The 127,151-nt window shown below is 39.9% G+C and overlaps 1 long non-coding RNA gene across 1 annotated transcript; it reads right to left on the bottom strand.

Annotated features, from left to right (window-relative positions):
• Positions 1-7,070: 7,070 nt before the first annotated feature.
• Positions 7,071-100,996, bottom strand: LOC106884722. Its single transcript, XR_001411273.1, has 7 exons — positions 100,851-100,996; positions 100,615-100,745; positions 94,461-94,631; positions 23,607-23,671; positions 20,325-20,393; positions 10,446-10,527; positions 7,071-8,480 (listed from the first exon to the last, which is right to left on the bottom strand). It is a non-coding gene; the product is annotated as an uncharacterized LOC106884722 (long non-coding RNA).
• Between the last annotated feature and the right edge of the window lie 26,155 nt (positions 100,997-127,151).

Raw genomic sequence — 127,151 nt, 5'->3', positions numbered from 1 at the left:
GGGGGGGGGGGGGGGGGGGTATCTCTGGCAGGGTGGTGTCCCCTCAACCCTGTGGCCAACAGCAAGGCAGTCTTACATGCAGTATTAAGTGCTTCTGTAACACCCAATCTCTCTTAGATTATGTCTACTGTCTAAAACCCATCAGAGTATTCAGAGGGAGGACTGAGCTTGTGTCTTGTTTCAGAACAGAAACAGATTTGAAAATCTGTGAGGGTTTTGAAGTACCACCAAATCTCAATGCATTCATCCAGTCTATAGAAGCTCAGGTGCACTTTTCAAGGTCACGTTAACTGTTACATAGTTCCTTTAAAGCTCTATAATTTCTGATGTAAAAGATGCCTTGATCCAGAAAGATGTGAAAAGTCTCAAATGTTTCACTGGGGTCAACACTTCATACAGTTATAGGTAAGGAACATGGGTAAGTGGTATGTTGCATTAGGAGAGAATTGATTATGAGAAGAACGTGTGCAATTTGTGTTCAGGCAAATCCAGGAAATACCAATTTTTATCTATGAGTTTTGAAACAGATATCACTAGAAATTTTTTCTTTTAAGCCAGGTGAGATGTATATTTGTGAAAATCAAGTAAACTGGAATACCACTCATCTTGTTAATTCTACTTCTGAATTTTATTTATTCTTTTTTTCAGTCACAAATGTAAGGTTACACCAGTCTTTCTGCATAATAGCTCATTTCTCTCCTGTAGATACCTTGCGGAAAGCTCAAAATAGAACAATAGAGAAGTAATGAGGGTAAATTGTCAGTTTGTTCGCGTACTGAAAATATAATCAGTGCAATTTGTCAGACTTATCTGCCCTTCACTAGATAAGCATTGATGAAGATTCATCCTTACAGGTATGAGTCCTTAGATTAATCCTTAGAGATCCTTTTCTTCCAGAATTCTTTGCTAACAAATATAATTTTCATGCTGCTCCTTGCGCTACAATTTTTGATCCCTTGTAACCAGCCTATAAACAAGTCTATGTCTTCTGACTCTTCCTATATTTCTAGATCTATACTTAGATATTGTTAAGTGTCATGAAAGTTGGTAGCGATGCTTCAGAGCTAGAGCACCAGGTCTTGGGACCCGCTGCACTCCTGATACATCATATATTTTGGCAAAAAATAAATGGTTATATCGTACCAGGTGGTTGCTTTCACTAAGTTCCTTATTGCAGAACCTGGGACCAGAATGAAGTGAAACATGAAGACTCTCTTATTGAGAGTATAAAAATGAAGCACATTATAGAACTTTGGAGGGCTTTTTCTAAAGACTGAATCAGATGAGCTACACCTAAGTCATGTCCACGCAGAATTTACTGTGAAAGTTGGACCATATACCAACAGACTTAGACATATGATTTACATGAATGTGACCTTTAAACTACTTTTCTAAGTTTTCAAATGCTGCAGAGCTGAGTAAACAAAGCATAATATTTACACTCAGCAACTTTTTGAAGATACTTCTATTCTTCTCAAATCTCAATGACACGCGTCTTTTTTAGATGAATTAATTTCTGCAACTTTTATTGTCTAGCTTATTCCTGGCTGCAGAATGAAAGCTTTGACCTTGACTCAAGAAATCCATAAAGATAGAAAGAATCAATTTGAAAAATAAAGTGCTTGTGAAGGAGGTGTCTCCTCTAACACTTTGAACTATGTGGGCTTGCGGACCATTACTGCAGTGCTTTCTAACTCGGTTAGCACCTCTGCCTTGCTGACATTTTCATGTTGACCTAAGCTATAAAAACCCAGTCATGTTTCTTGTTATTATCTCTTAAAAATTGGTGCAATATGGTTATACTGCAAAAAGTCATTAGGTGTGCAGATAGATGGAATTTTTCTTGACTTATCAAAAGACAAACCAGTCACAACTTGACTTCACTTCTTTTCCATGTATTTTCATCCTCCTTTCAACTGTATTTCTCATGTTTCAGTATCAATTTCACTTTAAAATCATGAATTAAAAAGGGAAAACTTACAAAAGACAAGTTTTACATATTTCTCTTTTTAATTGTAAACTTTACCTTGCAAAGACCCTTCTGCCATGAAGCCATGTGCCCCAAAGGATTAACCAAAGAAATGAAAATAATCATTTTGTTGCAATGGGATGTTAGTTGGTAAATGTTGCCAAAGCACTCTTGAGACTCTCACAGGATTATAATGCATATGTTTGTAGAGGAGCGATGTTAACAAACCGATGCCCTAGTGCTACATCCAAGGGTTGCTGTTATAGTGCTCTGAATTATTTAAAGTATAAATGTGTAAAGATGCCTTTTCAGACTCCCTACAGACTCAAATTGGGTGTTATTGCTGCTGTTGCTGCTCCTCTTTTATGTGCTTTTTTCCAATAGATTATTTCAAAGTACATTTCTATTAACTGCATAAATCTTGCTGTGCTCCTAGGCGTTGTATTTTATGGTTGCATGATATTTATAGAGGATCAGACTGGGGCACATAGAGGTCATTTGCTTGACTCTCTAAAGTAACTTCCATTGAGGTTAAGTCGGCCTCGCATCCTGAAGGGAGACTGCAGGACTTGGTAAAAACAAAGCCACAAATGACTCATATCCATCCCCAAGGCATGACAACTTAGTCCAATACCACTTAAGAGAAATACTCCTTGGAGCCTTTTCACAACTAAACCCAAATCACTGTGTTCTTGCTTGCTTCTGCAGCACAGAAAATAGTACTGAAGCACTGCATTCTGGCCCTCACAGGTCCCCCACAGCTGTTTCTATCCAGGCATGGTGATTTGTAGAGGTATCACAATTTACTACTCTTTCAGCTGTTGTGTTTCTTGGAATCACCAATTTCAGAAGGAAAAGCAAAAGGCTGTGTACAGCAAATGTTGTCCTGATGGCTCATGTTGGCTCTTTGTTTGGACTTCTCAATAGAAGAGAAATAGGAAACTGTCATTCCTGAGGTTCTTTCCTTCCTGAGGTTCTTTCCTTCCAAGGGCTATTTCTGCATTATTAATTCTGCAACTAAAGCTACAGAATAGAAAGTTAAAATGAATGCCTTATGCCATAGGAGCACAGTCAGCTGTAGCATCCCTCTCAACCTCCTCAGTGACTCCTCCATTGAATCCTTGACTCTTGTTATGTGAGTAGGTATTTGCAAACATGGGAGGGGTTTTGAGTGTTAGCAGTCAGACTGGCAATAGCCCTTTAGGTGCACTTCTGTGATGCTGTCTGAACTCAAGTGCTGGGTAACTGACAGATTTGGCTTCCCTGAGTGTGGATGTGTTTTTATAACGAGATTCAGATGGGCTGTTATTCAAGGATCCACTTTAGCAAAGCTTGCAACTGTGAAGTGATGTTAATGCAAATGAGTCATGTTATTACCTATATTGCAATAACACAGGATGCCCTTCCTATTTGTGACAACAATGTGCATAAAAATAAGCAGCCCAATAAGTGAGCTATAACTAGGTTATGAGAGAACCGGGGTTGTTCAGCCTGGAGAAGAGAAGGCTCCTGGGAGACCTTATTCTGCCCTTCCAATACTTAAAGGGGGCTACAGGAAAGATGGGGACAAACTTTTTAGTGGGGCCTGTTACAATAGGATAAGAGGTAATGGTTTTAAAGTAATAGAGGGTAGATTTTAGACTAGATACAAGGAACACATTTTTTTATGATGAGGGTAGTGAAGCACTGGCACAGGTTGCCCAGAGAGGTGGTCAATGCACCATCCCTGGAAGTATCCAAGGTCAGGTTGGACGGGGCTCTAGGCAACCTGATCTAGTTGAAAACATCACTTGCAAGGGGATTTGGTCTAGATGACCTTTAAAGGTCCCTTCCAACCCAAACTATTCTATGATAGGTGAGAGGACCACCAAACACCTGTGTGTGTGTTACATTGTGCCACATTTTCTGTATTTAGCTGTGCTAGGGAACCCTTTTTCACTCCCTTGGCTCAGTCTGCTCTGTGATTAACCAAGCAACATCTCATCTGTGTGTGAATAATCACAAATACTGTGAAAGAATGAAAGCCGTTGTGCTGGTGTCAAACTCTGATGGCAAGCAATTTTGGAGTGGTTTCCAGAATTGTAATCGTTTCAGTCATTTCAAAAGAGGTTAAAGTAGTTGTTAAAAAGAAAGCACCTCATCATCCTGGGAAATAGAGGCATTCTTGGCCTTCAGTCAGGCGTTCGTCTTCAGAGCTAGTGACACATTTATGTGATTATAATGCCAAATGACTTTTCTGTCCTTCTCTGTTTGTATAATAGATGAGATGTGGGTGTTTTTTAGGATGGAAGGAATAAGGGAGGATGGGATATTTACATTTCAAATACGGGAAATTGCAAAAATCCCTCATTAGTAAAAAACCCCACCAAACCCAGGAAAACCAAATTGCGATTTTAGCATCAAAGGTGTTAAGTTTAAGACAGGTTCTTACATCAGACTTGGGCAAATGTAGCTGTCCGATTTCTTGGCCAACCTGGGGCACATCAATTCCCGCTGGAGCTATTATGTGCCTGTTTTCTGCTGATTTTGTCAGTCTACTCAAAGGACAGGTAAAGCTATTCTGAAGCCAGCTGAAATACGTCCAAAACCTGCCATCAGCTAAACCAGTGCAAATCATATTTGGTCAGGTATACTCCAGATCTACAGGGAAACTGAGAGCAGAATCTGGCCCAGTGTATTCCATCTGTGCAGTGCAGTATTACTCATACAGGTCTCTTGATGCTCTTCCTGAGTGTTCTGATTGAGTTAAAATCACTATCAGAATTAGTTGTCGTGGTGTTTCCTTTGTTGTATCTATTTCACAAGCATTTTGCATTTTTAGGGTGAACACAACAATTCAATAAATTGTTTAATGTCCCCCCCAAATTTGTTCAAACATTTTAATGGGGAAAAAAATCTGAAATTTAAGGATTTTACAACACACACGTTTAAATTTTGATTTGTAAACCTGGCAGTCAGTCTCTACCATTTAAAAACATGCATAGTTTTTTTTTATATCGCTTCAAAACGCCAGGTGTGTTATTACCTCACTGGTCTGTTTTGTCAGCGCGTACCAGGCCCCGGCTCTGCCGCAGTCAGGGAACTTGCCTTTGCATCTGTCGAGGCCTGATCTAGGAAGTGGTGCCTGATAAAGAGTCTGAGTGACAGTCCAAAACTGTTCGTGCAGCAACCTTTAAATGCTTGGAGAGACTTTTCTTTTGTGTTTTAACTGCACAGTTTCAATTCCAAGAATCCTGTTTTCTACACTAAACAATGTTCAGGGACAGAAAAAAAGGAAGTCTAAATTTGTAGGTAAACCCGGACATTCAAGTGCTGAAGTTCCTCAGAGTAAGTTATATTGAAAAGCTGTATCCTTGAGAGATTTTCCATTGAATTCATGTTGTAAAGGATGGACTATTCTTTCAAAAATCAAATGATCTGGAAATACAGAAGAGTTATCATTGAATTTCTCTTTCTTTTTAATGAGTGTGCCAGCCTGGATGTGGCCCTGCCCAACCTGCTTTAGCTCACCCCACTTAAGCAGGGAGGACTCAGTCTCCAGAGGAGCCTGCCAACTTCAGCTGCCGTGTGATTCTCTGCATTTCAGCGAGATTTACACCCCATTTATGCTTGGCTAGTGGACCAAATAAAATGAATACTCTAGCATAACTTTGTCCTAAACCATGTATTACAGGTTTATGAGTTAATATAAATAAATGCAAGAGAAAGAATGATTCATCTCTCACTCCTTGAGAAACTGTAATATTTACACTAGATAGGCTGTCAGTATAGACTAAGATATTTCCCATATTGGTACCTAGTTCTTGGCACCTTTTTTTATTAATTCCCTTTACAGCACAGAAACAAATCTTGAAATTTTGAAATGGCACTTTGCTTAGCATGAGAATTAAGCTTCAGTGCCCTTAGGTGGAAATAATTGGTGTAGCTTTATGATACTCAGAAACTAGTGAGAATTGAATATTTTTGCTCTCAGAAAATTTATCCTGTTTTTATCATCAAACAGTGAAAAATGAGAAAGAATAAAGATCTACATTGTCAAAAAATATTTCTATATACGTAAGTATATACCCAAATATATATCTCTCTCCACTACAAATGTAGTGCTAGTTAACAACGGTAAAATTTTATATTACCAATGTGTTCATAACTTTGGTAGTATTTAGACAATATTTCAGGATATTGTCCTGAAACAACAGTATGTTCTTATATGCTCCTTATTAAATGAGCCAAATAAATTAAACCAATTTTATGTTGCAAAAAATCGCTCCTGTCAAGGTCATGAGAGAGAGATTATAATAAAAGGATAAGAAGAGCTGGCTGGATTTTTAGATTACAAAGTAACTTTTATGTGTGAAATTACAAACTTGGGTGGGACTTGTAGCAGCCACAACCAATTCAGTCTCAGTTCTACTGAAGTTTTACAATCAAAACCTTACTCTTTTGACAGCCTATTCTTCCTATTCCGTATGCGTGATTTTTCCCTCCTTTTGACAATAGTATACGGTTATGCACAATTTCTAACTAACACCTATAGTCACTCCCCTTTGAATGGATTTTTCATACAAGTACAGTAAAATCTTTTTCGAAGAAAAGCATTTTCAGTTGACTGCAGTGAAGTCCTGTTACACAGTACAGGGAAGACTTAGTAAGACTTACCTTTTTTTTTTTTTTTTTTTTAGTGTATTGTTGAGAGACAAATATTCAATACTTCATTTAATGTACGGTTTGCAGTCAGTGGTTAATCTAAGACAATGCAGAGCGAGCCGTGTTTCACACCGCTATTAAGGAAATGCAGAATTGATTGTGAGGATGATTGAAGATTTCTGAAGAGCACAATTCCCAAGTACATGATGACCCCTTTTTTTTTTTTTTTTTTCTAATTTGCCCGCATGACTTTCCATTCTAATTCTGGTTTGTGTATGTTACAAATCTTTAAAAAAAAATTAATTAATTTTATTTAAGCAACACTAATGACAAACCAAAGCAATATTATTTCACATATGGCAACTAGAAGATCAGAAGGCAAAGCTAACCTTTATTGCATCTGTATAAAACATAAATTACGTATAAAATACATTTGTATAAAATGTTCTCCCTATTAACTCATCTTTCACTTCAAGCTGAACTAAGGACAGTGAATAGGTCTGATTCCTAGTCTCGTTCTTGCTATCAAAAAAAGTAGTGGTATGGAAGGTTACATGCATATGAGGAAAATCAAGGCTTTTTACTTTTAAAATTTTTGCTACTTTTATAACCTTTTTGATTGGAAGTTATTCTTGTGTTCATCATTTAAGATTTAATATAAATACCCCCTTCTGTTATAATGCTGTTATAGTACTCTTTCAAAATAGCCTCTCTTTTCCCTGTCCAGAAAGAAACTTCATTTATAATTATATCAGTGCATTGATTTGTTGTTGCTTTTTGAATTATTCTAGTTGATATTAGGTCAAGCATAAGTTCCTTCATGTGGAGAAGATACGCGAAAAAGCTACAAGGGCTGCCCTGCTGCTTTTTATCAATAACATAATAAATATTTGAGTACAGTAATTGTGATATCTCTTTTTCCCAGGACTATGGGATGGCAGCAATCTGTGGTGAATCCAGTGTTCTGCAATAATCTATTATCTTTCAGGTGAATGGTGCTGGAGGTGGAGAGAAAGAACAGAGACACCTGCAGGAGAATATATCAAGAAAAAGAGCAGCTTCTGCTGAGGAGAAGCAGATGTGACATGATGTAAGGTTGCTTTCCAGGTTGAAAATACCTTACCTAAAGATTTTCCTGAACAAAAGGTAATTTTCAAATGTAATTGGAGTAGCTAATGAATTGTTCTGGTGTTCTGCAGATATTCCATCCTTATCTGCAGAAGCATGTCTAAGAATCCATAGGCTTTCAGAATAAATGAAGACAGCATAAAAAAAAAAGGGCTTTCTTCTTGGGTTTGCACACACTGCTCTGTCTTCAAGCCATAAAAATAAGGATTAGCTATTCATGACATGAACAAAATCAGTGGGATTTTACTGGATGGTCTTAACTATGGTTAGGTTAGGTTTGACAGGTTTGTGTTTTTTCTTGTGGTTTCTTAAGTTAGATGGTCAAAGGACCTATTTGTGAGCTTTATTTCAGATCCAGCAGGAATATTATGAGAACAATTACTCTTATGAGATTTTAACTAAAAAATGGTAGAATTGTGCCAGAGGCTGATCCCTTGCAAATTCTAGTATCATGCGCTAAAGACTTTTGAGCTTTTGACATTATTGATTCTGAATCAAACTTGAGCTTTGGGTAATCTTTATTTTGATAGATGTAAAGCAAATTAATGAATTAAGTATTTAAGCATAAAATAAGTATTGTTATGTATCTGAGAAGAAACATAATACCATTTCTGTATTTTTAGATTTGTCTCAAAAAGGTTTTGTAAATGTAGGAGTTGAAAACATTAGGGATCATGAAGTCTTAATTAGGCATCAGAATTATTCTCACTTGTTGTAGTAAGTGCCAGAGGAGGTTGTTCTGTAAGAAAAGAGAGAAGTTTACCAGTGAGAACAGGATTTCGTACTATGACAACAATGACCGCTCACAACAAACGGAGTTCAGAAAAATCTTTATAGGTTCACGTCATGAGAATACACTGGGGAGGAGGCTCAGTTTCATAGAAGAATTGGATATTTTTTTAAGGAAAAACAGGCCTGTAGTCTTCCCAGCTGTAAATTTGGTCACAGTAGATATGACCTTTATAAATGGTGGATGGTCCCCATTTAAATTAAAAAGGATCCTTTACAAAATATATAAAAGCTGCAGTACACAGAATTAGCATCTTAAAATTTGTGAATCCGTTATATTTTCCCTTAAACTACTGCTTTGACAATTTATCAATTGTAACTCTCCAGAGTGTGTCTGAAGTACAAGTCTGCACAATGTCTGCTGCAGTATGTCCCACCTAATGGTTAGACCTTCAGCAATTCTGAAATAAGTATAAATAATAATGCTAATAATTTGAGGCACAGGATTGTTGTATGTCAGAGCATATGTAGAGTGCGAGCTTACTTGAAGTGTAGTGCATATTCTGAAATGACCTGTGTGGCATAGCAAATTTGTTAGGTTATTATGTTAGTCCTGCTATCAAAGAAAGTGAATTTTTGTGGAGGTGAGTTTTCATTGAGTAGGGAACAGCTTCTTCTAGGCTTTACTAATCAGCACATATCACTAAGCTTAATTTTCCTACCGCTTCCTACAATTAATTACTATGTTTATATAACTCAATAATTAGATTTGGGGCATCTGACTGTCTTTTGGCACTTATCATTAATTTCTATGAGGCTAAGCTGCTTAAGACTGTCCGCATGTGATCATAAATTATGTGGTGAAGGCCAGAGAGAGGAATTTATGCCTCTGTGATCTAATTATTTTTTAGGTAGTCCATGATGCATTTTCCCACTCTTCCCTGTCAGCATCCAAATCCTCAATAAAAAAGAGATTTAGATCTCTGCTTCTGGTGGTTCTAACAGGAAAATTACCTGCAGTGAATAATAAATGTTTCATATTTGCAAATACTTGCTTGCCACTCCACCTTTTTTCTCAAACAGGTAGCCATATAATCTGTTGTCACTAATATGGAAGCAGACCTGAGTGCAACTTTCTGAACACCTTTTAATTGTAGATCTCTAGATGTATCTAAAGACTTTGCAGATTTTTATTATTATCTCCGCAACAGAATATTTCTGTGCTATTAATATGGTCAATTTTTTTTTTCATTATAAAGAGGGGTAGTTCAAGATAAGAAACAACAGGTTGCCAACATTCCAGAATTTTTTTTTCCAAACTTCTTTTTGTCTACAGAGATTAAAATTAATCCTGTGGAAATTTTCAAATACAGTTAAGGAATGGCTTGTCAAAAATTACTTATTCATCTAATGATAGATTCAAATATCTTAGGGGATTTTAGAAAATGCCTGAGCAAGTTGGAACTAGTGAAGTTTGAGCATCTGTTTACCTTATATTTAAAATTCTGTGAGATGCTGATGCAAAATTGTAAGAGAATTTTTTACAGATAGACATAAAATGCTTTAGACCCAACCTCGTTTTCAAAAGTCCCTTCGTGACACTTAATTTTTTAAATTAGAAAAAAGCCACCTACCCTAGTATTTAAAACACTGAATATAAATATGCAGAGAAGTATTTATGAAGATTTAAAGTTGGGAAAGAAACAAGGCTTGCAGGGAGAAGTTGCTAATACCATCAGAAAAGAGAAAAATTTTCCAGTCTTTTCATCATCTCTCCTTAGTGTGTCTGACAGCCTGTTTGCCTTTTCCAGGGGTATCAAGAAGTCTATTAAAATGTATTGCTTCCCTGAGAAAACCTTGTATTTCAACATGAATATCAACCTGTTAGTTATTAAAAAAAGAGACTTTAAAGAATGTCCCCTACTTTGTACTTAAAGAAAAAGCTAAAGCGTGAGAAAACATAACAAGGGCTCACCTTGGGATTATGTGCAGTGACAGGAACAGTAAGTACTTCTTAAAGAAGAGCTACATCTTCCGAAGACCTAACTCTTCTCTGTCTGAAAGAGAGATCAGAAGAGCCTCAGAGTAGCATAGTAGCAAAACCAAGCCCCAATTATTATTCTGTAGAGACAGAAACTGCAACTCTTCACTGTTCATGGTAAAGACAGCCAAAGTCCCTTGGGTTTTATGAGAATGTTATTTGATATCCTCCAGCAACCCTGTGTCTAGAGACTGTTTATCAATCCAAACAGTACTAAGTGCTGTACTTAACTATTAGGCTTAGATCTCTACGTATTCAGGCCAAACTGACATTTGTACTGTATAATATTCTGAAATCCCAGGTCAGTGTTCTCATGAGAAGTATGATTGACCAGACTGAGGCCAAAGGACTTCAAATTCAGTGCGACTTTACCTTAGTTTAATCAAAGCTGCAGTGGTGGACATGACACACTGGACTCAAGACCCATACCAATATTTTACTTTCCCACTGTGCAATTTTTGTAAGCAAAAGATGAGTACCTGCAATGACTTCTCAGCAAAATCCATGCATAAGGCAGTGAGCTCCCTCAGTTCTATAAATCACCTCTTGAGACACCTGTATTTCTACTTTAATGCAGAGGAAACAGAGGGAGACTAAGTTCCTGACTTAACTGCCTCATCTGAATACCAAAAGCTAGGCTGATATTGTTCGTGTTACTGTCAATTTGAATGGAAATGCGAGAGGTTAATTTGGTGAAGGAATGGGAATATACCTCCTGAGCTGGCTCTGTAAGAGTGTTTTAGGTCTTCTTACAGGAGCTAATAGCTTGTTGTAGCTCTTGTTTGAATTTGTAAACTCTTCAGACCCTACTCACTCTGGCTTAAAGGTCTGTTTGTACCAGGTTTTGAATATTTTGTCTTATTATCCTGAAGGACAGTTTGCTAGTTATGTCATTTTAATAAATTGCACATGCTCAGCTATATTTTTACCTTATGTTCCTCTGCTTTTGAGGGCTTAGCTGGAGAGTGAGAGCTGCCAAAATTGCAACTGTGCAGTATTTCCTGGCCTGGCAAGTTTGACATTTCTCCCTCGCTGACAATGCCATGAATAGCTTAATGATAATGTGGTTGTAGCTTTTTAAGCCTTTCTCACACCTGTCCTCGTTTGTCTGCAGAGATTCCATGTTCTCTTTTAAATGACTAAAATGGAAGCATTTCCAAAATAGCAGAAGGAAAACATGCCCACAAAAACTCCTTTCCTTTATACTGGTAAGGTACAGGCCAATTAAAAGTAGCTTTTGTTGGAATTGGTCAAAACCCTTTACACAGGGGAAAAGAATCTTAATATGTAGTCCGGAGCTGAAATTAGGCCCAAGTTAGCCTAAAAGCTACTGGAAACCCAAAATCTGGTGGCTTAGATATCATCCCTTCTCTCCCACAGGGAAGACACTGTCAAAGCCATACAGTTCAATCCTATAGTTGAAGTGCCAGAGCTCTGTGACATGTACTTGCCTCCTAAGAAATTTACTTGAACGCATAAATATTTTGCCACATGTGAACACTTTTTCCACTTTCTGAACGTAGTGAGATAGAACATTGTGGCTTAGCATTTAAATACCAAAGTTACAAGTTGATAGCCTATAAACAGTTATAATTTGAGAAGGAGTTGGGGCCACATCTGTCCTTCTTTATTGTCCCATTCCTGTGCAGGAATTGTCCCATTGAGTGCAGGAATACATCTACAAGTCTCCAGAGTGCCTTGAAGAAAGGAGCAGGTACCTCCTGCGGAGAGCTCTGCACCTCACATAATATGGTAGTAATTAAATTACTGCTAATTGAGTTTAGTAATCCAAAGGCTCAAACACTAACCAGATAAAACAGGAAATACAAAAAAAGGGAAATGCCTTTTCTGTAACTTTTATGTTTTTTTATCTCATAATTGCCTAACCTGCACCAAGAGTTGCTTTTTGTCACATCTCCTATCTCATTTGAGTTTGTTATTCTTGGATTTCTTTTCCCTGGGGGCAGTTTTGTAGTTGCTGTTTGCTTACAGGATTGGAAATAAAAATAATTCACTGGCTGTCATAAAAAAAATTTACCTGAGAGAAAACAATAACACCACTGAGATGACTGCGCAATTACATTTCTTGGCCAATATGTGTTTTTTACTGATTGCTTTTATTTTCACAGTTCCTCTCTCACAGCCCTTGACAGCCTCTAATTCCAGAGGATAAATTCCCTCTTGCTCCAAAGCAGGATAAACCAGTTAAACTGATAAAGACAGTTGTATTAGTATGTATTATTGTATTAATATGATAGAATAGAGACAAACCAACAATCAATAATGGTAATAATCTGTCATTATTAAAAATGGCAACAAAATGGATATTTTGCATTTGTTCCTCCAAGTCTTGAAACCATGAATCAGGATGTTTAAAAGCAAGCAACTGAACTTAGTTTGTATGGGGCACATTTTAATGACATCTGGGAAAGTAATCTTAGTATTAGTTTTGTTGCTTTACATATTTTTAAAAGCTCCTGTTGGTCTTAATTGTGCTGGTTAACAATTTTCCTCTTCTGGCCTTGTCTCAATTTTCTACAAGTTCTACCTCTTGATTTATGTGTGTTATTGTCAATTCTACCATTTTTGTAATTTATTACGTATTCTTTTCTTATTATTTCATGGATTCTTTCATCTCTGTAGTGAATCTTTAAAAATTAGTAGATCTTCCTGATTATTATTTTGTAGCACTTGGAAAAGTAATAACATTATAACCTGCTCTCACTCATGCTTTTCTGTTAAAATCACACCAACAATCTGTTTTGTAATTGTTTCTAGTTTTCTGGAATTGGTTCTTTAAAAGCATTGTGGTTTAGACTATTTTGCTTGAACATAAGAAATGTAGTAGGATGATTGGTTTTACCTCAACTATCACAGTTTTTTCTCTCTAGGAGGAATTAGTCCTTATCTCTCAAGGTAGAGTTTAATATAGATTTCCAAGCACATTGAATGCAACCCTTTTGACTTAGGAAATTATCTTCTGGACTAGCATCAGTCTTTTAAGGTACACATTTCATACTGTAGCCCTGCCTGTTAACACAACATTTTTCTCTAGATAGAAACTATAAATTGATATTAAAGATGCAGGCATCCTTTACTTTTTCTGGTTTTATGGTCTGTAAAAGTGTCATTTATATCCTATCTCATGCTTTATGTGTTATCATACTGAGCGTTCAAGTTCAGTTTAATATTACTTTTCAGTGAAACAGAGAAAGGTAATTTTATTTTTTTTACACAGTTTTCTCAAATGCAAGTAACATTTTGGAAATCTCTAGTTTCTGCTTATGAAATGGATACAGATTATATCCCTGTGGTTGTTCTATAATGTAACATCTTTCTCATATAAGATATTTTTCCATAATGCCTTCTGTACTTGAGGATGAGAAACAGTAGCTTATATCTAATAAATGTCAGGTAAAAGATGTGCCAAATTTTCAATGGCAAACTGCAGTGAAGCACAGAGTCTAAAAACTGCAATGTATTTTTTGGATTCACAGGCTAGCAAGGACTGTTTCATTTCCACCAAAAATGTTACCGTAAAAGGCCTGGTACCTCTTTAGCTTGAACCAGGTACTAATTTTGCTCACTTATCCTCAGATTCCTCAGACTTTTTTTTATTTACAGTGCCTTTGGAATTAGGAAATTTAAACTCTGTGAACTCTCTCATTATACCTTGCTGAAACAAAACCAGTATGGACAATAAATATTAGTTCAGTTATTTATGGAGAAAATAAGAATTCATGTCCTCCTCAAAAATCACTTACATAGCCAAGAAATGGTGCCATCTCCCAATGCAGTAAATATATTTGAAGCTCAGGAATGTGTATTATTGACTTCTCTCCATAGCAAAGCAGCATGGTTTACATATGGGAACACAGTTGGTGCCGGTTACTCCACAGGCCAGTAAAGAATGGGGATGGATTTCAGGGTTGCCAGAAGGATATTTGAGGCCTTTTTGAGGATCTGTCTGAATAGTGCTACTCTGAGGGTAGCCCTTTATTTTTTTTTTTTCCCTCCCCTCTGCACATTGTCATTTAAAAATGCATCCTGGTCTGAAAATAACAGATCTTGTTTTTGCAAATTTGGACACTTTTTTTTTTTCTCAGTCGGTGCTGTTTGGTATTATCACATCCCCACTGGTTTTATTCTTTGCAGTAGACATTTTTAAAACGTAACTTAAAAATAAAATCTCCTGGCTGCAGCAGGGGAGGGATTATCACACATTAATTTGATATGCTTGCTCTGAGTGATTTTGTTGTTTTATTGCTTTTCACAACAGTTTAAAATTTCAGTATTCATAGCCCATTTTAGAAATTATCATCAGAGGATATTAGTCTTACCCATGAAGGACAGATGATATACATTTTTACAGCTCATTTAGGCTCCTAGATTTACCCTGAACACATACACGAAGTCTGCTTGAAATATTGGCCTCCTACACAGCTACATTCAAATTACTGGGTAGGTGGTCCCACTGGGGTTCCTATTTTGTACCCTGTAACTATCAAGATTCAGTGTGCCAGTGAGGATCCTAATGATAGCTAAGAGTCCCGAAACTTTCGGTTTTCATGGCAACCACACAGTGTGTTGTACAATAACTACTGCTTTGTCACTTGTTTCAAGTTCAGCTTTGAAAACAGTTGGCAGTGGAAAAGCATCTTTTTATGTCTTCTTTCTGCAGAACCTGATATTTTTGCCTGATGTGATTTGTTAGTGCACAAGATACATCTCTTTCCACGAAGTTAATTGGCAGGGGGCTTTTAGTGATATTAGTGGCTAAGTGATTAGCTTGCTCTTCATGTTAATGAGAGTTTCTTTCAGGGGAACACTGATACGATCCTCAGCTTGCATACTCTTCACCTTGGAGGTTTCAGCTGTAGCTCATGAAGGTTATAGTCAGAGGTGAGGAAAGGTGTAATGTCAGCAAGAAAAACACCCATTAACTGCAGATATCCAATTAGATATCAGCTGGATGGGGCTGAACACAGCCATTTGTGGGGGGATACTAGGGAGGAGAAGAGGCCTTTCACAAATACTCCTCTCAGAGGTCTGTTGTCTCTCCTAATTGCTCTGGACCACTGTCCCAGAATGGTGCTGAGGCAGGAGCTTTTGATACTGATGCCAAAAAAACAGAGTCTGGGCTCCCTGACTGTTATCCCACAAATAGTGGTAATTTATACACAGATCTGTTTAAAATATCTAACTTCACCTGCTACTCCAAATGGCAATAAGATCTGAGCTTCTGCCTTCTGAAAGCCATGAAAATGACCCAAAAACTTGTAATGGGCTTCAGATCAGACCCAAGATATTCATTTTTGCAACAATATTGAGATAAGCACACAAATGCATGCTGAGTTTTAACAACTGAATATGCTCCATCTGAATAGCGATGTTATCCTGAATCAGGGTATGGCTAATTGTTATGGTACTTCTATTAATAAGCAGCAGTGTGCTGCAGGTGTGGCTGTGCATTGGGAGTTGGTAGAGGGGTGCGTAGAAGTCCTTAAGTTTTGTAAATGGACTGATAGGGGAACTTTCTGAATGAATGGCTTTCTCAGATGTGACAGTAACAGAAGCAGTTTCAGAAGGGTGACCTACTCGAGGGTGGACCTCAGTATAGTGGAATTTTTTCTTGAGAATTGTGATGATAAAGGAGTTAGATCTATTACTTTTTTTCTTATTTTTTTCTATGCACAACTGTAGCTGACTTATTCATCAGGCAGCATCTGGTTCATTTCTCTGTCTTTATGGTACCCTAAAAATCTCTAAATGATTAAGGAGAAGTGGTTGTTATAACCCCTTTGATGTGGGTGAGGAATTTAAGACCAGGGAAAAGCAGTTAGATCATCTAAATTGACCTTCTGGGTATCATATGTATGTTGCATTTTACTCAGATGCCACTGTGTAAAACCCAAATATTTAAATTATATTATTGAGTTTTCAAGGTATGGAACAGTGTGCCATATACAGGAAGCAGGTAGACTAACCTTACTGCTATTTCTGGTAATCAGGTGAAATTTGTTGTGGTAGTCATGAAACATGTTCCTCTGTCCCCTGCTTTGAAGGGATATATTGTTACAAAAACCTCACAGAACAACCAACCAATATCCAAAAGCCCCAATGATTGATATAATCCTGAGCTGGTCAACAAACTAGACATCAAGAGAGCAACTCTTTCATACTCCCTTGTAGCAGGCGTTCGTCCCTTGTGGTGTCTCAGCTCCGGTTGTGGCAAAGCACTGACTACCAGAAAAAAATGTAAAGAGAAAAAATTCTGGAATAGCAACTCCCTTACGCAGTGCCTCTGCATCAGAATATGCTCTTGGCCTGCTGCTAGCTGTCCTGCCATGGTGCAGATATACCTGACTTAGTACCACCAACCAGCAGCACCTCCAACAAGAAATTCTTTCTCAGTAAGAGCTCAGTTACTGCTCCATCCACCTTTAAAGCAGGCTGCAAGTTCTAGTGGTAACTAACTCTTGTAGCTGCCTTTAAATGTCTGCCCTTTTGCTTCCTGCACTTGATCTGACCTACACAATTTCTTTTGTTTTGCTAAAAATAGGTAGTCTAAAGCTTTCAGCAAAATGAAGTGACCTGTTCAGAGACAAACTGCAATGTTAAAGAGTGCATTTGCCTTTTAGCAAACATAATATGCATCAAATCAATTATCTCAACAAAGGCTAAATAGCATTTTACTGTGCTGACCAGGGAGCTCCAAGCTTCTGTTGTCTCACACAGTATGTTGTTGTTTTGAGAACGGTTTTCTTCATAAAAGAAAACAGGACTGATTAGGAGCTGTTTGGAATTAAAATACTCCGCCAGGCTGGTGTTTTGGATGTCAAGTACAGTGATGGAACAAGAGCAATTGGAACAGGAAAAGTAATTTTCATTTTCAGTGTCTAAACTGAGCGATTAGGAAAGAATTAGGACGGCATGGACATAACCAAGAAATGTCAATAGGTAACAAATGTAAAGTAAGTCACTGTAACACTGTAATTTGGGCTGGTCTTTATGTGTGCTTGCTCTCTCCCTAGCTCCTTCGTCCATAATTTGCAGATAATTGATGGAATTAAGAGACATAGACAGATCTTAGAAGAATATGAAGATCTATGAAAAATATGAAAAATGTGAAATCCTCCAGTCTCAAGATTTAGAGTTTCATGATGAAATAGTCAAAGTATCGGTGTGATTCAGGAAGCCAGGTCCCATTCGCCAGTGGGGTACACAAACACAAGGCATAAGTTGCAGGGTGGACTAAACGTAGATCCAGATGCACATTTTCAGTCTGGAATGTCAGACCTGCCACTGTCTCAAGTGTTGCACCACATTCCTGTTTTATTCACTCTTTATTCACACCTATAAACAGGGGGGACTTTCAATGCCATTCAGTTCCTCATGCTGTCTTATCTAAGTTTAAAACAGCCACGGATATAGTTGTTTAATTGCATTTTGGGGAGCTTGGTCCTGGGATTATGGCTAAGCATGAAGTAGATTTTCCCATTCGCTAGAGCAGTGTCTTGGTCAGTTTCCCAATAAATTTCCAGATAAGAAGTAAGAGTCATATTTTCTTTGGAAGTCTTCCTTGCTGGCCCTATGGATTGCATCTCTTGCTGTGATCTAAGAGACAGTAACACCCTGCTCAGTTTTCTTAAAGCATCGACACAAACCCTGGTGGAACTTCTAAAAGCTCTGACTGGGGAGGAGTCAGACTTCTGCTCCCCTTGCCTGCTGTCTCGGGAAAATAGGTACCCTGTCTCCAGGGACTGGGTTGCCCAGAAGGGGCCACTTCCTGGGTATCCATGTCTGTTATTGATTGTTGCATATTTTGTTTTGCATTTTCATTTGCTTTGCATTTGTCTTTCTGGTATACAGTCATTACCATCAACATTGACTTAAAATCAATTCCCTGACGTTGACAATGGCCATAATTGATTTTCAAAAAGCAATTATCTTTGTTGTGGAAAAAGTCCAGATAAAATTCACGTTAAACTATACTGAAACCTCTAAGCCAAACCATTGGAAGTCTGAGTGTTTTAGCAAGATCAACACTCCAGTTTTAAGTGTATGTCACTGCAAGATAAAAGGCACTTTTGCAGAGCCGTGAAGTAGAAAATGAAAGCACAGCAATTAATTTTAGAAGTTTGATGTGTTATGTTGGGAATACACAGATTCACATGTGATTGGATCCTTCCATGTACAGTGAAATGTCACCTTTCTATAGAACTGAACACACTTCAAGAAGGGCAGGTGAATTTTAAATCAATTAGTTTTTCCTCCACTCTGCATTTGCAGGCAGGCTTTGAGGCAGAAATAACAATGTGTGCAAAGTGCTGATACCTAGTGTTATGGAATCATGTTTTTACACTTCTCTGAGTCCTAAATATTCCCCTTTCATTGTTAAAGACCAACTGGTTTAGATTCTATATCTTTCCTGAATCCTCAATTGAATGAAAATATTAGCTCTTGAAAGTGATACTATTTCTAAATACTGCTTCTCTAAACATGATAATCAATACAACATCATGGGCGCAGCAAGGACTCTTTGACTGAATATTGCCATGTCAGGTGCTCATTAATCTGAGGCTGTGTTTATTCAAATGCTCGTGACAGACCCAAGTTTCATCATGTAGTTAGGCCCAGTAGCACAGAACTCATGATCAGATTTGTTTAAAATAAGCATACAACCAATATATAGCTCAGCCCCACATTACCATACATGCAAATGGCTTATACATATAGTTTTTAAGAAAGTTTCAAAGTTGACAAGTCTGTGTGGAGAGACTCAGCACAGTTTCCTCACTGCTGCCTGGCTTCCTTGAAAAAATCCCAGCCTTTATCCCCTTTTCATTCCAAGGAGTAATTGTACCATGCTCATCATTTGAAATGTGTTCCAGTGTCGTGATCAGCTTCAAACATAGCGTGAGCAGCGAAAAACATTGTAACTCAATAGCTTTATCTCACATTTTCATTATGTTTCAAAATTTCAAAATAACATATCCAGTCCATACCCAACATACCCAGATATTTTCAGTTAAGAATAAATTAGTTTTAAAAGATGGTTGTACCTGGGTGGCATTTAGAATAAGGCATATTTTGGAACTGTATGTTTTTGTGCAGAAGTAACCTTTGAAATTTATCCCAATGAAAATGGAAAATACTTGTGGGAGAACTTGTATATAAAGATCTTAGAACCTTAAAACTTCCCTTAGCTCATTTCTGAGTAGAGTGTCCAGCGCAGTTACAAAATAAAAATGTGTAGTTCCCACTCTTCCTTGAATACAAATTTCCGTATAATTGCCAGCTGAATTAACAGAAATGTCTTAAAGTCAATGCAAAGAAGCAAAGAAAACAAATTTATAGGATGTTAGTCTTACAACTAATGAATTACTTTCTTTTTTTTTTTGGTCATTAATAAATAGGTATCTGCATTACTGTAAAGGTTTTGGTGAGTTTATGATCAATGTGCATTTATTTTAGAATGTCAAGATCAGGTTAACCTCAAGATGGTGCTAGATGGTTGTTGGCTGTCACAACAACTATTGTTTGTCATTTAAATGTTTGCAGAATGAAAAAGCATTGATAGCATGTAATTGGTTAATAACCAATAAAAAAGGATAAAGCTTCATATTAAAGTGCATCACTTTTATAGATTAATATGTTTACCTACCTGAGCTAGACATGAATTGATTTGAAAAAATATTGATTATGTGAATGTCTCAGAATAAAACAGTGCTTGGAAAGAAACAGAGCATATATAAAAGTTATCGGAACAGCAATGACAGGAGATACACAATATGCAGTTTGACAGCTTACCTAGTTGTTAGAACCAGACAGTCTGGCAGTAATGGGAGTGTCGTTCTGGCAAGTTAAAGTAATTGAAACCTGGCAGATAAATAGTAAATAGTTAAAATTCTTGAAGAACTTAAAGAACTACTAACCATTTGATTCAAAACTAATAATACATAGAACTACTGTAATTACTCAAAATCAAGCAGCTTTATGCTAGAAGACGGTTATCCAGGGCATGGCTCTATTATTTAAGCTGTAACAGTGCTATGGAAGTGGTAAAACCCTGCTAGTGCAGAGGACACTATAATGTAGCAGTGTACCCGTTCTTCCATCAGCAGGGAAATGAGCTGCACTGATGCATCAGTACCATTGTTCTGGCAACTTTCTTAGCACAAGCAGTTATATAGGTGATGTAACTGCAGAATAGAAAATGCAGGCTGCTGTTGAGGTTTTTCCCTTCAGTTATGGCACCAGGTCTGATTTTCTAGCAGAGATAAACAGTGGCCAGATGACCAGAAATTCATCTTACAGCTTCGTTCCTTGTGAATCAGTTCAGGGAAAGATTTTCAAAGGAGCCTGTGACAATGTTGTTAAGGTTTACAGCAAAAAGATTGTGCTAAGTGTGTATAAACTGCTCAATGTGGTGGTCAGTAAAGCAGACCTACTCACTTTGAAAAAAATATTTTCCTGAAATGAGATGTGTGTCTGCCTGAAGATCCTGGTTCCTCAGCATGTCTCATGTGATCAGTGGTGTTGGAAAGCAGGGAAATCTCTTCCCTGCACCAGGGAATTTTGTTGTTCTGTTTACTTTCTTTTCTTTTGTCTTTTCTAATGCTTGCTTTTTTGGCAACAAGATTTAATCTTTTAGAAAAGCTGCAAAATAGGAAGAATTTATGTGTCAAGTTTATTTTGCACCAGAAGGGCCTCAAAAAGATGGCTGTTTAATATATAATCTTATAAATGAATCAGCAAAATAATATGGAGACCTGATGCTGTGCAGTGACAGAAGGCTTTTTATTAAATTTTATTTTATTTTGAATTTTGAATTTATCAGTTTCACAGACATTTGTCTTGATATCTTCCAAAGTTTTTGTAATTGCTTAATGCAAGCAATTACTAATGAGAAGGCGAAATCAGCCAAGACAACATTACAGAAATGTGAAAAACTCTGGCATTGAAAAGGGCTGCTTGATCTCCTGAAATAATTGGAAATTTGCCACCATTCCTTTGTAACCTTAAAAAAGAAGGTTTTACAGTTCTCCTCATTTGTAAACCTGGAATGATATAAATGAACACACTCCTGCCTATGCTGCTCAAAGTCTTCGTTTCTTTATTGTTTATATAATGCATTTCTTGGAGAGAAAGAATGTGCTCTATGTAGTTGTTTGGCCTGACAAAGCAGGGCAATAGAAAATAGACTCTCTGTCCTACCCACAGATTTCTATCAGACAAAAATAAAAGTATAAATAGTCTAGGAGACAGTGTCCTCTTAAATGATGATTCTAAGGTTAGTGGGGCTTTTTGAGAAGATTTTTTTGGTCTAGACAGTTAGAAAGGAACTGGAAGTTGATTTAAGGTTTTATTTTAGAGAATGTAATTCTACATCACTCATATTCAGTATTTAAGCAGAAGGGTATTTCATGTGTAATTTTAGAAAGTTGTTCAGAAGGAAATATCATAATGGTCATCCCAGCTATCCAAAAATATTTTTTAACAAGTATTTAAAAAAGAAAATAAATGACATTTTTTAGAACACCGAGGAAATCAACATGCTATGCTTTTTTTCATTAGATTAAATTCCAAAGTGACATTCCAGCTGACAGAAAGAGAGACCCGTTAATAAAATTCATGCTTACATGGTTCAGGATTAATCAAGGGGAGAGCTAGGGTAAGGGTGTTTAGCTAAAAGTCATTTTAAGTCACAAGTACATAAGGATAGATGATTAATTATGTTGTCCACTTTGGGCAATGACTGTGCAGGACAAATTGCATTTGAACTTGGCTATAAAAGAGTTTAAAACCCAAAAGTACTGAGTGACAATAAAAAAAAATACAATATTTGCTTCCTCTCAAAGCTTTGTGTATTGGTACAGGGAAATGATTCCCTTTAGCTTCATAGAGGAATTTAGGAGAAAGTTATCTATAGATATTGATCCTGACACGTGATTCTTCCAGTGACAGTCTCAGAAGTGCAGCTTGCTGAAATGTAGAGGCTGAGTGTTTCCACTGACCTCTGCCACACACAGATCAGAGTCAGCATCTGGATCTCCATATGGAGGATAAAACTTTTTGTATTACAAAAAAGCTTTCCAACAACTATTTTGGCAGGGACAATCATAAAGAGAATATTTGAGCATCTTATTACACTGTTAATATATTCCCATCAGGAAGTTAAACTAATTAACTTCTCTCTTATGCATACCTTGGTGATATTTTTACATTTCCCAGGGCACATAACCAGTCACAAGAAAAGGAAAATGTCACCTTCCAATAGTCACTCCATAGCAGGTGATGGAGGACATTCTTAAAGAAAAATATTTTGTGTGCTGTTAAGTTTCTTGATGAGGTAGAACAAGAGATCATGGTCCCACCCGACATCTTTGCTTCAACTGTATGTGTATCACTTCTTTGTCTACTTTTTAGAATTTTTACATCTTTGTACTCTTCATATGAGTTGCCTGTTCTGCTTGTGTTGTCTGATTGCTAGAAAAAAAAAAAATCGGAAAGTATTATTTCAGCATTGAGAGATATGGAGTTACTGGAGATTCCAGCTCTGAGATGATTAGGGGACTGGAGCACCTCACATATGTGTAAATGTTGAGAGGACTGGGACTGCCCAGCCTTGAGAATAGAAGGCTTGGAGCGGGTCTCATCAGCATGTACAAATACCTGAAGGGAGAATGTGAAGAAGACAGAGCCACGCTCTTTTCAGTGGTGTTCAGTGACAGGAACAGAGGAAATGGTACAAACTGAAAACCAGAAATTTCTTCTGAACATCAAGAAACACTTTTGTACTGTGAGGGCATGACCAGTTGTTGGCATGGGTTGCCCAGAGAGCTTGTGGAGTCTCCATACTTGGAGAGATACAAAACCTGTTTGGACATGGTCCTGGACAGCCAGCTTTAGGTGACCCTGCCTGAGCAGGAGGGTTGGACAAGACGACCTCCAGTGGGTCCTTTCCAACCTCAAGCATGCTGTGATTCTGTGAGCCTGTAACGTTGCTGTTCAGTGTTTCTGATGTCATCTGTGATTGTAAAATGATGTGGGATCTCTTTTGCCTTGAACTAAACCTCCTAACCGACTTACCTTCTCTTTTGCTAGGGTTTCGTCTCTTCAATCTATTTGTGAAAACAAGGCCTAAGAAAAGCATCCTTTGGAAGAAAACAGATTTCAGCAATGAGCATTGGTCAAGTATAGCAGGACATAATTTAGGTGAGTAATGAATGACAAAACACAATACCAATGTCTGTATGCAAATTTATCCTCTGATGGTTGTCAACATATTGTGAAAACTAACAGTAACAGAGAAGGACAAGGACCATAGTCTGCATCTGCCTAGTGCTTCTAAATGACATGGTTTTTAGTGAATTGGAATCTAAAATGGCTTGTGTGTCAGTCAAGGTCATTTCTTTTTTTTTGAGCTTGTTGATACAAACAATGAAGCTACTGTATTAAATGCAATTCAGCATAATATCCCTAATTTAAGATGTAGACAATTATGATGGATTAACCAGAGATAATAGTTGTGAACCTGATTCTTTATTACCTGGATCAGCGATGCTGGAAGAATAAATGGAAAACATAAATGAAATACTCTGTTGCTGGGCAGTTGAAGAACACACTAAATCACCTGGCTAACCAAGAATGAAGATTATGTTTTTGAACTGACAGAAAAAATCATGGTTAAGGTCACTGTAGATTTATTATCCCAAGGAACATTATAATAAACTGGGTTGTCTTTATATTATAACTAGATCAAAGAAGCCTCAATCTTCAGATGATTCTCTGTTGCAGGCACATGAATTTGTACCAGTATTAATTAGATGACCATGTCATCTGATCAAATTGATGGAAATTTATTGAACTGGATGAACTATATGTTTTCAAAAAAAGACAGTGAAGATATTGGCAGTACTCCATTGTCTGGCTCTTAGGAAATTCCACAGTTGGGTAACTTTGTGTTCCAAAGCCAGGGTGAGCACAGGGGTTGAATTTAGTTTGGTTTGGAGTTTTTTGGTGGTTTTTTTCCCCAAAGCAAGTGTTATGAGAGGAAAGGAATTCTGGATGGTTTACATATAATGTTGCACCTTTTGTTTTAAAATCTCTAGACTACTCCATGGATAGCAAATGCAATGAACTTTAACGTGTATTTCTGAAAAAAATAGAAATGTATTCTGAAAATATTTAAAACCATTATTCAAGTATCTATAATGGTAAAAATGCACTTTCATCAAAATCCATATTTAAATGTAAGTTCAATTCCTGTGAAGACACCATTGTTACTGAAAAAATCTGGATGAAAAACATGCTGTGAGTCCTGTTCAAAATAACATGTCCCCCTAAATGTTATCTTCCTGTGGGAGTCAGGCGCTTTGGAAAACATAAGCCCAGATTTATCCCGTGTATCTTTAACAGTTTCACTGACTTTGCTGGTGTGGCCAACGCTGGAAGATAAGCAGCTCCAAGGAGGCTGCATCCCATGTGGCAATGCCTTTTCTCTCCATTGATAATAGTGCCAAGGTATTTAGGCCTCCAGTGCTTAGAAGATAGAAACCAGAGGTAACTTGGTAAAAGAGTGAAGGACCTATGGTTTATTCCTGCTGGTAACCCTAACAAAGACTGTTATGACTCTTTGCCATTATAAATGAGACCATTTTTGTGAAGTGTAAATGGATCTTCTCTTAGCCAAGTATCTTGCTCTGGTCTGTCTGAGGAGACTAATTGCAGTGCAATTCAAGCTGGTCAGTTAATTTACACCATAAAATTGTGTCTTAAAAATGAAACTGAAAGCCTCTGGTTCAGCTTCTTCTCTGGGGATCCCAGTGCAGCTATAGAAACAATACAGAAGAAAAGGATTTCATACCAAATCCTTATTTTCTGTCAGCAAATGCATTCAGAATGATGGGGTAGTAATTCCAGACAGATTGAGGAGCTTCATGGATGTTTTGAAGGTATATATATTGCCCACAGATTTTCAACTCAGTGAATTTGAGTGTGTAATAGCCTGTGATGAAGCGTGCAGGCCTATCAGTGCCCCTGGAGAGGACTCTGAAGCCATTTCACACTCTGTGCTGAGAAGGGTCTATTAAAAAGAGATCCTGCCAAGCCAAGTCCCCAGGAGTTAAATTCCCAGCCAGGGTTTGAAGCTATTCAGGGAGTTACTAACAATGGAAACATCATTATCTGCAGCCAAACTCATTTACATTCTGTATTTTGAAAGAAGGGAATTGGGATTAGTTAGGAGAGGACTGTTCTTCCTCCCAGCCAAAGTGGTGAGCCCTGGGGTAATCAGGTGTTACCCGAGAGACGTTTTGATTTCTTGTTCTCATGTTTGATTGTCAGCCTACATGGATGACATGCAGTTACAAATGAAGCTTTGACAGTCTTACATGCATCTTGTTTAGATTTTAATGATTTAATAGCCATAGTTGTAAAATCAACATACTAGAATTTGTGTGTTTTTCTGCTGGACACCGAGGGGTAGCATGCATGGTATCTCTGGGGAGGACAGTTCACTTGATGCAAGGTTAGTTCCTTAGCACCAGCCATACTCTCTGATTTTGTTCGGGTCTTGTGTGTGATTCTCTCAATTTTCTATTAAATAAGTATAGGGATTTTGATTGTCTCTAAATTATCATAAGGTATAAATCAGTCAACATCAAGAAGATAAATGGTCAAATTAGAAGTATGTCAACAGTTTGGATGCTCAAACAATCTAGTAACATGCTGTAGCAGCCAGAGAAACCATAGCCAGCAATATTTCTAGAACCAAGCCTACAAATGTTTCCAAAAGATATGACCTACTTTGAGTGGAGGTTATTGGGCTTAAAGCAGCCTGAATGGGTTCAATTTTGTGGCTTATATTAAGCTCAAAGCCACAGTAGATGGCAATAATGGTCCCCTGAAGGCTTGCAGTAGGACCTACAGAAGATGGTTTAATTTTCTGCTTTGTAAAGTGAAAACCACCTTTTACTGTCCAGTGTGCCTTTCTCACAGAAGTGAGTTTTGCTTCCTCCCCATCTATTGTCAAAAGACGGTTTCATTTTCTACAGGAACACTGCTTGTTCAAAGCACTAATCTGAGAACCAGTGGCCCCGTTAAGTTCTTGTTGATATGCGCTTCTCTGCTACGACTAGAAACAAAGTGTTGGCCCTGGCAAATATTATCTCAGCTCCTGCAGTGGCCAGTACTGTTCTGTCTGTCTCTGATGGCCTGGGGTGCCCGAACTATTTCAAATATCATCCACAGTGAGCTAATATTACCAAAGAGATTTCAAATACTAGCCAGCCTTTGCTGTTCACACCCGAGTAGTTGAAAATATCAGCACCACAGTAGCCTCATAAATTAGCAGCACATTACATCTTTTCATTACAGATGTGGCAATGTCATCCAAGAAAGTTAATGACTCGGGCACCAGGAAATGGTCTTCCAGGTAGCAAATGTTCAGCAGATCACAGTATTCCATTTATAGCACAGAAGATGATCTAAAATGTCACCATTGCTCTGGAGAAAACAAAGTATTGCATCCAAACATGCTGGAGGTTATGTCAGTGAGAAAGGAGCTTCTCTTGCCAGCACAGGTACTTAACATTCATGCTCATCTATCACATTACACGTTGTCTTTAGCAACTCTATGGCTCTATGTAATAATATGTGGTAATTTTCTAATGGTGGATATTGGTAGTCAGGACTAGAACAGTGGGGTTCTTTGATTGTTTCAAGGCACACTACATCTTAATTCTTGCTGCTTCTTTGTGCTATCAGTCTTGTTTAACTGTCTCAGGAACCCGTAAATTGAGATAGAGGGAAAAGAGTTTGTCCAAGATTACTTCCATGGCAAACAGATTGGAGCACCTCAGTTCTCAGTCTGTTGATCTCCTTTTTACAAGGTGAGATGCTGTTTCCAACAAAATGAGATTTGCATGCCTTCACACTGGAGTATCTGTGATCCTATAGCATACTCAGGTGATACTTTTTTATGTTAAAATTTGCTGTAAAATTTCTGGCATAAGCTCTGTGGCATTCTCATGATGTGGACCTAGAGTATGGGGATTGACTAGCTGTTTCACATAGAGACTGGAATAGTATGAAGTAGCCTGAAACAAAGCAGCATATAATGTCAGGGAGTTTTCTTAAGTTCGAGCTTTCTCTGTCATGTTCACTGATGTTTAGCTGCCTAGGAGCAAATTCCAGGTGAGTTCTGGATGTGGATAATATGTATTTTCACTCTTTTGGGTAGTTAACTATGATTTTTAAGATGGTGGTAAAACATCACCTGTTTTAGACTTCCTTCTCTAAAGCAACTCCTTAGTATTTAGACTTAGTGTCCACTTCCACCTAGTTTCACTTCATTACAAGTACATCTCTGGATGTGGCATCAGAAGGCTTTCCAGCTGGAATGGAGGGAGGAGAGGGGAGCTTGTCATGCCAGGTTTGTGTCAGGGGCATAATTCCTGAAGCCTCCAGAGCTGATCTGACTAGTTTGGACCAGAAACACTTGGGACTCATAGACAGCCAGAAGTGGGGCTCTTCCAACCTGCATAAGAACTGTGTTTGCACAAGCAGCTCACTTCATGGCCAAGTTCCAGTCTTTCCAGGACACCTAATAGGTGTCCTGGAAATATGGGCTGCCTGGCCCTTGGATTGCTACCCCAAAATGTTCCCAAAATATTGCATAGAGAGTATTGTCCAGACTGACTTCCCACTTGCTCAGACATTTTTTACAGTCTACATCTCACATTGTTTTCAGTGCCCAGGAACATTCAGAGCTTCAAAACCTGTATGGATAGACTTTTTAAAAAAAGGAGAAGAAAATCACAGAATCACAGAACGGTTAGAGTTGGAAGGGACCTTAGAGATCATTGAGTTCCAACCCCCCTGCCACCGGCAGGGAAACCACCACTAGACCAGGTTGCTCAAAGCCCCATCCAGCCTGGCTTTGAACACTTCCAGGGATGTGGCATCCACAGCTTCCCTGGGCAACCTGTTCCAGTGCTTCACCACCCTTACAGGAAAGAATTTCTTCCTAATATCTAATCTAAATCCCCCCTCTTCCAGTTAAAAACCATTACCCCTTGTCCTGTCACTACACTTCCTGACAAAGAGTCCCTCTCCGGCTCTCCTGTAGCTCCCTTCAGATATTGGAAGGCTGCTATGAAGTCTCCCCAGAGCCTTCTCTTCTTCAGTCTGAACAACCCCAGCTCTCTCAGCCTGTCTTCACAGGTCAGGTGCTCCAGCCCTCTGATCATCTTCGTGGCCCTCTGCTGGACCCATTCCAACAGGTCCATTCTCCAGGAAAGGAATGCATTAGTCAGAGTTTAACAGTTACTTTCCAGGAAAATGTCACATCTTTGCAAGCTTGAAAGTTTTCCCTGGATACTGAGTCATTTCTGCACAGAGTTATTCTGTGCCATCCGGTCCATGATACTGAGTTGTATTCTATACATGGTTGCATAACAAAAATAAGTTATGCCGGGTTCATTCAACATCTTGTGGATGATTTGGGAAAGTATGTGACAATAGCCACAGGTCAGGATAGTTGAGAGTCAGGTTACATTATTACAACTTGCCAGAAACCAGACCAGAGGGCAACATTCAGTATGGCAAAACCCATTCTGGAGATTTTTTTTCATCACAGTTTCCTGTACCTAACGTATCTCCTATTCTCGCTGTTACAGAACATAGGAATGAAATTGTTCTAGACAAGTTAAGATCAAAGACTTGAACTGTAAATAATCTTTTTGTTGGTAACAGATTGTGAAGAATGGTTTAGTTATATAGATACTATTACACCTGAATGAGCAAAGCAGCCTGATCTCCTCCAATGTATGGAAATCCGATTGGGTCTTTGTATTTTTATGCTAGGGTCACAAAGGGAGAATCTTGTGTATAATTTTAGCAGAAAGTTACCTTGTAAAGAAAAAAAATAATTCTAGGAGGTCAAAGCCTTGAGTGAGAATAGAAATAAAGTCCCTGTCAAATCCCTTTTCTTCCATCTATCACTGACCCACCTTTGCTCTCACAGATTTCCCCATCTCTGAAGGAAACCTCTGGATTTCTGACAGTAGAGGCTGTCTTTGAAAAGTGCCTGCCATTTTCTCTCCTCACTGTCACTATGTGCTGTCCAGCCTTCAGTCAAGAGCATTGGTTTTAGCTCGGTACTAACATCTGATGTGTGCTATAGCTAGCCAATTTTCTTCACCCTTTTCAGTTTGCTGAGCATTCCAGAGGCTGAAGGATTTGTGTTGCCATTCACTCTCTCAGCTTTTGGCACAAAGATCTTTTATGTTCAGCCCCAAAATACTCAAGATCTTGTTGTATGGAAGATGGTAATCATGTGCAATGGTGACTGCTACACACAGAAAGCAGAAAAGTTTGTGAAAATTATTGGAGAACTTATTTTAAAGTCGTATTTCTTGTACTGTATTTGCCATATTAAATGATAAAATCTCCCCTTTCATATATGTTCTGAATCAGGAAAATACTGAAGTAGGTTTCTGAATGGAAATCTGTGAAGCCCAACTAGATTAGACTGATCAGATGTTCAAAGTTAGGAAAACCTTGCTTAAAATGTGTTTTTTGCTGGTTAGATATTTAGCATTGCACCCTCTCTCAGAATGCAGATGGTGGTCAAACTGTATGCCCTGTGTACGCAGGAATAGTGAAATTTTAATGTGCTGTTGAGCTCTGTTCACAGGTCAGGGAGTGGTGTGAGTCTTGTAGATACCATGTAGGTCTCGATATCATCATAGTGATCTTGACTAAATTGCAGAACTCATGGAATGATACATTGGCCCCAGGTCACAAATAGATTAGAAATGGCTTTCTCACAGTTTGCGAGTGAAAGCTTTTCTGCAGACTCACTTCACATGCCTACATGGCAAATGACACTCCAAGAATCTCTGAATCAGGCATCTGACTGACTGGCCTCTGTTAGCACCTGTAGAAATTGTGTTATTTGACATAAAGGTATTGCAAGAAAAAAAGTGGATTGTCCTTCCTGCTACCTTTGAAAACAGCATTCAGAAAGTGATGGGGGTGAAGGATGAAAGTGGAGAAGGTTTGGTACCGATTCCTTGTGTCTTGTATTCTGGACAGTGTCATCTTTGTCTTGTGAAAAGCCCATGGGAAGAAACCCATCAAGGGGATTTATCAAGAGGCAGAAGGGAAGGTAACTCTGCCCTTCAATGTGTGATGTGATGTGTTCATCTTGGGTCTCGTGATAAGAAAGCAGCTGTGCTCACATGCATTATATAACAAAACTGTTCTGGCGTCCGCAGTCAGATGATTTCAATCACATCCAAATTTCCCTTTGTGCTGCAGTTAGAATGGGGCTGGGATCTTGCTTTACAGAGATTTACACCAGCCAGAGAGGCCTCTTTCAAAAGGATGTTTACATCTATTGAGTCTACTTCACATCATGGAAGTGTTGTAAGAGATCCTTTATGTGATGGAGAATCTAACCCTCCTATATCAGTGTAGAAAACCAGATAAAATATGGTAATTAAATATTTCAAAATAAATAGTAATAAAAAGAAAAGGAATTGAGGAAGGATTATTTGGCTTTCAGAATTACCAAATTATTAATATAAGCTGGACTTTGGTTTCTATCCAACATGATCTGAAAATTTCCTGAAACTCTCTGAAAAGGAGAATGGCCAAGTTTGTAAAAATCCATTAGTATGCAGAAGAATACCTTCGAAAGCCCGTCTGCAGAACAATAGCTTACAGTTTATTTTATTGTTTCAGGCTATTTTTACATAAACTAGAACAGCCTCTAGTTACTACCACCCTTGCTTTGTAAAATACTTTCTATAATAGGATTATTTATTGTTAAATATAGACCAGTTAAAGGTGAGCTTCTATCTTTTAAAAGACAGCGTGCGTATATTGTCAGTAACGTGATTAAAACAAGCTAATTAGTATTTCCTAACAAGCTGCTTAGTATTTGTTTAAAGCAAATTTTCTGTAAGGTTCCAGGTGCACTAAAAGCAGATGTAACATTTGGTTTAAAAGGATTTTGGGATGAATGTACAACAGTCTGTACTATGTCCGGGGCTGCATTTGTACTTGCCATTTCTGCATCATCACTGGGTGGCCATGAGAGGTTTTCAGGCAAACACAAAGAGTTTGATTCATCCAGAGAGTGGAAGAAGTGATTTATGGGAAAGTGATAAAAGAATAAGAGAAGTGAGATTTGGAGGCAGAGAGAATATTTTTCATTAGAGGAATGGAAATTGGGAAGAGTGAAAAAGCATTTGACCATACAGTACCATTATCCGGCTTCTGATTTTCCCAGCTGTTTTAACTGCTTTGATATCAAATATGACTCCTCTCTACAAACTTGCTTTTGTAAGTTGAAGCTTATATCATGGCTGTAACAGCAGTGTTACTACTACAGCACAGAGTAAAATACTTGCTATGGCACGAGCTGAACAGTGCTGAGAGCAAACAGATCAATCTGCAAATGTGGGAATACCAGGGAATAACAGCAGAGCTGTGGTTTTGTCACAAGCACTTTGCAAGCGTCAATGCACACTTTGCCTGTGAATGGAGCAAATCTAGTACAAAAGAAGGTATTTCATTACCTGTTGGAATACAAAACGTGTGTTTAAGCAGTGGAAAGGATTTATCCTGAATAAACACTGTTGTGAGGTAGTGTTTGCCCACTTGTAACATTGTCAGATCCCAAGGTTCAGTGAAGCACCTTCCCTGCTGGTTTCCCTCAGAACATCTGTCCTTGAGGGAGGCAGAGACCGGGCAGAGCCAGGATGTTTAAACATGGAAGAGTGAGGTGTCTCTTCCAGGCCTTTCCTTCTTTCCTTGCAGCTCTGCTGCCTCACCATCTGATTTTCTTTGCAGTATTGGAGGAACACCCAGATGTTCACTTTACCTCTGCACTCTGATGTGAAAGTACACGTTTCCTTTGCCTTTATTTGCAATGGCAAAATACTCTTCTATTTATTAAAAGTTTCTCATTTCACTGTGCTGAGAGTGTGTCCATTTGTGAGACAGCCTTTCACATGCAGTGTATTGATTATGATATCTTAACAAGGGAAGCATTGTTCTTAAACTTCTGTTTTCCTTAAACCATCTACCATGAAAGGTCAAAACGCTGTAATTCTGAGGCAAGGCATCTGCCAATGATCAGCTCACTGATTTGCCCATATATATTGCCCTTTTTCCCTGACTAATCTACCTATTCAGTGAATTGAAAATAATTGATGGAAGTCCTATGCCAGGTTTTCAGTCAAATGCACTTGGTTGCAAATCTTTTGGCAGGCTATACAGGAGGGAGAATTGCAATATCTGTAAGAAATTATATCAAATGTCAGTTTGCTTCTTTGAGGCTTCCCATAGAATAGATGCTTTTCACAGCAACAGTTGAAAGCCCTTGGTCCTGTCCAGTGGACTGGTGCAGGTATAAATAGTCCCAGCCAGACCGTTTCGTGTGTGGGAAAACTTTCGTTTCAAAAGCCTTGGGAGCACACAGCAGCTGGCAATGGGCCTCCTCCCTTTTCAGCCTGCTCTAGTGTTACAATAGAACATTGGGAAAATCCTTTCACAAGATGAGAAGAAGAAAGCTGCTGAGAGCTCAGAGAGGATCCTGTGCATTTTTGTTTACATTATAGCTCCCTTGTAAAGGCGAGGTGGGCGATTCCGCCCAGGGTAGGGAGCTGTCTCTACCCGCCAGAAATGCTGTCTTTGCCAACAGGTAGTGCCCAAGCCTCTGAAATGATGCCTAAACAGCTGTTTCCACAAACTGGCTACTCTGTTTCTCAACACAATTAAGAAATGGGAAGAAAGACCTCGTCAGGATGTATTCCATGGCAGCAAACCTAAGAAACGTTGTTCTTCTCCCATAACTTATTTTACCGAGTATGAGATCAAGTCTATCTGGAGCACAAAAATCTGTAATTTTTGTCCAATGCTTTAGTCTTCTATTTTGTTTACAAGTGAGCGTGATTTAGAGCTGAATGAGTAATAGGCAATATTATTTTTCAAATAGTTCAGGCATAAAAACATAAAATTTAACAAATGAATAATTCACTGAATATATTTGTGAATTATTTAGCCAGCCCTATATGCTGAATAAATACAGCCTGATGTAAGGCTCAGGGGAGTCAGTACCTTTCTAATGACTTCAGCATATTTTGTATCAGGCCTTACAAGGAAAAAGAAAATTGACAAATAATGTATTTGAAAACAATTCCATAAAATCTTGACAAGTTGTTCTCATTTTGTGATGCGTATATATTGCATTCAACCAATGTCAAACACAGTTTGAAAAATGTTTGGTCTGTTCAAAGACAGTTTGTAAACAGAATATTTGAACCTTTCCACCCACCTGTTGTGTGGGTGTAACTTTTGGGCAAGTCACACTTTGGAGAAAGCCAACATTTTTAAGAGATAAGAAATTAAAACTAAATGCATTATTGTATTTAATTGTATTAAAGGCAATTAAAATTAATTTCTAACAAGAAACAGGAACTTAAGAAACTTGAAGCTCTTTTTTATCTCGAGGAGACTGATTTCTTGAGTTTTATAACTAATAACAATAATTATAGTTTTGTGAAAAATGCAGCTTGTTGAAAGAATTGGGTTTTTGTTAGATTATAAATTTGTCAGATACAAGAGGAAAGGTTACATCAGATGGGAGCCTGGCTGGATGCATATATCTCTACAGTTTAAAAAGTAGACAGACACAAGATAAAATATATAGTAAGCATAGTAAAACATCTTCAAAAGTGTGTAATTTTCTACTGTAACCCTGCAGCTCAAGGACAAATGAGTTAACGGCAATCCCATTACCTTATTTTTTTTCCAAAAAAATGTCTGACTGGTTGATCATAACATCTTGTGCCATCCTAATTTATGAGTCTGATGGCAAAAATAAAGAATTACTAGCATTTGTAATTTTACTGGCAGTGTACCAGCTACCATTTTGAATGCTTCTTCCCGAGAGGGTTCTGCTTAATGACTGAGCAATCAGTGATACAGTTGGGATTTTAGAGTTACTCTGAGATTTTGGATTACCTTGTCTAAAAAAGTATTTTTGCCTTTCTGCTAATGAGAATTTTTTTTTTTTTTTGAGAGCTTGAATAGCTAATTTATTTTGCTAGCTCAGAGGACATGTTTTTCATATTTTAAGGAAAACCGAGGCAAACACTCATCTAATACACCAACAGAGCAGCATCATTTTATCCGTTTCAATGGGATTTTATTGATTACTATTGATCATAGCACAACCCCAAGTCTGTGTGCTTTTTGTGAAATGTTCACATATAAGGTATTCTGAACTGTATTTGCTCACATCAGTTAACTTGTTTACAAGAGGCAGTAATTGCATTTGTCCATGGAAGCATATGGATCAGAGCACAATTTCATGCAATTAAGTTCTATTTTTGAAACTCACTGAGTTATAGAACCTGAAGTTCCTTTCTCTTCTGATTTTGATGGATTAATTGATTTGTCCCACTTTAAAGTAAAACTGTACATGTAATATAAGTTGTGTCATTTAATTCTTAAGTATCTGTTCTGATAAATGAGGACCTATAATATTTAGTTGAGATAAATGATTAGGTGTTTTATGTACAGTTTTCCCTCTGCCTGTCTTCTTAGATCTACCAGTTTTAAAATAAGTGACAATGGGGAAAATACAGGATTTTAGAATCTAGGTTTTACAATTTGGAAAATTTTTAAAAATGCTGGTTTTATTCTCCTCAGGGGCTCAGCTGCATACATTAGTGCTGTCATCGTTGATTGATAGCAGTTCAGGACCTTGCAGTTTGGCTTCTCATCAAAGGAGATATGCTCAGGCTCTGGCTCACCCCTCCATGTTGAACAATGCAGCTGGGCAGATACGGTAAAATGCTGATGCAGCTGGTGCACCAGAAGCTGATAGGGAAAACCTAGTCTTCCTAAGGCAACAAGTCACATTCAGTGTGCCTGAGTTCAAACCAGAAATCCTTCAAGAACTGTAAAGGCAACAGCTTTTTCATGCTGTTGCATAACTCGAAGACTGGATAGAAAATGTTAATGTTCCTCGGGCTCTGGCATGAAAAGAAGCAGGAAGTGTTTCGGCAATGCCGTTTGTGTGCCTCTGCCTTTGTCCATGCTCTGCTTCAAAGGCTTTAAATAGATGCTTTCAGCCACTATCTCTTGTTCAACATAATGCACTTTAGCAAAGTGTAGAATATTAAACCCCAGCAAATGTCGTTTGGTTGACTGTGTCTTAAATTGTTTAATAGTGTGCATAGAATCTGTAAGAAGAAACAGAGTATGCTGTTGAATATCAAAGGAGGGAAAGAGTGGATTTAGGTCTATGCTGTTGAATATCAAAGGAGGGAAAGAGTGGAAAGAGTCGTACCCATGCTCAGGTAATCACCCAGACAGGACACAAAGACTCTTTGAGGACATGGGCACTGCTACAGAAAAACAGACGAAGGTACATTTAGCCCTTTATTCTTTCTGTGCTGGTGACTAGCAGCCGACACCTTCAGAATCAGGTAGAAAGATCTCTTAGCTGTCAGGTTCCCACCCCCATACAGTATTCAAATATTCTTGATGCCTGAAGAGGTCAAAAGCATTTTGACAAAGCCTCAGGACTTCCACTCCGTTGGTATACCCCCAAAACTAGCAGGGGGATTTGGGAAATGGCCTAAGACCTACTGGTACAGCAGGCAGCAGGAATTGCATCTTTGTCAGCTGTGTTGGGGATGGTGCCCAGCCACACAGCATGGAAGAGACACTATTATTACAGCCTAGCCATTACTTTCATTGCTTGTTCACCTGTGAAACAAATTGTGGCTTCAGATGGGGCAGGAATGCCAGGACAGGCTTGTACAGGTCCTTGGCAGGATGACTGGGGTTTTCAGAAGGGCAACACTGCTCATATGGAAATGTCCCCGACTGCTACACATCCACAAATGATAAAAAAAAAAGAAAGTAACTGTGCAGGCCATTTCGCCTGCATGTTACTAGAAGCAGGACTGAAATGAAGGTCCAACATTCCTAATGACTGTCAGAGATCATTTAACTCATTTCTCCAGGGAATGAGAGGTGGCACAGACAATTTTCTCTATTTCAGCTTTTGTGGTTACTAAGACACTTTAGGGAAGCACCATCTCTTTGTCTCTGTTGGGGCACTATTACATACATGGAGTTTGTGAGTAATCCTGCCGCAAGGACAAAGTAACATTCCCAGTGGAAGGGTATGTTGCCATGTGAGATACCACAAGTTTGGTGTGTTTGGTTTTTTGTTTCAATTTCACTTTCTCACTGATTTTATTCTCATTCAGCCTCTGGAGAAGCATGGTATTGCATTTAAAGTGCAGATTTACATAGCAGCAATTTGTCAGTTAACCTGAAAGAAGCAGGTGTGATGCTTCAGCTCATAACAAGGTTGTGATTCCTAGCTGAACAAAGCCTGACACGCTTCTAACTGGCTTGTTTACACCATCAGCACTGCTGTTTCAACAGCCGTGCTCTCCAGTATCTCATATTAATTGGGAACCGCAGCCAGAAGGTATCAAGTGTCACTGTAAATTGCTGGTTGTTGAATGACGCGTGTGAAACCGAATCACAACCTTAAACGTGGTATAGTAAGAAACACAGTGCTCAGCACATAGACCTGTCGCTCCTGCGACTCCAGCTATGAAAGGAGGAATTTTGCCCATAAAATACTGCACTTTTCTGTGGTCTCTGGGGGTTTCTAAAGAGAAGCTGGGGATGCTGTGATTGAACGAGTAGCAGTAACTGCAGTAAATACAACACTCTCAGCTGGTTACCAGCTCTGTGTACTGCCTTGATATTAACCGTAATGTGGCAGAGCAAAACAACTCTCTTAGTTCATAAAAGCTCTTGGTGTATCTGTCTCAAGGATTTTGCTCCCTCCAATTCCCTTTGCTCCTTGGTGTTTGTTTCCCTGCTTTCTCCGTGTACCTGTCACCTCCGGTACCTGTCCTTTTCAGCCACCTTGAAGTGCTACGCCATCATCAAACTCAGTCTTTCAAGCATTTTCCTTCATGCTTTCACTTCCTTATTTTTGATTACAATGCCAGTATTTGGTCTTCTGTTGGCTACTGACCTAGTGTTCATTTTTAGGTCTCTCTTTGTTTTCCTCCAAGTTTTAAATCTCTGGCCCGTCTTTCAGGCCCCTTAAATCTGCACTTCTGTTGCTTTCATGCTTTTGAAATCCTGACTTGAATTTTGGAATCTCTTTTTGACAACTGCAGTCCTTTTTCTCTTTCAATTTTTATTCTTCTATCATCCTAAAAAAATAGCAGGAAAACCCTCTTCTGAGCCTTGTATTCCAAATTTAATCTTTCTTGAATATCTTTCCTTTCATTAAAACCAATCTGAGTCTTTCTCACTAGCACTGGGATTTCATTGTTATGATGTTCTTCTTATTCCTTTCATTTCATCCCCCCTATTACTGCTTTTTTTTGAGGCTTAAGTCAAAATGCAGCACTCATTTCATGGACTTCGTGGCTTTTGGTCAATCCCTACAGCCCTCCTTCCTGTATCCACAGAGAACCTCTTTCTCAGGCTGCAAATGTCACATCTGTATCTTGTCTCTCTTACACAATAAAAGGAGGGAATGTGTTGCTTCATATTTGTTAAGCCTTGTGCACCTCTCCAAACTATACAAGAAAATCTCATATTTATCAATTATTAATAGGCCTGAATCTCCAATCCCCTTGGCTTACCTCAATATAAATGCAACAGAAAATGCTCAATATATTTGCTTTGCCAGGATGAGAAAATTAATATTTTATTTCTTATTATTAAATAAATAATATTTTGCAGGACTGCCATCCTTTGAGGTATAGAGATACTGCATTAATTACCACCCCAGCCCTATTTCCTTCAAACCTCCCAATGAACTAAAGGAGAATCACTAAAATGTTTTTACTATTTCTGATTAAACAAATACTTTGAGGATTTATTTCAACCTCAGATGAATTTGTGCAGTTTACAATTAGTTCTGTTATGAGAGGGCTCTTTCCCTCCTCACATTTGCTTGGATAAATGTGTGTCCCTCAACGCAGCCTTGCACACTGGTGGTAGCTGTGATATGCAGCACAGGCTTGAAGATGGTAATAGAGGAGTTGTAAGTCTCCAGCTGTTGCAACTTCTTTCTCTTGCTCTCTTTTTGTTTTGACCTCTTTAATAGCTATTGTTAGCATCTTTATCAAATCAGGAGTGTCATTCCAGTAAGTTCTCCACATGTTCCTCTCCTGGCTGCTCTGCCATGTTAATCTGTTTTCTGTAATGAAGATGACTGGAAGCTATCTATCCACTCTGTGCAGCACTCCAGGGTCTTGCAAAACACATTGGGGAGTGTATTTATTTAAACATTAACATAAATGCAAAAGGAATGTCATACTTTTCACAGAATAGCCTTGAGTAGGTTCATTTTATGAAAAGCTCTCTGTGAAATCTCACTACTTGCTAAAAAGAACAGCAAAATGTTTTCTGGGGAAAGTAGACAGAAGATAGGGAGTCGTAAAACACTAGGAAATTAATAATAACTGCATTTTCCTAGCTGACTAACAATTCAAAAACATTAGTCCTTTTGCAGAATTTCTTCACCTGTAAACCTTATTTTTTATTACATTTTTTTTCAACAAGTTTGATTCAGGCCCTTTGGTGTCAATAAGAATACTTGTAGTAATCAGCAAATATAGAGTGACTCTTCATACAATAAAACAATTATTACTGCTTTGTAGTTAGGATGAAACTTTCCTGAAGCAGATTATTTGAAAGCCGGTCACTGTAAAGTTCCTTGTGTTCTCTTCAGAATTAAGACAGGTACTTCCAGAGACAAGATGCCATGCTAAGGTGGCCCCACTTCCAATTCAGCACTGCAAAAGCTGTAAACCTCACCAGATTTCCCTTAGGACTGCTGGCTCTGCCTCATTCGGCTTCTGACCACAGATGTTGAATGAGACACATTGCAACGCATTGTTTAACCCTCTCCACCTCCACATTTGTTGTAAGAGTGGAAAGTTGGGAAGAGTTATGCCAGGAAAACAACCTACTACATTTTTTTCTACCTGTTCTGCAGTACAGTGTTTAAACTTTTAAGCCCATTCCTCATTATAAGGCTGGTGGATGGGTTTAGTATCTCATTGATTAGAAAGTCAGCAGCACATTTTACCAGGGAGGAGGACATAGTCCAGCTACTAAGTACATGTCATGACATCTTAAAGAGTGGAAAGTTGCATTGGCAAACAATCTAATGTATTTTTAATAGTACTGAAAGAATCACACAGTTACCCTTTTTGTATGAAGTTGTACTAGATGTGAAACCAAACCCATAATCAAAGGAGCAGAAATCAAGCTCAGGACTCTCCTGTTGCCTGCAAAGGAAACTCTAGGGCTACTTTTATATTTCTGTAGGTTCTTAGTTTCCTGGTCTCTACATTTCTACAGGAGAAGAAGGTTTGAATTCCCTCAGACTGTGAAGGCCCTGAAACCTCTGCCTCCAACTTCTTGGCCAAGTGTTTAAGCTATTAGTCCTGTATTCCTCTGCTGGTTTTAGGAAAATGTTCCTGATTTGGATTTTTCAGTGATTCTTGGTCAGCATCCACCCAGGAGTCTGCTCCTAGGTCTGTGATTTGAGCAGGCTAGGAGCATCTCCGCTGCTTTGCTGGCTGCTGTTGTGCTTAGTGATTCCTACCAGCATCTCTGCGTTCATCATACAGGCTTTCCTAGTCTGCTTCAAGCCACCCAACCCTCCTTAGGCACTGTATGAGGAAAAGATATCTTTAACTCTGGCCTTTGAATGTTGCTATGTGGACCCTGATTTGGAGGTTAGGTCTGCTTGCAAGAGGTGTCTGCCTTCTTGCTGGCTTGTGAAAGAAGCATGTACAACTGGTGATAGTGCATTGCTCTTAGAACTGAGCCCTGTGTCTTTCTTCTCCGTTGTTCAAAGCTGAGAAAAGTCAAGACAGTTGCTCGTGATCTTGGGTATTAGAAGAGGGAGAAACATGGGCTGATGCAGCACAGAGTGATTAAAGAAAAGAAACCTGTTGGGACGGTCTTAGGCATGCTGCTAACTTTAAATGTACAAATCTGCCCCATTTAAATCAAAGTTAATCAGAAGCGAGGAATTTTTTGGGATTGGGGAAAAATTAAGCATGCACTTGAATGTTTTGCTAAATTAAAACACCAACTTTCTTCAGTTAAAGATGGACCTCTTGTAGGAAGCCAAATGCTGAACTATTCATAGTGGAACATTTAATGTGATGGTATATCTTCACGGATGAAAAAACACACATTAAGATCAGTGGCGAAACTGAGAATACACTCTTACTTTCCACTGACACTGCAGTTTTATCTTGCTTTTATAAAACTGCATGAACTGGTAGTAATTTCTAATAGTAATTAGTAGTAGTTAATGTAACAGCTGTGTGGCATTAAATAATTAACCTTTATATAACCTATCATAATTTTCACCATACCAAGACATGATTGTAATGAGTTTTTCTACCCATCTTCATTATTGTATGATTTGGTAACTGCTTGATGTAAGTTACTTTTCAAAGTGTATGTACTAAATCTCATCATTCAAACAAATGAAAATTATAAAAGGGAGACTTAACACTGTTTCTTGGCCAGGAGTTTTTACAGCACTTGTGAAAGATTCTGTATGACAGATATGAAGACATGTTACTAAAATACTTTGTCTTTCTGGAAACCTATCACAGTCTATAAATGTCTCCCAAAATAATGCTGAGAGCATTCTGATATTGCCATCCCAAATATACACATTTTTCCCTTGTCTTGAAACAAACCACAGAGAATCTTTGGTTTGGACTGTCAGGAATAACAGTCACCCCTAAAGGGAGATGTTTGACTTCCATCAGTTTGGGGGTTGTTTTTGATTTGTTTCTTTTTTGTGCTTCTAGCCTCCTAATTTTTTAAGTAGCTGCTTCTTTTGAAGAAACCTTATTTAACCTTCTTTCTGAGTTTTGAGTATTCAAGAAAAACACAAAGAACTAGCAAAATGATTAGCATAATCTAGAAACATAAATTCATGCTCTCACTCTAATGGAAAATCTGCTAGCCACAATTTGATGTCTTTGTTCATATTGTATTATCCCTCATGTAGTTATTAATCTACGTTGCTGTGTGAATGGACATGAACTTCCTAACTTCCTTCTTTGGTATTCCCACTGCACAGACTCTGCTGCCTGCTGTTGATATCTGCCACTCTTGCATGTGGAGGGTCACTTGCAGTTTGTGATCATGTCTCTCATTCTCTTTTAGAAACTCTTCTGCTAAAGATCACTTCCTGTTCTGGTAGTATATTGTGACTCAGGATCACAAGCAGAAAGCCTCTGTGGGAAATTGTTTTCTGTTATTTTTATTCAATACCTTAAGCCACTTGCATATTTTGTGCTTTATTTTCCATTCATGGTTCCATTTTACAAAAATGGTTTTGTTTCTAGCCACAGGCATGGGCTGTGTATGTAGCCCATATTTCATTAATTCTCTTTAGGCTTCTTAGTTTAGTAGTAAGGCATATTTTGGTTACTGAAATGAAAAATAATATTTCTAAAAGATTCTGTTGATGTGAAGCCAGTAATAAATATGCTGCTATTAACAGAAGTGAGCAGTAATTTGGGGAACTGAACATAGTAAACAGCAAACAGTCCAACACAGATTTATTAGCTTCAACATGTGGATCTAGCCAGCCAGAAGCACTGATCCAGCCCACAGTGCCTCTTCTCCTGCCTGAGACCAGATCAAGAAGGAGCTTCATAGGGTGATCACCTCTAATACCAGGTTGATTGTGCAGATTGACTGTTAATACTGGTGTTAGTTCAGTAGTTTAATTGCTAATACTTGAAAGGATTCTCAGAATGTTTGTCTTACCATAAGGTGTTACTGTTTGGGGAACAGATTTTGTAGGATATAAACACGCCAAGCGAGACACATCATTTTATAGAACACACCGATTATAGGAAAGTATATGAGAATTCTTGGCCTGAGTGTTTTTCACCTGGTGAAGGCTGTGGAAAGCACCATATTTTCTACTGCAGGGAGTCGATGTTTACTTATCACTTTTGTTTTTTAAGTCTAAGAGACGAAGAAGGTCTTGGAAAGATAGAGCTGGGGGTGGGGTGAAAGGAAGGTTCAAACAAAGAAGTCTGGATAAATACAACTCTAATATGCAGTAACTAATTAAAACCAAGAGAACAGGAATTTTAAGAAACGGCCTTTGTGAAAGAGCACTGAGTTTGAACACCCACAATTTGCTCAGAAAGGTGACTTAGGCCCAACGAGCACCAGGTGAAACAAATGAAGAATCAGTTCTCAGTTGCTGGGAGGTCCAGGAGAGGCACAGGCCAATCAGGGCCAGGGAGAAAAAATAAAAGGGGTTTGTAGCCTTTCCTGTGTTTGGTAGTTTGAAAGAGAGTGTGGAAGAGAAGCTACAGTATTCATGGTCTTCTTCTGGAAAGGAAATCCAGATGGACTTAATTCTGGAGAATGACATCACATTCTAAGGTAAATGAAATATTTTTGTGGCTTAACTGTGTATCTTATTTTGTTGTTTTTGGAGGAATAAGTCTGGCTGGGAGGTTTCACTATCTTCCTAATTCCTTTTTACTTCTATGCAAGTTTTAATGCTGTCTTATGCTAAAGCTGCAGGACTGTCGCTTCGGTGTTGTTAGTTCGAGTAGGCAATGCTTGAGTGGGAGCACGTAAAGATGTTTACGTTAATGAAAGGTAATTTCAATCTCAATATTGGTTGATATTATGTAAAACATGCTTTAGCATTTATTATGTATTGAAAAGGTAGAAGCTGCTAAATGTAGGATATCTCTATGGCCTCTTCCATATTTTTACTAGAAAGAGCACTTCAGCAGTATTTTTTATTTTTTAGCTCCCTATCTTCTGTCTTATGTGAAGCTTTGGGTTTTGGAACTGAATATAGTTCTGTTGTGGGCAGCACACCACCGCAACCTCAGAAGCAATGAGGAAACACATGGTTTGATAGTACCCATGTCTTTAGCTAGGTTTTAGTCTGATTCTGGACTTGAAATTTCTGGATGGAAATGCGTGCTATTATGAAAAGATTTCGCTATGGGAAAAGTGTTAACTTCATAGTTTGGCCCTTGAGGTGTGACTGCATGTTGGCTTTCAAAGTTTTTTTAAGATACTAAGCTTTAATCTAGAATGAAATATGCTAATACATATGTTTACTCTTAATCATTGTGATATATCTGAGTTGATGGTGAAAGAATTCAACCTGTGCTTTTGGAGTCATCTTCTGTGGTCTCATGTAAACTGGGTCAAATTTACCTTTTTGCTGCACTGGAATGACTTCTCTTTGTGTAGGAGGAGGGTGATCTATTTTGGAGGTATCTTCCTCTGCTTGAGGAACTAATAAAGTATCTTAACAGAGCTTGCATTTCACCATCCATTTGTGTAAGGAGAATTGATACCTTTTTTGACAATCTGTCATGAGGTAACACTTCTAAAGAAGTGGTAAGGATCTTTGAGCACTGATTTAAAGAAATATGTACTTCAGCATTTGAAATATGGAAGAACAATCTTCTTTCCTGCAAAAAAACACATCTTGGAAGATCATAGTGCTTTGAACTGAAAATGTATGCTGCCCTTCAGCAAGCATATACCAGCAACTTTACTGTAGAACAATCATTAGGTTCATTGTCACAGCTGTAAAAGCTGTGATGTTCTAGCTAGTAAAACTGGTTTTGATTTTCCTTTTTCATAAACCTTTTCATTGCTTCTCTGAAGTAAAATAGTTTTTGCAACTCTGCTGTATTCAGGACCCAATGAAATGAAAGAATTGTATATACTGTCACAGTTCTACTGGGTTTTGCTAGGTAGTAGCAAGAAATAGTATTTTTTTTCTTGGATGTGGGGAGTAGTAACACATGACTGTGTATATACAAATTTACAACCTTTATCAATTGCATTGCTGTCTCTGCTTCTTGTGCTGAGTTCTCTTCTGCTTTACTTCGCCATGAAGAATTACACATGCAAATGGCTGCAAAACAGTCCTGAGGTTAAGAGTGGGAAATGCTTGCAAGCTTAGTCATAGAGTTATAACAGTGACTAGGGAGGGAACTTGTGTGGAGACCATCAGTTAGTGTTACTTCATTAGCGTGTGCAATAGGAGCAAAAAGAGATCTCTGGGAGTCTTTGAAGAGCTGATATGGTAAAATCTCTTTCCTAGTAGTACCACATAGACTTCTTTTGTACTTCTACGCAACATAAAAATCTACCTTGTCTTGGAGTCCAATCCACTGTCAGTAATAATGCGGCTTTGGGTTACTACAGCTTGTCTCTCTTGTATTTCTGCTCCTTCTCTTGCTTTCTGCCAAAATACTAGCATTTTCTGGCTAACTTGCTACTTTATTAGGGTATAGGCTGGCTTTGTTCTAAAGGCTACGTAGCAAGAGTGAAAGGCAATGCATGCTTCCTTGTATGAATTCATGGAATGTCAGTATACAAGGTCTTAAGTTCTTGTTCCTTCACAAGTCCCCCTTCAATAGTGATTATTCTGTTTTGTTCCTCTAAAGCTGAGTCTTTCACCATTAAAAAAAAACAAAAACAACTTGTTGAAAGTAGCATTAAATACCACAGCTGCAAACTTTGTAGTAAGGCAAATGGGCTGGTAGTAAACTCCTGTTTCTGTATGATCACCTGTGTTCCTGTTTTGCTAAATCCTATCATGTTTCCAAAGCAGTACCTGCTGTTTTCAAACAACACATGCTGTTATCAGCTCCACACTAGACCAGCTGGTGTATTCATGACTGAGGAGATTGGCTGGGCAGCGCAGTGGGAAGGGGAAATGCCAGGTGTAAAGGGAATTGACCTGCAAACATACTTTTGACCAATGTCTCGTTCCATAAATAACCTTATGCCCTACTGCCTTCTCAGCCACTGGTACTGTCACATGAGCTCTAGTGCTGGAGAACAATGCCGCTTTAAAATATTTATCCTCCTGATACTGCTGTGAAGTTGGGAATTACTTCTCTCACTATTCATACAGGGAATAGAGCCTGTAAGACTCAAAGGCTGTGCTGCTCTATATGCAGAAATGTTATAACACAAAAGAAGACTAAACCTGAATTTTCCAAGTCCCAGCTATGGTTCCTAAAAAAATAGGAAGCAACTGTGCTCTTTTGTTGGTGTGCTCAAAATGATAAATGCCTGGCAGATGCTTAATGCCATTAATCACATATTTCCGTAGACTCCATTCGGTGCCATGTCATGTACAGCAAAGCCATGGCCAGAATGCTGTATGGCAGTAAACCACTGTTATTTTGGATATTGCCAGGGGGATAAATCTCCTCTCCCTGAATTACAAATAGGTTTTTCTGGCTTTACTTTCCACTTCAGTGGCTAATGCCAGACAGTTTTACTGTAAACTAGACACTGATATTGTATACAAAATATGGCAGACATGGGGAGATGCAGGGCTGTGGATGACAGGTGCCTCTTCATAAAAACAACGTATTGGCACAACGTAGCAGCAAAATGAAATACAAAGTATTATTGATTCTCTTTTATATTATGGATTAATTTCATCCCAAGTGGTGACAGGATTAATGTATCATCAAAATTGCCTCTTGCTTTTGACGATTAATAGGTTATCTGCATTCCTTTCACTAGTAACTGAAATAGTGGAAAGTTTCCTGTGGAAGTACTGCTTGCAAAGCAAAGATCTGATACATGGGGAAAATGTTGTGGGCAATGCCAAATGGAGTTTGGACTAACTGGAACATCCAAGACCTTTCAGAAACTTGTTTTTAACACCTTGCATGTATATATACACATACATTTCTTCTTCTCTGAATTACCTATGTGATGATTTATTTAACAGGTTGCAATGATGTGGAAAGTGTCTTACTGGGCATCGAGATTTAGAGCCTGGCAGAGAAATTTACTGCCAAGATGAACAAAAATCTATGAGTGGCTTCAGATGGCAGTTAAGGTTAAAGCTGCTGTATTCCCCTTGTTCAAATCACAGGATAAAGCTCAATAATCTGGTTGTTCTAAAAACAGGTTCTTTGTGTCTTGAATAATTGATTATTGAGAGAGAAGCAGGATTACTACTGTTCAGGACTTTTTCTGCTTAGATTTAGGGCCCTAATGTTCTATGAAGGCAGAATTTCACAAGACTAACTCTCCTGGCTGTGGAGAAAACAGGAATTAAATGCAGCTGGTGCAGTATCTGCTTCCCAGCAGAGGAAAGTCCTTGCCACCTGCCACCAGACTGGGCAGAGGGGAGCAGGAGGGGGCACTGCTGCTATTCTAGCTGAAAGAGGGGTGAATGCCAGGACTCTCTACTGGCTCTAATTGATTTTGAGAAGAGAGACTCTAATTGATTTTTTTTTTCCTCCTCTGAGACAATCTAAAGTCCCATTTTCCTGAAAGCAAGTTAAACGACTTGCATTACACAGGAACAAGGCAGTGTGCTGTACAAGATCTGCTCATCATGCAGATAACCTGAAGGATCATCTTTAACAAAGATCTGTTGATTGGTTCCTTCTCTGGTACTTAGCCAGCACCAACAGGTACTACCAGTGACTGTTGCTGGTTAAAGTTGACTACCCTGGGGAGAGGAGTGGCATAAGCCCTTGAGCAGTCTTTGACTCTCTGGAACTGACATTAAAGGATGACTGGACTGGGTCAGAAGGTAAGGTGAGGATGCATACAAACTAAAAGACATTATCAAAATTTTCTGGACATAATATAAATGTGCTGTACTCTCAACAAAATACCCCACAAGGCTGAAGTGAGACCGATCACCCTGAGTCAGGAACATGTTTTAGTTTCAAGCATTCTGTAGTGCAGCTTTTGCTTCTCCCTTTTCCATATTTGGAAGAGGCAAGGACAAGGACTAGGAAATCTTACTGATTCCCGAATAAACTTAAAGTTGGCCCTAAGGGATAGGGAAATGCTCTGTTTTTACACAACTCTCAAGTGGCAAGAACCGCTACAGAATTATATAAAATCTTGTTCTCTTAAGAGTCATAAATTCATCCTATTCCTTTCAGCTCGGAATGTGTCTCCATTCTGTTACTAAAATGACTCTGTTGTGTCATTTATCAACTCTGCAGTGCATGAATCATTTATCATGGATTTCTATGTGGTCTGAATTTCTGTTAGACACTGCACCTTGTACCCTACTTTTACAATGCTGCTTAGAGCTTCTTGTGCTATTTTGAAGTTTTATCTTCCTCCTGTCACACTTACTCTTTCAAAACTTCTTTTGAACAGCTTTCTGAACAGAGCCCTGCAGATGTGAGACTTGCTTGATATGACTATCTAATATTGACGGTCTTGCCCCATATTTCACCTCCAGTTGACGCTTCTGCTAAACCAACAATGGAGAAATGGATATGTAATTCATCAGACCTAAAGGATAGTAGGGAATAATGGGAAATAATAGCTTGCATCTAATGTTCAAGAAAACTGCTCATCAGTTGAGTTTTTCTTTGCAAGCCTAGTACATTATTACAAAGGGAACTCATGTTAAACTGTGGACCTGCAGCATAGAGCGGCCCTTGTCATCTCCAGACAGAAGTAACGCAATCCGTCATTGTATTATAGCTCCTTATAGGAAGGTTTCTGCCCTTTTACTTAGGTTCAGATAACTGATTGACACTAGACCAACAAAGAAATTATCTGAGTGTTTCCATGATTTTTTTGGCCCAGAACCATGCATCCACTGGTACTTGCTAGTTCTCAGTCTCACAGCACTGTGTGATTTCTTCTGGAGCCTCTGGCTGGGTCTAAATTCCAGTTTCAATCCACAGTGAAATGGCTGGAAAGTTTTGCAAGGGAAATGAGTGCTCCAGAAAAATAAAGAATAAATAATAATAAAAAGCTGGCCAGTTCAGCCTAAAGCAACTGTCTGCCTAGAAACTGCATGCTCCATCAGAAGCTAAAATATTCAGTCTTTTTGTGCTAGTGGCTATTCAGCTAGTCATTAATATCTGTATGTGATAACTTTGACCACACTTGCTCATACAATTGTGGGGTTTGGTTTTCGAAATAGTGTCTGAAATTCTTTGAAAGACCTTGTATTTAAGCTGTATCTAAACAGAATAGAAAAAGGCTAGTGTAGGAGTTTGTCTCTTTTAATACAGAAAACTTGGCTCAGCCAATTCAAGGCTGAACGAAGTCTCCTGGAAAAGCAGAAGACCAATTAAATTGATCTTTTTGCTTCTGGCAGCAAGACTTCTCCTCAGTATTGCCCACTGTTTCTATTCGTTAAAGACTTCCAATATTACACTGTTTTTGCCTCCTTCTATATTTTACTGTATGTGGCCAATTTGCTTGCCTTCACGCCACCAGCTTCTATTTCTTCTTTCCTTGTTTGCTGTACAGAGGCTTCTTGCTGTCGGAATAAGGATGAGATGCTATCGAGCAAACTATGCTTCCAGGATTCCTTTAAAATTGTTGCATTTGATCTGGTGGCTGGTTCAAGAGTTCCAGGACTGCAAAGTTACCAGAATGATGGCTTCTTATTTGGGGATTTGATAGTGGTGTTAATGGCTGTTGTCATATAGTATTTTATCAGAGTAGTCAATGTTAAGTGGTTGTCACACAGTCATCACTTCCTAGTGTTGTTTAAGTCCTTTTTAAATCACAAGGAAGCAAAAAGACTCTATTCTTTATTTCTTGCTAATTTATTCCTGGCTTAATTTCACTGCGTTCGGTGATCACAGCATGCACGAGGCCTAAGGAAAAAAATGCAGCTTCCCTTTGGGTGGGACTCAATTATCTGACTGTCTCAATGTGGTGATGTATGTGCATTGGGTAATGTTAATGTGATGTCTAATATATTACACTTTTCTAGCAATATGACTGCTCTCACAGAAGGCGATGAGAGTGGGGGGGAAAAGTGAATGGATTGCTCCAACAGTGATGCATTTATATTTGGAACCAGCATTGCCATGCCATTATCAGGATGTCTTTGAGTAAATTTCAGGATTTAACATCCATCAAGCTGCCTGACAACACTAAGCCTGCATTTGTGAAATGTCTCATAGGATAGAGGCATAAATCTGAGTTATCTACATAACAGGGATATTGAGTTATGTTACACAGGAGAGGCCATAAACATAGCTGCTCTGGAAAGCATATCTAAGAATAGAGACCTGAAATGCAACTCATTGTATTACAGTAACACTGTTTTTATTATAGCTCTAACTTTCAGCAGAGACAGAAGGAAAGAAGTAATTTTAGAATTACCCCTTCAGGCTGACTGCTTAGGCCACACACTTATGTGACATTTTGCATCTATCAAACATGGGTAAAATTGGAATAGCCACTTTTATCATCTTTATTCAGAAGACAACTTATTCAAGCATCTGTTATCTTAACAAGTACTAACTAGGGACATGCAATTCATTGAGCAGGAGATGAACAAAGCTTTAACAGACCTTATCTGCGACTGAAATTCAAAGAACTGTGTGCTTAGATAAACTCGGTGGGAACTAATTGTTCTGGCCTTAGCTTGTTACCTGGGATACTTAAAAAAAAACCTGAAATGTCAGGTTTATTGGGCCTGATTGTTTTTCATTGTTGCTACAGCAATTCTAGTGTACATTACTTCTATACAGTAACACCACCTGGAAACTAACTATTCTCACTATAATAAAATGGACCTGGTGAGGGAGTCAAGACTATAACTGCATCTTTTCCTTTGAGTTGTGTTGCTGTTGTGAATTGAATAAAATATTTGCCTGTATTTAATGTAAAATATCTAAGAATCTCTACTGGTACGTAAAGCTAATGTTTTCAGTAATTATACTGCAGGATGGTCTTTCCATTTCTACAAAATGTGTTACTTTGGAGAAAAACTATTTCAGTAGAATGAAGTATGTTGTTAAGCCACTCATTGGGATAATCCAAATCATTCTGCCTTTAGGACTCTCTAGGTTTTTATTCAAAAACTTGGAGTGGACTGAGTAAATCATGGTGTGAAACAGCACTGGGTAGCAGCTCATTGTACAAAAAACCTGACAAATCATTTGCTCAAAAAACTGGTGTTCTGGATGTGTAATTGAATTATTTTTATTTAAAATATCATGCTTTACTTTGTATTTCACGTAACATGAAAATTGTTTAATGGAGTGGAAAGTGGTATGACAATACACTGATGTGGCTTCTGGCCAGTGGTGTTAGAGAATCCATGAATTATTACCTCTTTGAAAACAAAGCATAATGGAGATCTCAGAAGCCTCTGATCCCTTCTTTGTCACCTAGACTGACTGCAGGAATATTATTTGGCTCCCTGACTCCAAGTGCATTAACATCTAGAGCAATTAATCCTGTGCTTTTCTGGAGCACCATCCACTTCAGTTTGTTTTGAATTAGATGTTCTTGGTGTCTCGTATATGCTTATCTGAGTCAGGCTGAGTGCCCTTCAAACCCCCTGACTTGAGAAAGAAGTTAGAATGCAATTGCTGCCAGGGCTGTGTGAGCTCAGCTTCAAAAGCATGCTCAAGTCTGCCCTCCCTTTTTAAAGCTCTGCCTTGGCCTTTCGCAGAGATCATGCAGATTATGAAAGGAGGAGCATATGTGAAGTGAAAACACAACCTGGACTTCCCATCACCACTGTCGAGAGGTCTGAATGTAGAGCTGAAACTTGTGATTAGTGTAGTGGATTTAAAAACAAAGTGCCCAGAGTGATGTGATTAAGCACATCAAGCAGTGATTTACCTCCTGTTCATCTCCAAGACAGCACTGGAGATAAACCTAGTTGGGCACCTAGTGTACGTAGTGAAGGTGCCCTAATACTAGGCTTAAGCAAGGTGAAAAATGAAGCTTAGAGTATCTCTGCTTGAAAAAGGGGGCAAATAATAGGCTTAAATGCAGATATGGATGTGCCAAGCAAGGCTTGTCTTAATTTCTGGGAGGGCAGGCTCCTATATGTAATGAATGACGTACCATGTGGTAACTGTGGCAATAACCACCTTTTTTTCGTAAAGAAACCTGTCTATGAAGGGCTGAGATAAAGGGTATAACCACTTATTGGTTATACTAAACAGGCAGGGAATGGTGTGAAAGCCAATTAATTTAATATATCAGAAAAGGGGGAAAAACAAAACCTTTATAAATGGAAAGAAGAAAAGTCTTGTCAGTTATTAATGCTTTCTTTTCATGCTAAAAGAACAAATGCAACTTTGCCAGGGCTTTTGCTCATAGATAACAAGGAACTCAACAATTTGTAATAGTCTTATCCTAAAAATAACCTTAATTACTGCAAAACAAGAGGCAGAACATACAGAATACTTCCTAGAGGCATTGCTTCTTAATTCATTATATCTAAATGCTACCTGATAGTCAGGTCCAAGTCTTTATATACACTGTCTAGATGGTAGCCTCTCATCTGAGAGGAAAAAAATAGTCTGTCTAAAATTGGGCATGTTCAACAATCCAGTTGAGCTTTGGAGGCTGTGCTTTGGGTGGCTGGTACCTGGTGCTCATGGTGTTTCTTTTGTAGAGGTTTTTGCAAAAAAAGATGTGTCATTACACACTCGATATATGCAAGGTATATAGTGAAGTGCAGTTTGCTGAATGGAGGTGCTGGATGGATACATGTATTCAGTACCGTGTTCTACAAGAAACCCCCCTTATGTGAGAGATCTGCAAGTTGTCCCAGTGGTGTGTTTTGCTTTGACTCTGGGAAGCTGAGTATGAATGTTGGAGATGCAATCTGGGGAAGCGCTGCAGTGTTTGCTGTCTTCATCTACTGTACTAGATCAGTTGCTCTGACCCAAAATAAACAGTCCTGTGATCCCATATTGAGCCACAACAGCCAGACTGTCATGCTTCAGACTGTTCTCACAACCTCATTTGGGACCTAAACAGGTCCCAAAATGAGGGAGGAGCAAACAGTTAAAATCCTGTGCACATAACTATGTTCTGCCCCTTGGCTGCTATGAGCAGAAAGATCTCTGCAAAGGGAGGAGCTCTGTGGCTTCTGAGTCCACACCTGGAGAACAGATTTCACCTGGTGCATTGTTCCTTATTTCATTGGAAAACCTAATCCTACATAATCACCATATGAATTGAGTCAATCAATTGAGTCAGAAGAGTCTTTCTGCAGGGGCACTGGGAATAGTATCACAGCAAAATGAAGCATTCCTTTTCAATTCTTAATGTAACTCAGTATAGTAATTCTTCCTATTCTCTTGTCATTTCCCCTCTATTTCCTCTTCTGCTCAAGAGGTTTCCTTACTGAGAGAGGCTATGATTGAAGACAGCAGAGTGATAGAAGCAGCACACTTGGAAAACAAGTGGAGTCACTCATTATTGGTAGCTGTACGCTGTGAATTTTTGGAGTTGCAGGCATTACAGCACCTAGGTAGCATGCTGGAAAAAACTGTTTTTGTCTATTATAGTAATAACATGGATGTGACTTGATCATCTGCTCGTGCAGTAAGAAGTGTTGATGTGAAGCCAGGTCAGCATGAATAGGTGTACTCAGTATGTTAATGGAAATAAACAACTTCATTTCCCAGCAGGAAAGAGTTGTTTGGTTTGCTTTTTCTGTTGTTGTTTTTTTTGGTTTGGTGTTTTGGTTTTTTTTAAAGAAGCTTAAATCAATTGCTCTATGAAGCAAACTTAACTGACAATGAAATAAGCCAACTACATGAGTATTTAATTTTGAGTACTAGAGGGCCTAGTGTATTAATACTTCTGCTAAGTACATGGACCATGGAATAGTGCCTCATAGCTTGTCTTTACATCCTTTATTTTACAAATGAAGAGCAGCTGCTGAAGGACAGCAAAACGCAGCCCTTCCCCTCTGTCCTCAGCATGTAGTCATCTTTATTTGGGATCATGGTGCTGATCTGGGGGATGTGGAGCAGATGGAAAAGCCCTAGGTAAGGAGACAGTGGCTTTCCCACAGCCAGACTCACAGACTGCTTCTGCTTTGGGTTTCCCTCCAGAGTTGTTCCAAAATCTCTTACTAGTATTTTCATATTCAAGAAGGTGCAAATACTACTCTAATGAAATGTAGGTAAACCAAGTAGGGAGTATGCCTTCTATCACAATGTAAGAGCATGTCTTTTCTGGCTCTAACACTTAAATAAACAAAATAGGAGGAAATCCTAATGGAGGAAAATCAAGTAACTTCTCAGAAATTAGGCAACACTTCAGAGGAAGAACTGGAAATGGAACCTCTATCTCCTGACTTCTGGGCATGAATTCCTTGTAACAACATGGCATCATCGGAACCAGAGGGTGCAGAATGACATCTGTTTCAGCAAGGCTTATAATCTATGCTGCTGGATTCTGCACCTGTTATTTGAAATAAATCCTATGAACACATATATATATAAAATAATAAAAGTGAACAGTGTAGCTGAGGTTGAAAAAGAGAAAGTGTGTTAGAATGGTAGAGGCTGCTGTCATTGGAAAGAAATGTTCCTGATTAAAGGGGTGAATGCAACAGGTAAACGCTTAACAAGTAAATTCATAAGGAAGCAATATTTAAACGTCAGCCTGTTAATAATCATGCTGAACTATGACACATGACAATTGATGTAATAAGTTTTAAATAAGACAAAAGGAAAAAAAAAAATCCTTTGAAGTGCAGCTATTATTTAAAGTACTTTTAAAGTGATTGTATTATGATCCATCAAAGAAAGATCAGTAAAAAGGAGTATGGTAAATTATTCTTGAAATATATTTCTAGATTATTCAGCATAGTGATTCATGCTATATACTATATTATGCTGTGCGTGAAGCATGGCTAGGGAAACTTGTGACTAATCTATCAAATGGACCCAATCTTGAGAGATAAATGTTCTCAAGTATGAAATGAGTGTTCATGTGTAGGTAGGTAACTTCGATGAGAGATCTTACCACTGCTTTATGGGACAGATCTTGTAGCTGTTTAAACTGATCTTACTCAGCTGAACTTGGGGTGATACTGACTCATACCTGCCCAGCGTTTGCTAAACTTGTGCTAAAAATTCTCTTTTCATGTAGCGTAATGGCATGGACCACAGTACAACTGTCTATTGGACCCCATTTGCCTTTTAAAATAACTGCATATTGAGCTGCTGTAGCAATAACTAGTTTTGAGGGGGTAAGGTGGTGGTATTTGTGTGTGTATGTATATATAGCCTATATTCTTACCCTATGTATATATAAAAGAAGCAGGGTGGCATAGGGTATGTACTATGGAAAAGTATGAAAGCAGTTAAAGAAGACATATTTAGTGGTGCATTGCTGGAATCCTGTAATTACAGCAGTGATGGAATTGTTTCAGGCTGTTTGGATGCTACTTTATACACCAATGAACTGTAAAAATTTGGAATAATAGGAAAGTGGCCTTTTAGTTTATGCTTACGTGCAGTTTAGTTTGTGTTCAGCATGCTCGAAAAACAGGGATTTGAATTGCTGAGTCTTTCATCTTTTTTTATTTTGTGGACCTGTGTGAAAAAGTTGAGACTATTTTCCTATCTTTGCAGACATCTGTGAGAGAAGAGGAAAGTGGCTGTTCAGTTCACCAGCAGCCTCCTCAAATTAACAGGAATCAATAGGCACAGTGCATATGACTGAAAATCTCTCAAATGATAATTGTTTGGGCACACAAGGGGTTTTTAACTTTATACACAGACACCAACCTTGTGTTAGTAACATCTTTTTTTAATGGAAAAAATATGTAAATGTACTTTTTTCTAAATCCTTGTTATTAGTTTCTAATATGAGCAGGGCTACTCTGGGGAAAACTGAGCAACTGCATCCTTGTAAGAACTTAGCTGATTTGAATTTAAGCCTAGGCTCAACACACTTAAGGAATGCTGATAGCTGGTTGCCTAGCAAAGATACTATTACAAGTACCTGGCTTTATCATATTATCTGGTCTCAGGGGTGTGTAGTACGTTTTCTGGCTAAGGTTATGCAAACCTTTAACGTGCTTCTGGTACAGTTTGGTGACATCTGGGCCCTAGCTGTCTAGAAACCTTTCTTTTAAGCTTTCTAATGGAAAGCATAAGAGAAAAATCTTTCGTAGGAGTGTTTCTCAAAAACCTGAGACACCCAGACCAAGAAGGTAATTATTTCTGTAGCCCACAATGATTAGGGACAGGAAACCTAATGGCCCTTTACTATTTTCCTCTGTTTGATTGACAGATCTGTGTCTGAATTCCAACAGGGATTTTTGATGAGGTTTAAAAAGAGGATGATCTGTGTACTACTAGGTCTTTTGGGGGGATAAACCTGATCAGAATCAAGAATGACCAAATGGGACCAGGCATGTGATGGAGCTCACTTCAGCTTTAAGGAGTCTGCAGAAGTACAAAGGGCAATGTGGTCCAATGTAAAACACGCAAAGTTGTCCCAAACATCAAAAAGTAGAATAAGATTGAACAGGTTTGGCACTTCATCAGCTGTTCTAATTTTGCTAATCCAATATCAAGACCCCAAATCTGGATTTTCTCTTGTCAAATTGTAATGTCCTTCTGCTGTGTGTTAAGAAAAACAAAGCAGACCTACTGGGTAACAGCTCCATGGCTTTTGGGGGGCACTGCTCTTTTTGGGCTTGAAGTAACGGGTGATACAGCTGTGGATATGCCTTCTATAGGTCTGTGTCTTCACACGTTCCAGTGCCCAGAGAGCATCTGTAGCTACCAGAGGTGCCCAGCAAAGTGGGTGGGAGAGGATGGGCACTGTCAGTGCCTCTGCTGCAACCCAAAGTCTGATGCACAGGACTAAAAGAAAAGGTGCTGAGAAATAAGTATGTTTTGACTCCTTGTCAAATGGAGGGAGTCTAACAAAAATCATAAGCTGTTTTGCAGTCAGTAGGAGAGCAGACAGATCTCCATTTCTAGGAGTGTTGTGAGCTCTAAATATTGTACCTCCAGCAGGATTTTTAGAATTTCCATGTTAATGGCAATTAACACAGATGCCTTGCATTTCTTTACTGTTGCATCCTGGTAGAGCTTGGCAAAGCCTATACAAGGGTATCATCAAACACAGGTTTTCAAAGTAGCTTGATGTAACTGTGGCATGCTTTCTCTTATTTCAGTCTGGCTGATAATAAGATACAAGCAGGAATCAAAATCGCCCCTTGTGGTGGAGAAAGCAGTCCCTACAAGCCTGCTGGAAAGGGAGGAAAGGCTGTTCTGTGGGAGGAGAGCTTGACAACATCTTTGTCCTTTGTGATAGCTTGGGGAGCTCCCTTGTCAGTTTTAATATCTCTCTGCTGAGGAGGATCAGTTACATTCCTGATGGACAATCCTCAGGATATCCTAAGAGTTTGTAATTTAGACTTTGGGACCAGGGGCCATCTCTGTTCTGTCTGTCCTCATCCACTGTGGAGGAGTCTTGTTTGTTAGCCTATTCTTATAACCTCGTAAATACTTGCAGTCTTGGAGAGTTTGCTGAATTAGTTTCTCTTTAGAAAAAAAATTTGCATAACTCTAAGCAGTTCATAAAGTTCCATTAAAGTAGCAGAGCCTTAACACACATTGCTGTGTTGAAAAACGATAGACACAAGAACATTGTGAGCTGTTTGCTGAATTGGGGCTGCAGCCCTAACACAACTTTTTGTGTTATTGGGTAGTGTTGTTACACTTACTTGCAGGGTTAAAACAGTGGTGACGGGAGTGAGGAGAAAGCTCATCTCGCAAATATTAGCTTAGTTAATCAGCTATTTTTCTAAACTACCCTTATTCATTAAAAACAAATGATGTTCCACTAATAAAATCTGATCCTTGGTTACATAAATTTATTCTGACACAACCTTTAATAAATTGGAAGGAGAAAGTGCCAAAAAAACTCAGTTATGCACATCTCTGGTATACGATACTGATACACTTTGACACCTGCACATTTTAGTTTGCATCAAAGATCACTTTAAACTGGGAGGGAAAAGGAGTTTAGCATAAAGTCAGCAAATTTAATTTATTTTTTTTTTTACAAAAACCACACCACTTAATTTAAGAATTCTTTTTTTTTAAAAAAAAAAAAGTGGTTGAGTACTTTAGACTTGTGAGCCTGAAAAAGTGGCACAAAAGCTGTTTGAGGAAAGATTCTTCCACGGCAAAGAAGCACAAGGGGATTGCTATACCCCATCTGACCCCAAAAATGCTGCCCTGGTTGTGTCCTTAGTTGGTAACTGGTGATCAAAATACCCTATAATAGCCAGAGTTGGAGGAGCATCTCTGCATCCTGTGCTGTCATGCTTGGTTGCCTGTCTAAAGCCTTGAAATGCAAAGCAGCATGTAGTATAAAGGGATTTGGGCCTACCATAAGGAAAATGAATTATGTTTTTTTATTAATAAGTGTTAGGTTTATGATACTAAGGAAAAGGGTGGGTTCGTATTACTCTAGCTTGGTTTTACTCAATTTAATAAAAGTGTGAAATGGCATTATGGCAGTGGCACTTATGTTTTGTTTATTAGCAGGATTGAAACTTGATTAAGGAGAGAGTTGGAAGCTTTTATCTGAACCCACAGAAATCTCCTCCACTTAAAATAACACTTGGTAAATGGCCAACTGAGATTAGTGCCCAGTAAAAGAGAGATGTACTAAAGCTTCTGTAAGATTTCTCCTGTAGCTTAGTAGAAGACTTTCAGCTGCGGAAGGTCTGAAACCAGGTAAAAGCTAAACAGAAAAGCAATTTCATGTGCAGAAGCACTCATATTTAGAAAGTTTTTAAAAACAATCAATTTAATCTCATTTCATTGTACAGTCAATTGATTAAACACCATGTGACCTGCAATCCTGGTTCTGCAAGCATTTCTAACTTCTAATTAATTATAAATTAGTTAATTTAATAATTATAAATGGTCAGCAAGCCAAGGGAGGTGATTCTGTCCCTCTGCTCTGTGAGGACCCCCTGCAGTGCAGCGTCCAGCTCTGGGGCCCCCAACATAAGGGGGACATGGACATGTTGTGCGAGTCCAGAGGAGGCCACGAAGATGATCAGAGGGCTGGAGCACCTCTCCTATGAAGACAGGCTGAGAGACGTGGGGTTGTTCAGACTGAAGAAGACAGGGCTCTGGGGAGACCTTATAGCCCCATCCAGTGCCTACAGGGGCTACAGGAGAAATGGTGAAGGGAATGTAGTGATAGAACAAGGGGTAACAGTTTCAAACTGGAAGAGGGGGGATTTAGATTAGATATTAGTAAAAAATTCTTTCCTGTGAGGGTGGTGAGGCACTGGAACAGGTTGCCCAGAGAAGCTGTGGCTGCCCCAAGCCGGGAGGTGTTCAAGGCCAGGTTGGATGGGGCTTTGAGCAACCTGGTCTGGTGGGAGGTGTCCCTGCCCATGGCAGGGGGTTGGAACTCAATGATCTTTGAGGTCTCTTCCAACCCAAACCATTTTATGATTCTCTGATAAATACATGCTGATGTTGGAAGACAGTACAGTACATTATGTGTGCAGAGTGGCCTGAAAATCAGCCTCTTTGAAAAAGACAGGGAGTATAAAAAGAAAATTTAAAAAATGTTTAGTATATTCTGTAAACAGTTGTTGATCTTTATTGACAAGGCTTTGGGAGATAATCCTGAATAATGTATCCGGGCAGATTACTTTAACTTCTTTCACTGAGGAAAGAGAATTTGAAAAATTATTTTGGAAAGAAACTGAGACAGCAATATAAGCGTGCATGTATGTGAAATGATATCAAATCACAATTATTTATTTTTTAAAAAAGAATAAAGCTTCTATTATATTCAATTCATAATTTTAACAGGATTACACCCTTTAACAGATAAAGAAAAAGGCCTGATCCTATGAGAGCTTCTAGAAATCTTGGTATCACGTGGCTTAAGCAGAGGACTGCTCCGTTTTAAACATACGACCAAATTATAGGCTCCGTTACCCTTGATTTCTGCTTATACACAGAAAATCATGTACTGCTGTATTTATGTTAGTCACTTTAAGCCCTTAAAGCTTGCTTTGTTTTTTCACCCCATCCCTAATGGTTCATTAGAAGCACTACATATAATTGAGAAACATGATTTTCCTTCAGCAAAATAAATATCATGCTCAGTAAAGAAATTGACTTTAATTTCCTCACTGGTTACCCAGGAAGATATCAAGGGCAAATTTATCTTGTCAGCTCCCTGTGTGCTTATCTCTGAAAAGCGATGAGTGAAATCTCTTGTGGGATGAATTATTTTACTGTTGCTTCTCAGATTTCGTCTCTAGTCCCAAAGTATTTAACTCCAGGTTTTGCAGCCTCTGTTACATTTTAAAGCAGGGACTTGTGATAAAGAGGAGAGTGACTGGGTTCAAAGGCATGATTACAGACATTTTTTCCGCTTCCAGCAGCTGGAAACCACAAATACAAAGTTCTTTTTCTGGATACAAGCTGCTTTGAGCTTCTCCTCCAGCACTGCCGTCTCATCTGATTCCTGTGTCCTGGAGCATCCTTGCTGCCTCAGGGAGAGCTGTGAACTTCCAATTTCCCTCTTCAGACCTCCCCAGGAGGCTTTGGAGAACTGTTTCTTTCTGTGCCATAATTCTTTGCTCATCCCAAAGCAATAGGATTAGGCAGTAGCTGTTGGCATGGTTTGGCTTTCATTGTGGCCTGTCTGTGACAGAATATTGATTTACTGGGAAGGAAACGATGGTGCAAATGTCCTGATTTAATGTTGGGGTGAGAGGGTTACAGCTTACAGCCATGATGAGAAAAGCTGTATGCTGAGGCTCAGTTGGCAGCTCAACATGTGCACTTGGTGGAGGCAGTGCTGCCCAGTCCTACACCAGCACTGCCTCGGCGACCTGAAATCAATTTCAGTCATAATTAAAAACTAGCAACCCCTTGGTTTGGGTGTGGTTTTGCCTTTGATAGGTCTCAATTCATAACGCCCTGAACTCTTGGTTTGTGTGATGCAGCTCCACAGACAGCTGTCAGACAAACTGCCCTTCGTGGAAGGAGAGGCACTCTGAATTTCAAATGCTGCTTTTCTCTAATAGACCCTGATAGATGGAGACTGCTTCATGTTTCCATGCCCCATGACCTGGTGGAGTCAGCAACTCCCTACACTTACTGATGAAAAGCTTTCTGAGATGGGCTTTTGGCCTGCTTTTGACATTTGCCCTTGTTTCTTCAGCAAACCATTAAGTTGTTGACCTTTGCCACCCTTCCCATCTCATCTGTTTTTAATGGGCAGCTTAGTTGAGGTTTGAAATCTATAAGGGAGTGATTTACTTTTTTTTTTTTTTTTTTTTTTTTTCCCCCCAGTATTTTAGGCAGGTTGTCTTTCTGAGGTGGCCTGGATTGTGTTTGCTATTAGTTCAACATGTTAAACTCCTTCTGTCTTCTATTCAGTAAAGAAAAAATATTTAAGTGGGGTCAAGAGAGTGGGAACATTGACAGTGACTTCTGTGGAATTAGGAATTCAATCTCTTAATATTTGATTTTCTGTGTTTATGGAAAATTGCTACTGTTGTTCTGCAAATAGAAGGCTGATGTAAAAGTAGAATGCAAACCCAGTAATTCTTCAGAGTTTTCATGTATGATACACAGCTTCTAAATTGCTGGACATAGTTTGGGCAAATGCAGTTCTCTAGCTGATGTTGCGTCTCCTGGACATCTTACTATTACTTCTGTTTTATGTCTTCCTGTCTCTTAGGAATTCATAATATAAAACTGTATGTTGAGAGAAATGGGATTACTCTTTCCTTCGGGAGGTTAGTTATGAGTTCAAGATTTGTGCCTTTCAGGTGTAAAAACAAAATAATTTCTTGCTTCTCTCTGGCTGCTTCAAGAAAAGACCATTACTTCTTTAGTAATTGTATTTGGTTTGTGTGGCAAGGTTTTGGTAGTGGGGGGGCCACAGGGATGACTTCTGTGAGTAGCTGCTAGAAGCTTCCTGTGTCTGATAGAGCCAATGCCAGCTGGCTCCAAGATGGACCTGCTACTGGCCAAGGCTGAGCCTATCAGCAGTGGTGGTATTGCCTCTGGAATAACACAGTTAAGAAGGGGAAAACATTGCTGCTCGACAGCCAGAGAGAGGACTGAGAATATGTGAGAGCAATGACTCTGCAGACATCAAGGTCAGTGAAGGAAGAGAAGGAGATGCTCCAGGCACCAGAGCAGGGATTCCCCTGCAGCCCATGATGAAAACCATGGTGAGGCAGGCTGTCCCCCTGCAACCCATGGAGGACCCCAAGCTGGAGCAGGTGGATGCTCAAAGGAGGCTGTGCCCCTGTGGGAAGCCCACACTGGAGCAGGCTACTGGCTGGACCTGTGGCCCTGTGGAAACAGGAGCCCACATTGGAGCAGCTTTGCTGGCAGAGCTTGTGACCCTCCAGGAGACCTACACTGGAGCAGTGTGTTCCTGAAGGACTGCACCCTTTAAGGCAGGCTGTCCCCCTGCAACCCATGGAGGACCCCAAGCTGGAGCAGGTGGATGCTCAAAGGAGGCTGTGCCCCTGTGGGAAGCCCACACTGGAGCAGGCTACTGGCTGGACCTGTGGCCCTGTGGAAACAGGAGCCCACATTGGAGCAGCTTTGCTGGCAGAGCTTGTGACCCTCCAGGAGACCTATGCTGGAGCAGTGTGTTCCTGAAGGACTGCACCCTTTAGAAGGGACCCATGCTGGAGAAGTTTGTGAAGAAGTGCAGCCCATGGGAAGGACTCACATTGCAGAAGTTCACGGAGAACTGTCTCCCATGGAAGGGATCTCCTGCTGGAGCAGGGGAGGAGTGTGAGGTGTCCTTGCACTCAGTGGAAAGAGAGAAAACTGGGTGGGAAGTTGAGCCCAGGCAGAAGGGGGCGGTAGGGGAAGGGTGTAGCAAGATCTAGTTTTTATTTCTCATTACCCTACTCTGATTTGATGGGCAAGAAATTAAATTAATTTTCCCCAAGATGAGTCTGTTTTACCTGTGACAGCAATTGCTGATTGATCTCCCTGTTCTTATCTTGACCCACAAGCCATTTGTTATATGTTTTTCCCCTGTCCAGCTGAGAAGATGAGTGCTTTGGTGGGCACCTGCAGTCTAGGCAGGGTCAAAGAACAGCAGTAATGCATGACTTTTGAAGTCAAACTGATGCCATACTTCACAAACAGTTGCTTTATTTTTGCTTAACCTGAGTCAGTACATGTGCTGTTTTTTTCAGTATCTAAAAAAATGGCAATTCATTTATCACAAGAGGTTGAACAGTGTTTTTGTAAAGTATGACCTAAGGATCACACTGTGTAGCTGGGCCTTTATGTACATGGAGATATTTAGAGATGTTTTGAGTGCCTCTCCATGACAGAACTTTACCCTGAGGATTAGCTGATGGACAGAATTTGTGGTTTATCACTGCAAATAGATCCAGCAATAATTGTAAATAACCTGCCTGTTCAGTTGTATTACACAGAACTTGAGAAATGTGATAGTTCTGATGCTTTTTCTGTAAGTCACTTCAAACACGTGTCAATGATACAGGCTGTTTGAATCCCTTTTACTACATGGTAGTAACATCTGCAGCTGCACAGTGTGCTTCATGTCGCAGACACGGTAGACATAGCAAAGGAAATTTTCTTCTTTATTCTGTTATGAAATAAATAACAGCAATTCAACCCTATGACGTACTGGAGTTGCCAGCCTTGAGTGTGACCTTGTATTTGCATGAGATGGATCCTCCTTGATACCTTCTAACTATTTTACAGTGGAAATGTACAAAATTAGATGATATCAAAGACAACAAAACTGGTTCCATTTTCCCTGCCTTCACACACAGCCTAGAAAATGGCTGCTGATTGAGTAACTTTTCAAGATTATTCATCTACAAGGTATCCCTACAGCTGTTTGGAGCTGAATGAAAAGCAGAGAGCATGTACGGTAAACCCGCTTCCAGACTGCTGCATCAGGACAAAACTGCAATGAAGGTCTTGTCCTCACTGCTCTTAATTTTCTAGCTTGATTTTCTGGAAAGCTAAAGCTTTGAATCAAGTCGGTGGCAGGCTTCACTTTTGAGACATTTATATAAATTGTGATGCTCATGATGGTAGTTTGAGGACATTTAGCTGACTGAGAATGCTTACATGGTCTGTGACTGCGTCTCAACTGGTTCTGTACTTCAGATAAGCTGCATTCTTATGTTCTCTCTTTGACACCTTCAGAGATAAACATATCTGCAGTTTCTGCAAGTGGCTTAGTCCTTAATGAGCAGGAAAAGTCCAGCTTATTTCAGCCTTTTTCCCACGTACTGGTTGAGTCCACAACAGGAGAACTAAAACCCAAGCCTTACTGCATTCTGGGATAAAAGGGGGTGTAAAAGGGAACAATGAAAACAAAAAATCTTGTAGAAAGGAGAATGTAAGTTTACTACTTAAAATATGCAATAATCCTAAAATTGTCTTCTAGAACTCATGTTAAGATCTTATGAGGGGGAAAAATTGCTCAGAAAACCAATAATCTGCATTAATGCACATTAACGTACGGCCATTGCTCTATGGTAACAGCTCCATTAATGTCACTGCTGTAGCGAATACGCTGCCGAAGTCATGACTGCAGCTTAGTTTTGAAGAATTACTGGCAAGCTTTGTAAGTCATAACTAAGTAATAGACTGAAATTGTCTCATTGAAGCATAAACTTATAAAGGCTCAGCTGCTCTGAGCTTGGCATATCAATTGTGTGCTGAAGATAAGTTGGTAAATAATCTAAGTATTATGAGGCTTCTCACAGACATCATAATACAAAGCACAAACAAATACACTTAGAAATGGCAAAGAGTAGAGAGTAGAAAGGATAATGTCTGGTATTTGTATAGATTGACCTTTCAAAGCTTCTTTGTCACTTAGGAAAAAAAATTCCACTGTGAATAGACTTGCTTACATATCAATAAAGTAACACTGGATTCCAGTAGAAAAGCAGGTGCAAAGAGTAAATCCTCTTGAAATTACTAATGTTCAATCCTACATGTCCTCAGCAGCCTATACTCTACTCTTCTTCCCACCAATTTCACATGGAGCATTCCCTGAGCAAAGACTGCCTTGACATGCTGTTATTGTATCTATGTTCTCTTCAAGATCAAAGGTTAACAGTGTGTGAGAAATGCTCCCTTAGGAGTAATCCAGTGGCTGTGGATGGACAGGAAAATGTCCTTGCTGTAGCGAGTGGACAAGGCTCTCCTCAGAAGAGAGCCAATCCTCACAAAGGCATTAATTGTATAAGAAGCACCTATTTATTTCAGACTCTTCTCTGAGAACCACTCAACAATGACCTACAACTTGAGAATAGTCTGGAACCTTTATTTCTCAAATGGTTTTGTGGGTTCAGAAAAATACCTGACAGGTGGTTGCAGTTAGTCAAGTCCACTGGTTCTGTAGCTTGTTTGGACCCTTCTCCTTTGCCCCAGCCAAGAGACAGGATCTCTGAACACTGGTAACAGTTCCCTTGATCTCCTCTCTAAGACTTCTTATATTGCTCAAGTGCATTGACTAAGGCATCCCTCAGGGGTCCTAGAGTCTCTTGTATTTTTCTCTTATAAGGGTTAATCTACCTTTGATAGATGGTCAAAAAGGAAGTACATATTAAAAAAAAAATCTTTCTAAGTTGATATAACCACCTGTTAACTTTAAAACTCTCTTCTCAGGATGCTGCTACAAGTACGAGGGAAGGCAGGAAAAAATGATTCAACTTTCAATACTTTAAATAACTAGAGACTCTTCTAGTTTTAAGAAAGCTGAAGAAAACTTCCCTCTGGAGTAGATGCCTCATGAGACTTCCCTTTCCACTCAGAGCTCTTCCCTCTAAGCTATTTGTTAGCAGGCATGTCATACATCCTTCCATTTGAAGTACAATATTCCTTTTCACTTGGTTAAACCAGGATTTTCAACAGCTGCTGAGGGAAATACAGCTTAATCTAATCTAATGCTTAATGATGGACACAATACTAAAATGAACAGCATCTCTTCTACAGGACCTTTGGTTCTATCCTTGCTGCCATCACTTCAAGTCCTCCACCTATTAATAATGAAGTGAAAAGCAGCAGCAACGGCAGGAGTCAAGGTGCTGTTTAATAAGTCATCTGGCTGCAGAGCTGAAATTCAGGCTCCAGTGTCCTCTGTGAGTTTATGAAGCACAGAAGGTCTCTAACTCCGAGTGAATAGAGCCCTAAGCCTTTACATGTTAAACACATTAAATGTTTCCAGTTAATTTCATCTGACATCAATCAAAGCTCCACTAAAATTACTCTTGGGGAAGGTGGTGGGGAGGGAGAGGAATGGCAATACTTCTTAGTTGGCTTTCAGTTCTGTGTGTTAAGAAAAATCACTGAGCGCATTTGGGAAGCAGGAAAAACCTGTGTCAAAAGCAGTTCTTTCTGAAGGTGACGTTACCTGCACCTCTTTCATTGGGAAAGAGTAGGAGAACAGGAAAAATGGAGTTTCTTACTACACTGTGAAAAAGTTTTTTAAAGCCTGTCAGGTTTTTTTTTTTTCTAGGCAAGCTCAAACAAAATACCATGAACTGATTAATATCCTTCAGTCTGAAGAACTATTAAAGTGGATACAGTTCCTTGTTCACAGGCTTAAATGCCAGCAAGTTCACTCACTTAGAAAACAATTGAAGGAAGGTGCTCTGAGTTGGCAAGAGCTGACCAGCTGGGCAGGGCTTGGAGTAAGCAGTAATTCTTATTTGGTGAATTATCCACTCTCAAATGAGGAAGAGAGATGAAGGAAGAAGAAAAAGGGATATTTCAGTGTTTATAAAGAGAAAGCAAGCTGTAAATTACCTTTTGATAGTCTGCTCTTTGGAGCAAATGAAAGAGCTATGCATTTAGATGGTATGAAAATACGCTTGAACTATAACATAAAACAGGATGCAAAGTTTGTCAGAGGTCCTTGTTATGAAAGTAACAATAAAATGAGTGCTGGAGGTCAGGGTTTTTTGATGAAACAGGGAGAGTTTTAATGAGCTACACTAACTGATCACCTACACCGTACAGACAATGAACCCATACTTTCTACTAGTCTGCGGAGAGCTAGGTCTCCCTTCTGGTCAGGACTTTGAGTATTTTAATGGATTTCCCAATTTTCTTATCCTACTGGCTGAATGGTTCTCTGGCCTGGGGAATCCTCAGTGACTTCTAGCCCATGAGTTAGCCTGCTGTGGTTCATCCATTCTTTTTCTGCACAGTCAGACTTGGTCCCTGTGCTGTTTCATCTCTCTTCATTCTCTTTCTGCTCTTTTTAAGTATCTCTCCCCTAAGAGAAGGGACTTGCACAAAGAGGTTGGGATATGGCGCCTGGAGAAGAAAGCCCAGACTGCAAGGAGAGGCACCAGAGGGAGAAAATAAGAGGATGGGCTGCTCCTTGCCTCGTTAGGTGGCTCTTGTTCGCTTCCACAGTTACATTACTCCATTAACTCTTCTCTGCAGGTGCCAGTTCCCACTTGACTGTGCCTATATTTGATCTGTTTACTGCATTCACTGGGCCTGACAGCCATCGTGTCTTGTTGGTGCCTCATAGATCATTTTTAAGTGCTAAATGAGGTATATAATTCTATTATGATTATTCCTTTCTTCCCTCATTTTTTCCCCCCTCAAATTAAAATTGCTTAACAACTTTAATCAAACTCAACCAAGCCCTTGACTAAACTAGGGAATGTTGAGAACATCTCATTGCATTTCAATTTAGTATATTTTAATGGGAAGTAGGAGGTACAGATGCTATTGAAAAGCACGAATAAGCCCTGAGAGACTTGGCAGAATACTAACATGAGAAGCAAAGAGTTGAATGCACAATTCTATAATCCATGCATTGCCAGAAGCAATGGCTACATGCCATAAGCCTTCATGTGCAGCCAAACTCTATCAGCTGCACTAACTGCTATAACTAATCCTATTTACTGTCATCACTGACCCTAAAAAAAATATATATATAAAAAAACAGGGAAGTTGCAAGGTCTGAATTTCAAATTACCTATATGTCTTGTCCTGTATTTTGCCTTTCCAGTGTGACTATGCAGCTGAGTTCTTTGCTAGATGTACTGGTGAATTTATCTGAGAGGGAAATATTGCCCAAAAAATCTAGAGAAAACATCACCTTGCTCATCAGTGCTGAGAGAAGGGTTCTCTTAGAAATATGTAATGTATAAGCAGAAACAACTAAAAACTGCTAAGGAGCTATGAAGACTAAGCAAAATTAACCACTTCTCAACAGAACTGCTGATATTTGTTTGCTCTGAACAGTAAACCAATGTCACCTGAGTCAGCTCATAAATGATTCAGAAGCAGGAATCTCTCTGGCAGTTAAACTGGGGATATAATGCTAGGTATTTTTTAAACAACAACAACAAAAAATCCAATGCAGATTACTTGCTTCTGAGCCACAATGTATCTTGTATTTCTCATGGAAAAGATAAACTCTTGAGCAGCTATAATGGCCTTAGAGGTGACTATTTATCTCACAAATTCTTGGCAAGGGAGAATATTTAGTTTTTCATTGTTCAGCTAGTAATTCAAAGCTAAGTGGAGGTTTAGGTTGCTGTGGAAAGGTTTCATGTGCCTTTAATGTGAACGGAGACAAGGTAGCTCACTTCTGGAATGAAATGTGAAGCTACGCAGATTGCTAATCAAAGCCAGGAAGAAGCAGTACTAGAAATCTGTACGTGGGATCTGCTGGTGAAGGAAGCCCCGTGCCGTGTTGATGTAGTTGATGCAAGGACAGTCATAGAGGCTAACACCAGACTTGAAACCTGAGGGGCCACAGGATGGGCAAAACCTATTTACTGTGGCTGACACTGGTGAGGTGTAATGAGATCGGAGCCCACCGTTCCTGGGGTGGGTTTGGGCCACACCGACTGCCCTCTTGCAAGTGAGTTTAGACTAGTCTGCAGGTGGGCAGCTGAATTCAAGGTACATGCTGCCATTTACAAGAAAAATCTTAAAGTAGTGGGCAGATACCTCAGATCAAGTGATATTTTAGACTGTAAACTAAATCTTGTCTCTTAACGGCACTCTCAAGCTTAGATCCATTCCTCTTTCCTTTGAGCTGCTATCTTCAGTGCATATCTACAGCAAAGGAAGCTCAGTTGGCAAGAAAGGGGGAACTCGCTCTTGTTCTAATAAAATGTTGGATATTTTCTGATATTTTTGTTCACAGTTTCTCCTGTCCATCTTGGGAATGTGCAGTGGCAAATGAGGCTGACCACCCTGATGGTGTGTTTGTAGCCTGCAAGCTTTCAGTCTTCCCTTCCAGTATATGTCTTAACAAATGGAAGTATTCTCATCGCTCAGATTCAAAACATGTGCTCAGATTCAAAACATGTTTGCTTTGTATATTGAGCTATAGTCCTTCTGTGCTGATCTACTGTTCTGGCTCATCTCATTTAAATTGCATTCTAGCTCAGCTTATTCAAAGGGAAAATGAGTTCTGACAACTGTCATCTCTTCTTCATTATTGTGATTGGTGTAAATCTAAAATTTATGTTTTGAATCTTAGCAAAACTACTGGACTCAGAAATTACTTCATCCTATTATCGATTTAATAGAAAGTAAGTATTATAAGTGAAAATTTGAAGAATTACCTTTTTTCCTATTTAGCTTTGTTTTTTTCTCTTTCTCCATTTGAAAGTGTGCCAAATAATCTGTTTGTGCAGTCTGTTGGTGAAACTGTTATAAGACATTGCTATGCTCACCAATTTTTCTCTTAATAGAATTCAGAAAATATGCAAACAGACTACTAAATGCACTATGCGGTCAAAAATGAAACAAGAGGTGAAAAGTTTAAGGAAAAATTAGGAATGTAGAAAAAAGAAGTGGAGAGAACCACTTTGGGAGAGGTGGGAGCCTTTGTAAATGTTCTAGAAAGCTGAGGGGAAGAAGAGAAAGGATTTTTAGTACCTTCCTTTTTTATTTTTTCTGTTCAGATTTTTGTGTTTTACCCTGGCAATTTTGCAGAAGTACTAGGAACTGTGTATTTAATGTACAGTGGTGTGCACGGAAACAGTAAATCAGAGTTAAAGCTGTGTTGACACTGTTGTTCTGATACCAATATTTCTCTGCATAACATCTAAAGGCATCTAATCACACAAAATAAGAACAACTTCCACTAAGAATCTTTTGCATTCATTTTAAAGATGTTTCTTAAAGTAATTGGAAACTTAATGAGATTTAAAAAAATCTCCATGTATTATTTAAAACCTACTCCTCTGCCATCATAGCAGTTCACAATACCCATCTGTTCTGCAGTATGAAAGTTTTTACTCTGAATGCAAGTAATGCAAGCTGCTCTGGCACATTCCTTAACCCGATGGAGAAAACAATGACATTTTCCCAGAAATTACCCCTGGTATAAAGCAGAAAGAAAAGCAAAAAAAAATATCATTCTATCAATATGCAAGCGTTACAATGATGCAAGTTTTTATTCATTTACACATCTGAAAGATCATCCATGCATGAAAAAAGCAACACATGCTTATTCTTATTTTTCAGAAGATAATAGAATTACAATCAATTACTGTTTTTTCTAAAGGAGAAAAAATATTGATAATACCATATTAGTGGTGGGCGTAAACAAGGAAGATCAGGATCTTTTCTCTATAGTGTCACATGTAATCTAGCATTAAATGTTTAGATAATTTCAATTGGTGCACTATAAGCTTTAAATTTAGGAAGGAATAATTTATAGCCAGGCCAATGCTTGATAGCTTGACATCCTTGAATCCTATAATGGGATTATTTGAAGGAGCCACTGCTGGGACACAAGTAAGGAACATTTTGTTCCTTAATTTGATAGTTCACTGGCTTTTGCACATTCATAAAGCATTGCTGTTCCTGATGAGTTTTGACTTAAACTTGTTTCATACAGTTTTAAAGCTTTATGTAGCCTAGCATAAATGCATTTTAAGATTCCTGCAGCACAAAACCATGTAACTTAAACAGGAAAGGATCTTGAGGTTATTCAGAGGGTCTCTGTGATCCTTCGTTGCGTGTTTAATCTCAGGTAGACATAAGATACAGCTATGAAATTAACTGTTCTCTGATGAAAAAAATAATCAGCTTTATATAATAAACTTTTAAATTTACTGTCTCTGCTTCTTACCCAGAAGGAAAGTACAATCTAAGGCTTGTTCAGAATAGTAAAGCTTAGCCTTTCTGCTGGACCAGAATCTTGTACTGGAGACTACATGGTGTTATTTCTGCCATTCCTCAAACCTCCTGAGGCTGAGGACTGAGGCAGTTAATGAAGTGAGAGACAGAAGTACGACCAGTCAAGCTGCCCACATTGCCAGGCAAGCACAAAAATGTGTGGTGGCAAGGAGAAAGAATGAGGAGACCAGTAATGTCTATGAAACCACTTTGCATTTAAATGGAATGTTGTTACAGAGGGCTGGGGAATGGGTTTCCTAGCAGCTGCAGACCCTTCTTGTGTCTCTGACATCTGGATGCAGTTTCCAGGTTTATACATTTGGACAGAGAGAAGTGATAAGTGTTTATTCAGGAGAGAGCTATAGGTATCTGGACAAAGAGGTTTGCAGGTGCACACAAAGGTCATTACTTTTTTTTGTAATTGTGCTGTGTGAAAATGCCAAGTTTGATGAACAGCAAATAGGGCTTGTTTCTAGTTCTTATGCTTTCTGTCTCCCATTTAAAATCTTATTCACATTAATCTATGAAGCCTTTTCTAAAGAAAGTATGAGATGACCAATTCCTACGTAAATTCATATTTGTGAGTATTTTACAGATAATATATGAACTTCCATAAATTTGTCCAAGGCCAGGGGTTGTGCAGTCAAATATTAGATTGTGTTATTCTGTGATGCTGTGATACTACCCTTTGAACAGAGGGAGGGAAAAGCCTTTATGAAGTCCAGGACTGAACTTTCTGGCATAAGTATTTTGTAATGGAGGGTTTAGAAGTGGACATCAAGCAGTGCATGTCAGACATCGTAGCAGTTTCCCTTTGACATTGAAAGGGCGATCTTGTAGGAACAACCATACTTGTTTCAGGCATAGGCTGTGGAGTAATAAGACTAAATGATTCAGAGGTCCTGAACTCAAGTGGTTAATTTACATCTAGAAACTTTGATACCCTGCCTGATGACTCACAGCTGGAGTAAAGCTTTAGGCAGGGCAGTCACTCTTGTTTAAAACTAGCTCCTGAAAAACACCTCTGCTATGCTACTGGACCCTGCCAGATAGAAAGCATAGCTGACTGTTTTCTCTCTTAAGCTATTTTTGGTTTTATTTTCATGTTTGTAACAGTGGTATCAGCCAAGCATTAAATTGTGAACCTTGGGCCCGTGTTCTCACTGAAGTTACAATAAAATTTTACATGTACTCTTCTCTAGAAATCATTAGCTTGTATCTCTAGCCAGGCATTTTGCTGAAAATCTTTTCAAAAGACACTTTTCCCTCCCAGTATGTCGTATGGACCCTTCCTTTAGTTTGCAAATTGTTTCACATTCAGGCATGGTGGAAGCAGTTGTGAATGCAAAGACTGTGTCATGGAATATGTATGAATATGTGTGATGAATACTTGAAAGCATCCTGTATTGATGAATTGCAGTAGCAGAAAAAAAATATAGTCCTAGCTTTGATGGAAGAGGTCATATGGCTCTCACTCTATAATTTACAGCGAAGACTCTCAAAAGCAAAATGGTTGTAGGAGAGGCATCCTCTTAGGGGAAACTTATATTTGCACACAATGTATTTGTGAATCAGAATTATTCTATTTGGAGGCAGGGATAGGCTAGGTTTTGGCTGTCTGGTACAACTATGCTAGGAAGCAATGAGAGGGAAGGAGACCACTCTCCTCCTCCCTCAATGGTTACCCCACTGCAATGCCAAAAATTCAGGTGACTGTAGTGGTCCAGGGTCAGAAGCTCTTCAATGGGATGAAGAAGAGCAAAGGAAGAGTGGGTACCACCTGGCCTACACACTGTCTAGTAGCTCAGGGAGCACATATGCTGCAACTTACCACCAATATTATAAATTATTGCTTCCCACAGAAATAAGGAAATACCATCTCAGGCAAAATTATGCCCATATCTCAGTGTCTGTGTTTTCTCACCCAGCGTGGGAGCTGCCACAGGATAAGGGTTGTGCTCCATGGGTCACCTTGGGTTGCATTGGCCAACTGCCTGGTGCCATGTCTGGCTGAAGTGCCGTGGCATGGGGGAAAGCTGCTCAACTCACACAGTTTGTATCAAATTAGGATCAGAGTGGTTTAGTGACTTATTAGCGGTGCATAATTAACAGGCGCTAATGAACTAAATATTCAGTGTCAGTAACACAAGAGGTACCATTTCATCTGCTATTGTGGTTTAATAAACAGCTATGAATCACTCAATGCCCTCCTGTAACTAAGCCTGAACAGCTCCAATTCCCCATACGTGGTACCTGCACCCCCTTCTCACAGGTGTGGGGTTTACAAGTGCCCCTTCTCCTGCGAGCACAGGGTCGAGCATCCTGTGGGAGCCCCAGGGGCTGCAGCTGTGTGTGTGCCCGTGCTGCTCCCTGCAGCCTGCTCACCCACGCAGCAGTGAGAAAGCATCCCATGAGTTTACATCCTCACACCTGAGATGAGGGTCCTTAACATGAACATAATTCATTGATTCTGCATTCTGTTTAAACAGTGAATCTGTATTCTTTCAGCACTCATTTTGTGACACAAATCATCCTTTGCTAACAAGGCACATTTCACTACGTCTTAATTTACCAAGATTAATGTTGGAAAGTTCAACTTTGTGCAAGCTGTTAGTGAGACAAATTTTTCATTAGTTTTAGTCAACCATCAAATTATAAGTAATCATCAAATTATGAGTAATTTTATAGTGCAAGCAATGATTTAAATTAAGGAGATAACCTATTCACTGATGCACACCAAACTGATCTCAAAATTAAAAGGTCAGAGCCTCAGCTGGTATAAATTAGCGTAGTTCTTTAGAAGGCAGCACAGCTGAAGTCAATGGAGCTGCACCAGCCTGTGCCAGACAAGCCCATGGCACAAGGATTCCTCCTTGGCTGGGACACAAGGCTCCGTTGGCCGTTGGGCTCCACCGTGTCCTGCCGGGAGCAAGCTGGAATTAAAGCAGACATCCCAGAGTGGTAGGTGGAGGGCACCAGGCCACAGTTTAGCGAACGTGCCTGAGCATGACAATAGTATGTTACTCTGATACAAGCTGGCAGGCAGTCCTTGGCCCCTTTTAAAGGTTCAGGGTGTTGTTTTTCTTTACAGGGACGATTACAATCCTTATCCTACTTTAGATTAACAGAGAAGCTGCTGTGCAGTTCAGTGGGTCAGACCTTGTCACTGTTACGTTGTTGGGATGGCAGCTTTTTCCACAAACAGCTGTGTTAAAAACAGTAAAAATACTCAGGTTTAAACAAGTAAATAAGGGTCAACCTAATCAACCCTGGCACCTGCTAAGCCTACAGTTGGGTAACACCTGTCTCAGGTATCAGAGTCTGCAGGTAGATATTAGTTGTAACTCATTACCCACAGAAGGATAAATCTTGATCCCAACAGCCATCTTTTGAGCCTGTTGGGATGGATGTTAATTAGACATTCAAATACAGAATCCATCTTTTGAGGAGTTTGTACAGCAGAGGAATACTCCCTCCCCCACAGCTTTCTGCTTGGTTTCTGTGAACTGCAAAAACCCCAGCCTTGCTGTCTCGAGAGAGCCCAGCGTGTCACAGGGCCAGCCTTTCCCCTCAGCTCTGTTAGCCTCATGGTTTCTGGTTCCAGGATTGCAAGCAAGCCCAGCAGCTCTTGGTGGCTCTGAGCCTGGTGAAAGTCAATTTTTCTATTGATTTGGGGGGAATTTGGACCAGGTCTACATCCTGCTACTGAAAATTGTTAGAATAAGCTGTTTATTCTCCTTTGCTGTTCTACTGTCTTGGCAGGAACATTCTCTCTATCAAAGAAGAACCAAGAGTCTGAGCTTCAACCTGGCTCTCCCACTGGTTTCTTCTGGCAGACTGACCCTATTAAATGCACTGAGGGGAGAGAGTCTGTGAACCTTTCTCAAATTACTGCTGACAGATTAATGTTCCTGTAATTACACTAGAATGTCTTGGAAACACAAATATTAATTAAGAGTATTGAACCAATTTAGAACAGTGTTCAATAACGTTGAACAGAAATCCTCTAAAAATTAAACAAAATATAATCATTGGAAAAATAATCAGCATTAGTCACAGCAGATAAAGTAATTGTTAAAGGTAAAGTGATTTTTGGCTTAGAACTTATATCATGGCTATGAAAACCTTGCTAGTATAGATCATGTAATATAGCAAGAATAGTTTTTCTGAACTTAATTTTATGTCAGATTTTGAGTAGTGTCAGAAAAATGTGCTATGTTTTAAGGTATGTTTCAAAGCTCTACTGCCCTGCTTATTTGAGCTAGTCCATGCATATGCTGAGGTTGGGAGGACTACTAGTCAGTTAAAAAGTCTATAAATGCTCCCCAGAAAGATCAAGTGCTTACACTTGATATAGCAATTGAGTTGTGTCTTTTCTAAATACTAGGGATGTTTTGATCTCTTTTTATATTTTGTCCCATAGCTATTTGATTTATGCTGGAAAGGACTAGGAAAGTATAGCTAATGGGTCAAATCTCTTAATTGTAGGGAAAAAGACTCTCATATTTAGCCCTTGGCTTCCCCTTCCACTCACACACTACCTGCTCTCCTGCTGCATAACCCCCTGAAGGCCCACTCATTCTCTCCTTCAGGTTTAAGTCAGAAGCAAACCAATGTGAGTGTTTGCCTTAGCATTCAGCAGTGTAGATATGAGAGCACACCTTCAGCTGAAAGTGTTGATTGTCTTTTTCCTTCTTGTACTCCTTTGTCATGCTTTCTCCAACAAAATGTGCAAGTGTTCTTAACTCTGCACAGGGTATGTGATGAGGAGGACTGGTGGGTTTGCTGGATGTGAGTGGAAGCAGGGGTGGCTGGCACCGGCCAGCGGCAGCGCTGGGTGAGTCTCATACTATGACTGAAACAGGTCTTACCCCTTTTCTTAAGTATGTGCTTAAGTACTTTGCTAAATGAGATTAATAAGCTGTCCTTTCATCTGCATTTTATTACATGTTGCCTTACTACAGAGCTTAATTAAAATAACAGGGTAGTTAACCATATTACATCAATATCTTAAAAAAAGTTTTCATGCAAAACATTTTTTTTCATTCATTTGCATGTTCTGAACATCCTCTGAATTTTCTGAGTTTATATTCTGCATCCAGAGCTGTGTATCTTCATGCTGTAACTTCCCTCATTTGCAACAAACCCACAAATTTAAGAGGAGAAAATCTAGCATAAATACTAAAAATATTCCAGCATGGCTGAAACAAATGAAATCACAGCTTGCCTTGAAAATTATCACCAGGAGAAATAACCAAAGAAATGTGTATTCTATTATCTTTACTGAAGCTTTGATTAAGAAAGCAAAATAAGCAGACCGTAACATCCTGTTCTGTGTATATTTTAAAAGCATAATTGTACTTCAAATCAGAATATCTATGTATGAATTCACATCAGATAGGTAATTAACCTTATGCCTCAAAATATTTCAAATCTCCCTGTCCTTGAGAATTTACTGATGGCATATAAACTATTTACATCTTTTTTGAATAATTTATCCTGTCCTTCCATTATGTCAAATGAATTTATAATCTTGGATAATGAAGCATTCTTGAGTGAAAGTTAATATAGAGCTGCACCTCCTACTGAGTACAAGTCTGTGAAAACGCCTTTTTTTTGTTGTTGTTGTTCCACAGAACTTTATAAATTCTTTAAATGTACTTATCCCAGCAATTCTAGGATCAGAGAGCTTGGTTTTGTACAGCTTTTGCTGATACAAAACAAGGTAATTCCATTTACCTTAAAAGGGCAATTCCTGATTTTTCTACCAGTGTTAAGTCAGAGAACTGAGCCCAGAAAATTTGACTCTGGTAGAGACAAGTGGATCTTTATTCAGGTGCATATTCTATCCCAGTATTACCCTTCATTTCATGACATTTAATTAAGAAAGGTCATTTTTCTCTTTTTCAGAGTACTTGTAAATATTAAACTATGTTTCCCTTATGTATAGTTTCCTTTGCACAAAGGGATTAACATCAGCCCAGTTAAGGTCACTTTAGCTAATTTTGTGCTGAAGAAAAAAGACCAGAGCAAGCTCCCTAGAATTAAATTGTCCTGTGCAAGTTTGACTTTGTGCCTGTGTTTGATGACTTACGAGTATTTAAAGACCCACATGTATGTCTTTCTAGGATGCAAAAACATGTGGACAATAATTTTCTTACATGACTATAAGCCACAACACAAGCAACCCACTTTTTCTATTTGCATGTTATCGTTTGTAGCAGTTTAATAAGGTTATACCAAAAAAAATTCTACTAATCTTATATTAGTTCTTTTTTTTAAATAAAGCCTAGAATAGGAAATAGGCTTAAGTATTTTCTCTTTGTTGTACGTGTGCCAGTAGAAATGAATTCTTGATGTGGGCTGGTAATAGGGTTTCTAAGCCATGAAAGGAGATCTCTTTCTTCCTCTCTTTCCTGAATGGAAGTTCCCTTCAGCAATTTATTAGCTTGTTTGACAGCAAAGCTTACCCTCTGTTCTCTTTGTCCTTGCCCTTAATTTTGTTAGATGTGCAGTGTTCCCCTCCTCCATTTTCCATGTAATGAAGGTGTTTGCTTTTTTTTTTCCACATTTGTCATTTACAGTCTCCTTCCCTTTGGCCTCAAGTTTCCTTTGCTGAAGCACATTCTGTAGGTAAGACACCACAGTGTTCCATGCTGCTGGTTGCTCGATCTGCTCCTTTATTCCTATGGGCATACCAGGAAACGAGTAGTGATGTGACACAGAAAGTTTGATTCTACCAACTTAATGCATACAATAGTACAAACCAAAGACGGGGAGACTGTTCCTTGCTTCTCCATCTCTAGTATCTGCATTCGGACTTTCCTGTTACAAGATAAATTTTCAGGTACATCCCACACGGCACATTACAGAACCACAGCGCTTGACACCACTACCCTCTTCCTTTTAAATTCACTTTCAGAACTAATGAACAACTCACAGATTTACAGGCACAACTTCTGAAAGTCCTGATCTCTAATTTTGCAAATCTTCTCCTTTTTTCCCTTACCTGGACGTGTTGTACAAGCTGGTTTGTACTCTGTTTTACTCCATTTGTACTCCCTTTTACTCTTGCTTCTACCCACTCCTAAAGTGCACAAAAGACTACTTGCCCTCTTTCTACTACTGCTGATAACCATATTTTGACCCATTGCATTTGATGAAAAATTTACAAGATGCTACATGTAAACCAAATTTTTTTTTTAACAAATTGTCAAATATTGATCCCTTGGAAACTGTTGGTTTTCTCTCTCCCACTGTGGAATTCTTGAAATACATTTTTTGTGTAATCGCAAAAACCAGTAGAAATTACTAATGTGATGGATAACTAATAAAGCTGACTAGAAAACTACATTCCTAACAACTGAAAGAAGGGATCACACGACTGGATAGGAAAAGGGCTGATGCCCTACAGGAATGTGTCTCTCCAAGGGATGCAACGCTTCAGTACCTGGATGCAGTTCACAGTTTCCAATGGGGCAGATCACTTGGATGAAGCTTCCAGTATGTGACCTAGGAAGGTGATGTTGGGCCAAAGGGAGCTTCTTATTAAAAGTCACATTTGGCTTTCGATAACTTAATGAGACTATTTTCTTTCTTTCCACTCCTGAAGCTTTTCTCAAATGACTGCCTAAGTGGGAGGAAATAGCCAGTTGTTTAATGATTCTACAGCATGTTGGTATTACGATGATATTTTAGGAACATAAATAGGCTGATGGATGAATGTAAAGAAAGATGAAAAGAAAGAGCCTTTTTCTAAGAAAAGAGTATCCAGCAGGGTTTACATTTCAGTGATATTTGTTGCCAAAAATGTTTTGAATATGTCATTAGGACTTTTCATGTTTCAAAACCATTCCATTTATTTCATATGAAAATGCACCTGTGAGATTTTTTTCTTCTGGGCAAGTCTTAGTCCTGCAACAAAAGGGTTTTGCTGGAAGCTGAAGATACCCTAGGCCATGAGTGTGCTCTGCTATTTTCCATGAAATTTAAGATTACAGTCAGCTGTCAGACTTCTGTTTCCTATTTTACCAGAAGACATATTCATCCTGTGAGCTGACTTAAAAGTGGTATTTCAGCAAGACTGGACAACTTGGATTTGAGGACATATGCTTTCCCTTTTGAAAAGGTCACTCTGTGCCTAGAACACAATCTCTCATTTCTGTTCTTGTTCCTTTGCAGCTTTGGAAAGTTAAATATTGCACAGAATTTCTGGGAATTACTAGAGCAAGGAGCTATGTGTGACTAATAGTTATGATAATTGCAACTCTGCTGTTGTCCTCCTGATGAAGCATTTCCTATTTACCTATGTTTCCATTAGCTCCTTTAGAGTTCAGAACAAGGTTCTTCCATTTACTATTTCTATACACAATGACAAAGCCCAGGTGCACAAAGTGCCTTAAAATCAGTAAACCAAAAAGACCAGCCCTGACTTAGAGTTTAAGTTATTTTACTCTGGAGAAAACAAGTCAGCTTTGTTTGTTACCTATTGCTAGCTTTTTTTTTTTTGTTTGTTTCCCCTACATTAAATGGTGAGAGACAAGAAAACTTTTCAATGCATACCTGGGTCATAAATGAATGTCAAGGATCCTGTACTGTTGGATGTTAGCTCTTTTCCTGGCCTCTGGAGTATGTACAGGTGTGTAAAACTAGTGGTGATGTGAAAGGGAATGATATATTTTTTTTCTTAGATGTGAAGAATTAAAGAGTTTCTTAAAAGAAACCTGTTAGGAGATTCCATGTTGATGTGGGCTAGAGTTTGTTGATAAACAATCTTACTGATATGGGCAAGGCTACTTCCAGCCTGTTTTGCAGCGGGGCCCCAAGGGCAAAAGCCTCAGCTCAAAACCTGCCCTGGGGCAGAAGAGGGGGCCTGGCAGAGCTTTCGGGGGTGGGAAGACCCTGGACTTCCCCAGCCCCTTCTCAAAGACCCCAAGGATGGCCAACTGGCAGAGCTCTGTCTTGCAGAGCTGGCCTCTGACACAGTCCCAAAATGACTCTAGTGGGGCAAGGCTCAAGGCACTTACTGTTAGCACAATCATTGTTTTACCCTTAGTTAAAAACACCAATAATTATGACTTGTCATTCTTGTGTGAAGAAAGTAGCCAGCCTGGTGATAGGCAATAAAAATAACTGAAGAAGTCAAATACAGTGTTTCAAAGTAATTTTTATAAAGGCAAGAGATCAAGTGGCACAATCTTTCTAGCCACTTCAGTAAATATAGGGTGGTGATTAGCAAATAAAACTGAGTAATTGTAGTTTTCTGCTTGACTCAGTATAATTTGCTTAAGTATCTATGTCAATCAAAGTTATATTTAGATTGACACTGTAGGGATATGTAAAACCTATTTATTTCTGAATAAATATTTAAAGCAGTTATATAAGCAGTAATGTCCAAAGCTCAGGGATTTTCCCTGAAAAGATGAAATTAGTTATCGATAATAGCCTAATATAAAACTGTTCATCTGGTTATCTAGAATAGACTAAGCATTAGTAATTATAGCCCTAGGCTTATGAAATGGAATAATTCCCCCCCTCCCCTCTGACCCCCACCATTAAGGTCTGGATTTATTTGCCCTCACAGAGCATCTCCATTAGATGGAGATGGCATTAGAAATCTGCACTCAGGACTGTGGGATACACGTGCACATCTAGACCGATAGCTGGAAGGCATGCAGAATAGGCTAGGGCATCTTAAGTAATGTGCTCTTAAGTATCCAGTGCTAAGAGTCCTGTCTCTTACAGAATAAATAAATGCAGGCAAGGGGATAAAAAAAATTGTTTTAATTTGGCTCTAGGAGCTTCTACAAAAATAGAACTTGGAACAAAGCCTGCAGATTTCAAAAGTAATTCAGAAGCAAGCCATTTTGTTTTAAAGCATTATTAAAAAAAGGAATTATTTCCTTCCTTTTTTCACGTTGTATTGTGAATACTTGCTCTGAAACATTATCACTTTCAGAGCTAAGGACAGAAATACCCTTGTAGTAGCCTCCTGTCGGAAGTAGGATTTTCTTGCTCTCAATGTGTCCTAGCACTGAAGCTTCTAATGCCTGAAGTGAGTTAGTCTGGAGTTATTAATTTTCTTCAACTCTTTTGGAAGGAGAACTATCAAAAATAGATACATGTATCATTTAACTAAGAAGCATAATGCATGCAAAATTTGGCCTTGAGTGAAGGATATCAAGTAGGTCACTTTAATCATTGACTTGGATTCTGTTTAGCTCCTTTCAAATCTTTTTATCAAAATTTAGAGCTATGTAACAAGTAAAAGAAATGTGAATTTTCCATCGCAGAACTGATGATGGCTTGATCCAGTTTGCTCTCATTCATGCAGAGCACTGTTTTGTTTCTGAATCTGGTAGTTCCCTATGTCAGTATGTTTTATTGCTGACTGGCCAATATCTCCTGGGCATGCTTTCTTTGTGATCTCAGTTGTATAGAAATACCAAATAAGGGTGCTTTAGTGTTCTGGATGGACTAAATACCAAATTTTCTTGATGATTTCTAAAGCTGTCAAGAACTCTGGATGCTTGATACCAATAACAGACAGGGAACAGACACTGTTAATTTTAACAGGTATCCAGGACCTGTCTCTGAAGCCGTTTCACAAGTGCGCTTGGTAGTTTCAGGTCATTTCTGTTGCCTTGTCAAGCATCAGTTGAGCCTTCACTAGCTGTAGTGATGGTTCAGATTTCAGTTTTTCAAGCTGAAATTTCTTCTTAGAGGCTTCGTTCTCTGCCATGTCTACATTGCCATTTGCCTTCAGGAAGATCTCTAGAGTGGACGTTTATTTCTTATATTTCTGAATAGAGGACAAAACAACACAAACATTTAAACTGTTTTTTCAGTTCTATTTTAATTGGCTCAGCTCCCTTTGGTTTATGTTTTTCATAACAAGCACATAAGAACATCTGGGGGGAAAAGGAATGAACTAATTCAAACAACGTGGCTGTAATACTTTTAATTTACAACCAGATGAAACAACTTTACGTAAACAGTAGAATTAATTTCCTGCATTTAATTCCACAGCAGGTTTATATGTGGAAAGATGCATATGTCTGGTTTTACTTGCTTTTATAATTGTGTCATATAGTCTTTTCTGGTGTTTTGTGGATCACAGATGGGAAAACACTGGCCTAGAAGCTGTATATCTGTCCCACCACCCCTCCCCTACATACATGTGTGTCTGTAAAATCTTAAAACTGCTTAACTTTTTTAGGTGCTCTTGGAATTCTGTTTTCCCACTGGAAGTTGAAATTGCATGTAACTTTTAGTGGCATTTGTGTTATTGCCAGAAGGCTTGTGTTTGATATCAGTCAAACAGATGTTTTTATTATTTTTTCCCCTAAAAGATACCTTATTAGCACAGTAAACTTTCTCTTTATGTGACTCTTCAGAGCTCAGAGATCTTTTCATTATCCCAAATGGACTCCTTTCGTTTAGATAATACATTTATTTACAATCCCACTCAAATCGTATGCTCCTTTTAATTTACTTTTTTCTTAAAGAAACTTTAGGATGAACCTATTATTGTGATATGAAAAGGCTGATGGTTGTAAAAAACCAAGAAATCTGAAAGAGATGGTTCCTCTGGCTTTTGCTCAGCTCGCTGCCAACACCAGCCCCCAGGGCCTCTCCTGCAGAGGTGCCCCAGCCTCTGCTGGCACATGGGGTTCTTCCTTGTTGAGCTTCATGAGGTCCCTGTCAGCCCGTTCCTGCAGTGTTTGAGGTCCCTGTGAATGGCTGCTCCCACCCCAACGCAGTGCCACCTGCAAACTTGCTGAGAGTAGCTCCCACCCCATCATCCAAGTCTTAGATGAAGACACTAGGCAACATTATCCCTGGCACCATGCCCTGAGAAACTCTACTTCTGAACAGGAAAAAAAGTTAATTTTAACCGTTGACGACTGTTGCTTAACCCCAATGGTGCCACTGGTTTCCAACCCGCTTGTAGTCTGTCCATCTAGCCTGCTTGCCCCAACCTGACTACTGGGAATCTTTGGAAGGTCTTGTAAAAAGGTTTGCTAATGAGAAAATTGCATGCATCCATCTAGCCTGCTTGCCCCAACTTGACTAGTGGGAATCTTTGGAAGGTCTTGTAAGAAGGTTTGCTAATGAGAAAATTGCGTGCTCTGATCTTGTCTACAGAGCCAGTCATTTCACAGGAGTTAGCTGAGCTGGTCAAGACCAGTTTCCTCTTGGTAAATCTGTACTATTCCTTCTCATTGTTTTGTCCTTTGTACACTTGGCAGTGGCTTCTGTGAGGACTTGCTCCATAATTTTCTCAAGGAAGTGAGGTTAGACTGGGCCACCTGTAGTTCCCTCTGTCTTTTACTGAATAGAGTTTTCTACAGCTTTTTAAAGGTGATAGACATCTGCTTTGCTATCAATCAAATAGATCACCAGTCTTGGGTGCAGTCTGTCCAGTCCTATGGACCTGTTTATGTCAAGCTGGCTTCTATAAATCCCTAACATGATTAAGCTGCCAATCACAGGTAGTACTTCTCCAATCTGGGAGAGATCTTCCTGGAGGGGAATAGGAGTGTTGTTGTCAAAGACAATGGAGTCTCTAGGAAGAAATTTCAGCTTGAAAAACTTAAATCTGACCATCGCTACGTCTTAGTAAAGTGTTCCATGTTAATGCTTTGTATTGTTAGTGCCATTGATGAACACCAAGGTTGGAAAGAAGTGCTGGGATTGAACAGCTGGGAGGAGACAGATGGAGGAAGAAGTAGTAAATGGCTGACAGCCATATCAACAAACAAAGGATATATGTTATTTATTTTGAGTTGTTGATGCTGAAGACAAAGCAGATTTAAGTACTTGGGAATGAGGCAGATGGGATGGAAGTAGTTTCCAGAAGCATGGGGAGAGGACAACATTTTACCAAATACATATGTCAACATAGATAACAAAAAGAGATATTTACATTTGCAGTAGGTCTGTAGCAGATTTCTGTGAGGTAGAAAACAAAGCTTTTCTGTTGTTAACTACTGGTGAATGAATATGCTCTTCTTTTTACAATGATCTGTACTTGAAAATTATGTCTTTGGTGCTGGAAGTAAACTAATAGAGCTAACAAAAAACAATTACAAGTAACACATTGTTGTAATTCATCTTGTTCTAGAATCCAGACACTGCAGACATGAAAGACATATAGTTCTAGGCAGCAAAGGATGAATTGCAATATTTTCCTAGGCATTGGACTAGGTAGGGTACCAGCTTCTGCTGCTGACTCTCAGCTTATCCCCCAGCAGACACCATACAGTCTCCCTCATTGCCCAGCTCTCCCTCCTCTCACAGCTATTTAGATGCAGAGATACGAGATCTTTCTCATGAGCCAGCATACCATAGGACCTTGGTCTTGACCAAGCTGCCAGGATCTATGACTACATAAAAACATGTTATTCACCTCTGAACTTAAACATTTTTCAGTAAGAGTAAGCACTCTACCTTTCTTTACATCATCTCCACTGGCTTCTGCACACTTGGAGAATACACACCGCATACAGAGCTCACAGCATTCTTCAACATTGACTACTGCCACCTTAGAGGTTATAAGGTATTAGTGTTTTGGCAAGAGAGAAAAAGCTTGTTTGACTCAACTGATCAGTGAATATTTGCCCTAAGGTGTAGTGATTTGGGCTATATATAAACATTTTAAAGGCCTGATGTGAAAAATGGGAAGAAATTAGCTGGTTAACTGTATATAATGAGGATAGGAGAGAAGCATATAATTAGACTGACTAGACATAAAACCAGCTCTTGAAAAATCTGCTCATTATTGTTTTAATAGTTGTAATGTGCATTTGCCATGGTGCTTGTGTGCAGGTACTGCTGAATTATTGCTACAGTGAGGCTTTCATTCAAGTCAGGCTTTGTACTTGTCCCTTTTTCTGATTAATTCTTTTCTGTCTTAGTTTTAAATACTTTTTTTCCAAAAAGACCCCGCAGAAGCAAAGGGTAACTGAAAAAATCTTCTGCATTAGTCATAGAGGAATATCTTATAACTCCTGAAATTGCCCTTTTCCCCTGTAATTGTTGAAATATTTTGTGGAAAGTCAAAAGCATGTTGAGGAATTGCTGCAAGCTAGTAAAAGGGTGATGTAGGAGAAATGTTTAAAATGCTTTAAAAGTTACTTCTAAACTATGACCATCAGAAATTTATAATGTTCTTAATGAGGCTTCATACTGAGCAGCACATTTTCTACTTAAGCTAAATGTAATATTTGCCAGAGAAAGCCATTTCCCTGTCTATTTGTATTCATCGCAATTATATATGCCATGTCTTATGGTCTTGCATTATAAAGAGCTGTATTTCCACCTAGGTATCTCTTCCACGACTATGGCGCAGGAAAAATAATTGATTCTCTAATATTTTTTTTAATGAACTACAGTTTTACAGATGTGCTTGGGTTTGTAACCAAAAACGTTGTGCTGTGCTGCAAGAAGAGCTGTCAGGAAACAAGCTTTGAGTAACTTTTGAAAAATCAAGCCATTTCCCTAGTATTTCAGAAATAAGAGTGTACTTTTTGTCTCTCAGAAGTTCAACAACTTTTTTTTTTCCAGTTTAGGCAAGTTCAGTGGTGTTTTGCCAACTTTGTAAACACTCATTTTGCGTTTATCAACTTGATATTCTTTAGGTAATTTGAACTACTTCACTGAAAACACCTAATGTTTTGAGGTGTAATTGCACAGCAGTTTGCAGTTAATAAAGCACAGCGGTTTGCAGAGTGAACCCTCCTGGCAGCACATCAATCTTTTTCTTTCTCTGTGCAGAATCATGGTTATACTTCATTTGGGAAAAGCAGTGGGGCTCCATCTTTCTAAGACAGATGTGTCAGTTTAAAAGGGATGCGCAGAAAGCCCTGTGCTCTTCAAACAAGCTTATCTCTTAAGACAATAAAGTGTCTAAATCATTGCATTATTAATGATGTACCAAAAAGCTCTCTCTTTCCAAGTGGAATGCTCAATCATTTAAACTTTTTACTCTGAAATTATCAACAGCAATTTTAATGGTGCAGCTGACTATAAATGGAGGCAGGTTGCCGGTGGCAATGTCAGATGGGATCGCGTCAGGCTGAAGGCCCTGGCAGTAATCGGGGCTGACAGCTTCCCCCATTACTGCTTTTTCCTCGCTGCTCCGTGGGCAGCAGCGTGATGCGAACAGACAGGCCGGGCGCCCGGCGCGCAGTCGATGTATCGGCATCGTGCGCTCTGCGCATCGGTCCTGAGCTCGCAGCGTTCCGGTTCTGAAATTGCACAGGTTGGGTAAATGAGTTACAGACTTGGCAAGGCCAGCAAAAAGATAATTTTCTTGCTAATGGGACTTAAATAACAAAATAGGGTTGGTTTTTGTAGTCCAGGAATGGCTGGTTTTTAGCAGTACTATATTTCCAAGCGTCTTCCCTCTAGAGCTAACCTGCTTTCAGGAGCAATCGTTTGTGGAGTCATTAAAATGATGAACAGTAGAGGTAGCAAAGCTTAGCAAGCAGCTTTAGAAACATGGGGTAATCTATAACAATTCTCCTTTTCGATGAGTTTGTTTGCTTTGACAGACACCATTCCTGTTTGTGGCTCTCAGAAGCTGCAGCACTGTCCTGACCAAAAAGTGCATTTAACTGTCCTGACCAAAAATAAACCACAGGGCTACATCTCACTTAGATGTGCTTTTTTGTATATTTACTGAGGTTTTTATTTTTTTCCACATAAGTCTCAAGTATTTATTGTCAGTATTTATCTGCTTTGGTATCCTGAAAGTTAAAGTACATGGATTTCTAGGAATCATCATGTTAATCAATATCAAAATCACACTTTCAACTTTCCCACATTCACCTACCACTTGAAATTAACATCTGTGATAAATTTAACATTAATTTTAGATTCTGAATAAATATTTTAAAACAGGGATGCTCTTGGTAATTTGAAGACAAAATCATAGAGAGAAATGGGAGAAGTAATACTTTATATATAAAGGCCACAGCAGAATCTCCTCTCTTTATGTAATTCTATGGTCTCACAAGTCAAATGAAGCTAAAACAGCTGTCTGTTTTATGAAGTAGTATATATGGTATATAGTACACTGCTGTCCTTGGAGGAGAAGATTCTAACATTATTTGAGAGAGATTTCTTAACAGCAATTGCTTTAGATAATATTTTTTCTCTTTTTTCCTGTTTTTTCACTTTTTTTTTTTTTGAGGGGGGGCTTGGGTTTTTTTGGGGAGGGTGTTGGGTTTTTTTTGGTTTTTTTTGGAGGGGATTGGGGGATTGGCTGTGGTTTTGGTTTTTTTTTTGTTTTTTTTTTTTTTGAGGGGGGGCTTGGGTTTTTTTGGGGAGGGTGTTGGGGTTTTTTTGGTTTTTTTGGAGGGGATTGGGGGATTGGCTGTGGTTTTGGTTTTGGGGGGGGGTTTATTCCCTTTTCCTTTATCTCTTTTCTTCCTTTCCCTAGCATTTCTTTTCTTGCTTCAGAATATGGCCTGGTCCCTGACTTATTTTTGAAGTCCATAAAAAGACATCTAGTGCCATTGCAACATATTGCATATTGATGGGGCTGTGTGAAGTGATGGTATCTGAAGTTCTGATCTCCTTCATTCATAGATTAAGTACTGAATAAAGTAGTACTTAAGTACTAATAAAATAGCAACTCTGGATTTTAATGAAAATTTATTTAAAACTTGAAAGAAATCTCTCTTTAGATAATTGCATTTATCCTGCAATTTATCTCAGCAGGTTTGGGAAATTGTCCTCACACTTTGCAAATAATAAACATATTAGTGTTGTTATAAACGTTATTGTAAAGTCACTAATTAAAGCTCTGAGAATAAAAAGATAACCTAAATTATGAGAAGGCTTAATTTCATGATGAAGCTTTCATTACATGCTGTCAGCATGTCTTTATGCTGGACATGAATGATCATGTCTGTTCAATAGAAAGGCATTTTAGTGCCCTGAGGGATAAGATGCACCAGGGATGTAGTCTCCCCTGGTTGCACAGAACAGGACTTCCCAGGGAATCTGTAATCTTCATGTCATGTTTTCAGAAGGACACTTCTGTAAAACTTAGTGTGATATGGGAAAGTCCCTTTTGGTTGGAATTCAGGCACAATCAAACTTAGGATTTATAATTACAAGTTGATTTTTTTGATTAGTATGACTTGGAGCTCTGGCTATCTTATGCATTATGATTGGCAACCTTAGCTAAAGAGATAAGATTGAAAAGGTCACAAAGTTATCTGTCCTCTAACTCAAGATGATAAATCCAGGCAGTGATTGCAGCAAACAAGTAGATGGGCTGGAGTAGCTTATCCTGTAGTTTGCTGTACTGTGTTTCCTGTCTGGGGATACTGATAAGTTATAAATCACAAGTAGTAGAGTAGGGCTTCAGGTGATGTGGCAGTTATCTGTCTCAGCACTGGGGTATGGCTACCAGAGCTTCCACGAGCTCTTAAAATGTGGAGGTAATTTTTGTACTGCAGACTGTCAGGCGCGCTGATATCTGGTGTGTGGAAACCAGCAAAGTCTGTTCCCCAGCCTTATGCCTTGGGTTGACAAGCAAGAGCTCTTCCCAGGGGTTACAGACACCTGAATGTGCCATTTGGTGAGGGTCTAACACAAACATCTGGTTTCACCATTTGCTGAGGGTGCAAACCAATTGCAAAGCAGGAAGCCTGACGTGGAACATGTGTATGGTCACATCTCTTCATCAAACACGGTGTTGCAGATAGTCAGGAGCATGGCATGGTATTTCTTATAGCAGCTAGAAAGCTTGTTCCTCCCACCATGACAGTGGCTGGACCACCTGGACCACTCAAAGAAGTTTGTGCTTGTTATTGTTTCAAAGGAAGAAGGGCTGTCTCTTGGCTTTGGCAGAAGACAAGCCTGCTTTTAGATGCAGGAGCACTAGTTTCTCTGCTGATGCAGCAGCACTTTCTGTGGCTAAAAAAAAAAAAAAAAAAAGAGTTTTGGAGCTGCGATAATTTACTTAGTCTTGAGTAATGGTTCATCTCTGCTAGAAATGCATTACAGCTGACTATTTTCTGGAGAAATAGTGAAACAGCATATGTGTTTTAGCATGATATTGAGTAAAATTGATTACAGCTAAGAATGTCCTGCTCAGTTATGAGAAGTGATGGTCTTAGCTCACTAGGATAGAGATGTGCACATTTATATGGCAGGCATAGACAGCTCTAGGGAGAGAGAAGGGTCAGAAGGGGAAGAAATGGGGCTCTTAAAAGATGAATATTTTATCTGTTTTACCTAAATTGTACCTTTCCCAAAAGCAAAGACAACACAACAGAAAAGCGAGGAGCACCTCTCTGAAAATAAAAGGCTTTCAGTTAACTAAAACTTCATTTATTATGGGCTTGAGAAGCAGCTGAAATAGGAAAATGCTGAATGGTCATGCTAGGAAGCATAAAGCAGGAAAGTAATTTTTCACTTACTGATTCCATTTTGGTTGCCATCCTTCTCCTCCATCACATTAACCTCGAGAGCTCAGGCCAGGAGACCTCTTCCTTGTGGCACTGTGCCTCTGCCTGCCCTGTGGGCCCTCTAGGCATGGCTGAAATACAGATCAGACCCAAATCCCACCAGTTTTTCCGCTTCACAGAGGAGCGAATAGCTCTTGGAGAAGCATTGTGTTGGAGAGGTGATGCTGAGAGCAGGCATGTCTGAGGCTCACACGGAGAGTGCGGCTGTTATAATTAACAGTGATTCCAGACATTTCTCTATCTTTAAAGGTGCTTTTTCTTTTGGTTCCTGAGTTATCTGACCCTCCTTCTGCCATAGTAATTTACAGATTTTTTTTTTTAAGCCAAAGATTTATTTTTTTTAATGTCTTTTCCTGTCAAGCCAACTTTGCTTACTTCTCACTGTGTCAACTGGGATACATGATATTAACATATCAGAGGCAAATGTGGGCAGCTGGATTATTAGCACCTAGGTATAGTCAAGGTGGTATAATTTAAAAAGAGAAAAGAGCCATCTGAACTTGCACCCACCGATCTCATCACAGTCACAGCTTTTTATAGGAAAATAAACAATGGTTAAAGTACACTTCATCAGAAGGGGAAAGGTTAAGCATAATTGTGATTTCCATTTTAACCCCTCTTTCCAATTCATTAAAGGAAAATGCACACAATGCTTTTCTATGTAGATGTGCCTGGGTGAAATGTGTTTGCCATGTGTTGAGTTCTGTCCAGTTATAACGGCCACTCTCAATTCTCCCTTAAACCTAGTCCTGCCCCTGAAGTGAGTGATTTTCACCCTTCTAATTCTCAGGAGGAAAAAAGCTATATAAAGCACGGTGGGTGGTGGTTTTTTGCTTTCCTGATTTGGCTTGACAGAGAGATGCAATTTAATTGAGCTGTGGTCAGAAGGGTATCTTTCTGATGACCCTAGCTGGTTTTGGACCAGGCCCTCTCAGCAGATTGATTATATACACTTCTCTGTAAAGTATCATTATTTGTTGGTCTATAACTGTTAAAGGGATTTTGGGATCACAGCATTTAGCACCTTCTCTGCAGTAAGTGCTCTAAGGATGTCATACAAAGCTGCCTGGCTGGTTTCAATGTGAGCCAGATGCTGTTTTGCCTCCAGCCTACCTGTGTCTCCTCCTCAGGGGGCAGCACAATGGTTGTGGACCTCTCAACCCATCTGGCAGCCTTGGGAAAGGCCAGCATTCCTGGGAAACTTGCCTATCCAAGGGCTGCTTGGAAAGGCAACACTGACCATTTTACTAGGAGCTGGAATTCAAAATGAAATTCTTTTAATAGATCCTATTGGATGATGCATTTGCATTCAGCAGTCTTTCATATAGCTCCATAAATAGTCCACATACAGAAACAGTGCAGAAACACATCCACGGTTATTTCTTTACTCAGTTTTCCCATCCACCTTCTCTCTTGACCTTTTCTTTCAGAGTGTTTGGTGGATTAACCTCATCAAGTTAAACTCAATATGTATTGAGGCCTTGTGAGCTCAGAAAGGTTGTTCTCTTTTCCAGCTTCATCTGTCGATCTAAGACACTGCTCTTCACTATCTCTCCTATTGCCTTTATCAATTCAATGTCACTTTGTATTGTGTACGTTTTCATGCAGATGTATTTCTACATCCTTCTTTCTAGCATTAAGCAAGTACAATAGCGTTAATATGCAATATGAAAAAAGATTGCTTTAAAATATTTATCAATAACTTTTATGGGCAGTTAGTCAGCAATTAAGTATGTGGAACATAAATACTCTATTTTTTTATGGAGGTATAATCCAAAGAGCTACCTAGGATCAGGCTGGGTTGCTGCAGTGGGAGGGAGCTGCAAGGAGTGAATGTGAGCCTTGACAGAGGCAGTGAGAGCACTGGAAGAAGTCAAGCACAGCTCGCAGGGGATTGTAGGAGGTCACAGGCAGAGGGAGGTGGTTAGAAGCCAGCTGGGAATGTAGAAAACTCTGGAGTCTGAGCTTAACGTTGGTGTGATAATACAGGGGGGCTGAGGAGTCTGGAAATCCAGAAGTAGTATGGAAGTTTAGCAATGGAATACAGAGGCAGCTACAGCAGGGCTGGGAGGACTCGGAAAGGCTAATGAGGATGAGTTACTAAAGTATATAAAAATAACATCCAAGTGAATTTAAGAGTTGTCAAACCCATTCCCAAATATACTGACCCTTTCCTAGGAAAACAGGAACATGTAAGATCCCACATTACATGATGTGGGATGTGACACTGGCACAGGCTGCTGGTCCACGTATGAGCTGGAATAACTAAAACCTTCCTGTGGATTTATTGGAAGGTTTTGAAAAAAACCTGTGTAAATAGACAGCGAAAAATCTTCTCACACCTTACCACAAATGCAGTCCAGTGTGGTTGCAAATCGGATCTGCAGAGATGGTCAAGCCTCTCTCTAACTATTGCTGAGATACCGCTGGAACCTGTATCTTTTCTCCATTCCTGTCCAGACTCACAGTGACATGAAAGCTGCAGCAAGGTCTAAGAGCAGTAACCTCTCAGCAGCTCTACTTTTACTTCTGACATTAAGAAACACTTGAGTTTGTGTTTGTTTCAAAATCAGACTTGTAACAGCAGATGTGAGAAACCATTTGAATAAATAAAAGATAATTATACCAGCACTTCCCTTGAAGTAAATACCAAACTTTATCCTAATTCTCTGGAGTACTGAGACTCCTGCTATCACTCTCCCTTTCCACAGGTTTGAAACTACATTTTTCTCACAGTTATAATCCATATAATCCTTGTACGTGAACAGAGATAAGAATTAAATTAGTGACAGAGTATTGTAAGTAGAAAATTGACTTGTAGCATTCTGCAGAAAAGACTGGGCACTGCCAGTTTTAGGTTCAGTAGTAGGTTTATTGCAAGATGGCCAGCACAGAAGTGTCAGGGATGTTAATTGTAATGAGGTTTCGGTTTCCTCAATGAGTCTGGTTTTTCACCTTGTATTACATCGAGAAATTAATGAAATACCACTCAGCATTTGCTATTGACTTCAATGCAAAAATACTGGAATGCTTGCAATAAAAATTAAAAGTATTTGCACACCCAGTTTTTAACATCCTTTAATACGATATGTAAGGCTCTTCATCATGTTCTTTCTTTTAAAAGTAGCATTATGTAATGCAGACAGAAGGTCTCAAACAACTCTTTAATAATACAATAGTGCTACAGCTGGGAATTGAAATCGTGTAAGCTTCCAGTGAGCTTATCTGTTCACATATGGCAAACAGAATAAACGTTTTAGAGTTCTCAAATGTGATTTTTATCACTTGCAAGCTAGGAAATAATTCTGTAAAAATCATCAAAGGAAATTATACTTCTGTAAATGGAAATCTTGTATCACCATAAACATTGCTATGACTTACTTGCTTATGTCTTTGCCATAAGCATGTACACAATTCCTGATCTATTTAGGAACTTGATTTTGTTAGGCCACTGTTTTGATAACTGAAGATAACATTCAACTTCTCATTTGAGAATAGTGGTATATGATATTACAAGAAATATTGATCTAAGGTAAATAATTGTATTTGAAGTAAATAACCATTTTTTATTCAATTAGGAGCAGCATGAATCAATCCTTTTTTGTGATTATTTTCTTATTAGAAGGTTGCTAGGAACCTGACTGCATATACAAGTTGTAATAATTATAATAACCAGGTTTATAGTGAAAAGGTAGACTGCAATGTAATTTCCACTAAGAGCACTGAAATACCAACTTCTTAATCTAGTACTTTGCAGTAAGGGAAGGTGCGAGGTGGTGGGGAGTCTGTTCTATGTGACCACGTAGCACAACCAATGGTCTGTACAGCAGGGACACAATCCTGTCCTCTCTGGCAAGGAGGGGGACTCAGTGTAGCTCTGCTGAACAACACACAAACCAGTCACAACAGACTATTTACTGGAAATCTCTCTTCAGGAGTAAAGGAGTTTGGAGAGTGATTAGAGGCATCTGAGGATCTTTGGGTCGTTACCTTTTATTTTATTTTTATGTATAAAAGCTAAGAAACGGTGCAGTAATGTTATCTTTCTTCTCATGTATGTTGATCTCTAGCAGTAGTTCTTCAGCAGCTTTACATCTGTAAACTCCGAACTCTATAGGACCTAAAGCAGCACAAGCCCTGAACATGTGCTCTTTGGCTCATCAGACCATGAAAAAGTGGTCCCAGTTCAGAAAACTACTTTGCAGGTCTGATTTTAATTAGCGTGAATAAAATCCTGTTGTTTGTTCGTGCAGTCCAGATGTTAGCTCAGGAAAACCTTTGTAGCCTAGAAGGCAATTGAAGCCCTGAAATACATGAACATCAAACATGTGCTGAATTCTCCAATGCTCAAAGTAAAGCCTGTGTTGAAGTTTCTGTGTGAGTAGGTTGCAGGAAAAACTGTGGGCCTGAGATTCCAAAGTGCATTTCACAAAGTGCCAGGAATTCAGATCAAGCAAATGTGAGGCTGCTCTGATACTGTGAAACATGGGAGATTTATTTCCTCATTCTTTATAAACTGTGTGTGTATCTCTGGGGTTTGGTTAGAGAGTTGCACTGCAGGATACAACTAATTAATTATTTCTGGGAATTTTCTCACATGGCCTGAGACTATAATCGATCCCTTTTGGAGAAACCTTTAAATCAGGCTCAAATTCTCCTCTTATCACATCAGGAAATCCTCTGCAATTCTTAACCCTTTTGTTACTTGACTGCTTGGCCGACTCGATGAATAAATACAATACTACTTTGAAAAAGTTTAGTCAGTTGCTGCTGCTGCAGACAGGTGCACTTCAGAGGCAAAGAGCTGAGCTTTTATGGCGCTAAGGTTTGCCAATGGTGCTGGAGCAGTCTGGAGAGTCCCAGCCCAAAGCCAGAAGTGGGCTGCAGGCTGGAAGGTGCATCAGTCACCTCCCTTCAAAAGAAAGGCAGTGTGGAGGAAAGCAATTACAGCCGTGGCTGTTACCCCCAGTGGCACAGCATTAAGCTAAGCTGGAATACTAAATTTGGACTCTGACCTCTCTTAAACTTCAGCGGTTTTAGGGCAGTTCTGTATACATGAATGTATTTTTGGGGTACCTCCTCTCTGTTCTCTTGTGTTATCTGGTCTCCCTGCCCAGCTGTATCGAATACTCTGTGAAACAATAGCTCAAAACCATCCTAAAGCATCTAAGGTCTTCAATTTCTAAAAGCTAAGCAATTGGGATGCTTCAGAAAGTTCATTCTGAGTGTATCCTAGATTCATGGATTTGCAGATTCAGGCTGAGAGGATACTGTGACACTTAAACTGAGTATAATTCAAAATGTTCATAGTGTGAACTCTCTGGAGTCTTAAAAAATGCAGCATGTCTAACTCAAGCCTATAGAGAACCTTTTAAAGACTCTACCTCCAATCACTTCCTGTTCCCACTGGATCTGATGTTGTCCTTTGTTGCTATATCAGTGATGTTCTCTCATCTCCTTGCCTTCACGGAGCTCTCATGTGCGTGTAGCAGAAAAGGCAGAGAGCCACGGCCTCTGCTTCAAGCTGGACCTGTGGCACTACAGCACATTTCAGTCTGGAACAGGAAAATTTAAAAAAAAAAAAGAGAGAAAAAAAGAAAGCTGAGATTGTTAGGGAGAAGTAGGCGACCTGGATTATAACTGGTTATAAAAAGAAACTGTGTGTGGGCTGCATCTGACTTTGCAGTGATTAATATATTGCCAGGTTCCTTCTGCAGGTGGCCAGAGGAGTTTGTGGGGCCTCCCAGTTTCCACCTTGCTGGGTTTTACAGGTGTTACTGTCTCTGGTAGATGGATTTCATTATATTCAGAGCTATTTGTGGTGATAGTGGTGTCCGTCACCACCACTAATTCATGGGGAGCTGGCACCCCGTGCTGCACCCACACTTTCCTCTTGCACAACTGCAAGTCTCTTACCACCCTGACCTCAATTTCTGTTACAGCGTTACTTCTTAAGTAAGTTTTTCTGCTGAATGAAGTGTCAGCAGATAACATCAGTGCAATTTAATAGTTCCAAATATGGGTTGGAGTCTGACTCAACATCCTTTTTTAGTAAAGAGTTTAATATTTTGATAATATTTCCCTATAACTCACTACACCGGGGACTAGCAAGTACAAGGAACATGACTTCAGATGTTCCTCCCCACCGTGTTTTTGCCAGCTGTCAAATATAACCATGCTGTATTTGCTATGTCTGGCCCAAAAGGAGGTGGTGGTTGTGGCTGTGCCTCTGGGTGAAGGTACCCAGCTCCGCTGCCCCCCTGCTTTGCTCTCAGAGAGTCCCTGCTTGGCTGTGGCTGCCAACTTACTGCTTCCCTTTCGCCACCCGAATTTTAAATCATTTGTCTTAATGCCAGTATTATCTTGGCTTCTGGGAGGATAACCAGAAGTGAGAGGGGCAACTTGTCTTCTCCAGACACATTTTTTTTTTTTATCTCTTTGTGAGAGGGGCCATGGAGAAGAAAGATAAGCAGAGATGATCTTTTAATATTGCTGGATTAGGGTTAACTGAGAAAGAAAACTTAAAGAATACAGTACTTCCAGGAAGAAGAATGTCTTCCAAAATCCCTGTTTTTCAGACCAGGCTGTTTTGAGGATCAGACCTGAAAACCAAGAGATGCCATTCTCCTAAAGCTTTCTCACAGCTCTGTGAAGAACCAGCTTCTTCACAGCCAAAACGCTCCTTTTTCACTGGAATTTATCCTCCCGGCAGTATAAATGAATGCTCTTGGTTGGGTGTGTTCTTAGTCCTAGAATAGATATAAGTATTTGGAGGAAGAAGGGGCAGGGAATAAAAATCTGTTTTAAAGCATGCTTTACCTGTAGGCCTCACTCAGAAGTACCTATAGAAGAAACCATTCCTCAGTCTTAGTATTTCGCATTTAGGCACAGGGACAACCCCACTGAAGCCTTTATGCTTTTTACTGTAACTTTGAATATCGCATTAAGTATTATATCACCTGCTAACTGCATCAATAATTCTATTGGTCATAGGATTCTTATTAATTCCTGTAACTGCCTGTAGGATTTAAGTAGTAAATGTACTGTAATAAAAGTTAACAAGACCTAAACATTTTGCAGTCATGAGACCCCATTCATATACTTTGTGAAAAAACTTAGGTTGAAAAAGAAGTCTTTGCCCCCAAAGCTCTTCCCTTCCCTGAAGTGGTGAGTGGTGGGGTTATGGGTCACTACGGCAGCAGTTGGAGCCTTCAGCTCCTCCCTCAAGAGCAGGGGGATAAAATCTTACTCTTCACATGTAAAACGCAGCAAGACAGGATGCCGTGTGTCAGAGGACACAGGATGGATGGAGCAGGATCTCAGATGTGTGCTCAGAGGTTTTACACACCAAAGGACAGTGTGCTTGTCCTTTCCCTTTGGAGAGGGCAATGGTCCCACAGAGCCACGGGCCCCAGGCTGCAGCAGCGAGAGCCAGCGGCTCCCACCTTCTTCCCTGGCCCCGGCAAGCACTTCTTGCACGTGCAGTTTGTATGGTACAGTAAAAGCTCTGGACGTCAGGCCTTTGGGAAGGCCTCCCAAGGAGGCTGTGATTCCACAAGAATGGGGTGCTTGTAGCGGATATTTTTGTTTCCTGGATCAACAAAAGGCTAAAAAGGATTTTGTTACACACAAACCACATGGGCTTTCTGTGAGCAAGTGCTGACACAGTAAATGTACCTGTAAGGAAGTGAATTGCAGGTTGCTAATCCCTCTCTGTCTCTCCTTTTGCATGACACTACACTTTACAAAGTGCAGTTTAACCTGAAACTTGACCTACCTTCCTAAGAAATTAGTTAAATCAATAATAGCTCTCTACTTAGGGAGTGAGGAAAAACAGTGGGACTTGCAAAGCTGCTTTGAAATTTATTTCCAGTGAGGTGAAAGCTCATGTTAAAAATTGAAATTTCTCTCTGATTATTGCTGCAGGTAGAAGATTAAAAAACTCTCCTGGTAAGCTTGCAGGAACTTGTCACAGCAAAGAACTTAATGATACTGTTTTATTCTCCTTGAGACATTAGTCTTTCCATTAAAACTTTAGTGCCTTAATCATTAAGAGATGAACTGTAAGTGTTAATTGAGATTAGAATTATGTTTATGTACAGAGCAGCTCACTCTGAAATGACCTTGGCCCTTGTCACTGGTGCATGACACTATGAGTGTATTCCTGTTTCCATTTTTAAACAGACACAAGGGTAATGTCATTTGAGGGTTTGTTTTGATGCGCTCCTTAAAGCAGCAATTTTTGCCAGAAATGGTAAAATAAGCAGGTTTTGCAGAGGTCAATAGTTGACCATCAACTTCTGTGGGTGCGGAGGGCTGAAGGAAGCAGCTCTGCCTGCTCTCCTGATGCTGCCTGACTCAGCCACGCTGTGCCCTGCTGGGGGCTCTGAGAGGGGTGCAAGTGGTGCATGTGGTGCAAGTGGAGAATTTGTCTTTCAGTGACCATAAGTGATTAAAATCCCTTGTTATCATTCAAGTCCTCACAGTACTTTTAAAATGAATATTCTTACCATGGGTTAACCACATCAAAACCACTTCAGGCAATGGCAGTCTGCCCCCTCTATCAAGATGATTCCTGTCATTTAACTTGTGTTTCTTCTCGCCTGCAAAGTCCTCTTTGTGCTGTTAATGCAGCCTAATAAGTGTCTGCATAAAGTTGCTCATACACGGCATGAATGTCAAGAAATCTGTGCTCCTAGTAAAATCTCTCAACCATTATAGGATTTGCTTAGATGACAGACTTTATGTGAATGGGAGATAATAAATTTATGCTTCAGCATAGCTGAGTACTTCTTAAAGAGAAAGTGGTGAAGCGTGTCAGATTATTTACCTAAGTACTGTAAATATCACTGGCTGCAATTACGCGAGTGCAAAGCAGGAAAATGCATTAGTGTTGTCCCCTTAACCAAAACCTCACGTTCCCAGCTGTATGCCATGCACTTAATATGGAGTTCATTTAACATGCTTAATAATTGAGTTGCAACCTCAGCTCTGAAATTAAGGAACTGAAAATATGAACTGTGATAGCAAAATGAGGGATTAGGCCTCTCTGTCTCTACTTTCTCGTGTTCTTCTGTTTTCAGCATTGCCTAGTAGATGTAGCCACTGTATGAAATCAGGGCAAATAGGTTTTAACATGGGGAAATGGCTTAAGTTATTAAAAAAAAAATTGTAGCTCATGGAGCAGTAGTTTAAACTCTGATCACTTGGCTAAAATCAGGAAATTTGCATTGTGACCTGCAAAAGATTAAACTTCAGTAAAAATGGAGCAAGTCTTTGCAGTGTAAGGCAGTGCTCTTCTGAAGTTCTCCGAGTCAGCTCTGAGCAAGTCCAGAGCTCTGCCTGGCCCAGCACTCCCAGTTTCTTAACTCCAGGTATTAGCTTGGGTAGACATTACTGTTGATGTGCTTTTGTGCCTTCTGGTTCCTATCTAAGTTCTGAGCAAGTGACGTCTGGCTTAGGTGTTGTTACACGTCTGTGTGTGTGCTGGGTAGACGACAATCCCACGTGATTCAGCTGTTAGGGAGCAGGAATGAGCCAACAGTCAGCTTTCAGGCTGAATGAATCCTCCAAATGGTTGTTGATGGTGATGTGGAGAAGACAGTGGTACCCAACATGAACCAGGGGTACCCCACCTCATGCCAGTGCTCCTGGGCAACCAGTTAGAAGGCAGCCCTGGTCCTTGAAGCTATTATGACACATTTTTGTGCTGTTCTGTTGACACTAATAAGTCACGGCTTGATTTTTTTTTCAGCATTGGCATAGTCACACAAAAGCTTCTGACTGGAATGGCTTCTAACCAGAAGCGTGTTTGCAGTCAGACAACTGCACCCAGCAATGGGGACGTGCCCTAGATGTTGTGTTGCAGTTGTTGTGAACACATATTTGTGGTTGTTTCAATCAGGCCAACACACGCTGCCTGGGTTTATCTGCCAAAGGTGGTGGGAAAGGCCAGAGCTGCTGGCAGAGGCTCCTGCCTTGGTTTCAGGCTCCAGCTGCCGCTTCTCCCCAGTGTGAGCAAATGTATTTCTGCTCAGGTACTGGCCCTGCTTGATACCATGCAGCCTAACTGCTGTAGGGATGAGGCATAGGAAGCTTCTGCCCACATTCAAGAAACTCTGTAGGTCTACTCTTTTGCAAATGAACAAGTCTGGATGAGAAACAGGGAGGTTTGGACCTTTTGATGCTGAACTGCAAACACTTGAATCAACAAATAAAAATTCGAATTGTCAAATGTGGAAGAGAGCTGAAAAACAGATGTCATCAGTGCCTTCTCCAAGACACAGACTAGTCATTTCCCTGGTGAACACTGGGTTAAATCTGCATTATTTTGATTTTTTTTTCCCTAGAACCACTTTGTCAAATAAAAGTAGATCACACCTTTGTATAATCAATTGATTCACCAAGGTGAAAGAGCTGAGCACAGCTCTTTCTTATGTTGTCTAGAAATAGCTGCTCAGTATTGGCAGACCCAATCCTGTGTTTGCCTGGCAAAGGCCAAGGTATTTTCTCTTGAACCCTACTTGCTCCTGGCAAATGGCACACAGGAAATTAGAAGTATCCATAAATCTCCCACATGCTCTGCTCTCCTACCCATAGCTCACACAGGCAAGGAGTGTTTACTGGTTTAATCACAGATGCCCTTCGCAGGTGGCACAGCCACCTTTAGAGAAAAGATAATCTTTTGAAGCTAAGATGCTTTAATGCCAAAATCTAACAGGCTGCTTGGAGAGCACTAACCAGTCTTGTGCATGTCTGCTTTTTCAGTAGCTTGAGGCCGCCATGCCTGAGACACAATAATCCTCAGAACTAAAGACGTTTCTCTCCCAGAAGGTGCCATATTAGTGACCATAATTACAAAATTTGCTAAAACTGAAGATGATTTGGAGAGGAGTATGAATTGCTGTGTTTTAGCAGGACCTCAACCAATTAATTTATAAATCTTCCTAACTCACAAAGTTAAAAAGCGCAGTGAGTCTTAAGGTCCCTATACATTCTTATCACTGTTTGGGATGCCCTAAATGTGCATCTTCCAAGTCCATAAATGTCTCAGAATCACTAGAGAGAAAACACTTTAAGTGCTGATGGATTTTCTTTTGACTCTTTAATGAAGCTAATATACTCCTAAAAAGCCTTTGGTAAGGTGGGAGAGGGAAGGAGGAAGGGAGGTTTAAAAAAAAAAGCTTTTTAAAATCTAACATCTTCAGAGTTTTTCCCTGAGGTGCTTGGAGATTTCCTCTGTTCAGACTCACATTGTGGAAAGGGCATCAACAAATTAAAGAGCATCAGTAAACAGACCAAAACCAGTGCACAAAGTAATGTCAGTGCAACTTGTAAGCATTTCTCTGGACTTCAGTTCATATCTATAATATTACACAGTGACTTCAAAGGTTTCCATTATTTTTGATGGTTGCACATGCAGCACTTTCAATTACAAAAAATCCCCGAAGACCCCAGCAAACCAGCTCATGTTCTGGCAGCAGCCCAGCTCGCAGGTGGGGGGACAGAAGCAGAGGCTGACCATGCCACAGCCCTTACCTTTGAGTGCCAAAGCTGCCACGCGTGGGACATGGGCTTGTGCCTTTGGGGAGCGGCGCTGACAGACCCTTTCCCAGGGTCACACCAGAGCTGAGCCGATCTGCAAGGGCATCCCTCCCCCAGCACTCTAACTGGAAAGGAAAAAATTAAACAAAAAATTAAAAAAAAAAACCCCAAACCACAAACCCAAATAAGAAACAAGCAGTGCAGAAACCCCCGAGATCCTGTTTTCATACCTGCTGCTTTTCAGTTTTTCGAATGGGGCAATAAAAATGCAGGCCAAGCAAACCCTAGAAATGAGAACCTCCCTGGAGGCAGCCGGGGCTGGCGGCGGTGGCCCCGCGGGGTTCCCCGGCTGCGTGTGCAGCCCCACACCGGCAGAGACGGGGGTGTCTCACAGCGGGCAGGGAAGGAAGGCAGCCCGGGAGCGGCGGGGGCAGTCCGGGGGGTGGCGGTCCCGGGGGGTGGCAGTCCCGGGGGTGGCGGTGCCGGTGCCGCCAGGTGGCAGTAGGGGGCCGCGCTGCGCGCCCCGCGGGCAGAGGCGGGCAGCGGCAGCTCCGCGGGCTGCGGCTCCGGTCCCTGCCTCTGCGGAATCGAGTTGTTGCTGTTTAACTTCCTGCGTCGATACATCAGGTCTATTTGGGAAACGGTTTCATTCATTCAATTACTCTAATAGCAGTTAAAATACTTTATGAGCAAAACTGGAGTGGTTATGAATGAGACGGAGAATGATTTCCCCTCTCTGTTTTAGCAATTCAAATTCTAACTAAAGCAGTCTAAGAGGTGAATGTGTTATTCTACCTCTCATCCTTCTCCTTCTTTCTGTCTTCCTTTATTATCATTAAGCATAATTTATGTTGCTGTACCGCAGATTACTTTGCTGCTGGGTGTGTGGTTCCTGCCTGGTTGTTTGGTTTCATCTTTGCATTTCCCTGTATTTAATTGCCCGCGGGTTGCTGTGCTGTAGCGGCAGAAGTTATCAGTTGTTCATACTTCTCTGCTTGTTTTCCAGTACAGTCTGAAATCTTGTAAACGCGTATTTGCTTCCTTGCCCTGTTCTATCTTCCATTTAATTTTTTTTATAGAGAAGCAAACAAATGAAAGTAGTACCAGTGAAGTCTTTATGTCTAGTGTTTCAGTTACACATGACAGAGATTTCTGCTCGAAGCATCCCAGCAGCTGATTTCCATTTATTATGTGACTGACTGAATATAGACAACATCCCTGAAACAATATTCAGCTCCATAAATATGGCAGAAGATCAATTTGGCTGTATCACAAGTCTTGCTTTTCCTGATGTGCTGCTGTTTGATCCCTGACCTTCAGGTTACGCTGGGTAAGAGGAACCAGGCACATAATGGGTACTTAAAAATTACTGATCTAAAAGCATGTGACAAATTGCCACATGGGAGATTAATGACTGACGCAAACAATTGTGAATGGTGAAATGACTCTTAACTGGGCACTGACTTCAGATGAGAAATATAGGTTGTTAAAGGAGAGAAAACTTTTAGTAAATAACATCTGGGCTTGTCAGAGATACCTTGCCGAAGTCTGGGCCTCACACCCCACCACCAGACAAAGCCCAGTGGTGTGTGTTTGCATAGGGACGTACACGTGACCATTGCAAAAATACAATCTTCTTCTCCCGAGCAGCCACTGTTGCTCTGACTTCGCTTGGCCACGAGGCAACGTGGGACTGATTGCCACCTACATCCTATTCCAGCAACAGGCTGGGGCTGGGTGCCCTGGGCTGCCAGGCAGGGGTGGGTTGCAGGCAGGAGTTGCAGACAAACCCTTTCTGATGGGCAGCTGGTTTCCAGCGAGCGCTGTCGCCTTCAGCTCCCGCTGCTGCCAGAGCGGAGGGTACATGGGGTGCCCTCACCCCGAGAACAGTGCCAAGCACTCAGAGTACTGGCAAAGAGCTAGGCTGTTTTGATCCAAGTATCCTACTTGCTAGCCAGATCTAGCTGGATCTGGGTCCTCTAAGAGATTGTCTTCTTTTTCCCTTTTATTTTTAATGTGCTGAAAATTTAAAATATTAGAGAGATGTTGAATTTAGAGCTTACTCATGACCTATGCAGTGCATTACTGCTTCTACCACTGGCCTTCATCTTTAAATTGCACAATATCAAACACACAGAGGGCAGATTTATCTTCCCTTTTCTCTTTCTATTTGCTAACAGTGTGATATAGCCACCAGGGGCTCTTCTCAGTTAATTATGTGATGTAAACAAGGGCTTTCTGCTAACTTTTCAAAACAATAGTATACGACAGCCATTTCTCTGCTGTCTTCTAGACTTCCATGCTTGCCTATATTTGGTGTGAGAAAATGGTCTGATGAGTCCCAGTGCTGACCAGGACACAATTTCTCTGCTGAGAAATTAGGCTGCTGCTAATTAACAGTGCAGGAAGCAAGGCTTGCTCTGTTTCTGGGATGCAGCCAAACTGGAGTTAATGTGGTTGTAACAGGGAAAGATACTCTATGTTGTAAACAATTTTGATATGCAAAACTTTCTAGCAGTTCATCTGAAAACCAGGAAATTTCCAAAACTACGAGAGAGTGATAGGGAAGAGACAAAAGCCCCTTTAAAAGGTTGCTCAGAAAACAGCTTTTGTTTTTCAGTCAGACCTACGTATGTCTTTGCAGTAGATTATAACTGAGGCATGTGCAGAGGATGCAGATTTGCCTTTTCATTTACAGATGATAGAATAGTAACTTACTCAAATCCTCCACTATTGTCCCTGTACAATATATAAATTTACAAAACCTTTTGACTTGAAAATTACACTATGTACATTAATTTTACCAGGGCTGTGAACAGCTCTCGTATTGGATTATGTAAACTTTCCCTCATCAAGTGAAAATGTCATTTGCAAAAACCGTAATAGCCTTTTCTGGACACATTCAAAACCACATTACTAGACATTACTTCATGTAATGGGCCTTAAAGATCAATTTATATTGAAATAAGTTGAAACTAAATTTCTGTTCTTGCGGTATGAGCAGCTTTCAATTCAGTGCTGAGTGATAAGTCAGCTGCCATTTGACGTTTCAATGTAAGATCTGACTTGCAACTTCTTTATCTATTCTAATGAAAGGCTTATTTATTGTAACCTACTGCTAATTACAATATTTTTACTTCAGTTGTCTGAGCTTGAAGTATTGAAGCAGATTTCTAAACATGATTTCAACTTATTCAAAGTCTGGTCATCTGTGACTGTAAAAATAGCAGACACATTTGTCTTTGGCATGGCTTTCCTGAACTATTAATATTTTCTTTCCCTGGTATGCAGACTACTCCTCCACTGAGACTGTGGATGGTGCTGAACAGCTAAATCCTCTAGTCTACTGCAATCCAAATTCCTTTTCTCCAGAAGTTATGCAAAAGATACTTCTATACTGTTTTAACCAAATAAGAAAAAATCCCGCTAACCCAGTCAGATTTACCTGAGAGCAAAAGCACAAAGACGGGATACCACAAAGTTACTCCATACATCATTGGTTAGATTTAAAATCTTACTTCATACAAACAGAATGTGGCATAGCAAATTGCACTATAGCTATGTGTGGCTGCTAATTCATAAACGTTTCTAATGTAAAATATGTTACATAAAAATGTCTTTAAATGTGCCTTTGAAAAAGCAAGGCTTGTTCGCAAACCGGCATTGTTCTGAAAATGCTGTGACATGTAATATAGTAGGTTTCATATATGTTGGAACACATACCATCCGGAATTTCTATTCAGGTTATTAGTCATAGCTGATCTCACATTTTACAGAATAGTTTCCTGATTCCTTTTCAATGTTGAACGAGTCTGTTAACTGAGTCTAATGAATGGATCTTTTGGGGTTCTTGATAACTGAACATGAAACAAAACAGAAAAGTGTTTTGGTAACAATCTATTTGAAGTCAGTTTATCTAGAGAAGAACAATTTATTTGATAGCCACCTACTGCAAAATTGCAAATTATTATAGAATTGCATAAGATGCCTGCTGCACTGTTGAACTGTAATTGTCAAAAGAGAATTTCATTTAAGCTTATTGGAGGGCACTTACAACTTATTTGATCTGAATTCTTTGATATTTTTATTGTAATTACTTTTTGATTCATAATGTCATTCTTTAGTCCACATATAACAGCTTCCAGAAGTGGAGATGGTGGAAGAATGGCAATTTCAATTTGTGACATCTTTTGTAGATTTTTCTTTTTTTGCTTCCATACCATTTTGCAATCACACTTCCACACTTTTCATATTTTTGTAGCAGGATTTTGTCAAAGCATCCATTTTCCAACTTGAGAAGGTCAGACATTTTATTCAGAGTCTCTTTTTTTCTGAAACTGGTCAGAGAAATCACCATAGTCCCCAGAAACCTTCTCAGGAAAACTTTAAAATCAATACCTTCCTTTGAAACATTTGGGCTTTAGCAAAGCAACTTAGTTAGTTGAAAAAAAAAAAAAAAAAGAAAGAAAGAAAGAAAAAGAAACCACACAGCACTGAAGACCTTGCAGCCAACAGTATCCAGAAATACAGTAGCTGACAATTTGCCGATGGTAGAACAGCCAGTGAAAGCAAATCAACATTTGTATGATTATTTGGTAATAAAACAATGATCTGAGTCCATCTGAAATGTGCCATTTCATGCCAGGGACGAGTGAGCCTGCCAAGCAGAGCAAACCTCACCATGGGATGGGGTGTAGGTCTGCCTGGCCCCAGTGATATTGGGGTCCCAGGCTGGACTTTGGAGGGTTGTTTCTCCTCTAATGACTTGTGTTGAGTCATTTTGGGGTTCTTGGATTTCATGTCCCACCAATGTGAAAATGTTTCCTCTTGGCCACTCTCAGCAGCTGCTGGAGATTGCAAAGAGCAAACCAGCACTTGTGTGAGCCTGTTGTTTCTGGAGACTTCAGAAAACCACTGGGGATCATCTCAGACATGAGATGTTTCCTAAGTGGTGAAAATCCATCTGCAGCAGAACAACCATGTTAAAATTTTCACACATTAAGAAAGATTATGAGTTCTCAGCCAATTGTAGGCTCACTTCCATTGCAAAGTCTCCGGCTGCACGGTGTTAATTGTTCTCAGTGTGATTAACCGCGATTATCAAACCCTCTCAGACAGGAGCTAGGGGACAGATAATTGTGATGAGCTTTCAGTGGACTCCCAGAAATACAAATCATGGCCTGGAGAAGGTTAAATTTGCAATAGTGTGACTAAAAGAAAAAAATATGGTCTTTTCTGGTGTATTATACTGGGTGGTTTTTTGCTTCATAAATGAAAAAAGATCTATTGTCTGTTAAAAATGTTTCTGTTACAGAAATAATTGCTATGTGTTTCTATCCTGCCAAAAGTTCAAAATACTGAGATCTTGCCACTGGTTTAAATCACTGTTAAAAATCAGGTTTTCCACTAGTTTATAAATGCTAGTACTAGTTGAAAAGTATCCAAATCAGCATGAGGTTGAGCTGTGACTTTTGGAGTCACACAACCACCGCTGTTTGCAGATGTACCGAGAACAGAACATTAGTTTCCAAAGGTTTCCATAAATATTTCAGAGAATATTTCCTGATCTGATCCACAGTTCAAGGTAAAAAAAGCTCAATAAACTTGAATGTGGTATCAGTAAGGTAGCCTGGAAACTTTTATTCATTTTGCTGTATAGTGCAAAGAAATGGGATGAAGAAATAGCTGCTGCACACACTAACTTTTCTTAGCTGTCACCTTTTTCTTTGTGTATAGTGGCAAAATATTACATAAGAATTATTATATTGTCATTAAAATCCAGCAATTTATAGTTTCATGCAGTCAAGGTTGCACACTTAAGAACAAAAAAGATTAAAAACCAGCTTCTGAACCTCTTTTGAAGAAATTGAAGCTGGCAGATTCATTTTTGTTTATTTTTAACTCCAATCTAGGAATAAATTAGAATTACCTCAACTAAAAAACCTCATCTGTTTCTCTGATTGACTGGCTTATAAAACAAACACACCAGGGTTCCTTCACAACAATTTGTAAATGCCTAATGCTACGTAGGGAGTGCCATGGTCTTCTTCACTGTGAATACCAGTATAACAGTCCCTTTCATCCCCCAGAAATGATGGAGAGGGAAGAAAGGAAACCTCAGAAATACCAGTGAACCAGCCAGAAATGTGGTACAGACACTGACACTTTCAAGCAAATGGTCTGTGCCACACAGTCATGTCACGCAAAATTTGCTGTGTAGTTGGCCAAGGTGAGGTGGTGACACGCAGAGCAGAGCTCGCAGGAGCAAGGGAGACAGTGGATGAAAGCAGTTTCTGTGTGGAGAAGGGCAGGGCGAGCCCCAGCGTGCTCCTGTTGGACATTGTGCTGTTGTGTCAAAAGTACCATCTGTCAGGTTCAAAGGAAAGCCGAAGCCCCATCTATGTATTAAAAATTGTTTAACACTTTACCCAAGAGCTGGAGGCCTGACATTACTGTTGTGTAATGCCCAGCCTGCGCACGCGTCGAAAGAAAAGATGCAAAGCCCTTATCCAAGGGGATATATGATATCTATAGCAGTCCCTAATGACCCGTTGCTTCCACAGTCACTGTGCTGGCAAGGGAGGTTATTCAAATAATGCTAATGCTGAGATTAAAATATGGGACAGGGACTAAGAAATTCTGAGTTATTTTTCTGGCTCTGTCAAGAAACAGTCCATGGGAGTTAGTTAAATCATTTAATGTCTGCGCCTCCCATCCTTGTCATCTGATAATTTTGTATCTCGTAGAGCTGTTGAGAAATGCGATGCATTAATATGAGTCATTTGTGTTCTGCAGTGGTGGTTGCCACGTACATGGGGAGATTTAGCCTTTCTATTTGTTGTTTGCTTGTGAAGTGTTAGTCACAAAACAGCACTAAGGCAAAAATGCCTATCATTCACCAAACTGTGACTAATGTTGTTTCCACATCTGTATCCACAGTGATATGAATGGAAATTATTTTCCACTTAAAATACATTGATTTTTATTTGTTGCAATAAACTCAGGCACACAGACCATTTGATACCAGAGCAGGGGCTCAGCCAGGTGGGTCTGTTTGCTCATATTTGCTCATATTTGCTCAACTCAAGCAAGAATGAAATCAGAAAACCCCCAAAATATTATCTAGAGGTGGCCATTAGGGAAGAGGCAAAGTACATATAAAATTAAAAAATATTTTTCACTGGATCTACTCTAAGGTTCCAAGAAACTTGGGCTGAAGGTGGCTCTTCCTGAACATGTAGTTGGACTTGTTGTCCCACACCTGAAATTCCCTCTGTGAATGAGACAACATATAGTCTGTCAGTGATACGTGCATAGAAATAGGTGCAGTTTATTTTGAATAGCAAAGCCCAGACTGAAAAAGGAAATGTTTAGTGGAGGTTAATACCACGCTAGAAAGAACATTAATAAAGGAAAATAAGAAACAGACTATGCAGCAATTTCTGACCAAAATAAAATAACCTCCAAAACAAATACTCTTCTCTTCGTTCTCGAGCTAAGAGCTCCTGTAGTGTAATAATTACTTTGGTGATTTCTAAAGGGGATTCTATTTTTCTCCAAAAATGTTTACAGCCCCATCAGATCTAATTATTCCTGGCTTTTTCTTCAGCATTTTTTCAAAGAGATTGAGCACAACAGCATTTATCTTTTCAAGATAGGCAGAGAAGAGTGAAAAATGGTGAGGATCTACCCTCCTGGAATCCAGGCTCTTACATTTCCAAATAAATGGATATATTTAACTAGGTCATAACGAGTAATAAGGAAAAACTTCTATTCCATTGCCTTGAAATAGATAATTTTGGTCTCTTGTTATCATTTATTATTTATTTTAATTAGTCATAATTGCTGTGACAATTTACATTTTAATAGATATTCAGATGACTAAGAAGGAAACTTTCCAGGCACCATAATCATAGTATTTCCAGAGCACTGGAATTCAGGGCAGCCGCCAGCCCTGGCCCGGCTGTCTCCCTGCACGGCTCCGCCGCTTCGCATTCGGCTGCGGCACCGAGGTGGTGGCTACGACCGCGGTGAGAGCTTCACCCCTCCAGCAAACCATGCCTCGGCACTGGTGTCCCAGTAGAATTCCTCCCCTGCAGGTGCAGAAGGGCCAGTGTAGAGACAGCGCCTACAGGCAGCTGGGTCAAGGCTTTTATTAATACTGCGACACTGCATTTAAGTGCTCCATTTAGCGCGAGGCAAGTTTTTTTCTGAACTGTCTTTACAGCTTCTCTGTTGGCTGCTCTCACCCCCGGGGAATTGTACGATAAGTCTCACTTTATGCATGAACGCCAGAGGACAGGAATCGGTGGCATTATAAGTGAAGAAGCTGTAGCTCTTTAATGGAACTAGTAGCTTTGGGGTCGCTTGTGCGCTGACAGCGTTTATGTTGTGGTGGTGGAAGACACAGTCAGAGCTTGTGTTCCAGCTGTGATCTTCACGGCGGTGCAGCGTTCGCCAAGCAGCCAGGTAGATTAAGTCTCACCATGAAGTTGTGGGCAGCAGTCGGTGTATGACTGATCTCATTTCCAACTAGCCTGGGCATCCTCGTGCTGGAGAGCAAGCTCCTCCACAGAGCACAACCCTCAGCCCTTGAGCATTAGCCCCGTTCCTAAGACCCCATGGTCAACAAGTAGATGCATCATGTCTGGACCAGCACACAATGCACGTTTTTGTCAATAGAGCCATAGCATGGGCAAGGAGCCACATGGAAAAGTTGCAAATGGAGCAATGGCATCAATAATCCTGCAGAGCAGCCCTGGGACTTTCAGGCTGGGGCCTGGCTGTCCTGCAGAGAGGGAAGTGAGCCAGCAGCTGCTCCCACTGCCAGGCTGGTCTGACATGGCTCTGCCCACGGGCTGTGCTCCTTGGATCAGTTGTTATGACATGGACCCGGTCGGAACTTCTTTAGAACGAAATACAGCAGCACAAAGCTGGTTTTCTGTGCTTATATTTAATGGGTGATTAATATATACTTCATATGGTATTCCAGAACTATTCACTATATCACACAATCAAGTTTTTTCAGGTACGCAGGAATTCTTAGTTCTTCTGAGGTTTTGCTGTGAACAAAATTCATTCTATTTTAGAATAAAAAATTCGAGTGAAACTGCTGTAGAATTCTGTGGAATTGCTTTGTGGAAGTTTTTGTTAGAAGCCTTGCTGTGAGTTTTTTAACTGGAACAGTTAATAAGAATCTTATGACTGATGGGGATTTCTGTGGCCAGGAGGAGAGTTAGTCACCCTTAAAATAATTTATTTTAACAACAGAAACACAAATTTCCTTTCTAGGATTTTTACTTATGCCATTGTACAGTAACATTTGTATTTCAATCATGTATCCTGTTATTTATCTCTGTTTAATTAATTTGGCAGCGTTGAAAGTAGACAGAAGACGAAAACCAATACTCTTCTTGTAAAAAAAATATGCAATAAGCAGTGTGATAATTCCTTGCTAAATTACTTGTAAAATACTTTAGCTTTTCCATGTTAAAGAGCAAGTCTATTGTGACCAAAAGAAAGGTAACACTTGCACTCATAGCATTTTACCATTAGCCTTGCCTTAACAAAGCTCAGATACGAACTTTTGTTGCAATTCAGTCTATTTTAAGGAAGACAATGAAGAAAAATAGACTATGTCTCCTTATTGCCTTGTTACTATCTTTTCTCTTAGTACAGGTCAAGAAGATATTTGCTAAAATATGTTGTTGCTTTTCTAATTCCCCTCACAGCGCAAAGCAATTTCTATATTCTTATTATGTCCAGATCTGGATGCTCTGTCATTTCATTGATCTAATTACAGAAGTCAAATGATAACAGTTCAACTCTTTACCCTCACAACTTCTGTCTCTACCCTTGCCTTTATGAAAAGGGAAATTTGAGACAAGCAAATAGGAATATATTTTCAGTGTTCCCCACTGTCTGCATCATGCTGTACTGGGAATTCCTGTGGTCACTCTCCATGCCCTTGTACCTCTCTGCTGAGTAGTTCAGCTCCAATCAGGGTCTACACTCCAGCGTTGGGAGGCCTCTGCCAATAAAGAATTGAAATCCTAAGGAGATATATCACAGCTCCTCTTTCCCTGGGAGGAGAATATAGGAAAGGATGATGGTGCGTGGGGGAGTCATGCCGCTGGCTCCAGCGAGGCCAGGACCTGGTCCCATGCTGCTCTGCCAGCACCTCTTCTCTCTCTCGCTGGTACCTGCCAGTGCTGGGCTGGAGCTGAAACCAAGGCTGCTGGAAACTGCTGTGCTCCTGTATTCATCAAACCACTAGTTCAGAATGTGACCTACATTTCTCTGAAAAGATTTATAATACTCTTAATAACTCTGAAGCACAATATTAACACGCTTCTTTAAAGAAAACTCTGTAAGATTTAATATTAATATTGAGGGTTTCTTTCTCTCTCAACAGTGCCTTGCTGTGCTTAGCAAAGCTCCCTCTAATGCCCACGGACATGCTTGTGAAGGTTTAATAGTCTCATTTTCTCCTTGTTTCGGTCTGTGGTTGCTTTCACACAGCTGTAGTACCCATGAACCAGTGGCACATGTCCCCTCTGTGCCCGGAGGGGAGCAAAGGGCTCTCCTAAGGCAAATCCACCTCTGCTGCAGATGCCCGACTTCAGCCATAGTTTGTACCCTTGCTCAGGGGCTCTCTCAGCAGCCAAGCTCTAAATAGCCCCCAAATCCTTTCTTCTAGGAGATGAGGAGGGGGACTATTAATGCCAGCTGAGTTTTTAGAGCGAGCTATGTGAGCTGGTCTTGGACTTTTATCCTGTGGAAACCTTATACCTTATTTTAAACTCACGGAAATACATTCAGCTATTTAAACTCAGGGAAAATATTTATATTACTAAGAATATTATGCAATACTTTGTTTAGTCCAAGGGAAAGTTTTCTAGAAAACTTGGGTAAACAAACAACAGAAAAAGCCCTCTGCTTTAGCTGTGATCCGCACAAGACGACCTAATAGATCTTTTCCATTTCTCACCTCCAAAACCCAATGCAGTCTATTTTTTTTTTGTCTGTGATCAGTGGAGCGTATCTGTGTGTGCCGGAAGAGAGATTGGCTATAGCCATTTTTTGCTTGCTTTGACATGTACTTTGTCTTTTTATAAAAAGATAAACTCAAAAAATTCATAGTTAATAAGAGGCCTGAGATTACTTATAAGCAGTCTAATCAGGCTGTGCCAGTACGAGGCACGTGCTTAAACACAGTCTCTTCTAAGCAAGGGCATGACTTGCTACTTTTAATGCATGGTATCTTTTGCTGTTGGGTCTCTGAGCCTTGACTTATGTTTAATCTTTCAATTAAATTCCCTTCAGACATGTGAATTTTGTCAATGCTTATTTCTCCCACACAAAAATCTGGTTATATTATGTGATGTTTTCTTCAGATCCTCACTGTTCTGCATGCCATTTCCCACCCCCTTTTATTTTTCCCCTTCCCTTTTGCTGGAAGGAAAAACTGTTTTTAACTGTGCCTGAAGCTTTGTCTTTTATCCCTCACCAGTGTCTCTCAGACAGCAAATCTCTGTCTGCACAGCGGGCATCCTACCCGAGAGCCTCTGCTCCCTCCCCAGAAGGAGATCTGTGGGGGGGACATGGGAGCAAGGGGCTCCAGCAGCCAAGGGCAGTCACCTATGGGTGCCTGGGTCCCCAAGCACGGTGCCGTTCCTGGCCAGGGGCTGCATCACTGCGCCACGGAGCCAGGAGCACTGACTGGGGGAGTTCTCATTGCAAATAGTCACTGTGCCCCTTTCCCAGGGGTGACCTGCAGCCTCGGCTCGCAGTGGGCTCAGGGCACTTGGCTGCTCAATGGGGCTTCCTCTTTGCTTCCTCTTATAGTGAAACGATGACTCTTTGGTCCATTTTTCTCCATTTTCTGGTTTTTGAATGATTTTCTGTCCAGAGAAGATGAGGGGATTTTGTCAGATTTCTGATTAGGGACAATTTAGACAAAGAGGAGGAGAAAAAAAATATACACAAAACAAATGAGGAAACTAATGCAATCTGTTGTCTGAGTGAATAAGATATTAACCAAGATCAGTGCGTTGCTCTCAGGCACAGCTCTGGGTCATCCTTCAGCTCCTGCTTTTGATCCTGGGTGTGCAGGGAGAGGACCGGTGCATGGCCTGGGCTGAGTGTGGTGGTGTGGCACCTCCTTTCCTTCTGTGGCTAAACCAATAGCGGCCAGCTTCATACTTGACTTTTTTCTACATTCTAGTTTGGGGAAGAGCCTCTGTTTGCAGGTTTAACACACTGTTTTGCGCATTTCTGGAGCTTTTGGGAGCCATAAAAGAGAAGAGTTATGTCTTCTTGAACGTAGTTGTATTTTTTTCAGAGCTGGGTTTTGATGCCCTCTTTATTTGTCCTTCAGCTCTGTCAGTGAGTAAAACCACTTGCAGTTGGAGAACATGAAAGGATGGGTGGTTTTACAGGTCACATTCAAGCATATGGATAGCTTTGAAGTTACCTCTTTGTTGAAAAAAGTGCTTGGTTGGTTGGTGTTTCATCATATCTTAATTATAGAAATTAACTCAGACTGTTAATGGAAATTGTAGCAAATGAAATTGTTAATGAAATTTGTAACAAAAGTAAGGTCTTTCTTCAAAAGGAGTTTCACACGCAGAGGGGACAGCCAGGAGTCTAGAACAAATACAAGGACCTGGTGAGACTGACCTCTCCCTTTAGCAATTCATTCTGGTAGGAAAAGAGTTCAAAGAGAGTTTGGTTCCTGTGTACCAGTCTCTATATTCCTGCACATGCAGCATCGCATCTTAACAGGATCTTGAGGGATCTGGTTCATTATATCTTAAACAGGTCCAGTTAAACTACTCCTTGAGGACACAGGATTTCTCCTAATGTGCTACTGTAGGAAATTCCCAGTTTAATGATCTGGTTGAACTCCAGAGTAGGTTCATGCTGTGAATCCAGAGAGCTTATCTGTTAACTGATCCTATCCCAGAGACCTGGGAAGATAAAAGTTTTATTATTTGTCCATGGTGGACTCCCAAAAGACTTCCTCAAGAAGTCTCGTTATTACAATGTATTCATGTACGAGCCTTGAACTAAAGGATGGAATCTATCTTGAATTCTCAGAGGAACGTAGCAGGAAGAACTGGCACGTTTCAACCTTATTTGTACCTTTTTCAAGTGAGGTAAATACAAGCTAATTCTGCTTCCAGATAAGCTGTTGTTGTGGGGGACCTCCCTGTACACAATAATCCATCAAAATTAAGCACTGCATCTAGTTTCAGCCACGTAGTTCTCAATCGCCGGTTTGCGGATTAAAAGATCTCATCTAAGATTTAACACATTGATTCAATTACTTCAACTTGTGCTTCAAACACCATCAAAGGGTTGATTCTTTTCCCTTAATTCTTTTGAAAGGCTAATTCAGACTGACTCATTAACTAGAGATGACTGCAAATTTGGATAATGCATATAAGTGGAGAGGCTTGATCCATCTTGATTAAAAGATTTTTTTGTAGCTAATGTTTAACCTCTAAAGTTCATAAACTGAGCTACAGTTAATGAGTGTGTTTCATTCTCAAATGTTTAAGCATCCTCCCACTTCTTTTTGCCCCCTGAAATCAAAAGGGGATGCTTCCTGAGCTGCAAAATGCAACATTTATGCTAATTGAATATCATTATAATTATTTCACAGTAACCGAAAAATCTATGTGCAAACAGTTACATAAACTACATGAATAAATACACAAGCATATTGTTTGCCTCACTAAGTAAATCAGTACATTAGAAGGATAAACTATCACATTACCTAATTAGCTATCATCCAGGAAGGGTGTTTTCATGAGCAGATGGGCAAAAACTGTCCTGGATCACTTGTTCTGAAAAAACCCTGCGAGAAAAACTGATTAGCGCTCATTTCTCGTAACTTTCCTTGAATTTGGAGCAGGCAGAGATGTGGAAAAAAAACTATCTTGGTGCATGATTTTGAGGCATGAGAGGGGATTCTTCCTACTTCTCACATCATCAGTGTAAATAAAAGAACATACGCGTAAAACCATACAGTTTTGGGGGCTGTATTCTAGGTTGCAACCATGCAGACAACACCTTCTGAAATGTGGTCTGTGGTATTGGGAATGCTAGAAATTATGCTTGATTATGACAAATAGGGATTACCAGTTACAGTGGGGCTCATTTTCTATGAATCTAATAGGATACATTTTATAGAGTTCTTTTTATACATAAATACTTGCTTATTGTAAAACAGGCTTCTAACTGTACTGACTGCATGAAATATGGACAGTAGAATTGGGTGAAAAAAAGTTTGCAAGTAATAAATTTGTTCAAAAGTTTATTATGTGCAGGAATCATTTGCACATTCAAATAAATATCTTCAGACAGAAGAAAACTGAAACCGAGCCACAGTCCAAAAGCTTGCAGAGAACAACTCCCCACAGCACATGACAGGGCACCGGCGAGGCAGAAATTTTCTCCTTCCTGGAGAATTTTCAAACTTCCCTGGAAATCCTGAAAGGGTGTTGAACATCCCTTTCACATCACTGGTCCAGGCGCATGGGGAAGGGGGCCTCTGCTCCTCCACCTTGGCAAAGTTGGGTGCAAGCAGAGGAAATACCCACAGCTGCCTTGGGGTTTGCTCTGAGCTGGTAGGGCCACCTGCAAGGTTTTTCCTTTGTTAAATCACTGGTATAGCTGTACTGGAAATGTCCAGTTTTGGGGTGGCCTTAAGACATCTTAATGTGTCTCTGTGGGTCTGACTCTGTTGCAGTGGTGGTGTTCGTGTGGTGTTCAGGAGGCTATGAAGCTCGATAGGGAGCTGACCCAGTGTTTCGTACACAGGCTAAAAAGGACTTGAGCTGTATGACTTGCCACTGAAACGGCCTTCGTATCTTTTTGTAATAGGAAAGGTCTCACTGATGAAGGGAACAATTTGTTGCTTGCTCACAAATGATATCAATTCACTGGTATAGATGCTTTGGTCCAGAAATTTTATTTCTTATTTTATATCTCAGCAGTTAATGCCTGAAAGAAAACAATATCCTTTCAACATGAGTCATTGGGAAATAAAACTGTGGGAGAAAGCTTGTGTTTGTGTTTAGATGGTCTTGTTTGCTCTTTGGTGCGTATAATTAAGTTTGAATACTTCATATTCAGGCTACATTGAGGTTGTCCTAAAAGTCATTGTCAGGATGCAAGTCATTTCATCCCAGAGAAAAGACTTAAATATGAGGTCTGGTTTCTTTTTATTGACTTAAGGGAGCACAAGTTCAAACAGATTGCGTGTAAATGTCTGTGTCTTGGACATATAAAGCGAAGGGAGATGACACTTCCCTGCTGTATCTGGAAACAGATACTTGAGGGTCACAAGGATCACCGTGGCCCACATAGCCAAGACCCCAGGCTCTCTCAGGGTCACTTCTCTGGTGATCTCCATTCTGGCCTTCGAGCGGTCCTCCTTCTGTTCATGTGTTAGGGAATAATTCCGAGCATCTTGTCCAGGTCTCACAATAAAGTAGCGCCAAATTGTAGCTGATGTAAATCAGTGCAGCATTGCTGACTTCCATCCAAACCTGTACCAAGGATCTGGCTGTGAAATGCTTAAATTGCATCAGCACATCAGTTCAGAGAAGCGTCCCTGTCCTCTGCCCTGCTATGACATGCTTCACAGGAGGCACGACGACAGCAGGTTGTACAAGGGTGACAGCACTAGCAGATCAGACCTTTGCTCATACACCATCCTGCAGTGGGAAAAGAAGCTGATGTTCATGCAGGGAATAAATCAAAGGCTTCAGCAGCAGCGAGGTCTCTCTGTGCTGGGCAGACACAGAGTTCTTCCCCGCCTTGCTTCTTACACTGCACATCTGCTGGGTGAAGTGACAGTACAAAGATGTAGGAGAGGGATAGCTGCTGCTGTGGTCCCCAGCCACCCCATCTGATGCAGTGCTCTCCTTTGACAAAGTAGGTTACTAGATCTGTGTGTAATGAGGGCAGGGATCGTAGCGCTGTCGCTCGCCGGGTGCTTCTGACGTGTGCCCAGCGCTGGCTGTGGGATCCCTCCCGAGAGCAGGCTTCACTCGAACAGTCCTGCTGCTGCCAAGGTACCAGGAGCTGCCGTGTGCCAAAGGCTGGCACCGTCTGCCTGCACCCCTTCACACTGCTGAATGGGTGTCACAAGTTTCCTGCTGGTGAACCCTCATGCTCACCTAGATCTGCAGATCCATCTTCTGGTGGTGGGTGTTAGATCTGCAGAGGTCAGACAGCTTCCCAGTGGTTCTGTGGCCTCTGTCGCCTTCTTTAGCTCTACTGGAAGTTGCCTTGCTTTTCCACGTGTCACTTCAAGAGTAAAATTACTCTGTATAACTCAATATTGCTTTCATACATATATGTATGTTTAAAATATACATAAACATATGTGTGTGTGTCCCCAGATGTGCATACATACATAAATAGTTACATATGCATTACAAATGCATTTATCCCTGTAACATCCCTTGAGAGATGATACTTTCACACTTTCATCTTAAGTTTTTTTGCTTATTAGGATATAGAACATCCTTTAGGGCTCTGTGGAGAATTTTTCATACACGTGGCAAAATTGTCCCTCTGGCAAATTGTTTCCTGTCTGAAAGATAAAACAGATTCAGAAGGAAAATGTGGTAAGCTGAGTCCAGACTTGCACAAAGATTTGTTCTGATTTCCACATTCCTGGACTAAGACATCGTTGATTGGATTTCGTCGCTGGCAGCACAGGGATGGAAAGCGGGGCGAGCAGCTCCGCACAGCTCCTGCCATGCACCCCCGGGCATTGCACAGCCCCCAGCTGCAGAGTGGTGCTGTAGGGGACATATCTGAAGAAGGCAACCCTGTTAGCAGAGCATCTTCCTTCTCCTTTCCTTCTTCTTTTCAGTCCTTCATTTTAGCAGAATTTTTAGCTCCTATTCCTGTTTATTGCCTTGCACTTGCTTTGAGGAGAGAGTTGCATCCTGCCTCCGCAGTTCCAGGCTCAGCAGAACCTGCAGGTGCTTCCTGCAGGAAAGCAGCTCACCATCACTGACTGTGGCACAGCCTCTCGGATGTGGCACCCCTTGGTGCAGCAGCATTGGCAGAGGAAGGATGGGGACTGCGGCAGGGGAGGGATGAACCAGTAAATGAAATGAAGAGGAGGGTGAGCAGGGCATCACCATAGAGCTCGAGCTCAGTTTGCAAAGATTTGGGAGATGTTCTAAAGCCATTTTCCAAAACTAATACTTACAAAAGGATTACAAGCTCGTGTGTGCTTCTGGCAAGCAAGGGTTTTGTAGCAGTTTCCAAGTCACAGCAACCGTATTCTTCCTGAAATGCCACTTCCAGCCATGGAGTTCAGGAAAAATTATTTCTCTAATGACTCTGACAAACCTACTGGGTACTTGTTCCCACTCCCTACGCCTCGCATGCACAGCTGGGAAGAATCTATAGGGAAAACCTCCAGTTCTGTTGCTAGCCACATTAACTGAACTAAGGCCAGTTATTTTTCCCTTCAGTATACTGCCCATACCTTTAAATGTAAGTCCTCTGAGTCCCCAGGGGCAGCATCCTTGAGATTTAACTTTTCCTGCTGCTAGGGACAGCCACTTTGCACGATGACTCTGCAGAAGTAGTCCTGGAGTTCTCTTCTTTGGATCTCCTGCAGCCACACATTAGGCAGGTATTTGTATCCCCAAATCAGCAGTCTGCTGTTGAGGAAGTTAGTGCCAGCATGAAGAAAGGGGACAGAGTCTGATCTTTGGCAGATCAGTCATCCTGAATTTGAAGGATGTAGGCAGTGTATTTGTTCAGGGACAGGTGTGAAGCTGGGGTGACTTGCTTTGACAAGACTTTATATAATTCATTATTGGAACAGCAGGATTAGCAGGCAGATGATTACACTTGGCCAAAATGCATGTGAAACTTGCTTTTTTATTTTGCACATTCCTATGTATGCTTTGCGTCATCTACATAGCAAATTTTTACGCAGTCTATAGGCTTGTGAGCTCCTTGCATGGAGTTTACTAAAATGTGAGGGCTTAATTATGCCCTCATTTGATTCGGTGGGAGTTTTGCCATTGACTTAAATGGGAGCAGAGCTGTGAAAAAGGATTTGCATGCATTGATTTAGAATGCTGCAAGGGAAGGTCGAATGCGTGAACTTGAAGACGCAGGGAAGTTCAATGTCCTAACAATCATGACGTCCCCTTGGGATTAGATTTCTCCTGGAAATATATGTATTGTATAAATAGGGTGTATGGTTTGTTTTGGATCAACAAATATTGATGAGAATTTTTGGCTTCAAGGGTGTAAGATTTGTTTCAGATCCACAAATATTAATGAGAATTTTTTGCTTTGTTGTGGAAATTATAGAGCTGAACAAAACTTCCCCCCCCCCAAAAAAAATATATATTTTGGCTTTGCATATATGTATTGTATAAATAGGGTGTATGGTTTGTTTTGGATCAACAAATATTGATGAGAATTTTTGGCTTCAAGGGTGTAAGATTTGTTTCAGATCCACAAATATTAATGAGAATTTTTTGCTTTGTTGTGGAAATTATAGAGCTGAACAAAACTTTCCCCCCCCCCAAAAAAATATTTTGGCTTTGCTTTTCTATTGGTGGTTTCCTTTTCATCTAGCAATACAATCCCTAACCTTGTTTTACAATAGCAACACTTTAAAAATGTATCTGTAGATATGCACGTAGCTGAACTTAAAGATCTGAAATAAGGGATTTAGGGCTGTGTGATTTCCTGCTTTGAAGGATGCAGTGAAAGACAGAGTCAAGACGAAGCACAAGAAGCCAAAGCTGCAAGGCTCTCAGCTCTTGGTGCACTTAGTGTGGCAGATGGGCCATGTGGTTTGCCAGTAATCCTGAAGCAGCATTCCCTAGCTTGGTTTGCCATCTCAGGAACCAGGAAACATCTGATCATTTTGTTCTCCCTGTCACCTCTGCCATCAAAGTCCTGTGACCACGGAGAGGCAATCCTGGATTGTCCAGCAGTGAGAAACCAGAGGATCAGCACGAGATGTGTGGTGTTTTATAATTCACTCAAAATTTGCTCAGAGGCACTTGAGCAGGTCCCACTGGCTTAAATGGGGACTTCAGGTGGGAGTAGGGTGATGGATTGAAGTTGTGTCATCCCCCTCCATGCAGGTGAATGCACCCACACTGAGTGTCTGCAAGTAGCTATCGCTCTGCCTTTCTTGCCCTTCAGTCATGGTGTCTCTTAGTTTTGAAACAGATTGGGCAGATGTCACCACAACTAGGGCAACTTGGCTTCTCCAAGTCCCTTTACTACAAATAGCTGAAAATACAGGATGAGAAAGCACCAGTGGCTCAAGAGGAGCAGACGAGTACAATGACACCAGAGAGCAGCAGTGACTTGACTCCTGACGTTGAGGAACTCCTCTCCCTTCATCAGCCCCACCTGAGCCAGCCCGTGGAGTCCCACTGCTCTGTAACAGAGGGGCTTTGCAGACAGCACTTGCATAGATAAACTGATTTAAATGTATTCACGACCCACTTATTTGTATGTAATTAGTGGATACGTATTCTGGGAATCCTGAAACGCTGCCAGCTCTTTGTCAAGCTTTTTCGGAAACGCAGGCGCTGCTGGAGACAGCCTTCTGTGTTGTCTGACTTCATTTTCTAACTTATCAGGCACAGTGTTTATTCTTCATTGATCTCTCTTGGCAAGTTCATCTCTGGTTGGTCTGGCTTTTCTCCTAGCATTTTCAGTAGTCCTCTCTACAAGGTCTAACAGCTGTATCTACCTTCCCAAAAATCTCAATTTCCTGCTTATGCTAATTTCCATAAAACATATTGATATTTTCATTAATCAAGCATAAGGAACACCCAGAGCTTTAATAAACTGAGTTTAGCTGTCTCTGAATCCGAGAAAGGTGCTGTCATAAAACGTACTATAAATGAAATTAAATTGATAAAGCCGATTACAAATCCAGAGAGTCAGACTGAATAACTGATATTCCAGTTTTAAAGGGGCATTTCTTTCCCTATTTCAGCTTTCATTATATTTGGCTATAATTATAAAACTGAAACTGCATTTATACCTACTGAAATAGGGCCAAATCCTTATCTGCTATTCCTGGGTACATCCCAGTATGTAGCTTATGGCCCTCGGAGGCTTCCTTCAAATCATTGATGAGATTAACCTTGATTTTCTCCTGCCCCCATTATGGCACGGGTTTTCCAGCCTCAGCTGCCCTGGTTTGGGCAGGAGAGGATCTCAGTGGAGTCAGGGAGCTTTCACAGAATTCCATGGGAGCAGGGTTAGGCCACCGAGCAGAGATAACTTGAGGCACATGTTAATCTATTTTAAGGGTTACTCTTGCTTTAATTGGCAGCTGGATCTTTACTTCTTAACCACGGAGGATGCAATGACAAGGATAAATGGCACCACAGGACCTGGCTACAATTTCTGGCTGTCCAGACTTGATATGAGCTCAAAATCACGTCCACGCTTATGGAAAAAAGCTGTTGAAAATAGAGTATTAACATTGTCATTGTACAGACAAACAAATGGCCCTGTGGGGACAATCTTCTGACAGCTTTATTTATAATCATTCTCTAAACAGTGTCTGAGACTTCTACACAGCTGTGCATGGAGTAACGTATAAGACACGAGTCACACTGGGTCTCTTGTGGTAAATCAAATCCAGTAAGAAACACGTTAAAATTTGAACCTACAATTTTCATACTCAGTTTAAACCATGATGATGTTCTCTTCTGGGATTTTCTGGGTGACTAGTAATCTTTAATGCACTAATCTCTAGCTGCAGAAATTGCACATGAGCCGCTGTACTTTTAAACTGATTCATTGCGTTGCCCACAGCTCAGTGGCAATTGCTCACTGCGGGTAATTAAGATGTCCTGGAAGATTCCAAGAAGGAGCTGGAGAAGGATGCATGGCAAATGGAAAGCAGAGAAAAATCAGAGAAACAGGTTCACTGATCATAGCTGATGCTAAAATATATTTTTTTAATGGAACAATTTATTTTCTACTTTATAGCAGTAGCTGGATTAATCAATTGCATGTGGCTGGCTTTGCATACAGATTTACCGGGACGGGCAGGCTCAGGCAGCGCGGGCAGGGTAACCCCACTGACTCTGCCACTGATACTCTGCCACTGTCTCTCTTTGAAGAGCTCTGTTCCATTTTATTTGCATTTTCTGCCTTCTCTTTCCATGCCTGTTATCTTTTTATTTTTATTACTCAGCCTTCCTACTAAACCTGCCAGCTTTTCTGCTATAATAACCCCACAGTGTTAAATGTCAGGAACTTGCCACTCAATATGAAGAGAGATGCAAGAAATGGCTTTTACAGCAAAGCCCCCAAACTGTGGAAATACTTGGCAGACAGTTGCTCATTAGCAACTAAATACCCATCTCAAAATGAACGACCTCTTCTAGGGTTAAGTCCTATCTGTTACTGAAAGCAGAACTGGGAGGTGAAATAACCGAGTGGTTTACTAGTAGCCCATGGGAAAGCAAAATAGGAGTTTCTCATTTTTTGCATCCAGGCTCCTTGATGGCAATACATTTAAAAGCATCTGTGAGACAGACTGTGAATCAAATAAATATTCATCTGGAGAAACAAAGTAGGAACAGGCAGTTCCAGACTTAACCAAGCATGCAAAGCCCTCTGTTGATGTAGAAATTAGAGATTTCCATAGTACTCTGAGCGTTTCCCAAAGATTATCTAAATGTTCCCCAAGGTTAATTTTGAGAATAGAAATGATCTGTAATCATTATGATGTACTGGATGGTTAAATTAGATAAAAATAGTTGGATTTTTAAACTACAATTTAAGATTCTGATAGCTACATGCTGGATAAAATTGCAAAAAATCTGGTTTAAAAAAGAATCTGTACTCTAATGGAAAAGGATAAAGGAAAGTAATTCTGCTTTGGGCTTTTTTGTTTTGGGCTTTTTTTTTTTTTTTTGGGGGTTTTTGGGGCTTTTTTTTAAAGAGGGAAGGAATTCTTCTTTTGGCTTTTTTTTTTTGGGCTTTTTTTTTTTTTTTTTGAGTGTTTCTGGGTCTTTTTTTTAAAGATTGGTGAATCAATCAATTTGTGTAGATATCCTAGCACCAGCCTTGCCAAAAGCATGAACTGAATACCAGAAGTCAATGAAGTGATTTTACAGAATTATTGAGCTTTTGATCAAACCCAGGAAATGGGCCCATTCATGTTTTTGTGCCTTTAATTCAGGTCACTTTTGTAGCAGATAATCCAAGGTTAAGGATATGTGGTTGTGGAACAAGAGTCTGTCCTGGGCTACTCGTATGGCAGATCCCAGGTGAAATCAATGGGTTTTGTCTTGGAAAAGTGACCTTTCTTTTGTGTCTTCTCTGTTCCTTTCAAATACATGTAAAGGGGCTGTCTTAACTGCAGAACATGTTGACTCTAGTCTAGAAGAATCTTTATTTTAAGTAGGATAGTCAGATTGCTGGTGCTTCTAAGTTAAATATCTGGACGGCTTTTGCACTCTGTGCTGCTTTCCCTGCAGCACCGATGCTGGTACTTCAGCTGGTTTGTTTGTAACTGGACTGGATTTCTTGTTTTCATTTTTCTAAAATTTTCTTTACAAAATCCTTTACAGACTTATCTGCACAGAAATTGTAATTTACACAGAAGAAGCCCCTGGCTGCTTTAAGCTTATCGCAGTGTTCCCATTCTTTGTATTTATTCATAAATTACTGCAAGTCCATCAAGTTCTCCCACACCTTAGCAATGGCATGGTGGTGATTTATGTTTTAACTGTAATAGCAATTCACCAACTGACTAAAATGTTTCTCGTTATGAATATTTTAATGAGAGCTACAGACTTTATATCTGGTGAAAGAATATAATTTTCAGAAGTCTGAAGTTGCCACATGACATAGTAGAACAGAGGTATGAACTGTTTAAATGAATAAATGTCTAATAGACTGATCGGAAAATTACACTGTAGCTGCTTCATTTTATGTTTCTTTGCTGCTAGACATTTTCTAAGCTGATGGCCTGACTGACAAGTAACACTTTGGTGCACTTGTAGGATTCATTGAACAAAGATCGGGGGGGAAATTGCAAAAACAAATATATTTACCCTTAGCAGGAAATCTGAAGGGACAAATTGCATGTTCTTCAAAAGCTGTGTTTCCCAGGGAAAAGGGGGTGAAAAGATCTGAATATCCTTTGTGATTTCTCCTATTTGAGCTGTTAGGAAGAAAGAGCCTGGGAGAGGGGTAGAATCATTTCTTTAGTGTTAACTGAATGGTTGAGATTGATAGCAAAGGAGAAGACAGGTACTGCCAGCAAGCAGAATACCTGTCCACTGCGGGATAAAAAGAGCCCAGCAATCATATATAGACAGCCAGGTAATTACCACACGATTATAACAGTAGGCCAGTTTGGGTATTGCAGATCCAAACTGATGATCAAAGCGTGAAAGGCTCCACGTGTCATTATCAGCCCTCTGAATCTCAGCACAGCTCATTGATGTGTATCCTCTCCCTTGCAGTGGCTGACAGTTTAGTTTTGTACATTTGGCATTAGCAGTGCCAATAAGGATTGTTTACATGACTCACAGAGAGGTTGGATTTTAAAATATTGAAGTAGGATGAAAAAAAAAAAGTAAAGGGAAATGAAAAAGGACTGATTTGCACATGAATGTACTTTTTATCAGTTTTCAGGCTTATTGGATGACGGTATAAAAGATTAAAAAATATCCTTACCCACTGAGTGAGAAATGTATTTTATTAATGCAGATAAACTTAATTGAAGCCAGACATCAGGAATTTAAAAAATATTTCTATGGAGATTTTCTCACTTGTGTTGAGCAGCCAAAATTCAATATGCTTGCAATCGCCTTGATGGTCCTAAAGCAGGAGAGCCTGGGGCAAGTGTCCCAACAACCTCCTGCTCACTAGAAAGAGGGGACCAACACAGGTATGTCTTAGATGGAGTTTGTCTGGGTACATGACTTTCATTTCTTGCTGTCTTAGAGTCTTTCTGGTATGATCTGTCTCCCTGTGTGAGTGGTAACGTAAGGTGCTCAAGTGACAGACAGGAGATAGAAAAAGATTAAATATGGCTAGATATTCAGGTTTTTAAGCATTACAGTAAAAAGGGCAATGGTTTAATGTTAGGTAGAAAAAGAAAGTAGATAAAGCAGGGCTTAATTTTTTACTTACCCAATCCCTTCGATTAGACCCACTGGTTTTCAGGGAAGTATCTTCAACCTTTCTGAGCCATTACGTTTTTTAGCCAAGAGACAGACAGGACAGAGACAGTAACCATCTGGTTACCACTGTTTTGATAGACATTGTCTGGTTGTCTGAGCTGGATTCTCCTCCTCCAGAGTGTCTATGAAAGTCAGTGTCAGCTGCCTTTCTCCTCATTCTAGTGGTGTATTCAGGGTAGGATCACACTCCCGAGAGTTTGCTTACATTTGGAGGAAGCTGAAAAGGCATATTTAGGCTTGAAACCTGGTAGCCAAATGTTCATTAAACAAGTTTTTGTCATAAATGGGTGAACTACCTCAAATAAAAAGGTTAGACTGTACTAACCCAAATGGAAATCATGTTCTCCTGTTTCCACTGGCTGCACTGGGGCTCTCTCTTGTGCCTTCATGATCTGTACACTTGAGCTGTAACTGCTGCCAACATCCTCTAGTGATTGAAGGCTTCAGTGTTTTCTCCTACATAAAGGGGCTTCATGGTGCCAGGAGCTGCCTATAAGTTCTCCCTCTTGATTGAACTACTGGTCATGAGTAAAAGGATTTAATCCAGATCTCAGGATGGTGGTAGAAGACATCTCCGTGCCTGGGAGGCAGAGCAGCATACAAGGCGATGGACTGATCTGTTTGAAGTTAGGAGTTTTTCCATTACCTTCTTGTGTCTGACTCATGAAGGTAATTTTGAGAAGGAGTGGGTCTGAATTTTGTCTGGACCTTCATCAGATTGTTTAATACAATTCTTCACTATATTTTACCCATATTGAGATCAACTCTGCTTTCTAATAAGATGTTGCATAGCCTTTTGAAATTGCCATTGCTTTTGTTTAATGCTTTCACAGTTACTGAAGCTCAGCATTTAAGACCACAGGTGGACAGTGAGGCATAGCTCTACTCAATGTTCTGGGGTTATCTAATAGCAGACTGCCCTGAGGAGAAAATGCTTGGTAAGGAATAGTCCTGGGATCAGCTACAATGAACAGGGAAGGAAAAGGTAAAGGGCTCAGCTAGGCTTCAGTGGCTCTCTATTCTCAGAAAAGCTCAGAATTGATGAGTTTTATATGGTTTGATGCTAAAAGGTTCTCACAACCAGGATAGGATAGGATAGGATAGGATAGGATAGGATAGGATAGGATAGGATAGGATAGGATAGGATAGGATAGGATAGGATAGATTTTCTGTGAAGTTCTTTAGGAGAACATTGTACACTCCAACATTTGCCTTGTTCATACAGGACTGAAACTGTCCAAAACATGAAAGGAAATTGAAGTGCTTCCTGCAGACTCTGCCATGGAAAAAGATAATGCTTGTGATTGCCGCCTTCTGCTACTATTTATGCCAAATAAACAGGGGATCCTTCACTAGAATTTATCAGTTACAGCTTTACAGCAGCATTTATCACGAGCGCTTATATTTAGCATATTATCTTTCAGACAGTCCTCCAAAAAGCTTCCTGTTCCAGACAGTGTTTTGAGGCTGTTTTGTTCCTGGTGGAATAATACCAGGTTGGAACATTAATTTGAGATTGCTGCAGAGCCCAAACCCCTTACCTAAACATTAGTCTGCTTGACAAGAGCTTGAATTCTGGTTCCCACCAAAAGCCTTTCTGAAATCAGTCAAGAGACTTCATTGGCATCAGGGTAGTCCAGATATGTCTTGCTTGCTTCTCAGATATGCTTTGGATGGAAGCTGGATCCAGCCCCAGATTCCTCCTATATTTTGATGTATCACCACCCCCAAAATGATGCATTCCTCTAAAGACAGTAATTTCTCATACCTTCCAGTTTAAGAATGACGTGCATGTCCCAAGCACAAATGGAATAAAGCATGTCAGGAAAATGTTCAAAGACAACACAAATTATTTCTCTGTTCCTAGGTCAGAAAACTAGTGAAGCTGGGGGAAGTTACAGGAAGAATGTTGTTATTCCCTGGTTCATGGAGGGAAAGGGAAGAAGATAAAAACAAGTTGACTTTCTAAGCTAAGGCAAGATCTTTGTGTCAGAGCTTGAAATCAAATTCTCATCCTATGGTGCCAATTCATATCTTTTTCTCTTGCCTTTCCTAATTTTTACAATGATGTAAACATGTTATTGCCTTGTTCTTCATTGTTTTTATTAGAGCAGCATGCCAGCTCCCATACCGTTAGGGCTGAGAACAGCTTTCTGTTTCATGGCAGACACTATTAAGTGCTGAAAAGTCTCACACATGTTTTTTTCACAGCATCATGAGATACTGTGTCCAGTCAATGAGCCTGTTTGGGCTAGAGTTCCCAATGTGGAAATGTGATTTGCAGAG

The sequence above is a fragment of the Calidris pugnax genome, unplaced genomic scaffold (assembly GCF_001431845.1).
Source record: "Calidris pugnax isolate Ruff unplaced genomic scaffold, ASM143184v1 scaffold17, whole genome shotgun sequence".
NCBI classification, from domain to species: domain Eukaryota; kingdom Metazoa; phylum Chordata; class Aves; order Charadriiformes; family Scolopacidae; genus Calidris; species Calidris pugnax.
This window is presented reverse-complemented; position numbering and strand designations above follow the sequence as displayed.